The sequence below is a fragment of the Mytilus edulis genome, chromosome 4, assembly GCF_963676685.1.
Source record: "Mytilus edulis chromosome 4, xbMytEdul2.2, whole genome shotgun sequence".
Taxonomy (NCBI): Eukaryota; Metazoa; Mollusca; class Bivalvia; order Mytilida; family Mytilidae; genus Mytilus; species Mytilus edulis.
This window is the reverse complement of record NC_092347.1, coordinates 7,196,525-7,340,703: the sequence shown is the minus strand read 5'-3', so window position 1 is coordinate 7,340,703 and position 144,179 is coordinate 7,196,525. Positions and strand designations below refer to the sequence as shown.

The 144,179-nt window shown below is 31.8% G+C and overlaps 4 protein-coding genes across 15 annotated transcripts in view; 2 read left to right on the top strand and 2 right to left on the bottom strand.

Annotated features, from left to right (window-relative positions):
- Positions 1-1,430, top strand: part of LOC139518847 (protein phosphatase 1 regulatory subunit 3B-like) — a 7,108-nt gene extending 5,678 nt beyond the window's left edge. Inside the window, exon 3 of the mRNA XM_071310468.1 lies at positions 1-1,430. This exon is cut by the window's left edge and continues 2,465 nt beyond it. The gene's annotated coding sequence lies outside the window, so the exon portion shown is untranslated.
- A 5,278-nt stretch (positions 1,431-6,708) lies between these two features.
- LOC139518647 (uncharacterized) lies at positions 6,709-8,841 on the top strand. Its single transcript, XM_071310123.1, has one exon. The coding sequence runs from the start codon at positions 6,709-6,711 to the stop codon at positions 8,839-8,841; it is 2,133 nt and encodes a 710-aa protein (XP_071166224.1).
- Positions 8,842-35,495: 26,654 nt separating this feature from the next.
- LOC139518846 (unextended protein-like) lies at positions 35,496-50,381 on the bottom strand. Its single transcript, XM_071310466.1, has 6 exons — positions 48,620-50,381; positions 45,423-45,566; positions 40,115-40,246; positions 39,344-39,499; positions 38,441-38,521; positions 35,496-37,776 (listed from the first exon to the last, which is right to left on the bottom strand). Exons 1-6 carry the CDS (start codon positions 50,349-50,351, stop codon positions 37,199-37,201), a joined length of 2,823 nt encoding a protein of 940 aa, XP_071166567.1. The 5' UTR covers positions 50,352-50,381; the 3' UTR covers positions 35,496-37,198.
- Positions 50,382-68,433: 18,052 nt separating this feature from the next.
- LOC139518878 (amyloid-beta A4 precursor protein-binding family A member 2-like) lies at positions 68,434-143,723 on the bottom strand. 12 transcript variants are annotated; one of them, XM_071310531.1, is made up of 15 exons: positions 143,591-143,723; positions 137,817-139,458; positions 136,756-136,841; positions 135,095-135,178; positions 132,039-132,317; positions 130,901-131,010; positions 129,899-129,944; positions 122,113-122,264; positions 115,301-115,387; positions 112,553-112,717; positions 83,285-83,467; positions 75,153-75,365; positions 72,047-72,166; positions 69,545-69,685; positions 68,434-68,550 (listed from the first exon to the last, which is right to left on the bottom strand). In XM_071310531.1, exons 2-15 carry the CDS (start codon positions 139,403-139,405, stop codon positions 68,479-68,481), a joined length of 3,327 nt encoding a protein of 1,108 aa, XP_071166632.1. In that variant the 5' UTR covers positions 139,406-139,458; positions 143,591-143,723; the 3' UTR covers positions 68,434-68,478. The 12 variants fall into 12 exon arrangements, with proteins under 12 accessions (XP_071166632.1, XP_071166636.1, XP_071166634.1 ...); XM_071310535.1 differs by having other exon boundaries at positions 122,113-122,234; XM_071310533.1 differs by having other exon boundaries at positions 129,914-129,944.
- Positions 143,724-144,179: the final 456 nt, after the last annotated feature.

Sequence of the window (144,179 nt, the reverse complement as noted above, 5' to 3'; positions counted from 1 at the left end):
TGTACATTTTTACATGTAGATGTATAATGTGAATGTACATGTAGTATATATACATGTACATGTATTATGTTAACATACATGAGAAATATAAAGCATTTTACAAGTGGCTCTATGTACATGATGTACATGTTGAAATGCTTTTATCATCATGAATGTTAATGTACATTTCGTAGTTCCTGTTGTATAATTATATATGTGTAGCTTGCAAGTCCTGAGGTTAAATGGACTACAGTAATTCAAAACATGTACATGTGGTTCCATCTATTAAATAGATATACAATGTACAAATATAACAATATATACCAGTATATATTCATATATATATCAAACTTGATTACATGTAGTTTTGAGAAAAAAATTCAATGTTTTCACTACAATTGTATTTGCCAGATTTTCAGTGCCAGTATTTGAAGCCTATTCATTCCTGTACCTTCATTTTTTCAGTTTCATTATCATTAAGAAACGGGTATTGTGGGCAAACAACTCTTGAAATATTTTATATTAAACTATATATATTTCAGTGACTTGTATTGATTTACAAGAGCTTGTTTTGTTTGTCAGGTTGGTAAAAGTGCACATGTGTTCATATCATTTTACTCATACATATGTACATGTCATATTGCCAGATTTCATAAACCATGTACAGTAAAAAGCTTATATGGACAAGTCTACATAAGCCTTATGATAAGGGCATTTTAATGAAGGAATATATTTTTTTGTATATTTTTGTACAAAAGTTATTTGTGAAACATAACTTGCAAAAAAGTAAAAGTGAATGTTTGTGTCACAGTCTGTGAATATGTGTTGTGTGTGTGCCAGATATACTAAGTTATGTTTTAATTTATTTATTGATAAAGTTGAATTTTGTGAAACTAATGTGTACATGTAGCATCTCTTAGCCTTGTTAATGTTTCTTGCACTCATGCAGAGATTTGGAAAACCCCTGATCGTTCCGTACTGAAATCTTACTACCTCATAATTGGCTTCATGCATTATCTTAACATATGAACCGCCAGAAGCCAAATTAAATATTGTGACATGTAAGTGCTGCAAGGTCATTTTCCTACCAAAAATTTGGGTTTTTTTTTAGAAGTAATGAAATACATGCATGTACACCTATTGTTATAATGTGCTTTTAGGAGATGTTTCGTTGTGCCTCTAATTAGGTTCTTATTTATTCATTTGTAAATAAACCATTTACATTTTGCAATTTCAACGTGTTTCTCCTAGAGAAATTTTTAAAAATGTGATACATTTTTGTAGCTAAAATCATTTTATGCTTATATATATACTTATATATTTCTTCTATATACTTTGAATTACCACTGCAATATTAATGGGAGCTGTGTGCTGTATAAAAGTTGTTGAAAAGTGTGAACAATCTATCAAGATCTGTTATTGCATTTTACATTAAAAGTTGTTACAATGTATTTATTTGTTTGTTATTGCCTGACCAAGTTCTAAACAGGCAGAAACAATACAATATAGTCATCTGATTGGTTATTGCTGAATGGAATTTACTCTAAAATCTTACATGGGTTTGGATTTTCTTGTTTCAAAGGTCAAGGTCAAATTTATTGAAATCGACCGAAATAAGCAAGTTTCTTGATGACAAGTCCTGATTATTGCATTGGATTGCATTGAAACAGATTCTCCACTGATTTAGAGATAATTGCTTTCAAGGTCATACAATTAAACATTACAAATTCAAACACTTGACTTGATCAATCAATGGAAACCATGTTCCTGACTTATTACAGGCATTTTTTAAGTAAATGATTGGTTAAACCTGGTTTAATAGCTAGCTAAACTTACCACTTGTATGAACGTTGATAGTTTTGTTCTGCAGACAAAACTGAGTGATGCATAACTGAGTGAGCAACACAAACAGACAATTCATCAGATATACAACACAAAATTCAAACAAGCATGCTAGCAAATAAAAATGTGAGAAGAACAACAACAAAATAAGTTTTTGAAGTTGACAGTTCACACAAAGTTGACAGTTCACACAGTATAGTAAACGAAAACTTTCCTGACCAAGTACAAATAACTAAAATAGTGATACAAAGGTGTACAAAAGTCAACATTTAAGACTACACATACATCTTGATTAACCATGATTATGAAATAAGGAGCATTCAAATACCACAAAATCAAGAATATCATCATGACCATGTATTGTCAATGTAAATCAATTTACTGTAAATTCAGAAATTATTGCGAGGTTTTTATTATTGCGAATAATGCGACGGAGTTGTAAACGCATTAATTAAAACTCGCATTTTGTAATATTTTAACTGAATTAAGCATGACTTTTCTCAAAATCGTAAAAATTAAAATCGCATACAAGTGTAAAATGACAAAATCGCAATAATAAATGCACGCAATAATTTCTGAATTTACAGTACATTGTACACACAACTAGATATACTTGGAGATCTTGGATGCTTCAAATACTAATATTGTACTCATAAGAATTAAAAATCACAAATACTGAACTCCGAGGAAAATACAAAATGGAAAGTCCCCAATCATATGGCAAAACCCAAAGCTCAAACACAACTGCCATATTCCTGAATTGGTACAGACATGTTCTTATGTAGAAAATGGTGAATTGAACCTGGTTTTATATCTAGCTAAACCTCTCACTTGAACGACAGTCAAATTACTCATTGTAACCAAGGATTTGTATACAAATCCTTGTTGTAACATTATTCAAAAAAGAACAAAAAGCATACAGGAGTATAGATGACATTATATGCTGTGCTTATCTTTGAAAAAGCCAGACCAAAAGGATACGACAACCATATTTTGACAAAAGTATTAACTTGAAAAACTATTTAAAAGGTTTATTGAGGACTTTCCTAGCAATTTTGATAAGATACCAAAGTTTGGTGGCCTATCCTTTTTTGGGGACTTGCTGTTGTTGAAATCTGAGTGTTTTGACAACTAGTACTTCATTTGTATTTGACACACGTCTTCCTTGATATATGCTTTCATCATGTTTACTGCCGTAATTGCAAACAATCATATTTTTTTCTAAAATTTTCACTTTTTTATACAAGTCATGTATATTGTCAGAATTTATGTTGCACTTTCTGATGAGAAAGTTCTAAATTCGGTAATTACCAGTGGCGGATCCAGAAAAGGGGAGGGGGCAGTGACTGCCTAGGAGAGAACCAGCTTCAGTCATGCTTCAGTGATTTCCTTTATAATCAGCCAAATGTTTTTTCTTGAAAAGGGGGCCTGCCCACCACACCCCTCCCCCCATAAAAAAATCCGCCCCTGATTACCAATTACATTCGTTTTCGTAGCTAGAATCATTATATGGACATAGTGATTTTATTTTGGCAGTGGTAAAATAAAAGATATGCTATTTTGCCCGCTATGATTAGAATAACTTAAACAATTTCACTTATTACCGGTGCTAGTTGTAAAGTAGCTATTTCTATATAAATATGCTAGTTTGCCTGCTTGAATTAAGATATTTTAATCAGAGGCGGCAAAGTAGCATATTTTCTGTTTTGCCGGTCCCGCCAAAGAAGCAACAGTGGTGGATCCAAAAAATTTCATAAGTGGGGCCCACTGACTGTCTATAAGAGGGGCCCGCTCCAGTCACACTTCAGTGATTCCCTAAATAATCAACCAATTTGTTTCCACAAAAAGGGGTCCCGGGCACCATGCTCCCTAAATCTGACTGACCATTGCCTTTTATTTCTAAGTCTACATATGTTTAAGTGCGACGAATAAAATGAATCTATACAAGATCTTGCAGTCATTTCTTTGGCGTAGAGGGCTACCCTTTTTTGATGATCTTTGATTGGAGACACTATCGTAATTGAAATGAAACAGGTCAACAAATGCACCTCGACTACATTTTAGAAATCATTTTAAAGTTTACCAGCTTAATATTTTAAGTCATATATGTAGTTGATTTAGTAGGAGCTACCAAAATCCTCCTTTTTTATTTCTTATTTACCACAATACTGTCACCGGTTCGCGACCAGCAACTAATTTGACAACATCTTAATTACTAAAAGTCCTTGATCCTTCGTTAGCTAAATACGCGTCAAAAACCTGTCTCCGACTGACCTAAAAAAACAGAGAAACACGATTACTCAGATTGTCTCTAATTTACTTTTATTGCAATATTTCAAGATTTTTTTTGTTCTATAAAGATCCTTGATTTTTTTTCACTCTCAATAAATACACAAAATGCTGGTCCTTGGTCTTTAGTTGACCTTATGGGTCGTTATTTGCAATCTATAATAAAAAATTATACAATACAATATGTTATCCGTTACTCAACTGACCCTGACATTTCTCATTGGCATCTAGTCCAATGACTGTTGTGACCTATTCTAGGGTCAGTAACCATAGTTCAGTAACCTCTCTCTCTACGAATCAATTTACCCAGAGTACATTCATTTATCGACTGAATATATATCTCATCTAAATAATGCATAATGGTTATTTTAACTTACCATTAAAAATGAAAATAACACTTTGTAAATTTAATATGCCTGAAGTGTTTTTTTTATTAATTTACATACACCAAAGACTCTAAAAACTATAAGGATGTATCAATACTGAATGAGCCATATGATTAAAAGGAACATAAACAGAGATCAACACCATCTGAAGTGTTTTCTGAACAAATTTCTGCTGGCCGGGTGCTTGTATCATGACTTTGATATAAAACATAGAAAACTATTGTCTGCGCTACACGACCAAAAGACCAGTGGCAACAGTATACAAAATATAACATAGAAAACTATTGTCTGCGCAACACGACCAAAAGACCAGTGGCAACAGTATACAAAATACAACATAGAAAACTATTATCTGCGCAACACGACCAAAAGACCAGTGGCAACAGTTTACAAAATACAACATAGAAAACTATTGTCTGCGCTACACGACCAAAAGACCAGTGGCAAAAGTATACAAAATATAACATAGAAAACTATTGTCTGCGCTACACGACCAAAAGACCAGTGGCAACAGTATACAAAATACAACATAGAAAACTATTGTCTGAGCAGCACGAACTTCACTAAGGGCTGATCGCAAGTGCTCTGGGTGGGTAAACAGATCCTGCATAAACTGACAAAAAGGACAAACGACCAAAAGACCAACAACAGTATACAAAATACAACATAGAAAACTTTATCAGTGAGGAAAGGTTGGGGGCAGTTACAATTAATATAAATTGTTAATAATCAACTACTAGTAAGTGAATTATTCCCTAAAATGACTGTTTATTAAAAATTACATATTTTCTGTAATGGCCCTGTTTTTCTGTAATGGCCTTGTTTTTTTCTGTAATGGCCCTGTTTTTCTGTAATGACCCCGTTTTTCTGTAATTGCCCTGTATTAATATAACATGATACCAACCATCGATCAGTGAGATACATTACATGATACCAGACATCGGTCAGTGAGATACATAACGTGATACCAGTACATCGATCAGTGAGAAACATAACGTGATACCCGACATCGATCAGTGAGATACATAACATGATACCAAACATCGATCAGTGAGAAACATCACATGATACCAAACATCGATCAGTGAGATATATAACATGATACCAACCATCGATCAGTGAGATACATAACATGATACCAAACATTGATTAATGAGATACATAACATGATACCCGACATAGGTCAGTGAGAAACATAAAATGATACCAAACATCGATCAGTGGCATACATGAAATGATACTGTAATGTTTATTGGTCGTTATGGTTATACATCAAGTAGAATCTTAGTGTAACAATGTATGGTTTACGCCCGAGAAAGAGTTACACAGATTTAGACGTTTGGCGGGGAAATTAGTGGCCGGGTCGAAAGTTATAGGGGTGATCATAAGAGACTCTCTATGCTCCATAAGGGTAACATATTGAGAACACCCCTTTCAAGGAAATAGTAGTATCGACCAAGAGTATATAAGAGAGTGAGAAACGGCTCTAGAGGCTGTCAGTTGGCTGTCGATGAGCTGACATCCTTCAACAGAGCGTATGTCGAATATTATTAAGTGCTGGAAGAGCCTTGATATTCAGAGGACACTTTGTACTGGTGGATGTACACGTTGATAGGATTGACATAGCAGACTGTCCCACTCGGAGGACAGGCTGTACCAGCCCGCACTGTCTGGAAGTGACAGACTGTCCCATTCGGAGGACAGGCTGTACCAGCACACGCTGTCTGATACAGACAGACTGTACCAGCCATACTGTCTTTTAGTGACACATCGTCCCATCTTGAGGACAGGCTGTTCTGTTGTATTATAGTTGTATATATATTTGTCTGTTGTAACTTTATTTCGACAAAGAGTCAGTGTGTATATTTTAGTTCAATGTGCATAATTTAGATAGTTGTAGTTTTTAACATTACCGTATTGTTTGTGGACAACTTGGATCCAAGTATTTACTGGAACGGATGTTTGAGATATAAACGCCTGGTTACACGTTACATATTTGGTGGCAGCGGTGGGATTCAAGTTGTCTATCAAATACTATTTGATTGATTGATCGTTATTTAATTTCTTGTTAGTTAACATCAATGTTTACTTTACTTAAAAGATTAAAGTGAATCAACCGTGAGGCATAGTTGCAAGTCACGGCTGAGTTGTAACACGAGTGTATTATTTAATAAAAATTGTTTCATTTTGATTACACTGTATTGCAATAAATATGTCGAATATTGACGATCAGATTGCTGAAATTAGTAGGCAAATACAGGCGCTTAGTGAAAGCACAATACAACATGGGCAAAGTTTTCTATCATCTACATCTAAAGATCAGAATGTACGTCCGAAGGTTGTTGAAAGTAAAGATCGATATTTCCATCATAAACAGGAATTAACGAAAAATCAAAGTACTGTTCATACTGTTTGCTCTGGTTCGAATGATGTGAAAATCAAACCATCAAAATATGATGGCACTACTCCATGGATGGATTACTTATCACATTATGAGATGTGTGCCCTAGTAAATGAGTGGTCTGAACACCAAAAAGGTTTGTACTTGGCCGTGTCACTGATTGGACAGGCTCAAGCAGTCCTTGGGGATTTACCAAAGGAAAAGAGACAAATATTTTCAGACCTAGTATATGCACTGGAGGAACGCTTTGCTCCATCTTGTCAAACTGAACTGTATCGTGTACAATTTAAGGAATGTCGACAAAAAGCAAGCGAGACTTTGCCGGCGTTAGGTCAGTCAGTTCGAAGACTGTCTAATCTGGCCTACCCGACTGCTCCGTTAGAATTAAGGGACACGCTCGCCAAAGAACAGTTTATAGATGCACTAGTAGACTCCGAAATGAGACTGAGAATTAAACAGTCCCGTCCAAAAGGTCTTAACGATGCTATACGGTTGGCAGTTGAGCTTGAAGCGTATAACACGGCTGAGAGCAAAACACTGAACAGTATAGGTCATTTACGACAGACTACTAGTGACGAACGGACAGACACACCTGATAGTCCTGACACGACTGTTTCTATGGGACAAATGGCGATATGGATGCAGACGATTGAGAATAATTTACTGGCCATAACAAATGAGATTAAAGATTTAAAGTCCCAAAGAAAGTTCCAACGGGGGAAGATAGATAACACACACAGTAAAAGGAAAAGGGGTGGCCCTTGTTTTAATTGTGGAGAAATAGGACATTTCGCGAGAGATTGTCTCCATAATATTCAGATACCAAGTACGAAGGGAACAAATAAGAATGATTTTATTACGGAAGGTACGGTTAAAACACTAAAGTATGAACTTACGTCTCCAAATAATGACAAAGACGCTGTTGTTTCAGCATCAGCGGATGCAGGAATGTTTGTCGAGTTGAACATTCAAGATGTACCAGCCACGTTTGTGGTTGATACTGGGGCTACACTCACTTTGGTCTCTTCAAGAGTGTATGATTTAATGTCTGACTTGTGTAGGCCACATTTGAGTGAAACTAGTTCACAGATTAAGTCCGTCAGTGACAAGTATCTAAGTCATCGAGGTAAAGGTAGTTTTAAAATTGATTTTGGTAAAGAGAAGTTTATATTAGAGGCCGTTGTAACTGACCTACAAGTCGATGGTATTCTAGGTTTAGACTTCATGAAGAAAAAAAATAAGTGTCTGATTGACGTGTCTGCTACCGTATTACACATCGATAACGTTAAGGTCCCCCTATGTGTTCAAGGTACCAAAATTAGAAATACTGATGTCCGTAGAAAATCTTGTCGGTTAACATCAGACACACAGTCAAAAACGGACTGTGATTGTTTTAAGAGAGAACAAAGTCAGGTAAACCTAGTTACAAGTCAGATGCCAGACATGGGTAAAAACTTTACTTTAAATGAGTTACAGTCAAATGACTCGGACCTTAAACTTGTTAAGCGGTGGCTGACAGAGGATCAAAAGCCACAGTACAGTGAGGTATCAGGTAAAGGATACTCTATAAGGTCATTATGGAGTCAGTTTGGTTGTTTAGAGGTCCATGATGACGTAGTAGTTAGACGCCACGTTGACCGGGAACGGAATATTGTGAAATTACAAGCGGTAATTCCTATGTCGGAGCGCAAGCAAGTATTAGAATACTGTCATGACACAGACTATACTGGTCACTTAGGTACGCATAAGACTCGAGAGAAGATATGTCAGTCTTACTATTGGCCTGGTATACAGTCTGATGTTAGGGCATATGTTGCTAGTTGTGCTAAGTGTTATAAGAGAAAACGCCCAATGAAAAGGAAACGTATCTCGTGGAGATTAGAGGATAATGGTCGTCACGATAGTAAGAGACCAACTTACTTGGCTGATAATGTAAATAAGTAAATTTCGGATTATGTATAAATATTGTTGAATTAAATTGTGTAATTTTAAATGTATCATGCGGGACGCATGTAGATTGAGGCGTGGGTTATGTAATGTTTATTGGTCGTTATGGTTATAAATCAAGTAGAATCTTAGTGTAACAATGTATGGTTTACGCCCGAGAAAGAGTTACACAGATTTAGACGTTTGGCGGGGAAATTAGTGGCCGGGTCGAAAGTTATAGGGGTGATCATAAGAGACTCTCTATGCTCCATAAGGGTAACATATTGAGAACACCCCTTTCAAGGAAATAGTAGTATCGACCAAGAGTATATAAGAGAGTGAGAAACGGCACTAGAGGCTGTCAGTTGGCTGTCGATGAGCTGACATCCTTCAACAGAGCGTATGTCGAATATTATTAAGTGCTGGAAGAGCCTTGATATTCAGAGGACACTTTGTACTGGTGGATGTACACGTTGATAGGATTGACATAGCAGACTGTCCCACTCGGAGGACAGGCTGTACCAGCCCGCACTGTCTGGAAGTGACAGACTGTCCCATTCGGAGGACAGGCTGTACCAGCACACGCTGTCTGATACAGACAGACTGTACCAGCCATACTGTCTTTTAGTGACACATCGTCCCATCTTGAGGACAGGCTGTTCTGTTGTATTATAGTTGTATATATATTTGTCTGTTGTAACTTTATTTCGACAAAGAGTCAGTGTGTATATTTTAGTTCAATGTGCATAATTTAGATAGTTGTAGTTTTTAACATTACCGTATTGTTTGTGGACAACTTGGATCCAAGTATTTACTGGAACGGATGTTTGAGATATAAACGCCTGGTTACACGTTACAATACCAAACATCGGTCAGTGAGAAACATAACGTGATACCCGACATCGATCAGTGAGATACATAACATGATACCAAACAGCGATCAGTGAGAACATCCCATGATACCAGACATCGATAAGTGAGATACATAACATGATACCAACCATCGATTAGTGAGATACATAACATGATACCAGACATCGGTCAGTGAGATACATAACGTGATACCAGTCATCGATCATTGAGATACATAACATCAAAACTAACATCGATCAGGGAGATACATAGCATGATACCAAACATCGTTCAGTGAGATACATAACATGACATCGATCACTGAGATTTATAACATGATACCAGATATCGATGAGTGGCACTCATGATAACTGACATCGATGAGTGTCATGTTTGATGACAAGTCACCAGGAGAGTCGGGCATGATTACCAGAAAGCAGAAGAATCAGACATAATAAATGGTCATCAGAAGAATCAGACATAATAAATGGTCATCAGAAGAATCATCAGAAGAATCAGGCATGATAACAAGTCATCGGGAAAGTCAGACATGATAACCAGAGAGCAGAAGAATCAGGCATGATAAATAGTCAGACATCAAGTGAGTCGTACATGATGACAAGTCAATAGGAGAGTTTGGCATGATAACCAGAGAGAAGAAGAGAGTGAGGCATGATAACAAGAGAGCAGAAGAGTCATACAGGATAACAAGTCCTCATGAGAGAGTCAGGTATGATAACCAGAGAGTTGGAGATGCAGGCCAGCTAACCAGAGAGCAGAAGAGAGTCGGGCATGATAACAAGTCATCAGGAGAGTCAGGCATGATAACCAGAGAGCTGGAGATTCAGGCATGATAACAAGAAAGCTGGAGATTCAGGCATAATATACAGAGAGTAGAAGAGAGTCAGGCACGATAACCTGAGAGCAGAAGAGAGGCAGGCATGATATAACAATCAATCAAGAGAGTCAAGCATGATAATAAGAGAGGAGGAGATTCAAACATGATAACAAGAGAGCAGAAGAGTCATACATAACAGAACTAACAGAATGTTAAAGGCATAAACACGGTAGCAAATCTGATGAAACAATGGCAAAATACATTCTACCACTCAGAGGTCACGTACACATTGTATGTATTAAGCTACAAACAGGTGGGTTTAATGATATTAGCCAGACAAAGACCCTTATCAAGATTAATTAAGATCATGTTTATTTGTGTATACCTTCTTTATTCTCCTTGAATAGTAAACAAATTCGACATTTACAACACGTTGGTTAACCAGTTCTATTTCCTTCTCATTGCTATAGCAGCAGAGGAATAATATTGATATTGTATCAGACGGATCATTCGTTTATTCCCAGGAATAGATGTACACATACCATTCCAATATGTTTACTAAGAAAGTATTAAAAAAAAAACTTAAAAACAAAAACAAAATTAAAAGCAGAATTGCTTTAACTTCACCTCTGCATATAGAAACACAAGGAAGAGGTTGTAAACAACTATATGCTACCTTAGGTCTTCAACCATAAGCAATATAAATTATCGTATGGAAAAGCTAATACAGGATCCGGTATGACTTAATGTATGTGTGAAACAATTCAAAAAGAATATTCATTTTTACGTAGACGTGCAAAGTAAAGTCAGATGGTGACGACTTCGTGAGTTTGTAATACTGTCGTAGACACCATAGAGATCCATACGTATATCCTACAATGTTCAATACCTTATTATTAGAAGAGCTGATGTCTAGCAGTCCTTTTACTCTGTATTTTGTTGGATTGCTGTCTTGTTGTCATTTATACTGAATACCTTACGAGAATTTATGTTCATTTACCTGTGAACATTATTATATTTGGCGGCATTTTGTTAAAGGTCGTGGTTGGTTTTTTTCTGAAATTGTTTAACATATAACCCCTTATTTTATTGATTTTGTATTTACATTGTGTCATAGATCCAATTTACTCGTTCAGTGTATGTTCACTTGTGTTAATTATATGTCTTATGATTCAGCTAAGCCATTTCGATTGATATTTTATAGTGCGTCAAAACTCTTTCTATTTTGTGATGTTACACTATGGTTTCAGATAAGGGTGCAGATTGGTACCTATTAAAACGTTTCAACCCGTTGCATTTGTTTGCAACTGTCTTAAGTCTGGAATCTGATGTTCAGTAGTTGTCGTTTGTTAATACGGTTCATATTAAGTGTTTCTCGTTTCTCGTTTTTTTTTATAGATTAGACCGTTGGTTTTCCCGTTTGAATAGGTTTGACCTTAGTCATTTTGGGACTTTTTATAGCTTGATCTTCGGCCTGGGCCAATGCTCCGTGTTAAGTCCGTACATTGACCTATAATGGTTTACTTGTACAAATTTTGACTTGGATGGAGAATTTTCTCATTGTCACTCATACCGTATCTTCTTGTATAAAGGTATTGTAAAATTAAAATTGGATATCTTTCAACTACTACTATCTGTTACTTTCAAATAAAACATTGCAACGTACTTTCCCCTTTAACCTACTATATTTGATATTATTATACAACTGTTTATCATCGTGCTGGGCAGAATTTGTTGTTTCTGTTTCGACCGACTGGAAGTCTTGAAACTCAATAGAACTGCGAGATGTACTGTACTTTATTTTAAAATTCAAATAAAAAGATATGGGTTATAGTGATCAGTATCAGTGAGACAACAACCCAACGACATAAATAAACACATCATAACCAACTTAATTGTGTTTACTAGTATCTCATTTGGTAGCTGTGATTGTCGTTTATTCCACATCTCTTTAATTGTAAAATGTTTCAATTTTACTGGTAGATCATTTTATTCAGTAGTTTATCTAAACGAGCTGTCGTTTGCACTTTGAAAACTAAGGGTACAAATGACAAGTTACCATTGGTTTGGCCTTTACGATATAAATAGCCATTATTAAAGTAAACGTAGACAGATTTTAAAGGATTTAAAACATGGTTCTCTTAAGTTTATAGGGCTGTTTGCAAAAATAGACATTAATACTTTATCACAATGTTCGGGTTTTTATTTAACACCGTCCTTGACAGTGAACTTGAAATGAAAAAAAAAGAACAGTATAAATGAACTTATAAAAGATTTTCGACACATGTATTTTTTGTAAGTTTAATATTAATACTACTTGTAATAAAATTAATCAATTATGAACTACTGTATGACGAAAAGGAAAACTGGCACTGATTTACGTGTGTATAATGGTACAAGATATAGTCAGATATTGCCCAGGGTCAAGACGGGATATGTCAGTTATTGGCTTTTAAAAGAACTTAGTTCTTTACACAAATGGTAAGAAAAAAGAATGAAAGCAACAACAAAAAAGAAAGCAAGAGCAACAATCCTGCTCGCACCTCCTGTTCCGACATCAATAAAACTTTTAAAAAAATTAATAAACAAGAAGTAACTGTAACAGGATGCTGTTACGAAGTCTCCCAAACAAAGCTCCCATATTCATTTGATTTGTTTAAAGTTTTCAAACAAGAAGGGGTGGGTGATCCCCTAGGGACTTCCCTTTTATTTCATTTCATTTGTTTTATTGTCCCCTACAGGAATATATATGGTTTAGGGGTGGGGATCTGGACCGTTTACAAGATAATAGAACATTCTCAGATTGAACGGGGTGGGAGTAACCCCCATGGACACTCCCTATATTTCATTGGATGTGTTTTATTGTTCCATACAAGAATATATGGTTTAAGGGTGGGGATATGGACTGTTGACAAGTTTTCAAAAAATCCCGTAGGGTTCTATAGTCCTAATTTTATACATCTTTCAAATGAGGCAAAATTTGTTTGGTTATTTACTAATGAAAATTTGTCTGTACTTAACTATTTAGGGAGCTATATTATTACATGTCTAGATGTTAGACGAAATGTTAATTAATGTACATGTATGTAATAACAATGATAATTGTAATGATTTTATGGTTCTCATCCTGCCTGGAACTAAATGTATTTGATTTTTATAGAATGAAGATAATAACACCTATCTGAACTTTTTTATTGTTTCATTTATTATATAAAAATGTTTTTCTGTTACAAATCATGATGTATTGTTCTATGTGTACATGTTATGCTGCCCATCAAGGGCCCTTGATTGGAATAATAAAATATTCTTATTCTTATTCTTATAGTAAACCCCTCCCTTCTTTCGACCCCCCCCCCCCCCCCCCCAACATATCCCTTAATAGACCCCAATGCACAAACAAACGATTGATGGCTCACCTAGGCATATTAGTCTAACACTTTATGAAACCCTAAGTAAATCTGAAAAGTGGTTTTGGAGAAACGCTGCGGACAAGTTCATTTTTTTAAAGTGGCGGAAGAAAAAGAAAAAGAAACAGAAAAAGAAAAAGAAAAAGAAAAAGAAGAATAATAAAAATAATAAGAACTGAGCAAAAAAAATAAGTCTCCAAACTTTGTTTGGCAGACTTAAAAATACATTATGTTCTCCCATACTAAGTATCAACCAGTATACATCCAATAGATTCAGCATACAGACTTCATTATTATTCTGAGAAAAGCATGACATTGTTCAATACTATTTTAAGTCCAAGGTACTTTAAAGAAGTATTGATCTCTTTTCGTACAAACCAGTTGTTAGAAAGCACTAAAAACCGTTTTACTTTGGTTTTGTTTACAATTTTTAAAATTGATTAGTTGTATAAACATAAATTTCTTCCATTTTGATGATGTAAAATAAGCGGTAACCTTTTTTTCTCCGTATATTTCAGCGAAAATGGTGTTTTAAAAAATGCCACAAAGTCAAAACATCGAAACAAACTTAACGAAATCACATTTGTGAGCACTTGTTCAGAGCAACTTTGAATATGATGCTGGATCGAATAGAAAAGGATTTGATCCAGTATTAATGTTTAATGGGTGGTTCCATCCATATGCGCCCTTTCAAAGTATTGATCGTAAATGCTCTAATGAGCTTTTCACCGAATATAAAAAAAAACATATGCAATAACAAATAAAACAAGGCATGCCGCACGCAATAAATAATAAAAAAGCAGCACCAAAAATTAACTCTAAGCAAATAGCATATACATGTATCTTGCAAAATACCAAAACATATATATGAAGCACTAAATTTTTTTAAAATTTGCAGTTTAAAAATTATTTTTTTTTAAATTTATGATTTATAAAGTGAAAATTTCAAATTTTTCAAATTTAAAATGTAAAAAACAAAATTTTAGTTGCAATGCAAGCTGTTAATGCCGCATAAAAAGCATAAATATTGTAAAACAAATTATCTACAGGTAGAGCAAAAACATTTTTTTTCCACTCCAGGACTGAACAAGACTTTAAAAATGTGAGAAGCTGTAAACAGTCCTGAAATGGACTGGTAAGCTATTCCATAAAGAAGCAGCAGCAAAACTAAAAGATTTTTTTTCCCATATGAGGTAGTTCTTACCTGTGGTATTTCCAAAATATTACTGTATCTAAATGAATATTTAGTGTGTTTAATTTGGAGTAAATTTTGTAAACATACAGGAGCCAAATTATTTAAAATTTTATAAGTCTCAAGTGCCATTGTCCTGATGCGTCTTACTTGTAGGGTTGGAACCTTTGCGTTCTCAAGAAAAGTTTCAAAGGATGATAAGTAGTCGTCATATACAAATCTTAATGCTCTCTCTTGTATTTTTTCAAGTTTTTTAGAATTTTTCTCTGTACAAAAATGCCAAGCCAAAGGGCAAAAATTAAAATTACTCAAAATAAAAGTATGAAAAATTGTAAGTTTATTCAATCTGTTTAAAAATGATCCAATTCTCTTGAGAACATTCAGCTGTTGTGATGCCTTTCTACACAAGTTACTTATATGTGCATCAAATTTTAGTTGGTAATCAATATCAATTCCAAGTAACTTTACTGTTTCTTCATATGATCAAATATTTTGCTGAATTTGTATAGATGAATTTTTTGCAAAGGTTCTTTTCCCTACAGAAATAACTTGAAATTTATCAGGATTTGCCTGCATCTTATTTTCTTTAAAGTCATAAGAAACGGTGAAAAAAAATGTTCTTCCAATTCTTGAACCAATGCATACAAACATCTCTGGGTGCGGGAATTTCTCGCTACATTGAAGACCTGTTGGTGACCTTCTGCTGTTGTTTTTTTTCAATGGTCGGGTTGTTGTCTCATTGGCACATTCCCCATTTCCATTCTCAATTTTATCATAAACTTAGTCTTCTGTGCACGAATTTATCATTTTTTTCGTGTAAATTTCGTATAATCGTCAATTTTTTTTTCAATCGGTCAGTGTTGTTGTGAAAATATGGCACGTAATTAAAGTTCGTGTTTTGAAGCCGAAGTTTAACGATTGTCACCTGTTTGTCAACAATCGACAAAAAATCAACAAAAAGCATGGAAATTGAGCACGTGTTAACATGTAAATTCAGATAATAGTTTATTTTAAGGACATCCATGCGTATTGTCATTATTGTGATCACCGGATTTTTACGAGATGGGTCACACTGTGGTCACTTTGCATACGGAAAATATGTCGGGGAAATTGCTTCCTGGAAGGAAGCAATTAAAATAAAGTAAACTTCTTCTAAATATGAATAAATTAAAGAATTTTCTTCAGAAAAAAGTATATGTACATAAGTTTTATAATGAAAACTATCCATTGAGTTATAAAAAAACATATGCATTATCTTTTTTTGATTTGAGGTTTCTTATGACTTTAAACCAATCAATGAGCACTTGAGACTCAGATTCTAATATGGATATGAGATGGTCATAATCCGGACTACTAAAAGACAGAGTATTGTCGTCCGTATAATTATATAATGTACTATTTTTAACAAAATAGAAAATATCATTTATGAAGATATTAAATAAAAGGGGCCCTAATATAGAACCTTGGGGTACCCCTTTTTGGATGTCAGCCCAGCTACTCAGAACACCGTTTACTTTAATTTGCTGTTTTCTATCAAAAAGATATGATTTTAATAAAGATACTGAATGTGGAGAAACACCATATGCTAGTAATTTATCTAGTAAAATTTCATGAGGTAAGCAGTCAAAAGCTTTTGATAAATCCATAAGAACTGCAGCTATATATAAGTTTTTGTCTAAAGCTTTACGCCAGTCTTCCAGTAATCTGAGCAACGTAGTCTGACATCCATGTCCTTTACGGAAAGCACATAGATATGGATCAAAAATGGAATCAAAGAAATCGTATAACTGTATTTCAAATATCTTTTCGTAAAATTTTGAAAAAATAGGTAACACACTGACTGGTCTGTTATTTGATTTCAGTAGTGGGTCGCTTTTATGTAAGGGTGTAACTTGGGCTTCTTTAAGTTTGTCTGGAAATATGCCCGTGTCCACAGTCAAATTTATAAGACTGGTCAGCTGAGGTGCAACGACAGATTTACTTGCTTTAACTATTTTTGCTGGTATCACATCTGCTCCAGTTGCTTTTTTGACATTATCTTTATTGATGATTTTTTCCACTTTTTCTGATGTCACCTTTTGAAATTTAAAATGTGCATCTGTTTTCAAGTGATTTTGTTCATGTGTGGCATTTATGCTATGATTGTTTAATGGATCATATATAACATCATTTCCTATCTTCTCAGCAACAGTAGCAAAAAATTTATTAAAAATATCTGATACATCTTTTGAATTATTTATAATTTTGTTTTCTTCAAATCAAATAGTCTTTTGCCCTTGGGATTTGCATTCTTTTTAAATGAAGGTTTGACAGTTTTCCAAAAATCAGCACTTTTTGATCCTCCAGAACAGCGTTTTAAAAAATATATTTTCATAGATTTCTTTTTTAACTTATTTACCAAATTTCTTTGCTGTCTGAATTTTTCCCAAGTATGATTATTTCTTTTTTTTTTTGTGTATTGAGAAAATAGCATGTGTTTTCGGTATAAGGCTTTTTCTTAATTCTCCATTCATACATGGGAGAGGACTTTTTCTGGGATACCTTGACTTCAAAGGTGCATGTTTGTCTAGTGTGTTAATAAAGTTATTTTCATATGTCTGGTAGATCTCATTTACCTGTTCTGCAATTGTTACTCCATCTACAATTTCAATTTTAATTTTAGCAATATCATTATTAAATTTATCAATATCAAAATTTGTATAGCTCTTGTATACATTTTTTTTTCATTTTGCTATTCAGGCAACTGACCCTTTACAGTGGTAGAAATAAAATTATGGCAGTCACTAATACCAGTTGGAAAATTTAAGGTTTTAAAACAGGATGACTTTTTGTTCGTCAAAATGACGTCAACTAAAGATGGTCTACAATCTTTTTTAAAACAAGTTGGGTCTTTCACTAATTGATCTAAATCAAAAATATCACAGATATCACGTAAAGGTTGACATTTGTCAGAAATTACCATGTCAAAATTTAAATCACCAAGTAAATATAATTATCATATTTTACAGTTATTTTATCCAAGTTTTTCAAAATGACGTCAACTAAAGATGGTCTACAATCTTTTTTAAAAACAAGTTGGGTCTTTCACTAATTGATCTAAATAAAAAATATCACAGATATCACGTAGAGGTTGACATTTGCCAGAAATTAACATGTCAAAATTTAAATCACCAAGTACAATATAATTATCATATTTTACAATTATCTTATATATCCAAGTTTTTTGAAAAAGATTCTGAGAAAGTATTTCCCGATATTGAAGGGGGTTTGTACATTCCCATTATCAACCATTTCTTATCATTGATGTACACCTCGTATGATATATTTTCTTTTGTCTCACATTCTAAGTTAATCTTTCTGTTGGACGGAATATCTGATGATATGATGGAAAGGATACATACCACCATTATATATAAATAAAAACATATCTTATGAAATTTTAATCAAACATGAATTTAAAACTATGTTCCTATCATTAATGGAGATCATTAAATAAAATTGAGAAAGGAAATGGGGAATGTGTCAAAGCGACAACAACCCGACCATAGAGCAGACAACAGCCGAAGGCCACCAATGGGTCTTCAATGTAGCGAGAAACTCCCGCACCCGTAGGCGTCCTTCAGCTGGCCCTTAAAAAATATGTATACTAGTACAGTGATAATTGACGTCATACTAAACTCCGAATTATACACAAGAAACTAAAATTATAAATCATACAAGACTAACAGAGGTCAAAGGCTCCTGACTTGGGACAGGCGCAAAATTGCGGCGGGGTTAAACATTAAAGCATGTTTTCACAAGAAAGAAAACTTTTTTGGCATACAAATATAACAGAAAAATTAAGATTTAAGGTGTAGTAAAACATATCAGCAATGCCAGATAAGACAAAAGACAAATGATTCTACAAATAGGATGCATACTAATGATTTACATGAAGAAAGGTTTTATTACGTTTTTGAATTTCACTATAGCTGAAGGACAATTATGATGATTCACTAATAATATAGTCATATGTTAACATACTTTTTTTTTAATTTCAGAAATAAATGGCACATGATGATATTCAAGAACACCAAGAAAAACAATATTTAAACAAAATACCCTCAAGACCTTTAGAGGGTTATTATAAATGACATTTTCTGAAGCAGAACATGAAAACTGTTATTTACTTAATTTATAGACTTATATATACATTTTTATCATTGGCATTTTAGTATTCGGTAGGCAGCCAAGACTTTTGCATTGTATGTTTTAAAGTACATTTGCTCCATAGAAGAGCTCACCTTTGAATTTTCATGCTGTGAACTGCTACATAAACTAATAGTATACTTGGATTATCTTAAGCCATTTAGATTTATGAAAGTTGGTCAATGATAAATGTAGTAGGGAGAAATTGTGATCAAGGTAAAAAAAAAATCGATATTATTCCAAAGAAGATCAGTATTTTCTATTTTTCAATTGTACACACCAAGATTTTCTGGTTTAAAGTGAAAAAGAGTAAAATGCACTTTAATATTTTATGCCTGGTTTACCAGCATATTTGATGAGAATAATAATTATCATGTGGTACACATATGTTGTATACTACGATATATATTCATTTGCAGTGACTCTTCAATCTTGTAGCTAGTTTCAAAGGACACAAACTTGATTATACCATAATCGTTTTATTTGTGACTTTGTCAACAAAAAAACATCATCAGTATAAAATTTTACGATTTTAAAACGGCTGAGTATAAAATGTCAGGATATGAAAGATATTTTATATATCCTGAAAAACCGCGGTTACCTGTCATTGAGGGAATTTATGAAAATTGTTCGAATAGAAAATTAGCAATAAAATATTCATAAATTGCAATTTTTTTTCAACAATTCAACGACATGCAAAGTTAATTTGATCAAAATAAAACTTAAGGACTGCATTATTTCTGGTATTCTGCATTTCCCCTTTAATCTGATTATGAGAGATATCATTTGTCAATTACTAATCAAACATGTGTTAAAGGTAGGATGAGGTTTGGAAGATATAGGATAAACTTCACTGATGATGAAGCTAGTGAAAGAACAGTTTTTATTGCATTTTATACTATTTGTGTTGTGACATTACTAAATCAAGAGTGCACACACCAAAATGTCTCACATTCTTTACTAACCATTGTTGTTAGCCTTAAATATAAAGCTTTACTTAAAGTATCCCATAAACTTAACATGATCCAAGAAAATGAGGTCAAGGTCAGATAAAGCGAATGAGAAATACTTGTTTACCTTTTAATCATTCAAAAAAACACCAAATATTTTTGACCGATTGCTTATAGTCTCTAAGAAACAGACTTATTGACCAAGAACACTAAAAAATGACCAATGAACCATGAAAATAAGGTCATGGTCAGAGGAACAATGCCAGACAGACATGTACACCTTACCATCAATCTATGCATTTAATTTAATTGACCTAGCAATTAACCATGAAAATGAGGCCAAGGTCAGATGATACCTGCCAGACAGACATATACACCTTACAATCCTTCCATACAACAAGTACAGTTGACCCATTGCTTATAGTTTAATATATAGTGAAAATGAGGTCAAGGTCAAATAAAACCTGTGAGACTGCCATGTTCATTATCAAATATTACAATACACCAAGTATAGTTGACCTGTTGCATATAGTAAATAGAATATGTCCTTTATGTCATAAAAAGGTGGAAGATGAATTCCATTTTATCATAACATGGACAACCAGATGCTCTGCAGGGCGCAGCTTTATACGACTGCAGAGGTCGAACCCTGAACAGTTGGGGCAAGTATGGACACTACATTCAAGCTTGATATAGCTCTGAATTTGGATTGTGATTAAATAGTTGACACAGCATAGGTTTCTGACACAGAATTAATGTGGTCTAATGAACCACATTTTTTTTTGCTTTTGAGCAATTCACTTTGCTGTTGAACATTAACTGCCTGAAAACAAATATTTGAAGAAATTTTCTTTTTAATTTCTGAAATCTGAAATGCTTCAATGATTCCCTAAATAATCAACCAAATTTATTTTTCCCACGAAAGGGAGGGCCCGGGCCCCGCAGGCCCCCCCCTGGATCCGCTTATGTTCAATTCAAATTTCTAATGGAATTTGCAACAATAACTACTCATTTCACATGACTCATTATAAAATATACACTGTTCCACAAGTTATTGTCTGGACACTAGAAAAATGCTTATTTGGGTCCCTTTTTATACCCTTTATTCCTAAACCAAAGGGACCATAACCCCCAAATCAATCCAAACCTTATTTTTTGTGGTTTCAAACTTTGTGTTTAAATTTCAAAGATTTATATTTACTAATACTAAAGTTATTGGTAAATTTTCAATTATGCTAAAATTATTGACAAATTTCCAATGAAGTTTATTATACTGAAGTTATTGGCAAATTTCCAATGGAGTTTATTAATACTGAATATTTTTTTTTTTGTATATATTGGCAAATTTCAAATACACACATTTAAAAGTAGTGTGAAGTAGTTCAAGTATTACTTTTGGATTACCTCCCTTACACTGCTTCCAAATTGTCTTAACTGTCTTTTAACCAGAAAAAAAACCTTGTTTTCCCCTTTTTGTCCCTAATTCATAAATGGTTTGAGCCATAACCCCCAAAGTCAATCCTAACCACCCCTTAGTGTGGAATCTTGTGGTATAATTTCAGAAAGATTCATACACTTTTACAAAATTATTGTCTTGAAACTACAAAAATGCTTGTTTTTTTACCCTTTCTGGCCCTGTATACCTTGACTGTTTGCCCCATAACCCTTAAATTTTATTCATTATTGATTATTTGGAAACCATCTGTCTTCGGACGACGCTGATGACAAAGCAGGTGACGCCGACGTGATACCAATATACGACCGCAAAAATTTTGCGGTGGTATAAAAATTAATAAAACTAGGATCAACATGTTTAATGAAATTTCTAGTATTGTCCCCAGTTTTAATTCAATGAGTAAAGAAAACAAATTAGATTTTATATTTTCTTATAATGTTATATATCATAATATTTGAATTGATAATTTCATAGAAGAGGGATGCTGTCAAAAATAGTATTATAATTAATATCAATAATCTTTATTTATTTTTTTCAATGCTACATGTTTGTATTGTTTAATGTCTATCGTTTTATCTTTTAGCCTGTTTGTCTGTTTATTTGTTTTTGTTTTGTATTGGTTTGGTTATTTAGTAACAATCCTATTGTTTGGATTTTAGAATAATAAAATTCTTATTATTATATATAGTATTAGATAAAAGACCAAACCACAAAAACATAGCTTAAATCACTTAACCATGAAAATGAAGTCAAGGACACCTGCCAGTTGAACATGTACACCTTACAATCCTTCTATACCCCCAAATAATATAGTAGATCTATTACTTAAAGTATCTAAGTTATGGACTCAACCACAAAACCTTCTTCACTGATCCATGGCATGAGGTCAAGGTTAAATGAAAACTGTCTCACGGGCATGAGGACCTTACAAGGTACGCACATACTAGATATTGTTATCCTGTTACTAATAAATATTAACAGAGAAATTAACATTACAAAAATATCTTAACTGGTTTTTTTAAATTTTATAATAGTCACTGAACTATGAGAATGAGGTCAAGGACAACGGACATATGACAGACAGAAACTTCATAACAAAAGGCATCTATACAACAAAGTATGAAGAATTCAGTACTTCCACCTTCAAAAATAAAAAAGTTTTAAAAAACTAGTAAACACTGAAGCATCACTATCCCTATGTTGTTTTGTGACAAAAGCTGCCGGATCACTATCCCTATGTTGTTTTGTGACAAAAGTATCCCTATGTTGTTTTATGACAAAAGCTGCCGGATCACTATCCCTATGTTGTTTTGTGACAAAAGCTGCCGGATCACTATCCCTATGTTGTTTTGTGACAAAAGCTGCCGGATCACTATCCCTATGTTGTTTTGTGACAAAAGCTGCCGGATCACTATCCCTATGTTGTTTTGTGACAAAAGCTGCCGGATCACTATCCCTATGTTGTTTTGAGACAAAAGCTGCCGGATCACTATCCCTATGTTGTTTTGAGACAAAAGCTGCCGGATCACTATCCCTATGTTGTATTGTGACAAAAGTTGCGAATCTTTTCTAGTTTATTAATTGTTTTCAGCTAAGACAGCTTCCAAAATAAAGAGCAAAATGCTAATAAAAAGGAGTAATAATGAATAAACTCATAGACATCTGCAGTAGATTGTGATAGTTAGGCACTTTTTCAATTTAATTTTCTCAATTTATAGTATAATTGTATTACACATATTATTCAACTACCAGTACTTGCATTTTAACTCTTATCGTCTATTTTCAGCAATAGCACTAATGTTGATTGGTAATTAAGTGGAAAATAATGCACTTCAATTTATACTAGATACCCTAAGAAACATTCAAGCCATGTTTGGTTGAAATTGGTCACAAAAACTGTCTATCTAGATCATTTGGTCTCTGATAGAGAGTTGTCTCATTAGCAATCATACCACATCTTAATAAAAAAAAATAAGTAAATCAAATACTTTGGACATACAAGGGGAGATAACAATCATAAAATGATGTACTTCAAAAGTAAGATGGATTATTCCCCTTATATACATTAACATAACATTTTTTTTTACTACCGGTAATATACAGAATTTTTGGTTCTGTACTTCAAAACTCAGTCATATTACCACTGTTTCTGAATCCTCAATTTGAAGATCTAATTTAATAAGCTTTAAATCTAACAAAATTAAGTCAATAAACCCTGACTGAGGAGGGAGGGACAGATTATCTACATGGATATGAGGTGGGTCAATGCTATTACAACTGAATACCAAACAGCATTGACTTACCATTTTACTTATGGTAGTTTCAAAGGAGAAGTTTCTTGAAATAGTTTACGCAGACAGAAGAAGATGGACGCCAAGTGATCACAAAAGTTCATAGGGTGCCCCTTTGGGCTGCGGTGAGCTAAAAGCAACATTCTAATGTATGGTTTAATACACCAGATAAAAAAATGAACCTGTTGAATGCTTATGTAATAAAGGAGTAGGGCCATGTATGCCTTAATTTAGCCTTAAAAATTAAACTTTGTAATATCAGAATGCAAAAACCTGTATAATGATCTTAAATATGCAAGTTTAGTTTAACTAGACCCTATTATTTTTGCTGTTCATTTAAACCATTTTGACAAGCTTCGAAAGTATATTTGACAGGATGTTAGCCAAAGTAAAATTGAGAATTGAAATGGGGAATGTGGTAAAGAGATAACAACCCGACCATAGAAAAGACAACAGCAAAAGGTCACCAATAGCCAAAGTTCATATTTTATGCATTTGCAAGGTTTCTTTCCTTCTTAAAAAAACATTGGTCACACTATTCAACCAAAATAAGATTTATTATGCACAGATGAATATGGATCAGATATACATCCTAAACAAATTTCATGGTAGTCCATGTTTGTGGCCAATATTGTTTGAAACACAAAAGTGCAAACGCTGAAATGTCTCGCCTTCTTTACTAATCATTGATATTATGTTGATAATTCTAAATATAAAGCTTTATTATTACTGTTACATAAACTTAACATTAACCAAGAAAACAGAACATTGATCAATGAACCATGAAAATGAGGTCAAGGTCAGATAAACCATGCCAGGCAGACATGTACAGCTAACAATTCTTCCATACAACTAATATAGTTGACCTATTGGTTATAGTTTAAGAAAAACAGACCAAAACACAAAAACTTAACAATGAGCAATGAACTGTGAAAATGAGGTCAAGGTCAAATAAAACCTGAGCGAATGACATATAGATCATAAAATATTTCCATCCACCAAATATACTTTATTTATTGCATATAGTATTAGAAAAAAAGACCAAAACTCTTAAAGGGGCACTAGCTGTCAAATTCATGTTCACCGATTTGACTCAAATTCTCACATTTTATTTATAACAATGTAAAACATTTTTCCAAACTATCAAAAGTATAAAATAAACTGTTTACAGGACATTGTCTCAATAAGATGTAGCTTCGTTTCGTGTGAATTTTAGCCACGATGCCATCTAATTAACTATCGAGTTGACCTTCTATGACCATATAAGCGATATAAACATAAACAAAGATATAAAAAGATTAAGCAACTCGTGCAATTAAATTTTTGTAGGTCTGTTAAATTTTGTATTAAAGATTAAAAATTTATGTTTATCATCGTTTTTAACTTTATCAGAATGATTTTTTGTAGATCGAATCAGTCAATCAAATTATTTACCTTTGTTTCACTTTCAATGTTGACATCCTTTTACTTTAAATAACCTTACACAGACAATGCATGCGATATTTTATCTTTTTTTACAGGGTTAAATTGGAGTTCCCATGAATACGGATTAAATGAGGTCGAATTATTCACTTGCAAGTGAATAAATCATTATCAATATTTATTTGCTTAATCTGACAAAATGAAACCATTTCAGCTGATAAAAGCGAATTATTATTTCACTATTTCCCTTTCATTAATGATTGAACCAAAAAAAAATCATACTTTAGATTTTTATATATCTCGCAGCTAGTGCCCCTTTAACTTTAACCACTGAACCATGACAATGAAGTCAAGGTCAGGTGACACCTGCCAGTTGGACATGTACACCTTACAGTCCTTTGATACACCAAATATAGTAGACCTATTGCATACAGTATAAGAAAACTGACCAAAACACAAAAATTTAACTATAACCACTGAACCATGACAATGAAGTCAAGGTCAGGTGACACCTGCCAGTTGGACATGTACACCTTACAGTCCTTTGATACACCAAATATACTAGACCTATTGCTTATAGTATCTAAGATATGGACTTGACCAACAAAACTTAACCTTGTTCGCTGATCCATGAAATGAAGTTGCGGTCAAGTGAAAACTGTCTGACGGGCAAGAGGACCTTGCAAGGTAAGCACATACCAAATATAGTTATCCTATTACTTATAATAAGAAAGAATTTAACATTACAAAACTTTCTTTTCAGGAAGTCACTGAACCATGGAAATGAGGTCAAGGACATTGGACATGTGACTGATGGACACTTCGTAACATGAGGCATCTATATACAAAGCATGAAGCATCCAGGTCTTCCACCTTCCAAAATATAAAGCTTATAAGAAGTTAGCTAACGGCGCCGCTGCTGGAACTCTGCCTATGTCGAGCTTTCTGCAACAAAAGTCGAAGGCTCGACAAAAAACTATTAAAATCTATCCGAAAAGGTCATCAAAGTTAATATTTTTTAAAGAGAGTGTTAATCTATGACTTCATAATGTTCTTATGCGTCAGAACTTTGATTCTTCAGATATTTTTACATACTTTGTCTTTAGATATTAACTTTTAGTTCTGAATCAAAATTTTACAGAATTATATGCTTAAACTTAGTCAATTGAATCGATCCCCTTGGGTCAGTGACAGTTTTTCAATCCATCAAGTCTGAGTGCAGAAATCAATACATAAAACAACAAAAAGTTTCTGAGTAAATACTACTGTGTTCTTTTATTTATGTAGAGAAGTGTAAACATGAAATCACAAGCATAAGAGTACCATAGTGTTGAAGAAATTTACAACAAAAATGCCCTATGTAAGAAGATTGAATTCTAGAAATATCAATGCATAAAATTAAATATCATTCTTATATAACAAATTTTACTGTAAACTAAGAGACTCTACAGAGATCATATCATTCACCTGAATATATACTAAAAGTCAACATTATCCAAATCATATGACTATCAAGAATGGTCTCTGTGACCATGTTTTGTCCTATAGAATGAAATATAAGGAATTTAATCAAAGGACTTGCCATTCATTATTTCCCTTAACTTGATATGCATATGTCATGTAATTTCAGATGGTAGTCTTGTAGAAAGATGAGAGCTATTTGACATGAACTTGAAAAAGGACTATATTTGGACTATTTCACCTCAGTACATTTGGCTTCATATACTGTATATGTTCTTATTTTTCGTGATGTATTTATTGTTACGACTTTCGTTACTTATGTACTGATGTTTTTGGAAATACCGCAAAATTAAATACATGCAAATTCATCAAGAAAACCATTATCACAAAAAAATAAGAATTTGCAAAAAAAAAGGACATACAGAATATCAGATATTCTAAACAAATACAGCAATACTGTTTTTTTTTCTGTTGGTTAACATATTTTCAAACTTGACATTAACAGTGGATGATTGTGGCATTGGTTTTGCCTTAATTTACCTATCTGATAAGGAACACATTTTGTTTTACAGTTAAAGGATAATAGCAGACAACAGATGTCAAGTAATAGCCACATTTACCAAAAAAGCTTTATAATTCATTATGTTTAGTGAAATGTAATAATAAGAATTATATTTTTCTAGAATGATTGTGATCAAAATTTCAACATTAGTAAAATCAAATTGACATTTTCTACTAAATATAACAAAAAATATTCCTTTAGAACTAACTTCTCTACAGATACATAACTAGAGGCTCTCAAGAGCCTGTGTCGCTCACCTGTTAATGTGTTTACTGATGTCGGCCATCTTCGTTGGTAGGCGTGGTCATTAGACACTTTTTTTAAAAATAGATACCCTAGTATTATGATTGAGGCCAAGTTTGGTTAAATTTGGCCAAGTCGTTTTAGAAAAGATTTTTATACAAGTTACAAAAATGACGAAAAGTTGTTCAATATTGACTATAAAGGGCAATAACTCCTTAAGGGGTCCTCTAACAATTTTGATCATGCTGACTTATTTGTAGATCTTACTTTGCTGAACATTATTGCTGTTTACAGTTTATCTCTATCTATAATAGTATTCAAGATAATAACCAAAAACTGCAAAATTTCCTTAAAATGTTAATCACCAATTTTAGGGCAGCAACCCAACAATAGGTTGTCCGATTCAACTCAAAATTTGTGAGGGGATATATCTTATTCTGATGGACATTTAAATCTTGAAAGATTTGCCCTAAATGTCTTAGTTTCAAAGATATAAAGCAAAAACTGCATTTTACCACTATGTTCTAATTTTAGCCATGTCGGCCATTTTGTTTGGCAGGCTGGGTCATCGGACACATTTTTTAAACTATAAACCACAATGATAATTGTGGCCAAGTTTGGTTAAAGGGAAACTTCGCAAAAAAATCAAAAATTGATATTATGTCCATTCTGTATAAAAATGCTCAAATTTATAAATATTACAGTTTTATTCCGCTAGATAAGAGATCACCATCGATTTTAAATTTTGAGTATCAGTTCTCTGCGTTCCGCCATTTTGTTATCGTGTACGAATAAAAATCACGATATGTCTATAAACCACAAAGAAACAAAACTACAGTAACCGATGTAGTCGTAATTACGTGTCGATATCTTGTCAATCGTACGGTTGTTTTATCTGACTAACTAACTTTAATAATACGGAAAATGTTCTTATTTTGTTTTTAATAACCATATAGTCATGGTCATGTTTATTTTTAAACTGTTGATATTGGAATTAGTTAAAAAGTCAAAGTCATAAATAAATGTTCCGTGAAAATTGTTTTCGAAAATCTAATTCGTTCATAATTCTTTAAAGTAATACACTTAATTAAAAAAAATAGGATCTTCGCTCCACTGATCACCCGCATGGCTAAAGGTATTACTCCCAAAGGTATTGTGAGGGGTGTTAGGTGACACGTCCAGGTATTCAAGCGATTTCCTATATGGCTTGCAAGTTCATGCCGGCCCGTTCATGCATCGTTTCACTTCTGTAGGTGTTGATCAGTGTACACGGCCGATAACTTATAACTTTCCATTTTGAACTATCAGGTGCATGTGTAATATACATCTCTGTCTTGCGTGTCCGAAAGTGATATAATATACTAGTCATGTAAATGTAATATATACTCATTGTCAAAAGTGAAGGACAGATTGGAACATACCAGAAAGATTGATTTAAAAAAATGTACGCACTTGCCGACGATTCGTTTATACGACTGGATAGAAAGTTACGGAACTATAGCGCAATTTAAAATATATACATGTATACATTGAACATAAGAAAAAAACATAATTTTATATTTTGAATAAATAGGGGTAAAAGTTAAATAGACTAGTCCACGTATGCCAACAGTATGTAATCATCGAATGTCGATAGACTATTGTATACCAGAAGAAGAAGAGAACCAATTTGTTTTAAATACAGGTCGATGTATAACTTTTGCTTTGGTTCATTGAAGTTGTGGACATAGTAAAATCACAGATTTATATTTCAATAAGATTGTTCTCGAACAAAGGAAGGAATTCGTCATCACAATTGTTATATATGCCACTGGACGAACATTAATTATCCCGAAGGGATGTGAATATTTTGCTGGGAAACTTTTGAGTATCAAAGTTTCAAATTAATTTCGGAATTATTTTTTTCTTTCTTGGTATTCAATAACAGAAAAAAGAATACATTACTTGTCCGCTAAATAGGGATATTCTTGTCAGATGAAAGACTTTTAGTTATATTTAAAAAATAGGGAAATATGACATTAAATTGGTTCTGCCTTTTTTTAAACATCGTTAAAAAGATGTGTGTCTAGGGTGAACACCACAAGAACCCTGTAATACTAGTACGAGAGTATAGCATGTAAACATTCCTTCTCAATAATATGGTGGTATTGGAAATCTTTTCATACAGATTGACAACTCATTGTCCGATATGCATGTAATATTTGCCACATGACGCCCATAGTTCTTTCTACCATCATTATCTTATTCTTTGATATTGCTGTCAACATCGATGGTTCACACCCAAACAAAATGGGAGTAATGGACCTTCAGAGCTTCTCCGTGTTATACACTTGTGAAATATATAGACGAAATTTCTGTATTGAAATGAATATACATCTCACAAACATGATTTTCAAATAACGATTTTGAGTAATTACATTACAAACCAATATAAACGTATGGCAAGATATAACCATGAAGGAATTTAGTTTTTGTCAGACACAAGAAGTCATCACTATCATAAACGTATACGTATATATGCATACAATTTCAAATATCAAGAACAAGCGGTCGATGTCGATAGTCCGTTTTCTAACTGTTCGAGTTAGACATGTCACTTGTTCATTCTTGAAAGCCTTTATATTCCCCGTCTAACGATGGGAACTGTTTTTGATTGTGTTGACTATAAATGCTTGTATGGTAATTCAGTCGTTTATCTGTACAAGCGGTTGCATTTCCTCTCCTTTCCCAACAAACAAACGAACGAAACGCTACTAGTCTGCTTTCTCTGGAGCTCATCCTGAATGGCTCTTATACGTCAGGAAACTTACATGTATACTAATAATGATTGTTTCAAGAACAACGATGTATGGACGGACTATTCCAAATTCGTCAATATCAGTTATGCATGACTAAAATATAACTTTTATTACAACTACTGTATGACTTATTTGGATTAATGACGGCTATCATGTTCAACATTGCACAAATATTATCATAGAATTAAAAAAAAAATCCTCAAAAATCATGAAAAAAAAATAATGCCTTAGCTTAGATAGTTGGTATTTTTTCACAAAAAGTTCGTGTAAATGATTGTCAAATGAATTTAATTATGTAAGAATAAAATGTTAAAAAGAAACTAAAAAAAACCAAACATGTATGTTGTATTTTTTTGTCTATTAAAAACTTTAAAATTGCAATAGTTTTATTAGCATTTAAACACAGCCAGATTTGAATACAAGTTAAGAAGTTCAGGTAAAGTCAATGATACCAAACAGATGTACAATGGTATATCAAATTGGGTAATATTGCATTTAGTTTTTATTAAAGATTAAAACTACTATTTTTTACTTCATATTTGAATCTTTACGCCAATTGCCGCTAAAAAAAAGTAATTAAAAATTGTTTCCTTTTATTTTTATACATTTTCGGATTTACGAATCTGAATTTTATTTTCAATTAATTTACACAATTTAATTATTGAATCTTTATTCTCATCGTGTATTAAATCTTAGTGTATTAACATCGTGACATCATACTCTTTCTAATCTTTTCTGTTTATCCTTTCCAAATAACAACATTTATACCTGTGTACGCTTGAACTCACACCTGCGGCTAAATAGCTACAAGGTAAACGAATTGACCTCAAGCCGAGAAATATACAGTGACCTTTACAAAATAATATATACACTCTGCTTACACATTAGTTGCATTGAAATGATTATCAAAACAATAACGGTAAATAGAACTGAAATATTTTCAGTTCAATATCAGTAAAAATGTTCAATAAATATTTTATGAATAAAATCTCAACAATAATTAATTAAATTTATTCAAAAACATTTAATAGAGATAATTTTATAGGAGTTTAATTCAATCAATACAAAACGGTATATGCACATTCATTTTCGTTCATTATTATATTGTGGTTAATAACTACGACCATTCGTCAGCTGTGCGCTTTTAATTACGTATATTGTCGATAAGCTATAAGAGTTAAACAGATTTTATATTTTCCCAGAATTCAATAAATCGGGCTAATACGTCACGACCCACTCGAGAATTCAACCAAAAAAGTTACAGATACTTGATTTTCTCCGTAATTAGAAGGAATATAAATTTAAAACTTTGCAAATGTGTTTTTTTATGTTAAGATGAACATAATTAGATGATAAGTAAAAAATCGCGGAATTTCCCTTTAAATTTGGCAAAGTAGTTTTGGAGAAGAAGATTTTTAGAAAAGTTACAAAAAATGACGAAAAGTTGTTAAAAATTGACTATAAAGGGCAATAACTCCTTAAGGGGTCAACTGACAATTTTGGTCATGTTGACTTATTTGTAGGTCTTACTTTGCTGAACATTATTGCTGTTTACAGTTTATCTCTATCTATAATAGTATTCAAGATAATAACCAAAAACTGCAAAATTTCCTTAAAATAACCATTTCACAGGCAGCAACCCAACAACAGGTTGTCCTATTCGTCTGAAAATTTCAAGGCAGATAGATCTTGACCTGATCAACCAATTTTACCCTGTCAGATTTGCTCTAAATGCTTTGGTTTTTGAGTTATTAGCCAAAAACTGCATTTTACCCCTATGTTCTATTTTTAGCCATGGCGGCCATCTTGGTTGGTTTGACGGGTCACGCCACACATTTTTTAAACTAGATACCCCAAGGATGATTGTGGCCAAGTTTGGTAGAATTTAGCCCAGTAGTTTCAGAGGAGAAGATTTTTGTAAAAGTTTACGGACGACGGACGACAGACGACGGACGACGGACGCCAAGTGATGAGAAAAGCTCACTTGACCTTTCAGGTCAGGTGAGCTAAAAATCAAAAGTGACAACACATCTATGTTGTAATGAGACTATAATATAGTTTGTGATCTTTAACAAGAGTTGCCACACTTAAACGGCATCCACAAAAAGGCAGGGTTGTCTCCCTCCAATGAAAATTGATACCCACCAAAATAAATGAATCCACTTTACATGTGAACAGTTCTTATTGCATTCAATGATTACTTGTGTTTGTATATTAACTATTATGCCATAAACATGTTGACTTTACAAAGGTAAAGTTAGTTACAGCATGTTAGATAAAACTCGCACATCCTTGACAAGCAGCACAGAAATTAATCACAACTATGTAAAATATTATTAATGAAATATGTAGAGGAAGATTGAAACACATTAGCCACTGAGGTCAAAGTCATATACTACGTAACTTAATACAGATGGACATAAACCTACCAACCTATCAACATACCAAATAGCTTTAATCTACCATGTAGAGATACTGAGAAACTGATCTCATATTGAAAACTTAACCTGACTACATGCATACAGATACTGAGGAACTGATCTCATATTGAAAACTGAATCTGACTACTGGTGTGTAAAACAAAGAACAAGGCCATATGGCAACCAATCCACATACCAAATAGTATGACCTATCATTTATAATCATATATAATTAATAAGGAAAAGAACTTATTCTAAAACCTGAATACAACCACTGCAGTGTGACCACAGGCTAATAAGGTCTCTTCAAACACTATTTAGATAAACATTTTGATCTTACTTTTATATAACAGTGGGATTGAAATTATTTACAATTGTTAATGCTGTTGCTACAAGGAAAGTAAAACAAATGTCTTGTTTACTGCAATGATCATTGCATGAGACAAAAAAACCAAAACAAATTGTAAAAAGTTATCATTACTCAATCATTGTTCTATATAATAATATATAACAGAAATTTAAAAAAAGAAAATTAATGAAAATGCCTATCCGTGAAACTTTTATTAATAATTATAAGATATACAGATTTAATTCTTTTTAATGAAAAATAATTTAATAAATTTTAATGAACATGTTCATTTAGATCATCTAACATAAAAATACTGAAAAATGGGTTAAAAGAGTATTTCTTAACAAAATAGCTGCTCTATGCAATAGGGGTCTCCAATTACATCAATTTAATCATTTACATATTGTATTATGATTGTTAAATCCATACAGAAAATTAAACTAGATTTTGTCTTACATATTAGCAAGTTTATACATATACCTCTTTACATTTTTACTGATGTTTTGAATTTCAATCTTATTTTTTATCCGTACCATAATTTGAACTATGAAATCAAGTCGTCATATTCTTTCTCATTTTCAGGTGTAACTTATTAGTGTGTTAATGTGGAATGTTGAATGTTTCATGGAGATTTAAAATATGTACATTTGTATCTTACAGTAAACTCTTTGATCTTTATAGCGTTAAAATGAAACACGACTAAAGGAGAATCTAACTAAGACAGGCAACCTTTCCTACATCAATATTGCATACAAATGAAAAAGAATGTGTATGTAAAACAATACATCCTACTACTTTTGCAACCAAAAAATAAATCTACAAAAAAAAGCTTTTCTGTAAGTTTCCATGTCATACAACTTTTGGTCTTATTCAAACCTCAAAACAATATCATTTCATGTGCACCTGAGAGTCATACAATCAAAAGAAGGTATATTGAACAAAAGTATTACACATTTTAAAACAAAAATTTTGTTAACATTTTTAAAAGTATAAAACTGTGAGTCACAATATCCTGCATATTTGCATGGTTTATACTGGATAAAATTTAACCCCTTTACTACCTGTGCTTAAGATACATGTGAAATTTTAAGTCAGTTTCAAAATTAGAATTTTATTTACCAATTAGAACACATTACTCAGTAGTTATTGTTGTATTAGAAGTATCAGATATGCATTGCAAAATCCGTACTGAAATACACATCAGGTTGGTTAGCAACACAATCTGACACATCAGGTTGCTTAGCAACACAGTCTGATGCAAGTCTTCAGTGTAGGATTGGCCAAAATCTGTATTAGAAACCTGATTTTCATCGAGGGATGTGACGGTTCTAATATTGTTTACTGTAAAACTTATTCCCAGATATGTAATAAAAATTCGTAGCCGAATGGACAACAACTTTTGAATGGGATGGAACATTTTATTAGCAGTAAATCCATTAAGTCAAGTCTAAGTCATTATATCGTAAACATATTTGTTAGAAGTTACTTTTTAAGTAGTCCAGCAGTTTGAAAAATTGATAATATGAAAAATTTACAAATGGACAAGGTGCACTAAATGATGACAAACATTTTAGCTGGCCTTTGGCTTGGTATTAAATTTAACAAAACGTTACAAATTTGGTTTAACAATGTATTAGGATCACTGGTTTTTATTATTAGACATAGACTACAGATGCATAAAGATAACCATCAAAATGCATGGTCCTAAGACCAGATTAAGGTAACTAAAAAGGTCCTAAGGTCCTAAGACCAGATTAAGGTAACTAAAAAGGTCCTAAGGTCCTAAGACCAGATTAAGGTAACTAAAAAGGTCCTAAGGTCCTAAGACCAGATTAAGGTAACTAAAAAGGTCCTAAGGTCCTAAGACCAGATTAAGGTAACTAAAAAGGTCCTAAGGTCCTAAGACCAGATTAAGGTAACTAAAAAGGTCCTAAGGTCCTAAGACCAGATTAAGGTAACTAAAAAGGTCCTAAGGTCCTAAGACCAGATTAAGGTAACTAAAAAGGGTGAATAAGACACAAAATGTCAGATATTGTTTAAATTCAGAAAGTTTTGCAAAGTTTTATGATTTGCAAAAAATAAAAAATGAATTTTGGTAGAATTATTGTACACAACAAGTCTGGTAATCCTTATGATCAAACTCAAATGTTTGTCCATTGTACAACAATCGTTATCATGATTGTTATGCCAAAAAAAATCTGAATTTAGTCTCCATATTCAACAAGATAGTATTTAACACAATCTTTTAACTTCCATAATCTTTAATGCAATACAATTCATTGTAAATTAAGTTCAGACAAACCTTCTATTTTACGGCAGTATGCAATAAAATTAACTACAAAAAATTTCAATCTATAAAAAAAACATCTATCTGTAATGTGTGTATTAACAAATTTTGTAAGTATTTAATGAACAATATTTCTATCTCTTTAAAGCATAACTCTTTAAAAACAAAATATAAGCTCTGACATCACAATTCAAAACTTCATATAAATTTGTTGACAATCAGTGCTTTATACAATTCAGAATGCTTGTGACCATCCAGCTCTGCAGTTACCAATATAAGAAATATTAAACCCATAATTAAATTATAAAAACTAAAATGAGGTAAAAGAAGTTAGATATGAAACTCATATTTCATCTGAACAGAATTCAAAGACAGATTTAACACAGAAATTATTCACAACTATATATACAAATCAAAAACAGCTTTGAAAAAATAGAGCGAAACAAATAAGCTTATATGCAATTTAGAAATTAAGAAATGGAAAAATCTAAAAATTATTTCAAAATATTTATTACAAGAAAAGCATGTTGTAATGTACAGAGATGGGAATTCACATTTATCAAGTATATGAGTTAAGTTGGTAGTAACATTCCATACAACAGCAATTCTAAATTTTCATGGACCTTATTTCAATTAAAAAAAAAAATGAAATATTTCCTCTTTCTCATTTTCCAAATTGCACTATATACTGTATCACCAAATAAACACTGTCCGTAGACTTCAGTAACTTTTTTTAATAATTATCGCACTATTTTGTTTTTTCATAGTATGGCAATTTTGTCATAAGCATAATGGAAGACAATAATCAAAGATTCTACCCAAAAAAATGGCTCACATGATAACAGGAGGTAAAAATAGTTCTACAGATGAACTGCTTGGTGAAAATTTCTTTATTAGTAAGTGAAAACAAAATTTGATGCCAAGTATAAATTTTACTCTAAAAAAAGGTTTTTACTGGAAATTTGTCAGATTTGGCGACTATAAAGGACAATGGTTATCTAGTATTAACTGTCAAACAATAAATAATACTTTAGTTTCCTAACTATAAAATCCTAAGCTAAGCAACAAATGAGACCTTTGATTTATAACAACTGGTCTGTTAATAAGTCAAACAAACTGAAATAGTCATTTTAGATTTATAACAAGTAATCTGTAAGTAATTCTTGCAAAATTATGATTATTGAATAGTTCAAAATATAGGACAGCACAAACATTGCATTAGAGACTTCTGTAAAGTAGTTTTGACTTCTAAAGATTCAACATAATTTGATTTTTAAAGTAGAAAATTAATTTATCTTAACATTAGTATTAGCACTTGTACAGAAAATTTAAAATATATCAAGGAATGATATAAAAGGTTTGTGATAAATTTTCATATATAAACTTTGCTTAAATAGGACAGGTACTTCAAAACTTTAACATTTATAACAAAAACAAATATATTGTAGAACTTTAACATTCAACTTATTCCTAAATAATCTTTATAAAAATGTTTAAAAATTTGATTTCTTTTGTGAACAAGACCACATTAATATTTCTTATTTACAAAAAACTCAACTTTATCTTCAATGCTGATATTTACAACCATAAAACATCAAGACAGCTTTTCCTGTTTGTGTGACTTAGTTTCAGACCTATTTGATATTTTACAAAATGGTTTCAAATACTAGTTAATGGTACATTATCTTTGACATTCTGATCTTCATAAGATATCATAGGAGTCAATTCCTCAGCATCACAAATTAATTCCTCCTTCTTGTCACCATCTCCTTGATCAACCAAGCCGTTTTCTTTCGTCGGTGAATTTTGATACACATAATTTTCATTCAGACGTGTTGGTGTTGGTTTTGATTCCTCTGGTTTATCTGAATTTGTACTCCTTCCTGATAAAGTACTTTCACTCCTGACTTTATTAGGAAGTGACAGTTGACTAGAAGTTCTACCATGCTGTGCCAAACTTTTCTTATCAACAAGAATTAAATCACTATTATTAGATGCGTTAGTCAACCAGCTAGCTTTCTGCATTTCACGATCGTATGCTTCATTTTCTTCCTCTTCTCTGACCGTGGTTTTACCAATTAAAGTGACCTTCCTTGATGCTATGTAATGTGCACGCCTAACCTTTAAGAAGATAATTGTGGACGTCGCTTTCAGAGAAAAGTCAGGAATATACACATCCCCCTTTAAGTAAATACTATCTGTACTATGCTGTGGAGCCAAACTAGACTCGTTCACCTCTAAAAATAGAATTTACATACTTTGTTAAAACTATACTATATATATCAACCCAAAAGCATAAATCAGCCACAGAAGGCATTTACCAATTTATGTTCTTATAGTGAGAATGTGTACAAAATTTTAAGTTGGCGGGGTAATATACTACCCTAAACCAAAACTTGAACAAAATTTTAACTCAAAATTTAACTGCATGCAGGACGAACCGACTCAAAGACTGAAAACACAACTCTCTTCTAATACTAGGCCAGACATAAAAATGGTGAATAATCTGGTGTTATCCCTATATCTTCTTTATGATGAGGGGTATGTTGTTAACCAGATAAAATTCTGAACATAAAAATTCAGATATTGGAGATCAAAACTGACAGAGATTTTTTTAATAAAACAAATTTGGATACAGAAAAATTGGCCATTTGAGTAAGGTGGGCTAATCAAAGTGCTTGTAAGCACTCAAGTATAAAGATTGCTTTAAACTATCAGTGGAGAGTAAAATTAAACATTGTAAAAAGCATTGGTTGTAGTTGGTTCAATAACAATTAGTGACAAAGGGAGATAACTCCAACTTTACAGATAACGTTAACAAAGACATCCGTGATACTTTTAGAACAGATATCATATAGATATACAACTTAGTTCTTAGTCAGTTGTTTGACTAATACTAACCAAGAGCCTGGACACCATAATATGTAAAAGGTCCACCATCAAACTCAAGCTTTTCTTTTCCAATGGATACATGACCATGTCCTACAAAATTCACAGAAATATTTAGTTAAGTTTCATCAGTAGATCAAAAGCATACAAACTATAACGGCTTAATCTATAACAAAAAATTTACAGTTCACATTTTTAGAGAGCACAATGTAAAAATTTTCTTTAAAATTTCTTAATACATAATACCCAACGAGACACACCCTTACAAGGACTATAAAACATCTTATGAAATAGTAATAACAAAATATAAGATGAGTGAACTAGATATCCCAAGGATGATTGTTCTCAACTTTGGTTCAAACTAGCCCAGTAGTTTTATACAAGAGGATTTTTGAAAATTGTAAATAAACAACTGAAGAACGACAACCTGTGATTTTCCTCTATAAGCTTATGTGTATCAGAATCAGATGTATATCGGTTTCTTACTGATTTGTGCTTTTTTATGAAAATTTGAGGTACAATGTTATATGGATATTTTTGAGATTGCAATACATAAATGTTTTTGCATAGTGGTAAACTTTGTGCATCAGTTATAAGTGCTACCTCCAAATCAAACAACTTTTTACACACCGAATGATATTGTAGATTTTGTTGTGATTGGTTTTTTTTAGGGAATACAGAGTTTATAGATCATTCTGGTCTCTGTTTGAACTGGCAAAATACATGGAATTAGTACCAGAATGCAACTTTAAAGGAAGGTGCAATTATTGTTTAGTTCTCACTAAATTTTGGAGTATATGTATTATTGATGTGAAAATCAGCATGCTACTTGCATATATGCCATATAAAGAGTAATTACAGTTGTAATATTTCTTAATTTGGTCATCTAGTTTGACCATAAAAAAGATTTAGTACCTTCTAAGATTAAAACAAAGAAATCACACGGAGAATTCTCTTTATAAATTTGACATTCTTTCTTTTCGTTGTTAATAACTTCTTCATAAATATTCTGTTTGATCAGCCTCTTCAGAACGTTTGGTGATATGTACTCTTCCTTAAACAAGTCCACAGCTATAAATTTCAAAAGTCAAGGTTACAATGATGTTTATAGTTTATAAATCAGTTAAATATGCAAGTAAATATTAAAAAAAAGGGTATAATGTCAAGTAATGAAAGTTTTAATGTGTAAAACATGATAAATTATATAAAGAGATGAAGGTTTTACAACTGCAATTATGTATATACCATGTGATTTGTCAAATAATTACATGCACTGTAGTACAAAATGCTGTTCACCTATTTTTTTCTTTTTTTATTTCCCATTTATTCTTTTTTTATATAGTTGTATCTTGTCATAATGGTATTTCTAACAGAATCAAACTGTTGTTTACAATGCCACATTAGAACTTTTTTGTGACCTCTCAAATTTCATTGATTTTTTTGTGCAGGTAAAAATTTGAACATGATTTGCATGTAAAAAGTATATGACACAGTTATTGACAAATTAGACTGGTCATCTGGATGACTAAATACAAATATCATAAGAGAAATAGAATACTGCCTAGCTGAAAAGGATATTCTTTCTATATTGTTTTGTGTTGAGGGGTTGCTGTTAATTGATGTTTGGTTCATATTTCTTTTGAACTCTAAAAGCTTCATGCATTTGTAGTAGGTATAAAAGCTTACATGTAGACAAGAATTGAAATGCAGCCAAAGCTAGATGTGATGATATCCAGGGCTTGTGACCATCCTCAGGCTGGGTAAACATACTGAAATCCTGTTTCTCTATCCTTCTTTGTTTCTTTTGTCTATTATCAGCTACAATCAAAAATCATAAATTGTTAACTTAAATCTTAAGTCATGAATGTGTTCTTGATTTAAAATATTATAAATGTATGCTACCAAATTAAGGATGCATAACTCTTGTTTACTACTATTAGTAATATGGTTCAATACTGACCCCCTACAGATCCATAGAGGGTGAGACAATTCATAGAGAATGAGGCCAGAGGTCGAATCTTCTATGGATCTTATTCACCTCTATGGCCTGTAGGGGATCAGTAGTTAACCATATAACGAAATTATCACATGCTGGACTTTTTTTTTCTACTGAGTTTTGTAGAAAAATAAGCAATGAATCACAACAACATTATATAAATGATGTCACCACCAGAATAAGGGCAAAATAAAGCTGATATGGGTACAATGAACTTATACCATATTTATACATTTACAAAGTTTAATTCAGACTATCAAGGTCAATTAATCTATCAAGGTCAATCCAGTCTATAAAGATCATTGATATATCTTGTTTGCTTTTTGATTAATTATCATTTAAATTTCTGCTATCCATATTAAGTAATTAGTTTCATGTTAATGCCCACCATTAATTTCTATAAAGCAAAGGTACTACTAAACCTTAATACAAATCAAATCACTAACATTTTTAATTTATTCTACAATGTGATGATTGACATAGCCTTCAAAATACTGGACATCTATGACGTACATTATTATGATTCATAATGATGACATGAAATAAACATATATCATCTTGTCTGAATATTAATTAATTACAAAGACCTTCACAAGTATGATGTGGTATATTTAACATAAAAAAAATACATATTTATCATATGCAAAATAGAACACTTTAATATTTAGCTTACATTGTATACTATTAATGTTTTTAAAAATATCCATTTTAAAATGTTGAATGTGCATTTACCATTTGCATTTAATTTTATGAAGTTGGACAAATATTTTTTTATTTTTCATCTCTTTTTCTCATAAAACAATAATTCTGTTAAACATTTTATTAAATAGTAAAAGTTATATTTTACAAATAATTTTATAACAATTTTACAAATAAATAAATTGTTTCTCTGAACTCGCAGATGTCCAACCCAGAAAAGTTTGGGCCAAAATGGACACAATATTCATGCTTGATACAGGTCTGAATTTGGATAGTAACTAAATTTTTGACACATAATAGGTTTCTGACACAGAATAACTGTAGTCAAAGAACTCAGAATTGGTTATATGATTTGAATTTATATTCAATTTTTTTCTTTTAATTAGTGCAATACATTAAGCTTTATGCGAATTGAACCCCCCCCCCCCCCCCCCCCCCCCAATAAAATGAATAATATTACCCTGGTTATTTGCTTTTGTGCAATACACTTTGCTGTTGAATAATCCCCCTCCAATTTTTTTCACCTCCCCCATAAACTTATTATCCTGAAACCATCTGGCTTTGGATGACACTGAGGACGACAACGACAACATGATACCAATATCAGAACAAATATTTTTTTATTTTTGCAGTCGTATAAAAATGCAGCAAAAAATGTCCTTTCTTTTAAATAGTCTTCAAAAACTGATGATACACCATTCAAAGCAAATTAAACAACTTGCAGTTCTTGTCTTACTGATCATTTTGTCTTTTAAAGACTAAAAACATTCCTATCTATCTAGTATAGATTTTGAAATAAATACATGAAACCTGATAACTTAATTGGGTGTTTATATTTTGCTTTTTTTATCATACCCCTTTAAGTAATGGTGAATATGCATGCAAATGGATAAAGCACTGCAGCCGGTTGTACGAACATGTCATTAGCCTAATGTGTCATTTTAAAGTCTTCATTAGCCTAATGCATCACAAGGACTTAATGATACTTAATGACACAGTAGGTTAATGATACTTAATGATACATTAGGTTAATGATACGTTCGTACAACCGGCTGCTGCTCCTTTGTTTTTTTATTTTTTTTGCTGTACATGTACTGTTTTTTTTTCAATCATGGATGGATACCTCATACTTTCAGGGTTTTAAAGAGAGGATTTTTTTAAATATGCACAGGAGTGACTACCACTAAGTTAAACTAATTCTTTTACGTTTGTTTCCCTTGTATGTGATTAAGCTTTTAGTGGTGGCAATTGATCATGTCAAGTCCAAACGCCAAAGGGCTTGAAAGTTAGAGACAGAAACAATGTTTCTACATATATCACAGCTGGGGAGGCTCTGTTGAACTTGTTTTTTTTTATATAAACCTTCATTGTAGAGTTTTCATACCTTCTAGTAGATGAATAAACAAATTTCATTTCTAAACAACAAAAGGTTTAAGAGTTAGAGAGCAAAAAGAATTTGTGATGAACAGATCTCTTGCTGTATAAGCTGATTACTATAAGCCTTCAGCTAATCAATCAACACAAGGCACTAATTATTGTCAATAGGTTTTCAATTTAGGCTAAACAAATGTACATAAATGTGGACAGTACAAAATACAATCCAAATGCATTTTCCCATTTTTTTAAATGAGACCTGACAAAAATGAAAAGTTAATTTTATGGTTTGGAGTTTAGTGTGATGTCCATTTTCACTGAACAAGTACACAATTTTATATAGAAGCCAGCTGCGTTGAAGACACATTGGTGGCCTTCGGTTGTTTTCTCTGTGACATTTTCCCCATTTCCATTCTCAATTTTCTTTATTAGCAAAGAATTTTCAAACAGATTGATAATTAATCTTTTGGAAATTCCAAACTTCCATTCCTACAGACAAAACAGGACATAGCTTTTACGATTTAATTCTTCTGCTGCATAAATGCATGAAACAATTTCCGATTTAATTGAATTGTTGAGATAATAGAATACTAGATAATCAATAGAGAACATCCCGTTACAGTATTGGTAATCAATAGGTACCACCCTGTAACTTAATGGTAGTACGACTATAAACAAATATTTAATCAATATATACTACTGCTGTATCTTGGCTAATAAAAAGTTAATAACACCATATAAATCAATATATATATCTTATAAGTGTGCGTACTAATTAATTCTCATTACTCACAAAGTCAGCCTTGTCAGGAGAAAAAATACTGTAATTTTCAGTGCGACCATCTATCTTTTATTTTGACTTTAACAAACCTTGCATACATCCAATAATAAGACTGCTAAATTAGACCTGACCTTGGAATTTAAAATATTTATCACATTGAAATTCATGGAAAGTTGTTTTGGATGATATTTAGCAATTAAGCAGCTTTCAGCCTAATAGATTGAATACCTGTCTCTATCGATCTATGTAGGGATTTCCATAGTTAAGGCTGAACTTCACCTAACTAGGCTATATAGTTAATTGTGTTGAAGTGTTTATATTTGTACTCTTAATTCCACAGAAACCCATTTAGCCAATTTTCATTTTAAATTTCTAATAATGTTTATTACTTTCCTATACCTGATTTATAATACAAGTTAAATTCAGATTTCACAATATCTTAACATCAATAATAATAGTTCAATATGCCATGTTCATTATGTGAAATTAATCTCTTAGAGCATAAAGTAATAAAGAATTAAGCCATGAGCGCATGATAAACTTATCGCTTTTTCAGTGAATAAAGTTCTATTACTTCTGTCACATCAGAAATTTACAAAAACAAAAGGGAGCTTACTTAAATAGATATAAACCAGTCACCAAAGCATTTTTGAGTTAAAGTAAAAAAAAAATTGAAATTCTCATTACTCAGAATTGTAAAATCTAAAATCATAAAAATAGAACACAAGCTTATGTCAAAAGATACGAACAATTCCTGAAAGTATAACTAAAAATTCTTTAAAGTGCTTTTTTAGTTATTGTCCAAATTGTTGACATTGGACAAACCAATGGACCATGGCTACTGTGAACAAATTTGAAAATTTTGTCATAAACTTGTTTGTTTATTTTTCTTGTTTTATATATTTAAATTCTATCCTTCATTAATAAATTACCCTGTGCTAAATACAGACATATTTGTACGTATATAGACATGTTAAAAAAAAAATGGTCATAAGAATATTAATCATTGTTATTTATTTATACACATGTATTTAAAGTGTAGTTTTCCTGTTTTTAAGATTTAGTTAGACTCATAATTTTCACTTAATACCATTTTTCATAACTAATAGAAAAAGAATTATTCTAGTTAAAGATGAGGTACATGTTTTCTGATTTTTATTTAAAATAAATGACCCTTTACAGAATTATACTATATTTTGTTTTACATGGGTATTGTTTAGGTGACATAATATGTGTTTCTGAAAATTAGTATTTACTGTGATAATTATTTCTCTTTTTCTTGAAAAATGACCTTTGAAATGACATTCTATAATCATAAGTCATTCATTGTTTAATCATATAAACAAATAACCCCTACACAAAAAGCAGAAATCTGTTAAACTGCCAGTAATTGAACTGCATATGCACATGTTCAGCTGTGGTCTTTTTTTACAATTCCTTGCAAAGCTCCTCTCCCTTGATCAATTGAGACAGGTTCTATAACATGGGGAGATAAAGGAATACTGTTTGCAAGATAACTGATAATCAACCAGAAACCAAACATGTCTTGCCAAGCTGGTGCAGTGAAAATGGTTTTACAACAATCCATCCTTTCATGTATTTTGTACTGGTTCAAGAGAAGCGCAAGTGGACTGTTATTTAAATTTATGATGGAATTAATGTATCTATTTTAATAAAAACATGACTACAGCCCAATTGGTGCTTTAATAATATGCTCAGAGTTAGTTTTATGCATTTGGGGGAGGTCGGAATGGTCCTGATCACGAAATCCTGGATTTAGAAACATGAAATCCCGACATCCCTAAATAAGAATTCCCAGATCCAAAACGGTCAATCCTGAAATCCCACCTTAAACCCCCCCCCCCCCTCATACATAATGTGATGTGTATTTTCTTATCTTAATTTAAAATAGCATGTGTCTGAAAAAAAACAGTTGTATGGATTTGTTATATTATCCCTCCCACCTCCTTCCATTGGAGGGCCTCCAGTTCTATACAATTTAAATTTCACTTCTGAATCCTATAGACCTATTTCTGTTCCTAAGTAATTATCTCCCTTCTGTAAAGACAAAAAGATTGATAATTATCCATATATAATATGAAAAGCTGATTATTAATGATTGATTGTATCAATTTATATCATACTTAGTGTATCAGTCTCGTCTATGATTTCTGACTGTATAATCTCCTCAATAACATCCTCCAGAGTCAGAACTCCAAGGGTCTCGTAAAATGGGTCACCGTCACCTTCACTGTTCACTCTACGGATCACGGCCAAATGAGAATGACCTACAAAATCAGTATAAAATATAGTACATAATACCCTTTTACACATGAGTTACATTGGAACTATGGCTGTCTCTACTTTTATTACTGATCACTGTTTTGACGAGGTAAAGACAATAACTAAGGTTTATCTTGAAGTCTGAAAAAGTATATTCATATTTTATGTTTTTGCTTTCAACAAATGTTCAATCTTTTCTGTTTCCAAATCATCCAGCTTTTTTGGTGCATTTTCATGATTTTCCTAATTTCCTTATACATATAAAACATCTTTCAATCCCTAATTAAAAGTTCTTTAAGCAGTGACAGATCCAAAAAAGGCAAAGGGGGGGGGGGGGGGGGGGTCTTAGGGATTGAAACCCCCTTTTTTCATGATCAACTGCTTTTGAATGGGGATATACAATGTATGGTTGAAACCCCCTTTTAAAAAGAGCTGAATGAACCAGTTATCATATTAAAAACATATACAAATGATATAATATACATATACTGTAAGTACTGGTCAAGGTTATGTCATAAGTACATGTATGGACACTGATAAATGAAGTGCGCTATGTAACATGTAAATAATGTGATGTGGATATTATGTATTCATGCCCGAGGCCTTGTTTAGTCTGTCTATCATTTTATGTAAGGTCATCAAATGACAATTCAGACCTGTTAACTGATTTTTTTCACTGACAATTATCAATAGACCTGGTACATGTACATATATGTGCCTCCTCATGGGGTTTTTGGTGATGTAATTACTTGACTTATTTTTTAATGATTATTTGAATACCAGACAAAATATTTCATGATTATTTAATAATCTAGGACTGTATTTTTGATAATTTGATTTTGTTTTAAAAAAATAATTCATTATTCTGTGATTATAAGATTACTTGGACACCCCATGAGGTGCCTCATATATATTCCATTTGTCCCTATTGAGGTGAATTATTTAGAAAACTGTCGCCAAAAGCAACAAATGAAATAATAACATGTCAAACATGCATAAGGTCATACAATGTACATGTGATCAGAATTTTTGGAACATGCATAAATGTTATGAAATATATTATATATATATATATATATATGCAACATGATGTTTTTAAATAAGTTTAACCCATGTGAATGTTCAATTCATATGAAATGTGGTTTTACATCACGCATGTTCATGTACAATGTATGTCAATAAGGCAAGCAAACAACAACAACATACAGAATGATATCTAAATAGGTTAACATACAGTCCTGAAAACACTTAAATGTGTTAACATGTATTTTTATTAAGTAGAAACATTCAAAAGTTTCTGTATTTGTGAAATTGCCATGTTAGATAAATCATTTGTCTTATGTGAAGCCATCCCCATCAGTCCCTCATCCTGCATGTCCTGAATAATGACAAACTATCAGAACCAAAAACACCATTTCAGAGAGGGTCCAGAGTTTGACCAATTAAGTTTTATTTTGTTGGAAAAAGTTAATAGATACATAAACAGTACATTTACATGTACAAATGTACACTACAGCTCGTGTTCTTTATTTTTTTTATTCTAGAAATTATTTGCGTTAAAACAACATTATAAATAGGAAAAAAACACTGTAGGCTTGTAGGAAATGTTGTATTCACAAATTAGCTCATGAGAGTGAAGAAATACAGGCAATTGTCTTATCCTATTTAACAGTCTGCACGGTTAGCCACTAGTCCGATGCCCCAGACTAGTAAAATTTCATTCGGACTAGTGAGTTTTTGCAAAACTTTGTTTGGCCAAATAAGAAAAATGTCAGAATATTGCTCTTCGGACTAGTAGTTGAAAAAGTTTTTGGTGCAGACTTTTCCTATATCTGAATAGTATATATAAAAAAGCATTTGTATTGCAGACTGCAAATGTATTCCAAGGATGTATATACAACAAACTGTATATTGTATTGCAATGTGTGTTATTATTGACAGGTCATAAAGTACAAATGTACACACCAAGTATAGCAGGTCAGACAAATAGGAGATAAAACAGATATTATTTATATATTATGTAAACACATCCATGACATTTTCCTATTTATACAAATGATAACAGTATTAACATGTCTCTAATGAAGACTGTTTATCAATTTATCAATTACAAGAAGAAATGCATGGAAATAAATAAAATATACATGTATAAACTACTGACAGTACTTGTACTGCTGAGTCACATCATTTCATAATTAAAAGTGTAGTTTATCCAGCTCAATAATATGAATCAATAGTGATTTTCCATCTCAACTTATTGGGAATTTTCAGTAAAATACCATTTTTATTTGAGGTTTGAAGATGATGAACAGCTGTTTTACATCCAGCAACAAAATAATCTGCATGCATATTTAGGACAAGAACATGTTAATGTAATATTTAGTACGAGGTAACAGTCTGAAGGAAGGCATGTCAATGATGTCACCCTACCCAGACACATTTTCCTTACTCCAAGCCTACATTTGTACCTGTCTTTGCTCTCACTCCTTAAAACTGCAAGATCAACAGAAAAGCAACAAATACCACTTTAAAAGACTTTGGTTTGACCTTGTACAGGCTGAACCTAATTAATGCAAGAACTCCCACACTTGTGGCGAAGATGCTACATTTTTGTACCACAAGACCACTGGAGCTGTATGTACATGTAGCTATAATGTGCATACACAATGTATATGTTTTGAACCTACAATGTATTTGCATACATTTTTGTGTATATGTACATATTTTATTTGTACATGTACAAGTATCCCAATGGCAATGCAAGTATACATGTACATAAAATTACCACCTACATGTACAAATGTAGTCATAACTCACATCTTTGAATACATGTATGCATACATGAACAAAAATATAGTAATAAATGTTCATGTTTGCATACAAATATATCTAAATATATTGTTTTGCTCATATGGAGCTTGGGATATATGCATATAAATGTACATGTACAATGTACATGTAATTATCATTACCATGAATTTGCATATGTTTTTGTATTTTAGAACACCTACATGTATGTGCATTTAAGTGTACATACTTTGTATATAAATGTTATTACCTTGTCTGAATTCAGTGAGCATAGCATCTAATTTGAGATCATCAAACACATAGATCAATGGATGCTGATAGAATTTCAGCACAGTTTTAAGTTGGGTTTTATCATCAGGGTCAATTAAAGTCAAATCCTTGATATTTAACAAATGTACAATGTTTGTTTTATCTCCTTCATATACAGGAATACGAGTGTAACCTCTCCTTTGAATTTCAGCGATTGTTTCAAAATCTAGTTTACTGTTTATATCAATCATGAACACATCTTCAATTTTAGTCATGACTTCTGTAACTGACTTCCTAGTCAATTCTAACGCCCCAGCTATTATATTTACTTCATCATTTTTAAGTTCATTGAAATCTTTAGTTACTCTAATCAATTCTTGAAGTTTTTCTCTGTCATACACATGTCCAATTTCTTCGCCTAAAATTTTGTCTAGAAGTAAACTGATTGGGAAAGATAGCGGAAATGTGAGAACCATGAAAATTCTTGTAATCCATATGGTTCTTGCTCCAACAGCTAAGCCATGTCTTGAGCAAACAGCTTGTGGTATAATTTCTCCAAATATGACAATTCCCATTGTGGCTGCAATAACAGCAATTAATCCATTACTTAAATCATCCAATAAAATTGTAAGAGAATTATTTACCAGTACATTTCCCAAGAGAAGTGTGCACAACAAAAAGTTTCCCCTTTTTCGAACTGGGGAAATTGTTTTTGCATATTTCTTTTCATTTTTGGACCCACAGCGTTCAATAATTTTCAGTTCTGTTTTATCTAACGCCATCAGTCCTAAATTTAAACCACTAAATAAACCTGATAAAACTAACAGAGAAGCAATAATAATAAGTTGCATCGAGAAGGGTAACATTGTTGTTTTTTCTACTCTGACACGGACATCTATTGTTAGAAATTTGTTTGACCCCTGATGGATCCATTCTGTGGATTTCTGCGGATTTCTTAAACAAATGTAATAATGCTGTCCTCCACCCAGATGTTGAAGAGACACTGACACCGAAGAAAGTACATCACTCTCAACAGTGACATTGAAAATATTGGTTTCCAGAAAGATTCCACAGGATCCTGTAACATCCTTTTTAGTAGTAAATGCCAGCTGTCCATTCTGTTTAAACCCATCAAAATGTTGGCCTACAAAAAATATATTTTGAGGTTCATTTGAATAGAGTAAAATGCTTCCATCATTATTAATTGTGCTGTCAGGTTCTCCCGTAACTACAGAGACAATTTTAGGAGGTTCTATCTCTCCTATACCTACTCGTAATATATTGGAATCTCCTTGGTGTACCCAATCATCATTTTTTTTTGAACAGATGTAAAGATACTTGTTTGTTACATTTCCAGATGATAACTTTGTATTTGGAATCTGTTCCAAAGTAACTGTAACAGAGGCATACTGTCCATCGGCGGTTGGTATCAAATCAAATGACTTTGTCCTGTCGTAATCATCACAATTACCACTTGGGTCTTTTCTTAAAGTGAATGCTATCTGGGCCTGACCTTTTTCCACTTCGGAGAAGTTCGTTCCGACCAAAAGTAACTTATGTGCAATTCTTGGATAAAGCAACAGTGTTCCAGTCTCATCTCGTATATTTCCAGGTTCCTGGGATATAATCCCAAGTATTTCTGGTGCATTTCCCTTTACTTGACCTAAAACTGCGATGTAAATGCTCAAAATAAACAGTAAACTTTTTAGAGTCCTGTTGACAGTTTCACCCATTTGTAAGATTTGTTGCGGAAGTAGACTAAATGTCGGAACATATCGGTTTATTTTCTTTCCGGAAAAAAAGTAGGTGATTTCAAATTGATTGCAATAAGTCCCGAGACGAGACTAAAATTTAACCAACGATTAGTTAAACATGTAGACTAGTACACTGATTTAATCATATATGTTGCTTACATCTACAAAGGAAGTAACAAGAACGCCACCAACTATAGAGGGATTAGTAACTTACTATCATCAGAGACATATATACACATATGTGTATATATGTCTCTGCTATCATGCCAATACTGCTGAAACTTATTGAGTCTGTAGCCGTGTTGAAAGAGGGGGCAAGGGGTTTAACTGTTATGCTGTTATGGAGCAATTTAATTCTTTTTTATCTGTTATTTTGAAAATATATTGGCTGTAAGCTGTTATTGTCTTATTCTTTGTTAGCTTTTATTGGGCTATTAGTTTTTTTGTTATCTGTTATTGTGATAATGTATTTGCTGTTAACTGTTATTGAAAATTGGAATGTTAGCATTTTTTTTTACAGTCAATATTCGGTATAAATTGAATATCATTGGACATTGGGGTCTACCACTACTAATATGTTTGTCCCGTATTCAGAGAAGGATTCCATTAACATTTACCCATCACAGAAGTGAGGTCCAGAACAATTCAAGTATATCTTATGATTATCCTTTGTAATAATTCCATTTTTTATGAATGTGTATTTAGAATTATCTTAATTTTTTGTATGAGAATAATGTTCCTTGTTTCCCGTACGAACATATTAAATTAAAACAATTCTTAATATGACAAAAAGGAAAACATATGGCCAGGAATATCTGACAAGGATCTCAATTAAGGACTAGGTCATAACAACCAGTTAACCTTTTATATAATATGGTACATAGACTCAGCTCTGTGAGTCTTTTCAAAGCAGAACCAAATGCATTGTACAACCATGTACTTGGGTCCGAAGCTGCACATAACTCATTACAAACAAAGATTTCTTTCGTTTCAAGCCATTGTTTCCCTACTAAACTATGTATTCTACTTACTAGTACACTTGGTACAATCAAAAACCTCAGCTGATAAAAAATTGTTCAAATAAGGTCTTTGAAAATAGTGGAATAAATTGCTTTTGGAATGTCAAAATTCGTTCGAAGTACTTGATAAATTGCATGCTTATAATTGGTGCTTTTGATTTTGCTATCCTATATACCACTTTTCCTCATAGTCTTATTAAGAAAAATTCACACACCTCATTAAATGGTCATTTAGAAAAAGTCAGAATATTCAAACTTTTTTAGGTCATTTTTTTGTATTAGCAACAAAGGGAGCTTCAGTCAATATATATAAACAATACACCAACGTTTCATAAGAACTGCTGAAAGCATTTTTGAGTTATTTTTGATAACTAGAAAATACCACCTTTTTCTAATGAATAAAATCCCTTAACTCAATAACATAAAATCTAAAATTAATAAAAATCGCAAGGGAGTTTACAACAATAGATATAAACATTTCAGCAAAGTTTCATGAGAACTGCAGAAAACATTTTTGTGTTAATGTCTGAAAACTGAAAAATCCCCCTTTATAATTAATAAAACCAGTTAACTCGGAAGCGTGAAATCTAAGTTTATAAAAATTGAAAGTGACCTCATGTTAATAGATATAAACAATTTACCAAAATTCCTTGCTTTGTGAAATTTTTTTTGGAGATATTATCAGAAAACTGAAGAAAAAAAAACACCAATTTTATTGAATAAAAACCCATTACCCAGAAAATTTATAAAGAAAACAAAAAGGGAGTAAATAGATATAAACAATTTCTTAAAGTTTAATGCAAATTGGTTAACGAGTTTTTGAGTTAATGTCCGACATGTTGACAACAGACGGACAACAGTATACCATAATACGTTCCGTAAACGAGCGTATAAAAAATATTATAATATATTGAGTAGTAATTTAAACACATTCTAGATACATAAATTAATACTAAAACCATAGTCATAGAAAATGGAATGCATTACAAAGGATTATATCCGTAATAAGAAATACTGATTTGTCAAAGACCGAATTATTTTAATATTTCATTTACTGTTATCTGTTTTTGTCCATTTTAATTCCTTGTTATCTGTTATGAGCCAAATCAATTTGCTGTTTTGCTGTTACTGGAACCCCCCTTGCCCCCCTCTTAAAAGGCTAAGGTCCAACCTAAAATATTGAAAGAACAAAATAGGCTACAAAGAGGATTTACTGAGAACTCAGCTCCAATGAACTGCTCCTTCTTTACAGAAGAATTTATCAGAGAATGCAGGGATGCTGGTAAAATAATACATATCATGAGCGTTTCTAGATGCTAAATCGGCATTTGATGTGGTAACGCATTAGAGTATCCTAAGAAAGCTATGCATAGCAGGTGTAGATGGGCTACTATAGAAACTTATACAAAGTCTTTACATGGACTCTAGCAGTGTAGTTAAATTTAATGGTTTAATATCTGAACCATTCTCAATGTGTCAAGGCGCCGGTAAAACAAGGTGGTATACTGAGCGCCGACCTATCGTGTGACAAGCTGTACATCAATAATCTCCTAACAGATATCAAGCACTCAGGATTGGGAGCAAAACTAGGATCCATTTGTTGCGCAGCTCCGACTTGTGCAGATGATGTGGCACTAATGAGCGACAACCCTGAGGAACTACAGGTACTTATTAACATAGCATACAACTACAGTCGAAGGGAGAGATATAAGCCTCAACCAGTGAGGAGTGTTATTTTGCCAGTCACGGTATCCAAATCGTAGAAAACAGCAAGAACCTTCCTTCCCATGGAGTATAAGTAACTCAATAATGCTAATAGTTAGCCAAACAACCCATGTGGGGGTCTTACGCACATCAAAACCAGATGATCCTAATCCGTTGTATGAAAACGTGAAAAAAGCTAGACGAGCCATGTACAGTCTAATGCCAGCTGGTTTGCATGGGGAAAATGGACTGGACATACAATCCTTACTACATATATTTAACATCTATGTCATTCCTGTACTTCTGTACGGCCTGGAATTAGTAACTCCTACTGAAAAAAACTTGGATATTATTGACATATTCCACAAAAAATTAAGCAATTACTTTCTTTACCAACAAGTACAGCTACGCCCGCCATATACATTCTTTCTGAACAACTACCATTGAATAGAGGGCCAAATACATAAAAAGATCTAGACAATCACATAATAGTTTAGAAAAACAAATTGGATATAGACAACTACTTATGAAAACGGATGATAGTCACAGCTGGTTTATTATTGTTAAAACGATTCTAGCGAAATACAACTTACCATCAGCTTTATATCTATTAGACAGTCAAATTAAAAAAATAAAATGGAAGACCATCGTAAATAAAGAAGTATCAAAGTATTGGAAACATGTTATCGAGGATCATTGTAAGCTGTACCCCTCACTAAAGTATTTGAATAGTCAATATATATACTGTACTGAAGTTTGTACTCGTTGCCTTCATAAGGTGTTTTACAGATTCGAAACGTCCTGACACGTTACAACTCATCACTGTAAACGTATTATGACCAACCATGAAGTCATTCTGTTTAGTAGTACTTCACAAAAGTCTTTTAACATATTGATTTTTTTTATCTGCGAATAGGAAATGTGCAGATATAAGGAGATGTGGTATGAGTGCTCAGTAATGAGACAAATCTCAATCCAAGTCCAAGTTTGTAAAAGTAAACCATGATAAATCAAAGTACGGTCTTCACCACGGAGCCTTTGATCAAAAGAGCGAAGAGCAAACTATAAATGGCCCTAAAAACGACTAGTGTAAAACCGTTCAAACGGGAATACCAACAGTCTAATCTATATAAAAAGAGAAACGAGAAACGCTTATGAACCAAATCAACAAACGACGGCTACTGAACAACGGGTTCCTGAAGTTTACCAATGGGTCTTCATTGCATGTCCGTTTGATTATATGTTAGTTTAATTTTATTTGAAAAAAATATTCTAATTAAGTTAACCTTAAGGGTAAGGCAAAAACGAACGAAACGCATCTAAAAAGCAATCATGCAATCATGCAAGAACAGCACATTACATTACAGGCCTTGTCTCAGAAGAAAAAAATAAGGAATATAGGGAAAAAATAATCTGAGACAAGTGCCTGTGCATTACATATAGAGACTTGATGGCACAGCTCAAGAAAGAATATAACGAACTTGAGATTAAGATGATCGCAATACAAAGAATTCCAAGAAAGGCACAAAGACAAGTGTATGCCTCACAGAAAGATACAACTCGACAGAATCAGAAAATTATGAAAGCCTCGATCTCAGATAAGTAATTTATTTTTCAACTTAATTAGAATGCAAAGAAAAACGCTTATATGATTATTCAATACAAAAATGTGATGATTAGACTGCAGAAAATTGACAGAAGGCATACTAAATATATGATAAGAGCACTTCCAGCAGGTATAAATTCCTACATTTGAACCATATTTTGAAACCGATAATTAGAAGTAATATGAAAAATGCATAATCACATCATTGGAAAAAAACTCTGAAAAGGGCTTTGTACTGACAGTGTAATACTGTTACATACTTTAATCATTTTCTGTGCTTTATTTTGTAATTCATTTGATTGTATAGCTCAAATTTTGGGCACCATGATTGGTTAATAAAATTATCTATCTATCTATCTATCAACGAAAGAGATGAATACAGCCATAAAATATGCTAGATGAAGACAGAATATCAACTTCAAACACTATAAGTATGGAATGAAAGTATGGAATGAACGAGTTAATTCCCCATCGTTGTAAATGTCATGGAATTTGATGCGACTGTCATTCAAGTTAGGTTTAGCGCTATAAAGCCAGGTTCAATCCACCATTTTTTTTACATTTGAGAATGCCTGTACCAAGCCAAGAATATGACAGTTGTTGTCCTGTCTTTTGATGTGTTTAATCATTTGAGTTTGCCATTTGATTAGTGACGTTCCGGTTTGAATTTTCCTCGGAGTTCAGTATTTTTGTGATTTTATTTTCTCTTTATGATTCATATAATTGTGCTTAATATAATTTGAAAATATATATTTAGATATTCAAATCCAACCATCATATCAATGGGACGTTTAACACCAACAAACTCTGACTGTAACAGTGACATTTATCAAAATACCTAAATGAATACCCAAAATAGACATTGACACCATTCATTCTACAGAGGGAGTATCGTCCTACTAAGTAACAGCCTTCCTAACATCAGAAACAGTTGAATGAAACAATAAACATGATAAAGTGAATCTCAATTACCCTCGACGCAGGGAAAACAGTTGATAAACTGAACTGTGGAATCCTATTCAATTAGCTGTACTATTATGGAAAAGATAGGAACAGTGAATAAACTCTTCACTTTTTTTTATATAGAGAAATGAGTATTAAGATAGAATATCCAGAAGAGGTTAATGTATTGCAACGAACACAATTAACAAGGCGCAAAATCATCAACTGGTCATATATTAAGGCAGCAGTAGTATACATGTGTTCAAAAGTCATAAGAAAAAACAAATCCGGGAATACCAGTTCCAGCACCCATTCATGTGGATGACATTGCATTCTAGCAAATAACATAGATGATGCACAAGGAATTCTGGATATGGAATTGGACCACACAAAAAGGAAATTGGCTAGGATCAACCCAGAAAAATCTAGAGGGAAGCTGTATACAACAATGTAGCATTAACAGGACCACTTAAAAAATCTAAAAGAGCTTGTTGTGAGGGATTTTTATTAAGTACAGAGCATAATACTCTCTGTACACTGGACATCAGATTTAAAGTCCCCATCCGACGGACAAACATGGATTTAATAAGAGCATAATAAAAGCACTGACAATAGTATAACTTCAATAAACAAAAACATAGGTCCATCTTACTGATGTCATCTTCTAAACGGCTACTTGTATATGATAAGCAAATTCCATAGTTTTAAGTCCTCACGGATCAGCTTGTTTTCCGTTGTCATGGTGCAAAACCTTTTTCCAGATGTTGGTTGTTCTACTTCCTTCTCATTCTGGTTAAACCTTCTGACAGTTATCTTTTCAACCAGAGATAGTGAAGGTTCTGCGGCTGGCGTCCTAACTTGAGCCATGACAGTTGCTTCAATAACATTGGTGATATTGGTGGCTACACACTACGTGTCCATGGGCGACGAGTAGAACAGCGTTAGTTGCCGAAACATTACGAGTCAATTTGAGATGAACGAGTTGGTTATATTTCAAAGGTCGCCTATGGTGTTTCCAATTGTTGCGTTTGTCCTCGGAACTATAGGGGGATTGTGTCGTAGCTTTGAAAATCCATTCTGTGGTTGCATTATACTTCTCAACAAGCTTCTTCTTTTAAGGAGACACTAAATGCGCTGGTGTTGTTGCAGCAATGATCTATAGATACTCCTTTTTGGACGGTTCTTCAATTACAAATAAAAGTGTCCCGGGGTTTTGCATTTCCTGTTTAAATATATGAGCTAGGTACCTGGTGATATATTAAAGTATATAGTGTAGGCAACTGTGGCATTGTAAACCAGCCATTATTTGCTCCATATTCAACTCGAAAGTGGCAGGTTCACATGGCCATTGCTATTTCTTTGAATTTGAAAATGTCGTGGTCAATGTCTTCTTATTCAACCTGCCAGCAACATGAACAAAGATCCATCGTTGAAAACCATATGTTCCCGTCAAGCTGATCTATGGTTGAGTCTATGCTAAGGAAGCCGATATGTACCATTAACCGTCAAATTGTTTAAACGACGATACTAGTAGTTGACACAAAAACGTCTCTCTTTTTTTCGAGAATGGTACTGGATCGGATGACTATGGACCTTTTCTTGGCTCTATGAATCCTGCCTCCAACATGTCATCAATGTGGCGATCTATTTCGCATTTCTAGGATTATGTTTGCACCTGTACTAAGTCAGGAATCTCGTTTCTCGTTTTTTATATAGACTAAACCGTTGGTTTTCCCGTTTGAATGATTTTACACTAGTTATTTAGAGGCCCTTTATAGCTTGTTGTTTGGTGTGAGCCAAGGCTCCGTGTTGAAGGCCGTACATTGACCTATAATGGTTTACTTTTATAAATTGTTATTTGGATGGAGAGTTGTCTCATTGGCACTCATACCACTCCTTCCTATATCTAATAACCTCTCCAATAAATGTCATTACTTTGACATCATTCTTTACATTAGAACGTGCCAACGTGCATTATAATTGTTAGTTAAAGCAGAGACATATAATATTACTTGTCTCTGTTTAAAGTTAACACCTAGTGCGACAATTAAGCCCCAACTTCCATAATATTGACTCCTATGTTGAAACTTCTTCTTTCCGTCCGTTTTCGTCATCATGTAGTGAAAAAACAATGACCAAAACGCCTCGCCTCTGCTTTCGTTTGTGCTGTTCTACCCTGGTATGCCACTGCTCTTTCGGACATTTCACTTTTTAGATTACCCCAATCCAACTGAAGTGCTTAATTCCTAGTTGAAAAAGGCTTCCATCAAAGTCAATATCTCCTCGCTTGAATCTTTTTTCTTTTAAGTGCCACATGTTGCCCGCAGTTGACCTCTGTCGGTGGCATATATCGCTGTGTTGAAGACCCAGTTGTGGCCATGGGCTGTTTCTGCTCTTTGATGAGGGGGGGGGGGGGGCAAGAGGTTTAGCTGTTATGCTGTTATTGGACATTTTAATTCTTTGTTATCTGTTATTCTGAAAATATATTTGCTGTTAGCTGTTATTGTCTTATTTTTTGTTAGCTGTTATTAAGTTTTTAGTTTTTTTGTTATCTGTTATTGTGATAATGCACTGGGTTCCAAAGCTGCAAAAAACTCATTACAATTAAAGATGTATTTCAACTTCAAGCCATAGTTCCCCTATTAAACTATGTATTCTATACTTACTAGTAGACTTGGTACAATCAAAAACCTGATAAAAATGTGTTCAAATAAGGCCTTTGAAAATAGTGGAATAAATTACTTTTGGAGTGTCAAAATTGGTCCTACTTGATAAATTGCATGCTTATAATTGGTGATTTTGATTTTTCTACCCTATATACAACTTTGCCTCATAGTCTTATTCAGAAAAATTCACACACCTCATTAAATGGGCATTTAAAAAAGTCAGAATGCGAATATATATATTCAAACTCTTTTAGATCATTTTTTAATAGCAACAAACACAAGAACTATGTCAATTGGACCCACTTTGATACCATAACTGCCCTTGAATTTTTACTAGATATAATTTTTGTCTCTTTGACATATTCCTCATTTCCATTCTCAATTTTATTACACATTATTTAAATTACAAACATGTGTGAGTTTCGATATTTGTACAAAAATAAATGCTGAAAAAAGTATTCCATAACAAATAAACAGCTACGCCATGAGTGCATGATACGCCCGTCACCTTTTTGAAATATTCGATAACTTCTCAATGTCATATCAGATATTTATAAAAATCAGTCAATATATATCATGTATATAAACAAAAAATCAAAGTTTCATGAGAACTGCAGAGAACATTGCTGAGTTATTGTCCGAAAACTGGAAAATACCACCTTTTTTAATGAATAAACCCCTTAACTGAATAACATTAAATCGGAAATTAAAAAAAAATCGAAAGGGCGCTTACAACAATAGATATAAACAATTCAGCAAAGTTTCATAAGAACTGCTGAAAATGTTTTTGTGTTAATGTCCGAAAACTAAAAAATTACCCTTTTAATTAGTAAAAATCCTTAATACGGAAACGTAAAATCTAAAATTTATAAAATTGAAAGGGAGATCATGTCAATAGATATAAACAATTCACTAAAATTTCTTAAAAATTTGTGAATGAATTTTTGAGATATTATCAGAAAACTGAAAAAAAACCACCATTTTTTTTAATCAAACCCCATTACTCAGAAACTTAAAATCTAAAATTTAAAAAAAAAACGATAGGGAGCTCACGTCAATAGATATAAACAATTTCCCAAAATTTTATGTAAATTGGTTAAAGAATGTTTGAGTTAATGTTGACGACGGACGGACAAGAATATACCAAATACATATCTAGATACATAATTTTGAAAACCATGTTCATAGAAAATGGAATTCATTACAAAGGATTATACCCGTAATAAGAAATACTGGATTTGTCAAGGACACGACTTATTTTAATATTTCATTTACTGTTATCTGTTTTTGTCCATTTCAATTCCTTGTTATCTGTTATAAGCCAAATCAACTTGCTGTTTTGCTGTTATTGGGACCCCCCTTGCCCCCCCTTTTGATCAGGTTGTTTGACACATTTTCGGTTTCTATTCTCGATTTTATTTCAGCCTTTCCGCTTTTCGCTGTAGGCCTTTATAAAAAGCTTCTATTCAACACGATGCATATGGTATGGTTGCGGTATGGTTGCAGTTCTTATTTCTGGAATGCTTTATCTCCTTTATTCTCCTCTTATATTTAATGCGTTTCCCCCAGTTTTAGTTTGTTACCCCGATTTTGTTTTTTGTCCATGGATTTATGAGTTTTGAACAGCGGTATACTACTGTTGCCTTTATTTATCCTTATTCTCATCTCAAAGTCCACCAGGCATCTTAAAATGTTCCCTGGTTTTACCAACCTTGCTTGTTGTGTTTTGGGTATGCACTGTTTACTGGACGTTTTATTGACTATCCAAGTTAGGGCAGGCTTTCGTCAGCTGTCTATCGCTTCACGTCAGCTATATTCTGTAAAGTTTGGTTCGGGGTCGAACACTGCTCCTACAAAGCTTTACAAATATACCATATTATTTCTTCATATCTATTTTCTATGTGTTCGAATTTGTTAATAAGTTTTCAATGCAGATAAAGGCTACAGTAGTATAACGCTGTTCAATAGTCATAATTCGATTAAACAAAAACAAATCCGGGTAATAAACGAAAAGCGAGGTAAACATCAACTACTAGCGATGGAAAACAACGGAACAACACAGAAACACTGAACTACAACAGAAGAAAACGTCAACATACGTAGTACTAGTAACGGACTGTAGATAAGAGCTGCCATATTTTCCTGAATTGACACAGGTCATTTTCAGGAAAAATGGTTGGTTGAACCTGGTTTTATGGCTAGAAAATCAAGGTAGGTATATTGAAAACAATATTCATTACACATGACTTATATGTAAGTGTCCTATATCACATTACTAAAGCAATTTCCTAGGCAAATATTTTTGTATTTATTTTACTTATCGGATGTGTCTACATTTTGTGTTGCAAATGTCTGGTTATGTAATGTATTTCAGTTGTTTCCTGTAATTAGTTAATACTTCAGTTTTATCATGTACATCTTTTGTATAGTAATTTTATAAATTTACTGTGTGCAAAAGTATAAATTATTTTAAATAATAGGGATGTTCTGGTAACTAACAGAAAACCCTGGCTGTTTTTGGCACAACTTTTTTGATCTTTGGTCCTCGATGCTGTTCAACTTTGTGCTTGTTTCGGCTTTCAAACTTTTGTATCTGGGCGTCACTAGTAGATCTCGTGTGAACAAAATGCACTTCTGGCTTATTAAAATTTTGACCTTGTTGCCTTTTGTTGGCTGTTGTTCGTGTGTTTCTTTGTCAATTGTGTTCTCCAATTTATTTATATTGTAGTCCTGTGGTGTTGAGTTGTCATTTTAATGTTATATTTCACATGGCTATAAAAGAGGGAGGTTTGGCATGCCACAAAACCAGGTTCAACCTGCCATTTTTACGTTGCATCGTTTGTTTTCTCTTATTTTTGAGTGTAAATTCACATTGCGATAAGACGAGTCACGGTACTTGTCTATCCCAAATTCATGTATTTGGTTTTGATGTTATATTTGTTATTCTCGTGGGATTTTGTCTGATGCTTGGTCCGTTTCTGTGTGTGTTATGTTGTAGTGTTGTGTCGTTGTTCTCCTCTTATATTTAATGCGTTTTCCTCAGTTTTAGTTTGTTACCCTGATTTGGTTTTTTGTCCATGGATTTATGAGTTTGAACAGCGGTATACTACTGTTGCCTTTATTTACCTCATGAATTTATAAAAACATAAAGATGTTTTTTCTAAAGGACATTATCAAAAATGGATTTGGAATTTTTGGGGTAATGTAGATACTGAAGAAATGGATTTGGAATGTTTGGGGTAATGTAGATACTGAAGAAAAGCAAAGACAACACATGATCTTGCAGTAAAAATGGACAGATCATAAGCAATCAACTTCTCTTGACTTTTTGTAGCCCCAACAATGACAAATATGGAGGAAAATATACATTATGTTGGATTTGGCCTTTTGTTAGGTCATGGTCAAGTACAACAAAAGATATATACCACTGACAATCTTAAAAGAAAACAAATAACCTCATATTACAGTATTACACACAGGCCATACACATGAAAATCAACCATGCATTCTTTATTTAAGACTATATTATCTCAGGCAATGTAATAATATGATTGCCTGTATTTACAGAGGTTGTTGAAAAATTGTCTGCATTATTTCATTTTTTTTGCTTGATTTAAGCATAAATATGGATATGTTTGCTTGGGTTTTTTTGTCATGCAGGAGCCTTTGATAGTGACATGTACAGTATGAGTTTTGGACAATAATGAAGGCTGATCAGAGGCCTTAATCCTAATCATTTTGTTTTTCATGAATAGCTGTCTCATTGACATTCATCAACATTATTATTTTTATATACAAACACTGAGTGATATTAAAATCTCACTTAATAGTAATTATAGAATTCAAACTAAATTTGCAATTTGACAATTGACTTTATTTCAAAAGATAAAACATGTTAAATAATAGCACAGTCCAAGCATTCACCACACAAACACACTTAAAGCATCCCTGGAATGTTACACATATGTCAGAAATGAATCTTTATGTTACTATCACTATAACATACTGGACCATTGTAGTATTAAAAAATCTCTTGCTATTTTATGTTTTGATCATAAAGTATACGTATAAGCCAACAATAAATTCCTTTCCACAAGAAACTTAATTATTTCCTTGTTTTATCATTCTCATTCTTTTCAGACTAAAAAAACTTACCTATTGTATCAATTTTCTATGCCGTATTTAAATTGTTTGTAGAAGTCATGAAAAGATCATTTGACAGTGGGGTATTTAGAAATTTTCATAAGTGGGAGCCCACTAACTGCCCAAGAAGGGGGCCGCTTCCGTCACGCTTCAGTGATTCCTTATATAATCAACCAAATTTTTTTCTCAAAAGGGGGGCCCTAAATCTGCCTCTGTTTGAATTTCTGTTCATCAAGCTTAAACAATGTGCTTACTTTATCATTCCTAATCTATGCACTTGTATCATTCATTCTTTTCTATGAGATTTGTTTTTAATTTGACAAAAATGTATTGTATGCCTATTTTAAAATAATTTTCATATTAACAGAAAATTTGAAAAATGCATTACTTATAAGCTGATAACAAACATTTAATTACAATGTGAAAAGACAGAAATGGTTTATATATCTCCTATCACTAAACTGGTCATGAATTCCACTTTGAGATGAAAAGGTTTTTTGAAGACAGGATTACAATGCAATTCTTAACATTCAAAATAATCACAAAGCAATTCTAAACAAAACAAAGGTATCTGAATATGATACCTTATTAACCTACTGTTGGCAATAGATACATAGAGTAGTATATCTTTTAAATATACTGCATCTTTTGAATGATCAATACAAAATGAAGTGTAACAGATTTTCTGCTCAATTTTTAATTTTTTTTACGACCATTCATACATCACATTCATAAGACTAGAATATATTAAATTATATCACAATATAACATATACATGATGGAAAACATTTTTGTGATTCAGATAGATATAAACAGACAAAGGGAGATAATCACACTGAATTAAACAGAAAAAAATACAAGTATATTGCTATTAAACATAAAAGTTACACATAATATAAAATAATAGCTTACATCTTATATTTGTAGAAAATAAAAAAAAAAAAATATTTTTAGTTGATAGCTGGTTAATTTTAGTGTTTTTACATTAAATGCAATACGCAATAGATTATAATGCAGAATTGTATTGTAGAGTTTGAAATTTGTTGAAGTACATGTACAGAATTATTTCCTAACATAATCTATCTTAAAACGATATTGTATTTTGGTTTGATATCAAAATTACACTATAGACTTAATATTCCTATCTTCAATTTAACTTTGTTGGTTAATTTTTTTGTAAATCCCTTATTTTTTCAAACAGTTCAGACTTTTGTATATCAATATGTCGGAGGAAGATCACTGTATTCTCATATCCTACTTTTATTATAAATACTTAATAATGCTAAAAAATCCTATATATTTATGTTGTATGTCCATTTGATTGTTTATTCACATGACATCTTGTCAAGAGACAGACCAGTCAGATTAAATGGTTGTCAGACCGTGAGGATGTCTGTTAGTGATTGAATACCTTCAACAGTTCTGATTGGTTAACTTGTTTTACGGTTGTTTTACTGTTGCTTAATCATTGACATTTATCCTAGATCTCTGCTAATTCATATTATTCAAATGAACCTATATAAAATTTACTTACCATTGAAGTTTCAAAGAGGAAAGATTTAAAGATTTTTTAGTGTTTGCGGATAGCACTAATTACATACTTTACTATTTTCTGGCTTTACTTTTAACAATCCAAATAATATCAATCACATTGCACACATATGGTTTATCACAGATATTATTTTAATTAGACACAACGATATCTCAGGCAGTAGACAGCTGTTCAGTAGCAGAAAATCTGTTTTCTGATTTATATATATTCCAATAATTACCTCCCCCTACCCAACTAACTGTAAGCATTTTTATAAAAGTAAATTGCATGAATTCACAGAAGCACTAAAAATACTGTAAATTTAGAAGTTATTGCTTGCATTTGTAATTAAGATTGTTGAACAATTGTCATATGTGAAAGTTTATGTTTTGCAATTTCAGGAAAGTTGCAAACAAAAAATGCCATATAAGCATAAAATGCCAGTTTTATTTTGTCAACCCCCTTTTTTTTTTATCAATTTTTGCAATAAAAAAACATCACAAAAATTTCTGAATTAACAGTACTGTAAACCAACTTATTTTCGCGGATACTTTATTTCGCGTTTTACCCTTTCTTGACCACTTCGCGGCTATTTAATTTCGTGATTTTCTAATTTTACTTGATGAAGTTTATTGAGGAAAGATAAAAGATTGACATATTCGCGACGATTTATCTTCGCGTTATTTTTATACTCGCGAAAGTCGCGAAAATAAGTTGGTTTACAGTATTCAATTTTATTATTATTTGAACTACATCTACAGTGTTATGGTATTTGCCTTTGTCTTTAAGTACATATAAAATACATGGTAAAGACGACAACACTAATACACATGTTGTACATCACAGTCTGCTTTACAGCAGTTACTTATCACATGCATCTTACAATATACTTAGGTCAGACACCAACAATTCAGTATTTGAAAGTGAAAAAAGTTTTTGTTTGTTCACAGCTATATTTAACATCATATGAATAAATTTACACAAGTCACTCAAATTTTCATTTAAAAAAATTTGTAAGGGTTCCACGGAACCCAATGTCTCGCCTACTTTTGCTGTTAATTGCAGACTCAACAAAAATGAGGAAAAACATCAATAAAAATTTCCCTCTCGATACTGTCGTTTGATTGAAAGAAGCTTCCAAGTTTGGTAAAAAATCCAGGATAGTTTATGAATCTAATAAATGTTTTATAAACTTTAACTGCAGACTGTATGCAATGTTAACTGGAAGAAAAACTAAGTCCATTTATAAGTAAAATACGGAAAAAGTGAATTTTTTTTTCACAAAATTTACTTCTGAATAATATCTTATGATCAGAAACAAGCTTATGTCTAAGTTTGGTAGAAATCCAGGATAGTTTAAGAACATTATAAAAATTTTAAAAACTTAAACCACAGAGTGAATGTTTTGTTTCTGGCCAAAAAAATAAGTCCATTTATAAGTAAAATACGGAAAAGTGGAAATTTATTTTTACAAAATTTTCTTCTTGATACTATCTTATGATCATAAACAAGCTTCTGTCCAAGTTTGGTACAAATCAAGGATAGTTTATGAAAGTTATTAAAATTTTAAAAACTTTAACCACAGAGTGAATGTAATGTTTCCTCGCAGAAAAACTAAGTCCATTTATAAGTAAAATACGGAAAAAATGGAATTTTATTTTTACAAAATTTACTTCTGGATACTTTCTTATGATCATAAACAAGCTTCTGTCCAAGTTTGGTAGAAATTCAGTATAGTTTAAGAAAGTTATTAAAATTTCAAAAACTTTAACCACAGAGTGAATATTTGTGGACGCCGCCGACGACGACGCCGACGACGACGGAATGTAGGATCGCTTAGTCTCTCTTTTTCGACTAAAGTCGAAGGCTCGACAAAAAGGTTCTACTTATATCCCTTATTTGTTGCTCCCTATTAGTAAGCACAGTTTTTGTCTGTAATTTTATTTTTAATGACTTAGTAATAATCTTTTTTTCTGGGGATAAATACTTTTTCGTAAAAATAATTTTTATACAGGTCTGATTTCACATGTTTAAAAAAGATTTATTTAGGGTACCTGTACTATTTTTTTTTAAAACCTGTGGTAATGAGAGAATTGTGCACCTTATTTAAATTTGGCTGTTTTAAAATTTATATCCAGTGCATGAACATAAGTATTATCATCTACAATCTTTTGCAATGTATTTCATTTAAAAACACATATTTTTACAGGCATTTATGGATGGCATTGAAAAACCAGGTGTTAAAGATGTAGAATTCTAAGGCTGTTTTTTTTCTTCCTATTAAAGTGTTTTTTTTCATTACTTATGTGAATACACATAATATTATTTACAATATATTTAGCAAATTTTCAGATATTACAAAGTTGAGTTTTTATCATCAATAAATAAAAAAAACTTGTGTGAAAATTCTGCGTCTATCTGTACCAGTAATCACCCAATAAAAATTTGTTAAAAAAACATGTTTTTATCCGTATACAAATATAAAGTAAATAATATTGATGAATACTTATGTCCATGTGCTGTAAATATTACATTGCAAATTATATGTTATTATCGCTATTTTGTGCATTTTTCCTTTGATCTTTTTTTGTGATAATTTTTCATATCACGCTACTCACTTGAGATAGAAAATTATCGCTAGAAACTAAGGAACCGCGTGGCGTTGCTAATGAAATTGACATGAAAATGACAACGTCGTCATATGTAAAATAGCGATAAACAGATTATCGTGACTGGCTCAAGCGAGAAAATCAATCTCGTTGAGATAACCAACAATAATCTATAATTATTTCAAGTTTACAGTGAAATAATGTAATAAATTGTGTAATATTTATATGATCACATGATCAAATACAGTACAAATTCACTTATTACAATGAAATAATTTACTATTTAAAATAAAATACAAACAAAAACTTTACAAAAGCACTTTAAAAATACATAGATCAAAACAATATTTGGCATTAAACAATTTGTATCATATAACTATTGATACATTTGTAGATTTATAATAATTAAAAGCAGCATTATTTTGTATCATATACAGAAAACAAATAATTTGACACAACACAACCATTATCATTTGTATTAATGCAGGAACTTGACTGATGGGCAAAGTTAATATAGGTATGAATGTTAATTGTTTCAAACACATACATGTCTGGCCTGTGCAACTTAATTACAAATTTCAACAATTGTTGCAGGAAATAGTAACCCTAAGTCTTGCTTCCATGTCATTTGTGGCCAGCAAGAAAACAAAGAAGTGTCATAAAGCACTTGATCATTAATGCCTTGTCACAATATAAGGTATTCCAATGCTGTCAAAAAATACTGCAGGACTTGTGTAAAAGAAATTGATGTGCCATCTGACTATGTTAGAGGTATCTCTAACCTATTAAAATTATTATTTATCATATTTCAGGACGTTTCAATTTGATGGATTGCTTGAGTTGGTATTAAATCATACCAATCAATATTTTATGATGAAACTTTTAAAGCTTCCATAAACTCTCCAGGAATCCCTGAAATCATGATATTTTTTATCATCTAAATCAGTGGAAAATACTATAGCACAGTCATCATGTTTACTGACAAACTTAATGTTGGTGGTGATCTAGGATAACTTGTGACCAGATCGTTTTGAGGGGGAAAATATGAGTTGGCTTGGTTTATAAATTTCTAAATTCAGATAAACTAGAAACTATTCACTCTCAAACCTCATCAAATATTCAACAGAACACATCAACTGTCCAGATCATAGAAATGTCACAAAAATATCATGAAGTTTAGATAGGTTTAGGGATAAATTTTAAAGGTATAGCATACATATAATGTATCTGTTTGAAAATCAAGAAAGATTTTTGCTAATATAAAATACTTAAGGTATGAAAACATTCAATATTTTGTCAGTCTTGATCATTTTCACATTTATTTATTTAATAAATATCTGATAAGAATAAATTCATATGGTATATAAACAAATTTTGTTCGTCTTTTTTTACCACATTTTTTGCTGGTTATGGTAGACATGAATATTCCGTAATTTGAGTTACTAAAATATTTACAATTCTAAAATTTGAATATAAATTAAAAAAAACCTCTATTGTTTTGTCAATGAAAATCACACCAAATCAACTTAATCAATTGAACTTTAAAATATTATCAGCTTAAAACTAAAGGAAGCTTTTGGAGCTAGTTTGCTGCACTCATTGGCCAAAAATATCAAAACTGCAATTTACAGCTATTTTAATATATATCCAGTAAACTAGATAATCTTACATGATCTGACATATCACAAATCATTTTGATTTCATCTGATATTAATGTGCTTACAAAGAAGAAGCTTTAACTTAAAGCAAATACAGCGAAAATTGAAAGATTTATCATCTATCAACTTCATGATATTTTGTGACTGAAATATTAAATGGTTGGTTTTTAATGACAAAATATGAACTTCAATGAAATTAAAAATGGTTATTTTATGATGGAATTTGAACTACATATAATGTGGGGTTTCTTGTCCAGTTAACAGTCTAAATATAGAAGTAGGCATTGTCTTCATGTGAATCTGAAAGTAGAAATACAACAGTTAATGTGATAAATTTTATCTTCATACAATATTTTTGCATTTTTATGTTTTCCTTTTTATCATGAATAACTTTTTAAAAAGTTTGTTAAAAAGCATATAAAACACGAATTTAGGGATCAAAGTGAACAGATCAAATATTGCCCAAGGTCCTGTTTTTCTCTGTCAATGACATCTTAACACTAAATCCATTGGAAGTTGGATGTGTACTGATTGATATTTTAGTCTTAAGATACATGATTTTATTATAAGTCATTATTGCCTTTGAACTAACTTTCCTCAACTGTAATTAGTTTCCGATCTGTACTTTATGTTGTTTGTCTTTTTGTTAATTGTTTTTGTACTTTGTATCAATCTGATGAGTAAAGCACTTTTAACTGAATTTTATAGTTTGCTCAGTTTAACAAAACCACCCCAGATTGAAGGAGAGTTGGGTTCACATGTTTAACCCTGCCTCATTCTATATTTGTCTGTCCCAAGCCAGGAGCCTGTTTTTGAGCGGTTGTCGTTAGTTGCTGTTTATCATATTTGATATTTGTTTATTGTTTTGTATAGTTTTTTTGTGTTGATCAGTGGCACCACTGTCCCAGGTTTTTGAGACCCTTGGACTTCGCTAAAAAATTTAACCCTGTGAAATTATGTAAGTACCTGTCCCAAGCCAGGAGGGTTAAATTCAGTTGTTGTTGTTTTCTGCTGTACATCATATTTGTTAGTTTTCTCATTTGTGCTGTTCTTAAGTCATATTGGAACCCCTTATTTTAGCAATGCAGTATCAATTTTGCTCATTGTTGAAGGTCTTATGGTGACCCACAGTTGCTAACAAGTCGTAATGCCTTCAACCACTACAAATTACAAACTTCATCTGTAACTTGTCATTAAACAACTAAAACAAGCTTATCCGTAAAGGCAGCAAAAAAAGTAGAAATTACTTACAGAATATATAAGTTGTACTTACAGAATATATAATTGTACTCACCTCTCCCACAGAATTAGCTAATAATGCAACAATTTTTTCATGAGGTACTGCTACTACACTTTGGTTATTTATTTCTATAATTCTGTGTCCAACTCGAACACCGCCTCTCTCCGCTATTCCTCCTCGTAATAAACTACATATCTAAAATATATTAAGAAAATTGAAAACCAAACAATAATAGTGTTTAACCAATTGTATTTTTAATATTTGTTTTGCTGTTAAACCACTGTTCCTGGTTAGGGAGAGTATTGTGCTAACAAATATGTGTATTAAAACAAGAATGTGTCCCAAGTACAGGGATGCCCCATCTGCACTATCATTTTCTATGTTCAGTGGACCTTGAAAATGGGATAAAATCTCTAATTTGGCATTAGAATTAGAAAGATCATATCATAGGGAACATGTTTACTAGTTGATTCATCAAAAACTACCTTGACCAAAAACTTGAACCTGAAGCACAGGACAGACGAACGGCCCCACAGACCAGAAAACATAATGCCCATAAATGGGGCATAAAAATCTCACACTACCCATATTGCTTGCAATTTATCTAGATTATTAAAGCAAGAGTTAGGAATTGAAATCAGAAAGGGTCAATACATTTAAACAGCGTACTGCAGGGTAGAAGGCCAACTTTTTGTTTTTAAAAAATAACCCTTGGCAGCATTAATATGGAATTGATGTTTTAAAATAAAATGAATTTCTTTTGTAGTTTCTGCTGTAAGCCTGCTAAATACAAATGTACTCTCCTATGGGGCTTTCCTAAGCAATGAGCATGTGGTCGATCAGTTTTGCCATTAATCAAATAGATGTCTTATAAATGTTTAACAATTGGTTTTATAGCTCAGCTCATGTTTGAATTATTTTTTTTTATTACTTTTTAATAGTATCGGAAAAATCCATTAGATGTATACCTGTAGATGTGTAAATATAACTTTTACATTCTTTGGTCTCTTGAAAAGAGGGACAAAAGATACCAGAGGGACAGTCAAACTCATAAATTTGAAAATAAACTGACAACGCCATGGCTAAAAATGAAAAAGACAAACAGACAAACAATAGTACACATGACACAACATAGAAAACTAAAGAATAAGCAACACAAACCCCACCAAAAAGCTAGGGTTGATCTCAGGTGCTCCGGAAGGGTAAGCAGATCCTGCTCCACATGTGGCACCTGTCTATTGCTCATGTAATAACTAATACAGTTAATAGTCTCATTCAGCACCGTGTATCATCGTACAGCAGATATAGGTACTTATCAAGCGGGCATGATCGATTTTGAGCTGACACGGTAACGAAAATCTTTGTTTTGTTTTGTCAACATTCAGTGTACATTTCTCAACATCTGAAATTCCTGCTCCAAAATGATTTTCGCATCGATTTTTTCCTATTTACAAGACAACTTTTATATTCAAATAAGAACAATTAACTTGTAAATGCGCAAATAGTTGTGAATGTCAACACCAACTTTCAATTTCGATTCAATTGTCGAGACATTTACATGTTTTACCTGAAAGAAAGCTAACACAGGGCAAAAGTAATAGTTACCAATCATAAACCTAACTGTGATTACTCATTCCATGAAACTTTTTGGGTAATAAACGAGTATGAAAATTTTGTTTTTGTGTACGGTGTACAGCAACTTAACTATGCACCGTACAGAAGGATTTATGTGGTCAGCTAAACACCGTACACAGCGATTCTTTTCAGACTAAAATATCGAGAAAAAAACGTATGCATGAAAGATTTCAATGCCAATTATTGATACAGCTATACTTATTACACACGCACAGTGGCCTTCTATTAGAAAAAGAGTTGCAATAAATATAGAATTATATTGGATGAGACGAGTGCCAACTTCTTTGACAAGTATTTGCACATGTTTTTAGTAAACGTTCTTGTTTTGGGAAAATAATGAGACATCTCTAATCATCAACTTACGACCAAATCATTTCTTAAAACAACAATTAAGTTTAGATTGAGGTACACATTGATATTATGTGAACAAAACAAAGATTTTCGTTACCGTGTGAGGTCAAAATCGATCACGCCCGCTTGGTTAGTACCTATATCTGGTGTACTGATGATACACAGTGTTCAGTAGGTCATATTCATAAAAGGGAAGGAGATTGTAGTTACAATGTAACTTAATGGAAAATATCCAATATCATCTGTGAAACGTCCGTTAAAATTTACGAAGGGATGATTTCAACTTCACCATTTGGAATTCTTTGTTTATTAGCTTCCTTGAGCTTTCTTGTGAGCAGCAACCCTCTATCAAGAAAATCATAACAGGAAATACAAGCACAGGAATATCTTATCAATTGGGAGATATATACCCTGTATGCAGGTGCTGCTGGAATGTTGCTTCTTAGAAATGGAAAGTTCACAATTGGAAAGCTAAAATCATCTTTTTTGTCGTAAACTAGTTTTCTCACTGACAATAGTACCTCATCTCCTTAAAAATGTATGAAAATATTTGTTTGTTTGACTACATACCACACCATTCTGTACACTAAATCCCAGCTGATATTTGACATCAGGCCGTTTCACTAACACTTCTACAACAGGGGGACAAGGTACAACAGATAACTTCACAACAGTTTGTTGTTTGGAACTCTGAAAAAATAAATAAAACAATTTTAATAGATAGCTCTGTTATTAAAGTAATAGAAGCTCTTCTTAGTAGTTGCTTTGAAAAATGTGATCAAAATTAATAGATTAACTGTAAAAATGTGAAGAACATGGTTATAATTACTTACATCCACTTCATTTGAACTCTGGCTTATGCTTATCTAATTGACAATCATACCCCGTCTCCTTATTTGTATTATCTGCAAACAGGGAAATTTTCGTGGCTGTTTTATTTTCGCAGTTAGCAGTGAAACGCGAAAAATAAAACGACCACGAAAAATTTCAAGGAAACTCTATTCATAAGATGAAGACCAAATATGTACATATATAATAGGATATGAAAAGGACTACTGCATAACACAATAGATTTATATATCAAATCATAATTGTGTATTTAAATGAAAAGTAATGATAGAAATCATGACTTGAATTAAATGTAAGACGTCTCAAGCAAGCGGACATTAATGACATTAATACGGATACTGTTATGTAAACAACACCTATCACATATATGTAAACCAGGTGCTAGTAGGGCGCAGCTTTATACGACCACAGAGATCGATTAATAAGCATTTACCCTGTCAGCATTTTATTTTAATTAACTCTTAATTTGTTCTTCTTTTCTGTTATTGTGTATAAGTATGTGTTCTTACAAGCAAACGTGAAACAACTCGCAATCTCCTTTAACATAAATGAACTGAAAACAAAAGATTCCTGATTGATTTTATCATTGACATGATTTATGGTTCATCTAAAGCTGTTCACTTTTTTAATCATTTATAAAACTATTTAAAAAGGTAACAGGGAAATCGCGAATTCAAAGCAGCGCGAATTTAGATTGTGTTAAAATCGCGAAATGAAGACAGCGCGAAAATTTCCCGGTTTACAGTAATTAAAATGAATAAAGTTAATGTGAGGGAGGTCATGTAGGATTAACAGGGAGGATGTTTTCTATTTCAGTTTACTTCTCATCAGAAAGTAATCATCATGTAGTTAACCTAATTCATTTTTGTTTAGGCCTCTTTTGTGGAAGTTTTTAACAATGTATGGTATTTCCACTGTATATGTATATTAATGATTATTGTTATATGATTTTTCTGATGTCATTTTATTAGACCATTAATTAAACTCAGTACTAAGATTCATAACTATTTTATAATTAATTGTGAAAAAAAATAAATACATTTTATGCTGTTTTACTTCTTATCCAACCCTTTTTAACATGAAAACCCTGCCACAGATTATTTTAGACAAAACTGCCTCCTTTTTCATCTGCAGCTGGAACATGATGAACCATATTGATGAGAAAGTCAGCTTTTTAAACATTTTACAATCAAGTTGAATCAACCCTTTTACTATCATTACTGATAACATAAATGACCATGGTTTTTGTTAAATAACAATCATTCTGCCTCAATTATGTCCTTTAATACTGCAAGTACTATGAAAAATATCATTAATTTATCACAGAAAGATGTTGACATATTTTCCTTTTTTCAATTTCCTATAGCTTGAGAGAGGAACAGAGAGATAAGACATTCAGTGTCTATCAAGCTGTCTAGGACGTGACACTTTCAAGAAGACATTCCGTGTCTATCAAGCTGTCTAGGACGTGACACTTTCAACAAGCACAATATCCATTCAAACCATTCAACCAGCAAAACAATTTTTCAACATCAATGGATTTTTACCTAATATGGCTCCAAAGGTCTACTATATTTAAAGACTAATAATGAAGACTTTGAATGGAATTTTTGATATTGATTCAAATGAAGTATAAATGTATATATCTTGGCATTACAATGGCTAAAGCATAAATAGAATGTTACATCTTCAGTCTGATTTTTCTGCTGTTGTACTTTTTAGAGGTTTTGTGTAAATACTTTTTATGACCAAGAGTCATTTCAAACTTGATATATTGTGTACTTTTGACTATTGTTGTGACATGGATGATTTCTAGTTTTATTGTATTGCTGTAATGCTGCTTCACTGACATATATCTCATATATCCTTTATTAAAAGTACATTATCCCCGGCTTAGTATATATCTAGGATTTTGATTGGTTAACGCACGTCGTTACAAAAACCATAGCCCCTGGGTGTTGCTAACCCATATCCCTGTACGTTACTAACCATTACCCCGGGGAACTTCACGCATGTTTTCCTTAGTTCTATGATTGCTCCTTGTGAAATATTGAATTCTGTAGATTATCCATGATGTTTGTAATTAAATATTAACTCATTAAGGATTTTGTCTTATTATGCCGATCATTTACACTTATTTCATTAAATGCATCACTTGACTACCACATTTTCAAGGAATGGGACTTCTGACCTAGGTATGCAAATGACCCACGTTGACATCACACCATCTATGACGTAACTATCACAACATTGAGCGCCAAATTTGACTCAATCCAGTTTCTCTGTCTCCGTATTAAAAACTTCTTATATTCAACTACTTGTAGGGTTCTACCAAAGGTAGTACCCTACACCCCTTAAAAAATATGTAAAATTTCCAAATTTAGATAAAACTTTTTTAGATGATGAAAAAACGTTGTTTTCACGTTACACTTTAAAACCAAATTTCCATTAAACCTCGCCCAATTCGGACTAAGATCGGGGATAAATTCGTTATCTACGTTCATATCCGTAGATATGGATATTTTAACACCCTTCGGCTACGCCTCATGGTGTACTGGGGTACTTCAGGGTGTTAAAATATCCATATCTACGGATATGAACGTAGATAACTTATAATATATCCTGTACCAATCTCCAATGATTAATGTCTGTAGTTTATGATAAGCATGTTTCTATGTCTTATTGAAAATCTGCATGGTCGATCAGATTATATTTTGTTATTTAATGTTACTTGTTTTCTTATTATGTATTGCTCTCAATATATTTTCATTGCTATAGCATAGTTAATGCTTGCTGCGATTAAGTGTTTATTCATTCAAACATTTACCTTTATGTAATTTTGACAGGATGACAATGGTAAGCCGACTAAGCTGACACCATTGACAGAAATAATTTGATCACCAATATTCATCATGCCACATCTAGCTGCTGGACCAGTAGGGGCCATGTTAGCTACCACCACTGTAGGGACCATAGATCCCCAGCCTGATTCTACTATCACTACGCCTAAACTTTCACCTTTCACCTTTGGTACTATCACCTGAAATAGATAATATAAATAAACAGTTTTTGTTGTTTTAATTTTTTTGTCATTTTAATAAAACACTCCTGTTGAACAGCAAATGCCTGAATCTGGCGGCTAATGGTCAATCTGTTGACACAAAATGTACCCATTTGTAAAATGTTAATGCCAACAAAAAGCGCCACCTACAAATCAAAATTCATTAATAATTTTTAGTGTTGCCCCTTAATACTACGGAGTGTAGTTATTTATTTGTTTATGTACCATTTTCACACCAAACTTGAAGTATAAATGATATTTTGGCGGTAAAATATGTACCCTTAAAACCTTACTTGGTAACGCTAGTCTTATACAATAATTAAAATAAAGGTTGCGCCATAAGGATGTTACTGTAAGATTTGTAATCAGTCTATATGGAGAACACATGTTTTCTTTTGTATGAAACCAACATTTTCAAAATGAAAAGCAGTTCAAACATCCAATATGAAGAACATTAAAAACAAATGCTCAATATTCAAAAGAACATGCTGTTCATATAAATCTTCATGTTGAATTATTCAATAACCTCACTGCTAAAGGGAAATTTTATTGTGATTTTCCATCCAATATTCACAGACAAGTTATATTATTGAATGTTAAATAACCAAGAAAATCAAAAGCAGATTATGTTCTGTATCCAATTAATTTACTAGATCTCTAGTAAAAAGGAAGAAAAGTCATAAAGACCAAAAAGACTTCTATAAACAAACAAAAACTTCAAATTACAATGACAGATCTGGCTATGGCATGTCATAAGTCTTTTAACATCAAGTCCTTAACACTAAAAGTGCTATAAGTGCATTCCTCCAAATCAATTTCGGCAGATTACATTCCAATTAAGCTTTATTTGCTTGAAGCAAGAAACCAAATCTGAAAATCTAAACAAACAGTTATCAGATAGTTACTCTATATAGTTAACTAAAAATAACTGACTCCTGAAAAAAAAAAAAACACCATAAAAGTACATCATCATTAAATAATCTTTTAACCTCTTAATCGTTTTCTCAAATTGGTCTGCAGTGAAGAAAAAAAATCATTTATCAAAACCAATATGGTTATTCTGTGTTGACATCATAACACATCAATTTCAATTTCTTAAGAATCTCTAAAAGACAGATTTTTTAATTAGTGTCAATGTGCTTCAATGATAAGAAGCACACATTTCATAAATACATTACAGAGGTACAACTTCAACGACAGAAACACGTTTCTAACATAATTATTTCCGTTCTACGGTAAAAGCAGGATGCATGAACAGGAAAAAAAGGGAAAAAAATGTCAAGTAATTGTATGGTTTCTGTCATTAACTGAATGAATAATTCAAAATGTTAATGGAATGCCTTTCACAATTTTGACACCTTTTTCTTTAATGGACAATTTACCACTAATCCATTGGAAGGTCTTCTGTAGTGGTGTCAGTGTTTTAAAAATTATCTACATTTTCATCCGTAACAATTGATTGAATTAAAACACATTATGTATTGATATTTTTCTTACTGATTTAGGTAATAATAAAACACCACCATCAGAAATACTTTTCCATTTTTGTAACTATGACTGTATAAAACTTTAAATAATTGAACAGTGGAGGGAAGTATTTAAGAAATTCTAAAACTTTTGTCTGCTTGTCAAGTAATGTAAATATACAGATTTTTGTTTTCAAACTTCCTAATATCTTGAATACCTTGAGGTCTCTCATAAGTGTTTTTTTAAGCTTTCTTAGTCACCTTTATTATTCAAATCTTTTTTTTTTGAATTTTGTATTCATTCCACAGGAGTATGTACCCACCTCAAAATGACATATCAAGCCATTTCATTTGCAATATCAAAGCAATGTTGCACACACTGAAAAGTATTAAAATCCTGCTTCAGTGACCACAATTGAATTTATGTTGAAAGTCTTTCAGATAATGGTTTTACTACAAGTATCATATAAACTAAATAAACATAAACAATGATCCATGTAAAGGAGGTAAAGCTTGGACACGACTGAAAACACTTAAAGTTTCAAGAACCATAACTCCTGGGTGGTGACAGTGAAAATCGTCAATATCCAACTTGACCTCCATTTTGTCATCAGTGAGGGAGGGTGGAGGGGTCCTGATCCTGAAATCCCGGGCTTAAAAACATGAAATCCTGAGGTCCCGATTTTTAAATAAATTGAAATCCCAAATCCCGAAATTCGAAAAAAAGAATTCCCAGATCCCGAAAGGGTCAATCCAGAATCCTGAGCTCAAAAACACTCGATCCTGGAGTCCCGATAAAGGTCCTATCCCCCCTCATCAGAAACAACATATCAAAATTTGAAAAGCTTTTCTTGAACAGTTATGAGTAAATGCACACAATGTTTGGCAGCCGCCTGCCCATCATATATCCCCCAAATTAATAACCGATTTTTTCCTTTGAAAATCTGGATAAAAATCAAAAATTCTTCTTATAATTTATAGATAGGAGATACATAAGTATATGAAATTCTGAGCACAGATTTTATGAAATAACTTTTTTGGGCTGGCTGAATTTCATAAAAAATTCTGGAAACTTATCAGAACTCTAACACAAGCTTACGGTGAAATTCTTATAAGTCATAATACTATAACCCATTTGTTTACTGATTTATTTTTGCATTTCTTGACTTTTTGTTTCTTTCACCAACTAAATCAATGTCAACCGTGGACAAGTGCTATAACAGAGGCAAAGTGCAAAATACGTCAGATATTAATATTAGAATATTGCATAACAGGAACAAATTGCCTGATGTCAGAATGTTACTAACTATCCATGAAATGTTGTATTTTAATGTTAGACAACAATTCATTCAATTTGTTGGTGTAATATGTCTAAGTGAAAACAGTCTCTAGAGGTTTACTTATGTCTTTTATCTTTATTAAGATGTTAAGTGAGATCTCCTCTCAGGAGGTTTGACTTGTCTTGTTTCATCAGTCACAGTCTTATATTCAAATAAAATTCAGAATAGAAATGGGGAATGTGTCAAAGAGACAACAACCCGACCAAAGAGCAGAAAACAATTCATTCAAACCATTTTTAGTAGTTATTGCTATCAAGATTATACAGTATGAATACTGTGTTCAAGTTAAAGTTTTGCTGATTCAGGCCAGACACTTATTTTTTAGAAAATTTTGAATAGATAACATTGGTCTGGAGAAGAAATCTCCAAGCCTAAGCTAGTGAGTCTGTGGCTGAGCCTAAAGATATTCATATGTTTCATAAATATTGGATTGAATATTAATAAGAGGAGTATCTGAAAACTAATTAACATTTCAAATTTTAAACATGTATTTTAGTTCCCTAAAATGAATCATTTATCAGCTAAAAATGTACTTATCCAATCTTTTTTTTTAATGCAAAGAAGTTCATTTTTCTAAACATTAATCTATTCTTAGGAATCAATTTTCCCCCTATATTTTTGCACTTTTAACATGCAATAAAGAAAGTTGTTCCATAAACGTAATTCTTTAAATTTACTTTTAATTACAATTGATTAAGTTTTCTTAATGGTATGTCAACTAAAATGAGAGATTCTATATTTGGATGAATGATTTTATCACCTTTATAGACCCTGATTTGTAGAAGATTGGATTAACTTACAATTAAAGCACAGAAATCCAGTTAACTTATGGTGTTTCAATATGATTGAAATGAGGATTGAAATTGGCAATGCATGGCTTCTTCTTTCTTGAAGTTGTGACGTTTTAATGGAAACTAATATAACATGTTGGTATGTCATTAAAAACTACAGCCTAAAATTCAGTTCAGGTTTTCCTAATTTCCTCTTTTGTTAAACATGTAAATTATAACAAACACCATTAGATCCAGAGGTCCATAGGAGCTCCTTTTGTTTGTCAAATATCAATTTCACTGTTTGTAGGAATAGATCAACATTGAATTTAAATTTTAAACGAAGTACAAACTTTTTACAGATCTAAACTATATGTGAACTTTGACAAAAACCACAATACAAAGATCTACAAAAACGCAATCTTTCCTTCATCCCCTAAAATTGTTTCCCTAAAAAATAAATGAATCCATCTTACTTCTGATTCTAGCTAATCATTGTCATAAACAATGGAAAGATACTAAAAAAGTTTCTGTGATTTTTGAGGTTAACATATAATCAACCAAGCAACATATAAGAACAAGGAACAAGCACCTTATGACTATAATTCAAGAGCTTAATACCTTATTATAGGGATTAAGATAATAACACAACGTTGACTGCTGTACCCATATTTTTGACATTTTACCTATTATGTCTGTTTGTTTTGTTCACACATTGTTATAATGGAATTTAATAAGACTGTCATATAAGTGAGAGGTTTAGCTAGGTAAATATGACAGTTGTTGTTCGTTCAATTGATGTGTTTGAGCTTTGATATGGTCATTTGATAAGGGACTTTCTGTTTTGAATTTTCCTGTGAGTTCAGTATTTATGTGATTTTACTTTTTACTGTGTGTAAATTGAAAGATATTTCTCACCTTCAGTGACAAATTACAACAGATTTTTGAGGAAAATGAGTAAAAACTAGCACACACATATAAAATGTTTAATTGGACATCATGTTTAAGACAAATAACATCTGATTTATCTATCTGTAGGCTGATACTGTAGTCTGTTCTAATTGAGAAGACTGTTTATGGTTACTGCTTCAATTTTTGTAGTTCAGGATTATAATACAATGTAAATATATGAAAAATGGCTCACAGCAGATTTTTAAATATAACATATTTTTATAATATGGTTTGATTTTAATATACTATTCAGCAGTGCCAATCTTTAATAAAATAAAATTTTATAAGGAACTACCACAAGGCAATTCCAAGAAAGCTGATAAAATCAGTTGAATTCAATTAGCTAAGAAGTACAAAAAAATTAGTTCCAAATGAATACTACTGCAGGCTTATTTCATCAATAACAAATTTTTAAAAACCTCTGTAGTCAAAAAGAAAAACAGCATTGATTGGTGTTTTTTTAAACTTATCATTAAGCTAATACATGTACCGCAGTCCCACTAGGCCATGATCTCACTAAGATCTGTGAAAAAAAATGCAAATTTTTATGATTGTAGTACGATTGTGTAGATCGCAGTTAGGTTGTATCACAGTCGTAGAGAGGTCTTCAAGATCGTGATGAGTATTGCCAACTTTGAACATGTTCAAAACAATCGTGGTGCAGTTGTGGCGAAATCAGGTCGTAGTAGAAGCGTAGTAAGAGCGCACTAAGGTCGTAGTAAAATCGCTGTACCATCGTAGCGAGAGCGTAATTCTATTCAGAGAGACTGCGCAACCATCTGCAGCGACGTTGTTATGACCTCAATACGACCATCACAATCTCACTGCGACCCGCCAATGTTCCACTACAACTATACCAAGCTGTTTACGACCATAGTACAATTCTAGTACGCCCTTGCCGTCCTCATCACACTCTTCTTACGACCTGACTACGTTCATACGAAGACCATCATTCTCATTGTCATTTTCAAATAAATAAATTTGGTGTATTTACTGTCTTCTGATTGGTTAAAATTATTAGTTTTATTTTCAATGTTGTCAATTTTTATGGCGACACGCCCACTCTGACGTTGTGTATTCATACGATATAAATAATATAAAAAGTTCTTTGAGCCTTATTTTTGATGAAAATTTATTGATAATGAATGGCAATAATTTATTTTTATTTTATTGAACCATAAAACTAATTTTTGACTCTTCACATTTTACATAATCCGCTTCGCGGATTATTCAATGTGAAGAGTCAAAAATTAGTTTTATGGTTCAATAAATTCAAAATAAATAATAGCCATTCATTAAATACAATATTTAAATCTCTCCAGGATTTGTTTGTCTGTATGTAATAAGAACATTTTGTCCATTTTATAACGGCTCAACCAGGCTTCTCCTTTTTATATAGATTAGACTGTTGGTTTTCCCATTTGAATGGTTTTACACTAGCAATTTTGGGGGCCCTTTTATAGCTTGCTGTTCCGTGTAAGGCTCCGTGTTGAAGGCTGTTCATTGGCCTATAATGGTTTACTTTTATAAATTGTTATTTTGGATAGAGAGTTGTCTTATTGGCACTCGTACCACATCTTCCTATATCTATTGACACATCTATGTCATCTCTGCTATCGCTCACTAGAATATCATCATTTGAGCATTATGGACCAGTAATAGGTTGTAATTTAGGATGGATTGGTCAATCCAACATCTCTGTTTAATCAGGATTCGTTACTATCAGAGCTCCCTCTGGCTCTACATGAACCCCTACCACCACGCCCACATGTTCTAGTAGATTGTGGTGGCATAACTGTATTGTTTCCTAGAAATCTATGTATTAATCAGAAATAGAAGGAACAGAACTGTATTGACATGGAACACGATGTTGACGCTATTTGCTGAGAACGTTGTAAGATCGCGGTATGAACACATAATCGCAGTAGAAGCGTGGTAAGATGGTGTTGCATTTGGATAACTCACGGTACGGTCGTAGTGAGAACGTGATGAGCGTAGAAAGATCTTGATAAGCGTAGTGAGGTCGCAGAATAAGCACGGTGAGAACATGGTATAATCGTAGCGGGATTGTTGTAGAAGCATAATGAGGACGTAGTAGCATCGTGAAAGCAACAAAAATTTACATTTTCATGCCGCTCATACTGCGACCTCACTGTGATCTGAATTTATTTTAGATCGCGGTGAGCGTGGTGCGATCGTGGTCTAGTGGGACTGGGGCTTCAGGAGGACAATGTTTTTTGGTCAATAAGATTCAATGATAAAAATTTGACATAAAAGGATAATTAGATATGCATATAAAAAAATGTATACCGGTAAATATTTTTACCAAAAAAACTCAATTCAACATTACATCCAATGGTATTGGTCACTCTAGGTTAAATGTAAGGCAAATGGATCTCTAAGGTGGTAGCTATCTCAAATGTCAGTTTTGCCCCTTTTTTAAGACTACTCTGCATTCATTTCTTTTGAGGGTCCCAATTTTTTTGGATTGCAGATCACTTGCCTTTTGGTGGATATGGGATTTCCTTGTTTTGCCAAAGTCTACATTATAACAACCTGATAGAAAATTTGTAATTCGTGGAACATTTAAATTTGTGGTTCACCTGAACCCACGAAAATTGGTATCCAATGAATAATTATAAATCTGCAGTATGTTCTATTTTACAAATAAGGGGATCATGTCTTAAAGAAACTATAAACGACTTTAAAATTCATGCATTATCCCCTGTTAATGTTCTTTGTGAGAATTGTTAATTGACATTTACGCGATTGAAAATTGGAGATTGGTCTATAGAATTTAAGGTATACACAGATGTACCGATTGTATGTGCAACTTTGGGGATGTATGCATGTAAAAACTTGAAATTCCATGGTACATGCATGTAACAACTTGAGAGTCCATGATACATGCATGTAACAACTTGAGAGTCCATGATACATGCATGTAACAACTTGAGAGTCCATGGTACATGCATGTAACAACTTGAGAGTCCATGGTACATGCATGTAACAACGTGAGAGTCCATGGTACATGCATGTAAAAACGTGAGAGTCCATGATACATGCATGTAAAAACTTGAGAGTCCATGATACATGCATGTAACAACTTGAGAGTCCATGGTACATGCATGTAACAACTTGAGAGTCCATGGTACATGCATGTAACAACTTGAGAGTCCATGATACATGCATGTAACAACTTGAAAGTCCATGATACATGCATGTAACAACTTGAAAGTCCATGATACATGCATGTAACAACTTGAAAGTCCATGATACATGCATGTAACAACTTGAAAGTCCATGATACATGCATGTAAAAACTTGAAAGTCCATGGTACATGTAAATATCTTTGTTGTCTACTGCTCACCTCTTTGTGTTTTTCTTTATTGGCAAACAGATTTAATTCCTCCCCATATATTTCTTGTTGATTGAGGACATCTTGATAATCAATTTCTTTCATAAGACCAGGATCTTCTATTCCATTGGCCTTCAGAAATTCCATATAAGCCACCTGGAAGGCTTGGCCTATGGACTGAGCTATCAGTTGAGCCTAAAATATACAAAAATATAGGTTTAAAACAAATGATCAAATTTAAATCAGACAGATGATAAGCTCTCTTTGTTGACACCAAGCTAAACATAGCACTGAAAAGAGTGAAACTAGATATCATTGAGATGGGAGCCATCTCTGTGGGCCCCGCTGTGAATAATGTGCATTAAAAAATTGTATCTTTACCATAGGACATGGGTTTGTCAACTGAAATCAAAGTTTTTGACCTTGACCTTTGACCTAGGAAGTTGTAAATAAATTATGACACACCCTTTGGTGTTGGTTTATAAACATGTCAAGTATAAACTTTGAAATGATAACGGTTCTCAAGATATAGAGCGGACACCATCTTTACCATAGGACATGGGGTTGTCAACTGAAACCAAAGTTTTTGACCTTGACCTTTGACCTAGGAAGTTGCACATAAATTATGACACACCCTTTTGTGTTGGTTTATATACATGTCAAGTATAAACTTTGAAATGATAACGGTTCTCAAGATATAGAGCGGACACGATCTTTACCATAGGACATGGGGTTGTCAACTGAAACCAAAGTTTTTGACCTTGAACTTTGCCCTAGGCAGTCGTTCATAAATTATGACACACCCTCTGGTGTTGGTTCATATACATGTCAAGTATAAACTTTGAAATCATAACGGTTCTCAAGATATAGAGCGGACACGATCTTCACCACAGGACACAGGGTTGTCAACTGAAACCAGTTTTTTTACCTTGACCTTTGACCTAGGAAGTTGTACATACATCATGACACGCCCTCTGGTGGTGGTTAATAAACATGTAAAGTATAAAGTATGAAATCATAATGGTTCTCTAGATATGGAGCGGACACAAAGTGTTACGGACGGACGGACAGACTGATCACTATAGGGCGACCCGCCTTTGGCGGGGCCCTAATAAACATCAGGTGAAATGGATGTCTTACCTGATTGTGTTAAATAAACATCAGGTGAAATGGATGTCTCACCTGATTGTGTTAAATAAACATCAGGTGAAATGGATGTCTCACCTGATTGTGTTAAATAAACATCCGGTGAAATGGATGTCTCACCTGATTGTGTTAAATAAACATCCGGTGAAATGGATGTCTCACCTGATTGTGTTAAATAAACATCAGGTGAAATGGATGTCTCACCTGATTGTGATAAATAAACATCCGGTGAAATGGATGTCTCACCTGATTGTGTTAAATAAGTGAAACAATGTAGAGGTGAAATGGATGTCTCACCTGATTGTGTTAACTAAGTATGTAGCTAACACATGAAAGATAATTACAAAACATAAAGAATATAACATAAGACTGTTATGTTCAAAACAGTTCATTAGACTGAAATAACAGATTTTCAAGTTAAAACATTAGTATTTTTCTTTGATTAATGAGAATATAGTGTAATCAATGCAAAGTATAACTTATGACCTGCAAAAATGTCCCTGTGAAGAAAGACAAGAGTGCACACGCTGAAATGTCTCGCCTTCTATACTAATCATTGATATTATGTTGATAGTCTTAAGTATAAATCTAAGCTTTATTACAACTGTCACATAAACTTTACATTAACCAAGATAACTAAACAAAGACCAATGAACCTTGAAAAAGAGGTCCAGGTCAGATGAACCATGCCAGGCAGACAGGTACAGCTAACAATGCTTCTATACAACGTATATAGTTGACACATTACTTATAATTTAAGAAAAACAGACCAAAACACAAAAACTTAACACTGTGCAATGAACCGTGAAAATGAGGTCACGGTTAAATAAAACCTGCTCGACTGACATAAAGATCATAAAATATTTCCATACACCAAATATAGTTGACCTATGGCATATAGCATTAGATAAAAAGACCAAAACTCAAAAACTTAACTTTGACCACTGAACCATGAAAATGAGGTCAAGGTCACATGACATCTGCCCGCTAGACATGTACACTTAACAATCATTCCATACAACAAATATAGTAGACCTATTGCATATGGTATGAGAAAAACAGACCAAAACACAAAAATTTAACTATAACCACTGAACCATGAAAATGAGGTCAAGGTCAGATGACACCTGCCAGTTGGACATGTACACCTTACAGTCCTTCCATACACCGAATATACTAGCCCTATTGCTTATAGTATCTGAGATATGGACTTGACCACCAAAACTTAACCTTGTTCACCGATCCATGAAATGAGGTCGAGGTCAAGTGAAAACTGTCTGACAGGCATGAGGACCTTGCAAGGTACGCACACATCAAATATAGTTATCCTATTACTTATAATAAGAGAGAATTCAACATTACAAAAAATTTGAACTTTTTTTTCAAGTGGTCACTGAACCATGAAACTGAGGTCAAGGACATTGGACATGTGACTGACGGAAACTTCGTAACATGAAGCATCTATATACAAAGTATGAAGCATCCAGGTCTTCCACCTTCAAAAATATAAAGCTTTTAAGAAGTGAGCTAACGCCGCCGCCGTAGCCGCCGCCGGATCACTATCCCTATGTCGAGCTTTCTGCAACAAAAGTTGCAGGCTCGACAAAAACACTTTTTATAAGCCAAATACAGTGAATTTGTTGCATTTAATTTGACATAATTTTCGTTTTCTTTTGGTCATCCAGCAAGCAACAATCAATGAACCTATCTTTATAATTCCAGTCCTTTCAAAAAGGCCAACACTTTTGATGTCCATTTTTGTTGTTTAGATGAGGGTCTGAGGTTGGGGCTGACATCATACTGCATGATTATTTTAACAGGGCAAAAACTTAATCAGATGACTCATGGACCAATATTTCACCAAGGTTTTTACGTTAACCCTAAAACAAAATATGTTGACTATTCAATATTTTGTTCCTCCATAATCGCAAACCCAACATTAAATTCAAAATCAGTCCATTATAAAGCCATTTTATAATCTCAAGTTTTCCCATTAGTAATTATCGTAATAAAGTGGTATTTTTTCCTCTCCAATTCTAGAATAAAATTGTCCTCCAGAGAAAAACAAGAAAGCTGGTTTTTAATGATCGTGAAAATTGTAAGAAAAGACATTCCTGCACTGTAGAAGATGAAACCTTAATCTTACAAACCATTATGACACTTAAGATACCTAAAAACTTTTCAATATAAATGAATTCTATAGCAGATCGTCTAAGAAATTGAGAAAATAGGTTTTGGTACGAAATTGTAAATGTTAAATATATTAAAAATCAGATACTGCAAAAGAATTAGCATGGGAATCTGACAGGCAGACGGTATCATAGCTTTATAACCTTATTAACATTGAGCCATTTGTAGATAATACATAAGTAATTGAATTGATTATACAGACTGAAAGGATCAGCTGTTAAATAATCTGGTAACCCATCAATTTTCTCTACTTATATTACATCACATAAAGTTATTTTTATGTAAATAAACTGCAATTTTTGCCACATATGATATTCAGATAACCAGATGAGAAATTATTCCCATAAAAGGATGAGTAAAAGTTGAAATCTGCACTATGGAAAGCATATTATATGTTCACAAAAAATAAATAAGTGGGTGGACTGTTAAGAATTTATTTCTATTTTCTAACTTTAATACTAAAAAGATTTGACAAAAACTCAATGGCCATCTGGCACTAATACACAATTATTTATTTTCAATAGCGGCCATGGTTGTAATTTGAAAGGTCATATAAATGGAAATTAAACTAAGATTTGATCTGTTCAAGGAACCAATGTTTTTGTATGTTAGTTCAGAAAGGCAATACATTGATTTCTGAAAAATAGCAAAATGAAAGAATCTAGTCTTCAAAAAAAAGGTAAACAGAAGTTCTATAAATGAGTAACAAAAATCAAGTTGAGATCAATTCTAACACTATCATTCTGGTGACTGCAGATCACAGTCCATTTATTCAGTTGTGGAAATCAATGAGAGATGTAATGGTTGCAAACACAGTTTGACCAGTAAAACAGGTGTCTGTGACTATAAACTCTTCAAATTAAAAGCATCAACACTTTCAATGTAGTATCAGTTTGTTTACCTTTCTAAAGTTAAGCAAATGCTTAAAATCTGATGAGTAAATAACGATTATTTAATTCAAATAAAAATAAAATTTCCTGAATTAATTTTATGGCTATCAGTCAAATTATTCTGATTTTTGATAAAAGACTTCATAATCATATCAATACCTTGCCATATAAAATAAATTGTTAGATGGTTGCAAATGAATTATATGTTTTAAAAAGAGTGAGAATTGAATATCTATTATTTAATTTCAATATCTTAATAAAAAGTCTGTGGCCAGTTTATAATTATTATTCAAATCAAATTACCAGTGTTGATATCAAGGGATATCCAATTCTTATGAGAGTCTTCTGAGTTGTTACATTTTGTTTTGGACAGCTGAGACACAATTAAGTGTCTGACTGTGGGAATTAATCTGTTTCATTTGATTTGGAAATAATCAAAATAGTATTTTTCTTCTTGAGATATTTTTGTTTTGTCTTTAAGCATACCAGTAAGTCATTAATCTGACAGTTATAAAATGTCATAAGAGATATTCTATTCACTATTGAACAATTTTATTCGCCACATGCTCCCTAATTGTACCAAATAATTTGAATCAACCAGAAGATTTAATGATGGTGCCATTAATATTTACGACAATTTCAAGATATTATGTCATTGTTTATAAAGATAAAATAACCAATTAATGAAAACCTGAAACTGTCAAAAGGAATCTCGAGATTTTAATAACCCTCCATAATCTAATCCCTACAGACAACCAGCAATATGGAAACATCTCCAGGAGTAAAATTATTCCTGTTTTCAACATTCAATAAACACAGTTTACATCAGAAATTTCTGTCTTTAGAACCTTGAACTTAAAGGTGGCTGTAATAAATTCCATTGAAGAGGAAGTCAATTTATTGTTTTTTTTAAGCTACAGGCATAAAACACAGACAACAATGTAAATAGCCTGCCATTACTGATTTGGTTTGATATTTTCAATTTGTGTATGATACTATGTTGAAATATTGTTGTCCTCTATCAGACAAGGTTAGCTGTATTTCATGGTGTCCTGTTGTCCCTTCTAGGACAGTTTGTCATTACTGACCTTTTCAGTTATCCTCCCTTAGACAATAGTACAGGTATGAGAACAGGGTGTCATTATTATTTTTTGAAGGATAGAGCATTGAAGACTTCTCAGTTCCTTAAACTTAAGGGCTAAAAAAAATATATTTTTGCCTTTGGTTTATTTAATAAAGAGTGTAAAAAGTGTCTTGTAATAAAATAGAAATGAAAATGTGTCCATGTGACACAGTTGCTGCTCACTCTTGATAAATGTATGGCAAATTTAGCAATTTTCAATTTATAAAGGGACATAACTAGAAAACAGAGAAAAAGATAGCAACCAAATACAAACTTGATCTGTTTGGCAGCAACCCAACCCCACCTTACACCCCGAAATCAATAACAGAATTCACTTCGAAAATCTTGTTAAAAATGGCAACTCAAATTGATAAAAAAATATGAGCACAAAGACAATGTCTGTGGTGCTTTTACCAAGGTTGTGAGAAACAAGAGACAAAGTAACAAAGTTGAAGATCTGGTAGGACTGTCATCAAATTTTAGGCCAGTATCTATTCTAGAAAAAATGTGGTTTTGTGGTAAATCAATGGAAAAAAAAAATACTGGAAATTTTCAAACAAATGTATCAAAATCTATCTCAAGTAGTAAAAAAAATGCAATTAGAGGGTTGCAAATGAGTGAAAGGTCTATGGTGAATATATTTAGATTGCGAAAGTGACACAGAAACTCTCATATCCAAAGACCTTTTTATTAGAGGTCAGAGTATAACAATCTATATTCGAAATCCATGTATCACAGAACATAAAAGAAAACAGAATTAGAGTCAGAGTTAAAGATGTACTATTATCAGCTGATGACAGAAAAATACTCTTGTTTTTGAAAGATACAACATAAAAATACTTTCCCACTACAGAGAACAGGTGAGGTATTAAAGATCTCATTACAACAAAAGTCCGAATAATTCCAAAATTTCTAAAAACTGGGAAGTATGCCAACATAAAACATTATGGGCAGACAAGAAACAAACAGAAAATAATATGTAGACATTGTCTTGAAGAAGGACACATCGCTAGTGCGTGGGAAAATGACTGGAAATGTAAAGGATGTGGAAAGTTTGGACACACAAACATGACACATGTACTGAACAGATGATATGCCCTTGGTTATCGTCATCTTCTTACTTTATATAGCAGCAAAAACAACAAACAAAAACTTTTTGAACCCTGAAGCAATTTGCATAATGAGTTTCTGTTATACAAAAGGACACATATGTTTTGCAAATAGAATTAGCAGACTGCAAATTTTTTGTGTTTTTTCAAACAAAGAATATCTGTTTTTGTCAATACCTGATGAACATCATAACAAAAACCAGATTTTTCATCTTAAAAAAGCAATCCGAGCTTGTTGTGGTCTAAATAGACAGTAAAATTCCATTCCAGTAGATTTCAAAAGACAAATTATTGATTATAGAATATTAATTTAAGAGTCCATATGGAAATTGGCATAGTCCTTGGCAGGGGTTTATTAGAATTCATCTCCTGGAAATATTCATCCTTGCAAGAAACTTTAAGCCTCGGAAGTTCTTGACAATATACCAAAAGTGTCATTCTTATGCTACCTGCAAAGAAAAATCCCACAAGATTCTTACACTACTTCATAGTAATGAAGAAGGTACTTTTCTTAATTGATTTTTCTTTTCAACAAAATTGCTAAATAATTGTTTATAAATGAATCAACATAGCTAGAAAAATATTGACAACATGTTGTTAGGAGCTGACAACTTAATAGAGACATTCCATTTAAGCCATTTTATTATTAGTGGTATTTAAAATTTACAAATTCAGCAGAATTTCAAATGCCATTCAATTTAAGTTAAGACATGGGACAGATTGTTGCTGTATTAGCTTCCTAAATAAGAAATATATTTCTGTAGCAACAAATCTATTTAAAATTCTATTTCATAACTGGATTTGTAAGCTTATTTGCAGTAACTGTATAACCTGTTTCATCATCTCTCCAAATTAAGATTATATTTTTGCAAGAAAGTGGATAAGTACCATTTCTTGAATTCATTTGAGTGATTTTTTTAAAAGGTATCTATTGATATTAACTTTATATTGGATATCAATGTCAAAATTTACTTGAAAGTTGACAAAAACTGGATTACTTATAAGGAAAAAGAACAGGGTTACTGTGAATTCATTTATTTTCGTGGGTACCAATTTTCGTAGATTGGGGAAATATTGTCTTTTCGTGGATAATTGATTTCGTGGTTTTGCCAACGTCAGCATACAAAATGATAGAAAATTTTTAATTTGTTGAACATTTGAATTCATGGTTTACCTTTACCCACGAAACCCATGAAAATTGGTATCAAACGAATAATAATAAATCCACAGTATGTCATCATACATTTTGGTGAAATTTTGCAGAACAACTTTCTGGAAATAAGAGTGTAAATAAAATCTATAAAAAAAATGTCAAAATTATCTAAAACCCCATTTCTCTATAGTCCATAATTGTCAAATGCTGTAAAGCAAACCAACAGCATTCATTTTTTTATTTGTCACTGTTAAAGTATATATTTTTAGTCATTTGCTATGAATCAGATTTGCTGCAGCAGTTATCCAACTTAACTTCCACAACTGTTTAAAGTAATCAACTACTAATTCTTATTAAACAAACGTTATGTATTTATTTCTATTCTTGTCTAATGGATAAAATATTAGCTTGAAGGTGATATAGCATACTCATGAATTATTACCATTTATCCTTCAATTGGGTGTCTAAATATACATTTATAACCTAACAGATATTGCTCTGCTATAATTATACAATATATGTTAGTGGCACTAGCATTGCCCACACCAAATAATTCTTGAATTTTGATGCTGAATTTACTGAAGCCATAGGTAGAGATAAAAGCATTTGCACGCAATGTTAGTAATTATTGTTAGTTACTATTTAAATCAATTGTTACATTACAATGAATAATTATTTACTTGAAGAGATTACACCAGCATGAGTGATTCTTTCTTGCCGATTGTCAGCTCATAGTGCCAATTTCACTTTGTAACTGTTACAAATTATTTGAGGGCTCCATGGAGGAATAAAACAAAAAGGACTAGAAAGATCCTGTGTCGCTCAGTATCTTCACATCCATAGACACTTTTAAATAATGCCATTTTAGGGCCATAAGGCTTTTAAGGAGTTATCTGATTATTAGATCTTACCTTGCTGATTATTGCTGCTATTTCAAATTCTTTTTATCTATATTTTTCAATACAATAAGAAACAAGAATGTGTCCATAGTACAAGAATGCCCATTCCGCACTATCATTTCTATGTTAAGTGGACCTTAAAATTGGGTTCAAAACTCTTTTTTACTCTTTTTTTGGTATTAACATTAGATTGATTGATTGTTGGTGTTTTAGCACCACTTTTAATAGCCACTTTTGTGCTACTTCATGGGAGCCGAATTTTATTGGTGGGGGAAGCCGGAATACTTGGAAAACTGTGACCTTGATAGGAAAACTGACAATCCTAGTCTATTAAGATTGGAATAGAGTGCACTTGCACGAGCAGGGTTAGAACTCACAACCTCAGTGTTGACTGGCTAGTGATTACAGATGTAGAACTACATAGACCACTTGGCCACTTGAAGCCCCCTCATTAACATTAGAAGATCACATCATAGCGAACATGTGTAATAAGTTTCAAGTCGATTGGACTTCAACTTCAATAATCAAACGGTTCATACCAGTCTAACTTTATGATTTCCATTAACTGATAAGGTCTTTAACATAAAAAAAAACCACAACATTTTGTAAGTTCATTTCGGTCATTGAATCTAATTTTTCAGTTCAATTAAAAAAAATTGGAATTGTAAAAGTTATTCTCTTCTTTATCATTTATGTCTTGGTGCAATAAATATTAGCCTATGTCCAATGGCTTTAATGAATACATTTTCTGTGCAAAATGTGATTTTCTCAAGAAAACTGTCTCATCTTTAGATCTTTAATATTCTGTTTCAGTGCAAAGTATTAAGCAAATGCCCAACGGTCGTATTCATATTGAATTTCCGTACAAAACCCATAGTGTTTCTCACCACGTCTAACATGTCGGCACACAATACATGATGGATTAAACTACTGATTGTGGTGATCATGGCGAGGAGTGTTTTCTTCTCTGATTATTCTGTTAAACTTTGTGCAGAATAAGTCACAACTTAATTTGTTAAAGAAAAAAAACCCTAAAGACAAACTTTGTGCAGTATAATTAAGTCACAACTTAATTTGTTAAAGAAAAAAAACCAAAAAGACAAACTTTGTGCAGTATAAGTCATAACAATTTGTTAGAGTACAAAAACCCAAAAGACAAACTTTGTGCAGTATAAGTCAGAACTTAATTTGTAAAAGAACAAAAACCCAAAAGACAAACTTTGTGCAGTATAAGTCATAACAATTTGTTAAAGAACAAAAACCCTAACGACAAACTTTGTGCAGTAATAGTCAGAACTTAATATGTTAAAGAACAAAAACCCTAAAGACAATAATAAACAAAAGTCAATTACATCTTATATTGAATAAGTGTCGGATGTAGTGTTGTCAACATTGATTTTTTATCGGAAACCTTTTTGTAGCAAATCTCTAAAACCTTTGTTCTGCTAAAAAGTTTCTTTGATCTTCATTGTATTTTAAACAAAATCATTGAAACAAAGTCACTAATAACCAGACATGACCTTACTCTGTTTACTTCAAGGAAGAACCATTTCCTGTATGAATTATGGAGACTCTATCTCTAGAAAAATATCCACTATAGTAAGGGGAGAGAACTTGTATTAGAATTTTATAAGCATTCTTTGACTTCATTATTAATTTTTGGATACCAATTTTCGTGGATTTCTTGAGTACCTTTGTTTCACATTTTATTCTTTTCCTTTAAATAACCTAACACCCACAATTCATGCATTATCCATCTCTAGCTAAGGGATTAAATTGAAGTTCACATGGATATATATGGATTCAATGAGGTTGATTTATTCACTTGCAAGTGAATAATTATCATCAATGTTTCTTAGCTTAATTTGATAAAATTTAATAATATTGAGTGCAAAAAGCGTATTATTCTTTCACTATTCACTTTCATTAATGATTGAACAATAAAAATCAAACTAGATTTTTATATATATCGTAGAAAGTGTTCCTTTAAGAATGTCAAAATCTGCACATTTTTCCTTTGAAACAAACTTATCAGATGACTCAATATAGAAGCAATGCTGTTATCTTAACCAATTATACTATGTTTGTCTATAATCTTGAAAACTATAATTAATATAGACATAAATAAACTGTAAACAGCAAAAAAGATTACCAATAAAAAAAATCTACAAAATATCAATTTGACTGAAATTCTAAATTAATCCTTTACATGTTTATAGTTCTTGTGTAATAAACTTACGCATTTTGTCTAATATCATGAAAACCATTATAGAAAAAAAGACAGAAACTGTAATAGCGAAGTTGATCAGCAGTTAAAGATCTACAAAAATGTCATACGACTGAAATGCTAAAACACCTCTAATAGGATTTATTAGCCTTCAATAAAGATTTTAAGCACTTTTGCCTATTATCTTTATAACTATAATGGATACACAGAAACTGGAAACAGCCAAACATGTAATTCAAGATCTATACAAAATGCTATTGCTCTTAAAGGAGGATTTTATGTACATTAAAGGGGTTTTAGCCTTCTATGATGTTAAGACAGAAAAACAGCAAAAAAATCTCAGCTATAAAAGATTATGTAAAATTACTGGACAATTTTGTAAAAAATGTCAATACTTATTTTCTCATGCTTTTTTCAGTCCTGTTTATGACATTCTATACTTAATTTATTGGAGGTGTAATGATTGATATTTCAGTCTGGATACAAATTTGTCTCATGAAAAATTTAGATGGGAATCTCAGAATATTGTTTTAGTGGCCTCAGTTCTATAATATACAGCCTCAAAGAATTTTAATTCAAATGATCATTTGGAGGTAAACTGGTCAGACAAATAAGGAGTCAGTATAAATTCCTAGCTGTATAATTAATACAGTTTAACATCAAAAGGAACATCCACCCCCTTTAAGACTTTAGTTGCAATATATGTCAAGTATAAGATAATATTTCCAGACATTTGCCTGTGAGCTTTAAGCCTTCTCTATTTTCAGAGTAAAAATCATAAGATGTATACACCTGAAGCTCTAACATCAAAGGTAATCTCAGCTGTTAACTGTTTCTCACACAAAACATCAATTTTCAATTATGGAAATCCATATGTTTTCAGGATCTGATAAAATATTGACAGCTCTGTGAAATGTACTATTCAAAAAAGCTTCAAAATAATAAAATTGATCAAATTAACAACCAATCAATGATTCATGAGGTAAAATTTTGTAATATCCCTGCAAATTTGTCAGGTAATATTCGATAATCAAGACTGGCATTTTGTTGTTTTTTTATTAGTTTTTATCAAGATTGCATAATTCTGCTGCAATTTACTGTAAAAAAATTCTTTTCTCCCTTGACATAATTTCTCCTTCTACAATTTCATTAGTTATCAATTGAAATTATGTTTTAACATTGATTAAATTAGATTATTATTTTGACTAAATTATCTATGATCAAATAAAAAGAATTTATACAGTTATTGTTAAGGAGGTTAAACACAAAACTTCTGTGTCTGAAGTGTTTTTTTATTAACTATTTAAAATGTTTATTAACATTAAACCTTTATCAAAAGTTATACTACTGAATGCAGGAAAAGAGCCTTGCAATTATATAGTAATACAATGTATTACTGACTAAACATTAACAGTTCTTCTTAAACTGAACTCATAACAAGCTCTAACATGTAAACTATGTAAATCATTCAAAGTCAATTGACCATGACTTAAGGGACAGAACTGAACAATCTCCATAGTAAGGAGACATGCCAATGCTAATGCATCTACATACCAAATATCATTGACCTACCATTAGTGGTACCTTAAACAGACCTAATCAAAAACTAATGCATGTAAACAAAGTAAAACTTTCAAAGTCAAATTACCATGAATGAGTAAGCAAGAACAAACAATCTCCATGGAAATAAGATGTGCCAATGCTAATACAACTACATACCAAATTTCATTGACCTCCCCATTAACTGACTTAACCACAAAGAGGTATTGGGGGAGGGTTGAGATCTCATAAACATATTTAACCCCGCCGCAATTTTGCGACTGTCCCAAGTCAGGAGCCTCTTGCCTTTGTTAGTCTTGTATGATTTCTAATTTTAGTTTCTTGTTTATAATTTGGAGTTTAGTATGATGTCCATTATCACTGAACTAGTATACATATTTTTTAAGTGCCAGCTGAAGGACGCCTCCTGGTGGGTGAGTTTCTCATTGGTGGCCTTCAGCTGTTGTCTGCTCTTATGGTCGGGTTGTTGTCGCTCTAACACATTCCCCATTTCCTTTCTCAATTTTATTGTAGAAGCAACCGCCAAAGGAAACAGCATATTTAAGTCTTGTTTTTTGACACTGTCAAGGCAATACAAAAACTTGGAATCTTTGAACAGAAATAAACATATGAATCAAATTATTGGGAACAACCTATCTAGCAAAATAAGATTTACTCTTTATTAGTGTTGTCAACGGTTAACCGGTTAATCGGTCTAACGACCGAATACCGAATACCTAAAACGCTTACCGGTTAACCGGACTTTTTTCAATTTCAATAGATTTGATATAAATTTGTGTTGAAAATCAAATCATTAGATAGTTATGTTTTATTTTAAAGTTGTCGTCACGGTAATTAGTTTGAGATCAATTGTCTAGTATATTGATTGCTATTGTTAATCCTAAAAACATAAAATTAATTAGAGTTCGGGGCAGGATCTTTAAGAAACATAATTAGTAAACATGTTTTTTTTAACAGTAACTTCAAATCAGTAATGAAATTTTATTTTACTAATTACTTCATTTTTCATTTTCGATCTAATATTGTGTAAACCTACATTTAAATGTGCAACCTCCGTAAAGCAAGGGTAAGTCTTACTTTAAATTCAAAAATTGTGAAATGCAAACCAATGTGAATGTACTCAATGTATACATGAAAGTACGAGTAACATGCTTAAAGAAAAAAGCAAACACAGTGAAGAAACAGGTCGTACAGCATGTACAAGGACCTATAGTTGTTAATTTCTGTGTCATTTTGGTCTCTTGTGAAGAATTGTCTCATTGGCAATCATACCACATCTTTTTTTTTTTATAATTAATCATTTCAAATTGAAACACACCCCATTATTTTCGGAGACAACAAGAATAAAGGAAAGAATAATCGGTTTCAGACATATGACATATTCAATTCTACGAGCTTAAGATTATTTTTTTTTGATTTTTTAATCTGAAGTTGATACAAACGCTGTAGTTGATACGGTGTTTTTGATTATTAAAAGTCAAACTTTGCCAGGAATCCTCGCAAGCCTTATAATGCTAAAGGAAAAACTTTAATAAAAGCGTATTTATGACTTTGATGAAAGGTTGTCAAATTGACACTCATAACACATCTTATATCTATTTGTAGGGTTCTATTGATAAGGCTTTCAAACACCAACTTAAATAACCGGTTAACCGGTTAATCGGTTGAACGATTATCCGAGTAACCGGTTAGGCAAAAGTGTACGATTTGACAACACTACTCTTTATTCAACATAATTTTCAATTCTTGTTAAACATTTTTCAGAAAGTTAGGTCAAACAGTCTGACAAAGAATGAATCTGCCATATGACATTACCAAAAGTCAAAAGTCAAAAAACCCAACTAGGCCCTGAGGGGCATCAGGGCTTTTATTATTAAGTTTTTTTCCTGTTTTATTTGCTGATAAATTATTTGCAATAGTAATTTGGCATTGTTAATTTATATATCATAGTACATGTATTTACAATATGGTTATATATTCACAGTGTGATTGGAGATGTATTTTCATATACATATATAACAAAAGTATAAATCTTTTAAGTCACCATGTCTATATGAGCCTTAACAATTCAGGAATTTCATCAGTTGATGTCATTGTTTTTGATGTTTTTTGTTTCTTTTATTTATTTAGCAATTCAGAAATTTAGTATTTATGTAATCAGGGGGAATTAATACTACATAGAACATAAAAGGCATAACTGGAATCACCAAAAATATGGGAAAGTACAACAGACAACATCGATCATCAATATCCCACTCCTCTGAAAATAAACTGCTTCGCCAAGAACAGCTGGATACGACCTCAGATCAGTTGGGGCAAAAATGGACACATTATTCAAGCTTGAAACAGGTCTGAATTTGAATTGTAAATAAATATCTGGCACATTATAGGTTTCTTGCTATATACAAAGAAGGAAAAAAATTAAATATGAAATCTTTTTTTAAAGAAAAATTCTTGTTTGAGACTGTTTTTTGGACCCTTTATCTATGTTTTTTTTTAGTCTCCTTACTGAATTGCAATCCGATTTTTTCTAATAAATGTTAACAATACAAGGCACACACTCAGTTTAGTCATCAGTATCAATGCATGGTCAGTTTAATGAAAGGTTAGAAACAGAGATTTTCTCAAAGGAGTAGGTCCGGTAAGGACCGATTTTGGCCTCAAATTTCAGGTTCATCTGACGAAAGATTTTGACCACTTTTTAAACACTTAAGTGTCTATTTTATTTGAATTAATTAGTTTATGAGAAAGATTTTAACAGATTTAGTCGTTAAAAACGATCCGATTCAAGCTCAAATATGAAAAATCTACCTAATATGCCGAAAAATGTCACTTTTCAGATGATTTTTGGTAAAAATGAAAGTGGCCGCATCCGTGTTCATCCTCAACCTTTATATATGTTATGTATTATCATAAAATACAACTTACATTTCAATATTAAGGATGAACACGAATGCGGCCACTTTCGTTTTACACGAAAACCGTCTAAAATTTAACTAAAATGCTAGAATTATGAGGATTTCAGTAATTTAGCATGACTTAATGGTGCTAGTACCTGATATATGTGCATTGTATTGTCAAAAACAGCCCATATTTATGTAGCAGAAGCATTCTACTGTCCAATAAATAACTAAAGGTTTACATTTTAACAATTTTGTAAAACTGCTATATTTTGAGGCCAAAAAGGGGTCTTACTGAACCCACTCCTTTGATCAAGACAAAGATTTATTTTTTGAAGTTGCTCAAATATATTTGATGTTCAAACTACAATATTTTTTAGTATAATACAATACATGTTTTTAACTTTTTCTTAACAAATTCTAGATTTATTTGTCATCTAAAGTGTAAAAAAGAAAAAAAGATTCAAAATGTAACTATCACTTCAGAAATCATTAGAATATTCCTGATTTACAGGCTTTTTTCGTAATTTGGTTTTTTTTAGCTACCTAATACCTAATTTTTACAATCCACATCTAATTTCCGAGCTCTAATAATCCAAATCTTATTAGAAATATCATTTAGAGATTAAGCTTGCTTATTTTGATTATTTCTACACAGAATCTCTAATACAGAGAGGATTATAGACACAGCTGAGTTCAATTTCATTTCATTAATTTTGTCAATAGAAACATACAAGAAAAACACATTATATTTCATCACAATTGTATACCTATGGCTTTGACAATATTTACTAAATGGTATTATCTGTAGGTAGTTTGTAATTCTAAATAAATGGCTTTTTGTGTTAATATGGTTTTTTTTAAACTCCATCAGATATTTTGTTTTCTAGCTTTGTATTGATCTTAATCTTGTATTCAGGTTGGGAAAAAAGGGAAAAGAAATAGAAAACAAAGAAAGAAAAAAAGATTTCTTTGTTCAAAACAATACCATGATTATACAATGATCTGACATTGTTTATTTAATATTGCATAAAATGTTGCCTTTTACATATAAACAAAAAGGTGAGATATTAACATCTATAAAACAACAACCCACAATAAAAATAATCCAAGAGTTCAAGAAGTCAACAGCCTCAAATTGAAGACACTGGAATCAAATTTGACAAACTATAAATCACCCTGTGTATAAAAAGTTTTGAATAAATTCAGAGACTAACAAAGATCTACAAAATATCTTTTTTTCTTTAATACTGCAGTTTTGGTGGGTTATAAACAAGTATGCATTTTTAATTTATGCATATATATTGAAATAGGTTTCAATCTATGCATTGAAATAAGTTTCAATTACTAAATAAACAGATTAGACAATCTGGTGACAAAGAAATATGTTTACCTGCACATAATTTTGATTGTATGAAGTAAACTTTCAAATGGCTATACTTAATACATGAGGGTCTGTTATTCTGTAAACATTTAATTTTCACCCCTTTTTTCTCTAATCTTCAAAAAATTAGACCACAAATTTCATTTTTTTTGCCCGTTATTCTCTAATCTTCATTTTTTAAGGGCATCATTCTTTAATCATTTAACCCCATCCAAACCCTCATAAATGCAAACTATGCAAAATATTGAAAGGGATATTAAAACACAGAAAAACAAACTGACAATGGTGTGAATGCCATGGAAAAAGAATAAAATTGATCAAAAGTTAAACATCACAGGCTTAAAACCTCAACTCTCAGGCCCGTAGCCAGGATTTTCCAAAGGGAGGTTCGTTTGACTCATAAACTCGACTTTAACAGTCACAATTTGAACAGAACATCGACTTTAACAGTGCTTATTAGTTTTCAAGGGGGGGTTCGTCCGAACCCCTCGAACCCCCCCTGGCTACGGGTATGACTCTTAAGACTAAAGACTGCAACACAAACCCCACCAAAAAGGGGGGGGGGGGGATCTTAGGTGCTCATGAATGGTAAGCATATTCTAATCCATATGTGCCACTACTACAACAGTATACTGAATATCATTGACATACCATTAGTGAATTCACTTACATTGAACTATCACACATTTTTAAAACGTTTTAACTAAGCAAATGTTTCACATTCAGTAGAACTTGACACAGGGAGCACAGCCATATAATCTAAAATTTTAACAAATTGCTGACACCACCAATACTGGAAACAGCAAGACTAGTCTCGCCTTTGCAACTTTGTCAAGCCTAAGATAGACCCAACAAAAACTAAGAATTGGAAAAATGTAACAAAAGAGTTCCAGAGGCAAATAATAAAAGTGTAAAAATTCCAGTTAAAGTTATTTAAAAAATAATAAGTCAAGAATGGTTTCAGAATAGATAATTAAACTCTTCATTGATACCAGGATTCAAATTTTAAATATGAGCCAGACTGTGTTTCGTCTACAAAAGACTCATCAAAGATGCTTGAATAAAAAAATGTTAAAAAGGCCAAATAAAGTACGAAAATACACAGGTAAGACACACTGTCAGTTTATCACAGTTATAAGTGATGGGTCCAAAAATGCATCAGAAAATTTCACCTAAAAATATACATAGCCTTCATGGTACAAAACTTCATAAATCAACAACTGTAGTTGCAATAAAACTTTAATTTTCAAACAAAGAAAATATTGTAAAAAAACTAAAATTAACTCATAGTGAAATTTATTTTCCATTTAACAGAATTTTAAACAGCTTTCAGATAAAACTATAAACTTTTTATTAACACTTTTAAGATAAAAAATAATGTGTTTTATAATAAACAAATGTCTTACCTCTTTCTGTGTTTCCAAAATAAGTTCCACAGGTTCATATTTAGTGGTTTGATAATTTGGCATTCGAAAATACCCTCCAATAGTAAACATTTTAATTCCTTTATAATATCTAATTTTTCATTTACTGTGAGTGTTTTAATAAATTTATTATTTCGCTAACTTTAATTGACATTTTTTAGAAACGTTTAAACACATCTTGCAGATCTCTGAAATAACGGAAATACAGTCCATGTTTACAAATGTTTTTTTTAAGCTCAATTTATGAAATTTGTATCATAATTTTCAATATGAAAATACTGAATTGTTATCTTCTTCAAAATATAATATAATTGCATAAGTCGTATCTTTTCTTGTGAGTATCTTTGAAAATCATACATATTCATATAAAACTATAAATTAACCAAGTCCACTTCAACAGTTACTAATCCTATTGTCCAATCAAAGCCAATCATTAATTATTCAAAAGTGGAATAATCCTATGCGCAATAAGAAATTTACTCCGTTGGTATCAAGCGGAGTTCACTGACATATAAAATTAATTTCAAACATTTTTATTTTACAACAGACTAGTTATGAACATGCTAATTTCTCAGGAACTATTCAATAATAATGTAAGCCTAGTATGATTAATGAACTTCTCAATGCTAAACACGCATCGCTTTCCAACTTAGTACAATATTCAATTAAGAATTTATATTTAAGTCTCAATTTTCTTCTGAACTAAATAAATTCCTTCTCGATCAATTAATTTTCAATCTTGAATTCAAAAACTAATTTTGATCCGACTTTTTTTTTTTTTTTTTCGTAAATGTTACGTTAGAAACTAGTGCAATCAGCAATGTAATGATAGGAAATCATCTTCGGAACTTGTTGTTTAAAAGTAACCTTGTGTGGTTTATTTGCTTGATTTATCATTAGTTACAAATGGTATTGATGCACAGAATAAATTCAATTCCTTTCAGTAAATGAAACAGATAAACTGGTACTTATATACTAGATGCAAAAATTACAATCATAATTGAGGTTGGGGATTTTTCCTGACAAAAGTCATTTTGGTAACTGTCACACATAATTGGACAGTTGGTGTAGACAATTATCTAACTGGGAATATATTTTTAACGAGACACACAGGTAATGAAAAAATCAATGCAAGTTGGGAAATTAAAACAAGTTTTTAAGTTAATCTGGTTATAAAATTGATTATTTCATTGTTTGTATGACACATTTATGAGAAAACAACATACAAAAAGCTATAATCAAATCGTCTTTTCTAATACGACGCCAATGATGAGATTAATATTTTTCAGTAACGGAAACAAACATTACGGAGAAGGAAATGAATACAACTCTAAATTACCAACGTCAAAAATGAAGTGATGTAAAACACTAAACAAGAGTGCACATGCTGAATTGTCTCGCCTTCTTTACTAATCATTGATACTATGTTGATAGCCTTAAGCTTCATTACAACTGTCACATAAACTTAACATTAACCAAGGAAACTAATCATTGATCAATGAACCATGAAAATGAGGTCAAGGTCAGAAGAACCATGCCAGGCACACATGTACAGCTGACAATTCTTCCACACAACAAATATAGTTGACCTATTAGTTATAAATTAAGAAAAACAGACAAAAACACAAATACTTAACACTTAGAAATGAACCGTGAAAATGAGGTCAAGGTCAAATAAAACCTGTGCGACTGACATATAGATCATGAAATAATTCCATACACCAAATATAGTTGACCTATTGCATATAGTATAAGAAAAACAGACCAAAACACAAAAACTTAACTATAACCACTGAACCATGAAAATGAGGTCAAAGTCAGATGATACCTGCCAGTTGGACATGTACACCTTACAGTCCTTCCATACACCAAATATATTAGAACTACTGCTTATAGAATCTGAGATATGGACTTGACCACCCAAAACTTAACCTTGTTCACTGATCCCTGAAATGAGGTCGAGGTCAAGTGAAAACTGTCTGACGTGCATGAGGACCTTGCAAGGTACACACATACCAAATATAGTTATCCTATTAATTATAATAAGAGAGAATTTAACATTACAAAAAATCTTAACTTTTTTTTCAAGTAGTCACTGAACCATGAAAATGAGGTCAAGAACATTGGACATGTGACTGATGGAAAGTTCGTAACATGAGGCATCTATATACAAAGTATGAAGCATTAAGGTCTTCCACCCTCTAAAATATAAAGCTGTTAAGAAGTTAGCTAACGGGGCCGCCGCTGGATCACTATCCCTATATCGAGCTTTCTGCAACAAAAGTTGCAGGCTCGACGAAAACTGCTATGATTGTTTCGTAAGTCTAACATAAAAGAAATTCATAGGTTTATCACTAACCTACACAGATATAAAAATTGTTTTTAAAAATTACAGAAATCCTATTTAAAAGGGAGCAATTTATACAGGAATAAAATATGAATTTGTAAATATTCAGGAAGCTGAAATAGTAAATTCCCTAAAATCAGTGCCAATAAGGGCCTTCTTCAACTTGCACTGAAGTATTTAAATATTTGAAAGATACTTCTTTGACTATTGATGAAGTTTGCTTATTTTCATATACATGTAATAATAATATTAATTGAAGATGATATGATAGTCAAAACTTTCATCAAAATATTTTTTGTTTTGATGTTAAGCATCTAAATATCTACATTATGCTTCTATCAAATTGAAATCCAGTCAGGTAAAAATATTTGATTACCAATCCAAGTTTGAAAGAGTATTTGGTAAAATTCTGTCAAACATGGCAAATGGCATATATGAAATGCTTTTGATGTTCCGTCTTCTTCCAAAATAAACCATTTTTCATTCCTGGTGTATGTGTTACAATTAGTCTGCTAGCTAGACACACTCTGTATGCACCATTATCATTATAAAAATACCCTGTATAAAAGATCTGGACAAAACATGTCTCAGACATATGTTTTTTCATAATAATCTATTAATATATAAATATCTCTTCATTATTACAGGAAGAATCATGATCTCAGTCAAGACTCAGTGGATGTCACTGACTGCATTGTGATCTCCTTTAAAACTGCTACAGTATGTTAAACCTTATGGTCAAATTTAACCTGTACCAATTTCCAATCAATTTATGAAAAATAAAAAAAAGCCTTAAAGAAAACAATGAATAATTCATGTGAATGGGCCTAATATGAAATAAATGTGGAATATGTCCAAAGGGACACAGATGATTCCCCTGCTAACATTAAACATAAAAAGGGAAATAACTTAAGAACTGTAAAAGTGACATTTCCAAAATTTCAACTCAAACTGAGTTAAGTGGTCATAAGCATTATATATAAATTTCATTAAATTTAACAATTATATGGTTGATATTTTTTGAACAGATATTAGATTCCTCCTTTTTTTCCATTTGTAAAGGAGCATAGCTCTAGAATGGTTGAAGTGACACCACCAACATTCAAATTTGATCTGTTTTTTGAGGTAATAAGCATTGTGTATAAGTTTAAAGTTGGCGGAAGCAAACCAAAGTTAAAGAACCAAAACAAAAAAATCAGCTTTTTTTCATTTGTAAAGGGGAATAACTCAACAACAGTAAATGTGACGCCACAAAAATTCATTTGTTTCATGGTAATAAGCATTTTGTATGAGTTTTATAACATTTGGTTGAGGCGAAATAAGGGATCAGAAACTATTTAAAAAAAAATATTTCCATTTATAAAGGGACATAACTCTAAAACAGCTCTAGTGATGCTACAAATTTCAAACTTGATCTGTATTTTGTGATAATAAGCGTTGATTATAAGTTTCATAACATTTGGTTGAGGCAAACTTAAGTTAAAGAAGGGAAACTAAAAATTTTGCAATTTTTCTATTTATAAAGGGGCATAACTCTAGAGCGGTTAAAGTGATGCCACCAAAATTCAAACTTGATCTGTGTTTTGCAGTAATTAGCATTGTGTATAAGTTTAATAAAATTTGGTTGAACGAGCGCAAGTTAAAGAACGGAAACCAATTTTGGGACGTCAGTACAACATACGTTCGGACGGACGTACAGATGGACAGGGTCAAAACTTAATGCCCCCTTTGCCACGGCGGGAGCATAAAAATGAGTACATGTATGTTGAAAGTTTATAATTTAAAGTCTTCCAAACATAAGAACATTCACTGCGATTTGTCAGGTATTAAAAGGATTACATAATTTTTCTACATTAAAGGAGACAGAATTACATATTAAAACACATATCTATGAGTGGAAAATAACCATCAAATATAGACTGTCAGGCCGCTTTGTAAATGATTTACTGGATATGTGTTTTCACTCCAAGTCAAATTAATTTGAAATTGACTAAAATCAATGTATTTGTCCAGAAAACACATTGAAGTGGCTTTTCCATGATGTCACAACTACTTTTATTGTGATGTCATCAATTCTAAAATTCGTAATTATAATTTGTAAAACCTCAACTTTAGAATAAACATTAATGAAAGTCTTATTGCTGTTATAATTAACATACAATGCTTTGTAAAAGTTTATGAACAAAAGTGTCCTCAGATATTTTAGGATAGGACTTAGCTATGACATATGAAAATATATCCTTGAAAACCACAGATGCTTACGACAACATTGATAAAGGTACTTGTCAAGCTTTAATGAATTTTCAGAATAAACTATTTGTTGATCAGCTTTCTCCGCCATTCAATAAATACTAGCTTCAAATATATACAGAAATGAACTCATTAATTACAGGCAACTTGAAAGAAACGAGAACTAAGGAATACTTAATTCTGAAAATTCATTAAAACTTGTCAAGGATTTAATAGATTTGTGGTCACAGGCATGAAAAACAAAAATTACCATCACAATAAAATCAAACGCAAAAATTCATGAGGAACATGCAGTCTGTATGTGGCTTGAAAATTTATTCATCTTATCACATGTAAGAATTAATCAAATACAGACAATACAAGGAATCAAAATAAAGTCAATTCTATTTCAATGCAGCCAAGATATAGAATACAATAGTAGATATTCCAAACTTTGAAAAGAAGGTGTATGAAATAAGCAAATACGGAAGTCAAACTTTATGTATTTATTTTTTTGAAGTTGTTAATTATTCTTTGACCTTATCATAATGAAAAATATTTGCATTAAAACTATTTTAATAAAAATAGCATGTTAGAGTTAATTTTATTATACAGTACAAGTGAATAATATTATATATTGTGTCTATTGTACTATCTATATTATATCTGATTAACAATCAGCAAAACTGTTTGCGTAAAGCTATTTTGTTTCCAGCATTAAATTTTTTAATGAGTTGCTAGCGTTTACTTTTAGAGATGTTGCTTGCACAACTTAATTGTCAATGTATATTTTAAAATGTTAACCATTGAATAACAATTTTCCTTTATTTCAGATTTTATATAAAATATTAGTGGAAATAACTACAAGTCTGGTTGATCCTGATGTCCACATTCTGTGGGAAAAAATGGTTTTATAAATTGAAAAACAATGTAAGTAGGTTCGAGACCACTATTGTCGTCCCTTGATTTTCATTGTCCACTATTGTAGTCCCTAGTGTGGACAGTGTGTTACTTGCCAATTTTTTGTATACCCCTTCCAAATGTATTTCTCCATTTTATGCCTCAATTAGCAAGTCAAGGGATGAAATGACAGTCAAATAATTTGGGTCATGAATTTTAAAGTAACGTAGTGATTTTGTCCAGTTGAAAAAGGTTAAAAATTAGCACTTCAGAAGCTGTCAAAAGATTTCAAGACCCCCTTAACATAAAATTGTCCATATTTTGAGTTAGAGACGATGAAGTTTTCTATAATTTTGATATAATTTGTCCCAAAAGTAGTACAACACACTGTAATTTTTTTATTGAGAAAGCGCAGGTGGGATTTTTAAATTTGCATTTATTGTCTAAAAGAATTTCAAAGCTTTACCATGGCTTTTGTTAAAATATGATTTACAGATCCATTGGTAGATCTAAACAGAATACTTTACCAACCTATATAATATCCTGATATGTGACAAACATACCAAAGGCAGCCACAGATAACAGAAAACTTGATGTCTCCTACTATTGAAGGCAGAGACAAAAAATCCAAACTATTTTGGTTGACAAAAAGTGTTCATCAATGCTGCATGCTCAACACTGTAATAACTTTCAGAATTAATGATAATTATGCCATTATATAAACTGTTGACACAGTCATATGTCTCACCTTTAAAATAGGTTCTTCAAAATGTTTTGCTTGATAAAATTACTTAGGTTTTCTATAATTATTATAACTAACACAGTTGTGTTCTACATGATTTCGATGATGTGGCAAACAATTACATGAATGACATTGTCTGTAATTGGAACTGGCATTTTAGTCCCCTCTGAGAATGTTCTAATAAGGAAACGTAATTAACATTGTTACAGCACTGCTAACTCTAGGAGAACAAGTCCAATTAACTAAAACATTGTCATATAATCGTCCATCCAGTTTTATTTAATTTCATATTTTGGTCTCATCAGATTATTATTGACATAAATAAAAATATGAGAATTTGTAAGATGTGTCTGCTAAATCATATTGCAGCTGTCAATGCATCACAGTTTTGACATGTTGTATGATGGCTATGGGAAGAGAGATTGTCACTGATTAATAAAGGTTAAACCTAATTTATTAAGCTCGTTCCTAGGTGAATAAAGTGTAATAGTTCATTCTTAGTAGAATGACACTGAAGGAAAGGTGATTGTCAATGATGAAATATTATTACGTTTAATTGTTACAAATTACCGAGGCTTCCAACCTTAAACTGGGTTTATAATAAGATAAGGTGTAAAAGGTCATAAGGAATTATGTCCTCATAGTGCATGGATGCCCATATTCACTATCATTTTCTTTGTTCAGTGGACCATGTAATTGGGGTAAAAACTCTAATTTGGCATTAAAAACTGTTATCATAGAGATATGTCTCGCCTTTTTGTAATTTTGAAAATGCAAATGTTGAAATTAAAATAGCAATACTTTAATATGTAAGTTATGCAAATATTCAAAGTTGATGAACCATGACCATGTACATGGTTAAACAATCACCATGGAAATGAGATGTGCCAATATTAATATAACTGCATACCAAATACCATTGACTTATCATAACTAGTTCCCTTTAAACATACATTGTTGACTCCACAGCCGCCACCACCGCCAGAAACAGCATACCTACATGTATGTTTCGCTTTTTGACTCTGTCAAGGAGAGACAAAAATTAGAAAGATCCAATCATAGGAAACATGTGTACTAAGTTTTAAGTTTCAGTCTCATTAACAACTACCTAGACCAAAAACTTAAACCTGAAGCGGGACAGAGGTCAGACTTGCAAAGCCATAATTAATAGTCTTCAAATTAGTGAAACACTCAGAGTATGAACAATAAAAACAATAAAAAAATCAAGAATTTCCATCAGTTTGTACTTTTTTGTTAAGGAGACAAAAATGTGATTTGTGGTGAGTAATGTTTCATATCAAGCTAATTGACATCTATCATACTTTTATATACTGGCTATTGTTGCAATCACTTTGTTGAGAGCTGTTTCCACAACCTGTATTTATCACAAAATGTCGATATATATCTATCACGTAAACCTTAAATTATCTGTCACTACAATCATCTATTATACCACTCCATGTACTGACCAGCCAAATGTCAATGAACAATCAACTCTGATTTCAAAGAACAGATATTGCTGTAATATATCAAATTGGGGAACAATCTGACAGACAGGGGAAGACTATACTCCTTACATTACTTCCAAGGCCATGCATATATTTCTCATCCAATTTTCTTACACTGAAGATGGAAACATCAAAACATCTGCCCCCTAGAGATCCATCATGAATGACATTTTGGGGAAGGCACAATTATAATTTTCAAAATAGTCCTTATTACATAGTCTGGATTAATCTAATGTGGATAAAAATTAAGAAGAGAAGGCCTTATGTTTATAGATGGTGAAAACTGTATTTCGGAATAGAATCATTCATATAAACTTAATTACCGGTACCAAAAGGCCAGTGAATCAATGGTGTTCAACGTTCATGTGTTTCTTTTTTTCAAGCCATTTAGCAAAAGATAAATGCATCTAAGACAGGGTCTATAAAAAAAATCATAGTTAATAAGAATTTGTCCCAAGTACACGGATGTCCCATCCTCACTATCATTTTCTGTGTTCAGTGTTTAGTTTTAGTTTAAACATATTTAATTATAGTGGATTGGGAAACAAGTTTTGCAACTTATATTAATCCCTTTCCACTTTGCGGGTGCGAGTGCTGCCTTGTAGCAGCATTAGCCTGCTCTTTTTCGAAAATCTACAAGGGTGACTTTAATGTGCAAGAGATATGGCTCTCTCTTAACACGGGTCAGCCATTTATCGTCCCCTTCCGACGGACTATCATCGTTTCCTCAAGACCATACTCGCAAATGGTGTAAAGGAAGTGTCGAAAATTCAGTCCCTGAAATTTTCATCCCAGACGGCAAACGAACCAGGAACCTTTGTGTTAGTAGTCCGATGCACTAACCACTACACCACAACGGCTCACAGTGGACCATGAAAATGGAGGAAAATCTCTCATTTGGCATTAAAATTAGAAAATATATCATAGGGAACATGTGTACTAAGTTTCAAGTTGATTGTACTTCAATTTCATCAAAAACCTACCTCGACCAAAAACTTTAACCTGAAGCGGGACAGACGGACGAATGGACAGACGGTACGACAGACAAATGAACAGACAACTGAACGGACAGACGGAGGCACAGACCAGAAAACATAAATGGGGCATAAAAATTAAAAAAGAGTCAGCTTCCAAGTTAAGTTTTATAAATGTTTTGCTAGCTGAACCCCTTCTTTTTATATATCATATAAGGAGTAGACTGGCAAATTTAACACTTACACTCATTTGTAGATCTTGCCTTGATGGTAATTTCTGCTATTCAAACTGGTCCGAGACCACAATTATTTCGTAGTGCATTTCTTTTAGAAGATAAATGAAAATTAAAAAAATCCCACCTGCGCTTTCTCAATGAAATTTTTACAGTGTGCTGTACTACTTTTGCTACCAAGCTCCCCACTTTTGACAGCATCCAAACAGGGCGTTAGACAAGGGTCATTTATACAACACATTTTGCACATATTATCTAAGATAATCTTCTTTTCTGTAGATTCAGAGTTCATAAATAAGTAAAAGAACTAGATAAAGGCATAGAAACACAAATATTGACACATGAAAACCTGTCAGATAGAAAGTCAGGATGTCATTTATGCATCAATATTGAAAAAGCTATAAAATGCCTATTTTGACCATAAAATGCCAAAATTGGTCATTTTTGCAAAAATTCTATAAAATAAAAGTTTAAATCCTTTAGTTTCATGCTATTTGACAAATTGACACCATCAAATCATTTAGGGAAGTTGCCAAAGTAAAGATTCCATATTTACAGATTTCACCTCTTAGGTCCGAGACCACAATTATTTCGTAGTGCATTTCTTTTAGAAGATAAATGCAAATTAAAAAAATCCCACCTGTGCTTTCTCAATGAAATTTTTACAGTGTACTACTTTTGGGACAAATTATATCAAAATTACAGAAAACTTCATCGGCTCTAACTCAAAATATGGACAATTTTATGTTTACGGCGTCTTGAAATCTTTTGACAGCTTCCGAAGTGCTAATTTTCAACCTTTTTCAGCTGGACCAAATCACTACTTTCCCTTAAAATTCTGAACCCAAATTTTTTTACAGTGTAATTTCACTCCCCTTCTTGCAATTTGAGGCATTAAACATGGAGAAATAAATTTGGAAGAGGTATAAAAATTAATGGCAAGTAACCCACTGTCAACACTAGGGACTATATTTGTGAACAACCAAAATCAAGGGACGACAATTGTGGTCTCGGACCAACTATCTCATTATCTACAGCTTTATAATTTGCTGTAATTGCACAGAAGTTATATCTCAGTTTAAAACATTTCTGACCCTGTCAGATTTTCTCTTATCTATTACGGTTTTCAGGATAATAGACAAAATATGCATTTTACCCCATATGTTCTATTTTTAGCCATATAGGTTGGCATGCAGGATTACAAAACACCTTATCTAAAACTAAAAGGGGAACCCCAATGGTGAGGTCAAGTTTGGTTCACATTGGCTGAGTGATTCAGAAGATGAGATTTTTGTAAAACTTAATGGACAACGATGTCGGAAAATAGACTCCCAAGTGATGAGAAAAGCTTGCTTGACCCTTTCAATCAGAAAGCTAAAAAGCACATGAGAATAACTAAAGAGTACTAGATTTGATATTTTACAATGACCCTCATTTTAAAGATGATTTATGATCCTAGACTAATCTGCAGTATTAGACAGTGATCATCTGACGATTATAGAAGTCAAATAACTACTGACCAATCATAATACTTATATTAAGACCAATTGACCAATCAGGTATTATTTCATCATCAATCTGCATCATCTAAATGTTTTAACATCATTCTGCATCATCTGAGTGTTTTAGCATCAATCTGCATCACCTTAGCATTTAGAGTGTGAAGCTAATTACAAATCAATGAATCTGGTGTTAGTTAATAACAAGTCAACACAATTATAGCTTAATCAATAATTTGTAGTCATCAATTTTTCATTTATGTCTACCAAGAATGTCCAGTCGATATTAGTTATTGATAAAAATGTTTCTTTTGTACAGTTCACTTGTCATTTGTAAATTGTATCTTTTTTGATACAGAAAAGAGATAAACATTACTAGGACATTTATTAATAATCCCACACTTACTGCGATAATAACAAAAATATGTTATGGTTTAGGTTACCTGACTTTCACTTTATTTTATGTCGAACTCATATCTTTTAAAGCAGATTGTAAAAAAATATATCATTTTCTGACCTTTCCATTTCTATCTTTGTTCGTTACAACCTTGGTCATCAATTGCTTTGTACATCCTTTGTTTTTGCATAGCTTATACACATACAATTTTATGTGGGGGATGAAAACATCTACGCATTAATGATTGATGGAATTTTACACTTTCTGCAAATTTACACATCTATAGTATATGTCTTGACTTGACCATATATAATTCAGAAATCAGTCTGATCAGAAAAACTTGAATGGTGATGTAGTAAATGAGCTGGCTCAGTGATAAGAACATATCCGTGAAAAGGATCAGAGTCTGAATGTGACAATATCAACTTTCATTAAAAAATTCATACCTCATCTGATTCAAAAACATGGCACAAAATTTTGGCTTGTTTTTTCTTGCGTAAAGAATCATCTCCAGGACTTGACAATATCCTTCGTCTTGCCATTATAACTAATATGTCCCCTATATCTGCTATATAAGATATAGTTCTTAAAGCATGGTCCATCATTATCTCCTATAAAATATAACAAAAACATTTGTAATACAGGGCTCTATGAAAGCAGCCTGAGACAGCATCAATGTGTCAACACATTAACACGGAAAAACAACAATATAGATATAGGAAGATGTGGTGTGAGTGTCAATGAGAAAACTCTCCATTCAAATAACAATTTATAAAAGTAAACCATTTTAATTCATGTTATTTCCCATATCTATACTACTAAAGAAAGAGACAAATTCCTGCGATTCACAATTTCTATGAAACCATAGAAAGTTGGATATAATTGTGATATGATAAATAAATGCTTTTTCTACAGAAAACACAAATTTTTGAGAAAATATCCAAATTCAGAGATCGCTTTCGATCCGAATCTGATATGCTTACATGCTTGATCAGTTGACGTACTGCCAGTGAAATTTAAAACTCTTTGTTTCAACACTTGCTCAATTGTACCTGGATTTCGCAGGCATCTTTTACTCAAAGTACTATAGGGAGACGGATTAATATAAGGGAAACCTTGTTTCCGAATCCCTTTGTAATATTGTATCACTGTATTTATATGTGTATGTCATGTACATGATTTTTTGAAATAAAATATGTTTAAAGTAAAGTACTATTTTTAGCCCCATTGCTTTTTAAAGGTAGGATAATATAAAAAATTATGCAATGTCTATTGCCACACAGTTAGAGAACTATTTGAAAGTAAGCTCAAATACCCCACACACCCAATATATAGGGGAAAAGCTTATTTAATTGACCTGATGGCATAGTTTTTCGGTTTACTTTAAGCTATATGATTCTTATCAGTTTTGGTGTCTGACAGTAATATAGAAGTAGATTGACAAAATTATAACAGTTCAAGAAAAACAAATATTTGTCTTTAATAAAAAGCATCATCCACTATTGTTACCTTGAGATGACAGTGACTAAGAATTAAAACACATTATAAGCTTGCAAGAGGAAACTGTGTGACACCATTTTTTCACTAGCAAAAATGTTAAAGCATAGTTAAAGTCATAAGCATGTTAAACATTATCTACATCTTAATCATCACAATGGCATTCTCCAACACAAACACCTAAGGTAATAAGATATTGATTTTTTAAGACAATTTGAAATCAAACAGAACCCACAGATTCTATAAGCAGACATAGTCTTCTGTTCATTAAAAAGAGTTGATCAAGATTAACATACTGACAGCGCATTATCAACTTTTTAATAACATTTTGTAATAGCCGTGTCCCTTAGGGAAAACTTGTTTCAACTTATATGTTATAAAATTCAGTTTTTTATTCATGAAAATACTATCCCTAGGTAAAAATGTTACCATTCATTATCACAAAGATAAAATATTTTTATGGCAAGGCCATTGAAGATGATATTGTCTTCTATGAGATAATCATAAAATGAGTTTATCCATGGGAAGAATTTGCAAATATGTAAATCTCTATCAGGGTAATTGATTTCTGTCCTGTCTGTTTTGTGTGGTAAACAAAACTATAAACAAACTAAATAATTGTTGAAACCCCTTGCTTCCAATCCTGCTTTTTGTTCTACTTTCATATAAAATTTGCCTCTTTTTAAAATTTCTAATAAATTATCAGATAAAATTTGTTTGTACAAAATGTATTGCAATCTGATTTCATGTACTAACACATGAAATATTGCTTAATCAAATAATTTACTTAACATCTCAACATTTTAGTTGATTTTAGTCGAATCTGACTAAAAAGATCCCCTCACTAAACCTCCTGTTTAGATTTCATAAATATTAAATTTTCACAGGCTTATCAGGGTACAAGCAACTTAGACAATGATAAGAATAGCCTCTCTTTCACGTAGAATGAGTTACCAACCTTTCCTGTACTTTATATCTTACAAAATGATAACAGGCATGTTTTAAGTTTCTCCCAATCTATTATTTTTTTTAAAGATTAAAGCACACAACATGAAAATGGCTAAAAAAAAATCTTCTTTAAAGAGCAATAACTCCTAAGAAGTTGACTGACCATTTTGGCATTTTGGCAGTATTAATTTTTTAGGAAATATTGTTCTGTTGGTTATTTTTGCTGTTAAAATTTCGAAGATTAAGAAGAAATAAATAGGGAATGTGTTCATAGAACACAGATGATGCTTTTGTTTGCAATATGTCATAAAGGGACATAACTCATAGCATAACTACCCAAATTGTACTATAACTGATTTTTTAGGTAATACGCATTGTTTATAAGTTTTATAACATTTGGTTTAAGGCAAACTCAAATAAGAGAACAGAAACAAATATTTCAGCAATTTTCTATTTGTAAAGGGGCATAACTCTAACAGTAAAGTGAAGCTACCAAAATTCAAACCATATTTTGTTGTAATAAGCATCATGTATAAGTTTCATTACATTTGATTCAGGCTAACTAAAGTTAGGGATAGGAAGAAAATATACAAGAGCAGTACATTGTCAGAATTTAGGAAGAAACTAAACTGACTGAATTATTGAGAGAAAAAAATAACGATTCAGGTATTTCTACATCTTTAGGTATAATCTTAACTTTTAATATGACTTTTCATTGAAAAACCCTATAGAATTCAGTTGTCCCTTACCTGTAAATCTGTATTGAGGACCATAATCTTTTCTGTAGAAACAAACAAGTCAACAGCAGTACTCGGTTGATTCTCACCTTCTGGGGCCTGTAAAACAAAAATTCTAAAAATTAAGCTTGAAAATTTTCATAAATAAGTTCAGATTTAAGATGAATGATAATATGACTGTGTCTCTGTCTTTCTATCAGCCATGCCACTTTACAAACAAGTTGAACTGGGGGCTTATGGTCATTACTGATTTCCACACATTAAGTATATAGTAAACAAGAAGTTGTTAAGCAATTGATAAGAAAACCAACTACACAATATAGCATGCTCCCATGAAGCTTAATACCAAATTTCAGAAAGCTGTGACATGAATTCCTTAGAAAACTGTAAAGAAATATTTTTAGGACAGATAGGCAGAATGACACACAAATAATTATTAAGTTTTACAGATGAACATAAATGATAGCATGTTGTTTATGTTGCGACCACATTGTTTTTTCTTGCTGGTAAGGATCCATACAATGTCAATAAATCTACCAAAACCATCATTGATTAAGCTCACAAATAACATCCCCCAAATCTGTTGCTTATTTTTTTTCCTTTGATGTAAGATTTTTTTCTGTTATGATTTTTCTTCTTATTGTATGCTGCCATAAATATTCAAGAACAGTTGCAATCACGAAACCATTTTTCATCACAAATTTCATTCTATTTTTAGTAGCTTTGAACTTGATCTTATACACAGTGACCTTAAAAATGAAAAGGGTCTTCCTCTTTATATGTGTGACCATATAATAGAAAGGTTGCAATAACATTAAATTATTTGATTCAGCATTTGAAAACCAATTTTCAATACTGAACATAGAGACCAGAAATCAAAAAAAGATTTGTCATCCCAGTATATTTGACCATATATCCTAGGAAGGTTTCAAGCCTACATGTAACATTTAGTATCAAATCTGGAAAATCAGTTATCTGCACAAATATCAGTCAGATATTTTAAAAAGTTAATATCATAATGGACTTGTGTGCTAAATTTCAAAATGATGTGACCACATGTACACTAAACCAAAATTTAAAACTCGACACAGAATGGATAGACAAACCAAAGGACAGGTACAAACCAGAACACATATATATAATGCCCTTCTACGACTACAGATGAGGCATATAAACATACATAACAGGTTTGAGTGTAAACATATGATAAAATAACAATATTTCCAATATCCCCCTCTGATGGACATACTTTATCTGTCCAAAGGAAATAATTCCAACAAAAATGTACACAATGTAGTGCTCAAAATTCTAAGTATTGGAAAATAAAATGTAAGTTTCTGAGCGATCCAAAGATCACATGAATCTTACAACTTATCACAAGCTTTTGATTAAATATTAAACTATTTTGAATAGTAGTACTGGAGAAATGCATGACCAAAGTTAATTCAACAAATTGAAAATTTTAAAGTATTGGGGAACAGGAAGTAGTTGTGAGACATATCTAAAATGTGCTCACACAATACAACTCATCACTGTCAAGTTGCTGACAAAATATGAAGTTATTCCGCTCAGTAGTACCTGAGAAAAGTGACATAATTATTATTTGAAAGAATGGATGGTTGAATTTTTATGAATTATATATAAAGTGTGATGTTATATAATGTATACAGAAATCTATAGGATGATGGTTTATTTGTGAACAAGTAAACATTGATATTGCCTGACATATACTCAGAAGATATCATCATATAGGATGATGGTTTATTTGTGAACTAGTAAACATTGATATTGCCTGACATATACTCAGAAGATATCATCAATAATTTAAACAGTATCTTCTATTTTACCCATTAGTAAAAGAACATTTCACACGATTTTCTTACTGATAATTCATTTCAAAATATAGTACAGTTTATACAGTTTCAGGAGATTATTATTCATTAAAAATAAAGCTACCACATGAGAATTAACATTGCCAAACTTCATTGAAAACAGACAATACAAGACAAAAATAAATTATCTTCCCTAAAAAAATATGACATTATTTGATATAATCCTTTCTAATATACACATATTCAAATACGTGTAGAGAAATAAAATTGAGAAAAAACTACAAAATGCACTGTGATTATAAAGACCAAAAGATACAGATATATATGTACAACATTGTTATAGAATACATATGTGTACATGTACTTCAAAAGCTAAATACAAAATAAATAAAAACCGAAAATAGTGAAATACATAAGCAAAAATCAAGGATATAAGGATATAAGTAATGTAACAGAAACATATATTTGTGTAATTTCAATAATTTTTGTTTTCTCACTTCCTGGAGTACAAAATGAAAGTTACTCGGTACAAGAAGACAATGAAGAGCTGTAGTAAATATCTAAAACAGTTCTGTGTTCAAACAGTCTAAGAGTAGCAAGGTACTCATTGACAAGAGTACTGCAAAAAACTTATTGATAGAAGTACTACAATGAAATCATTGACTTGTCATAGAAAAGAACAAAAGAACATAATGTACTTGACTGGTGATAGAAAACTCTTACTACAGTCTACAAATCTGACAACTAGAACTTGATGTACCAGTATACAAAAATATGAAATATATTGTTTTATAAAATTTGGTAATTCACTTGTTAGTTTAATAAACAGTAAATGCTATATCTATGAAGTAAATAAAAAGTTCTTTCCTCTAGTTGTTTAAAATCACACACACACAGATTGCCAAAATGGAAGGAAAATGCGTCTCCCAATTTTGCAATTCCATTTTCTAACACTTTGGAGGCAATCTTGTTTTGACTGACCTAGTGAGGTTGTGAAAGTAATGTAGGAACCACTTATTTTCTTTGATTTTTTATTAGTGTAATTTGCATAATTCAGTTGTCAGGTGTTTCAGGTTCCAATATTTTCAATTTATGAGTCTTTTACAAAATAAATTGAGAATGTGTACATATACCAGATGAGGCCCACACTTGCATATGACGTTATAAAGGGACATAACTGCAGAACGGTATTAGGGTATTAAAATTCAAACTTGATCTGTGTTTCATGGTAATAAGCAAAGTGTATGTGTTTCATGACATTTAGTTGAGCCAACTAATGTTACAAACACAGAAGCAAATATTTGGATGCACTTACAGATTGACTGTGAAAAAACTTAATGCACCTTCCACCTATGCACTGGGGCATAAAAATTATTCAAGACACAACTTAAAGTGATATAGATAGAACAACATGTATGATGAAAAATAAAGTTGTGATGATATAATTAACAACATGTATGATGAAATCATAAAGTACCTGGAATTTAGACCCAAAATGCAGAGTGCCAAGCATCTGTAATTAAAACAGCACCGAACTAAATGATAGCCTTACACATATTAAATGTTAATGTGTCAATTATTACCATGCATTAAACTAATTATAATACATCAAACACAAAAAATAGAATTCAGAAACTAGAAATTATTTATACCAATACTTACCTCAATTCATGAATATGGCAATCAATATTTCTCAATTCATGAATATGTAAAGCATTTCTCAATTCATGAATATGTAAATAAGTATTCTCAATTCATGAATATGCAAATAAGTATTTCTCAATTCATGAATATGTAAATATTCAGGCTGACTGATATCTTTTTTTATATTTTTCATGCCATCAAATTTGAAGTTTCTGAATATAATGTTTTGTATGCATGGTAACCATTAACATAACAACTTACAGTGACAACTTCTGGTGCATTTAGCTAATTATAAAACATAGGTGTCTCTTTATATTCTAATGTAATGGTAAAATATCTACATCATATTAATACTTCTTAAATTGAAATAAAAAAATACCTGAACAATTAAAATTCTGACAATAATCTTTCAATAGAATCAATACAAATACAAGTTCATAACCGACAAACAGATAGTGCTAGTTTGAAAACAATTTAACATTTTCAGTTGATATCTCTTAAAATATTTGAGTAAAAATTTTACTTTCTTTCTTAACATGCTAACAACATTTTATACAACATTCATGCACTTACCGACGCCTTGGTAAAAAAAGGAAAATATTAAATCATATTAATCCCGACATCAAAAATGCAGGAGTAGCAAATACGTCAATCTGTATGACAACACTTAACCTCAGAAAAAATATTTAAAATTTGTGTGTATCAGTTTTTATGTTATATAAGATTTAATACATGTCAAACTGTGTAGAGTATAAAAATAAGGATAATGCCAGTGACTAGATACCTATTGGTGGTAGAGGATTGAGAGAAACTTCCATGGAAGTACAAAAAACATGTATATCCTTTCTTAAGCCTTACATTGATTCAGTAATTTCTCAGACTCTGTCAAAACTTTTCAGTTTTATTCCTGTCAAAATTGACAATTCTAATCTAAATATCAGTAGTGAATCTATTTTCATTACCTACTGTAAACCTAAGAACACTCTGAAAATTATTTTTGAAAGGCAAAAATGGTTAAGAAACACTTTTATTGAAATTATCATGTTAACAATATTTTTTGAATGCATCTTTGAATTGAGTTGACACTCTATTAGTGCAACACATGCATTTTCTACTAAATACATGCGTAATTTTCAACACATGGAATGTTCACACATTCTATTTCTTTACACATGATCTGACACATTTTTAGAATATGTCCAATATATGGAAGAGGTAGTTTCATCTTAGGAGGAAAATTTACGAACTGTACCTATCAAAATGTTAGGAATAGGAGTTTAACATGAATATAAGAAATTGATCATATGATACTAGTTCATATATTCATGAATATACTATGCATAATGAACACATTATTTTCCAATCTTTTGTCAAAATTCATAAAACTAGACATTCAAAAACTAAAAATCACTCAAAACTTATCATTGTTTACATTCGGTTCATTTAATTTTACCATTCCTTCAAGATGTCATGAATGGTTATTCTCGAAAATAAGCAACTATGAGAATTTTCCTAAGAAAGAAACTAATTAACTTAAATTTACATGAACAACCTTGAAACAGTAACTACAATATTTATCTTGTACAGTAAAAGGAAGCATTCTATAATACTGCAATTGTAATCACAATATCTAATAGATATTTGGTAAAATTTCAAAACACAAGTTATTAAAACAACTATCTTGAGTTACACTGAAAAGTAAATGTTTCCAATTTTCAAAAAAAAAGAGAGTACATGTTATAACTTTATTGAAAGTGATTTCATCATACATGCTTCATTAAATGATGTTTCACACAGATGACATGATGAAATGATGATGACAGCCATTAAAATCTGATTGACCTCTATTATGTGTAATATTTTGAATGACCTTGAATTATCAGGAGACAAAATCTATTCCATATCTGATCTCAGAAATCTAACAGTCCACTTATCAAAACATCTCTGACATGACACAAATATCAGACAAAATCTATTCAATATCTGATCTCAGAAATCTAACAGTCCACTTATCAAATCATCTCTGACATGACACAAATATCAGACAAAATCTATTCAATATCTGATCTTAGAAATCTAACAGTCCACTTATCAAATCATCTCTGACATGACACAAATATCAGACAAAATCTATTCAATATCTGATCTCAGAAATCTAACAGTCCACTTATCAAAACATCTCTGACATGACACAAATATCAGACAAAATCTATTCAATATCTGATCTCAGAAATCTAACAGTCCACTTATCAAATCATCTCTGACATGACACAAATATCAGACAAAATCTATTCAATATCTGATCTCAGAAATCTAACAGTCCACTTATCAAAACATCTCTGACATGACACAAATATCAGACAAAATCTATTCAATATCTGATCTCAGAAATCTAACAGTCCACTTATCAAAACCTCTCTGACATGACACAAATATCAGACAAAATCTATTCAATATCTGATCTCAGAAATCTAACAGTCCACTTATCAAAACCTCTCTGACATGACACAAATATCAGACAAAATCTATTCAATATCTGATCTCAGAAATCTAACAGTCCACTTATCAAAACATCTCTGACATGACACAAATATCAGACAAAATCTATTCAATATCTGATCTCAGAAATCTAACAGTCCACTTATCAAAACATCTCTGACATGACACAAATATCAGACAATATCTATTCAATATCTGATCTCAGAAATCTAACAGTCCACTTATCAAAACATCTCTGACATGACACAAATATCAGACAAAATCTATTCAATATCTGATCTCAGAAATCTAACAGTCCACTTATCAAAACATCTCTGACATGACACAAATATCAGACAAAATCTATTCAATATCTGATCTCAGAAATCTAACAGTCTACTTATCAAAACATCTCTGACATGACACAAATATCAGACAAAATCTATTCAATATCTGATCTCAGAAATCTAACAGTCCACTTATCAAAACATCTCTGACATGACACAAATATCAGACAAAATCTATTCAATATCTGATCTCAGAAATCTAACAGTCCACTTATCAAAACATCTCTGACATGACACAAATATCAGACAAAATCTATTCAATATCTGATCTCAGAAATCTAACAGTCCACTTATCAAAACATCTCTGACATGACACAAATATCAGACAAAATCTATTCAATATCTGATCTCAGAAATCTAACAGTCCACTTATCAAAACATCTCTGACATGACACAAATATCAGACAAAATCTATTCAATATCTGATCTCAGAAATCTAACAGTCCACTTATCAAAACATCTCTGACATGACACAAATATCAGACAAAATCTGAACTTGATGAAAAGTAAATTATATTGATACCTTTATTCTCCCTACAGCTTCTTGAGCCTGCATCATTCTCATAGCTTTTGATGGCTGTCCCTCAGAGATTAGTTGTGTCGATCCTAAGTAGCGAGCTCTGAATAGTACACCCTCTATCAAAACTGATGGATTTTCAGGATCATAAACAGAAGCTGAAAATATAAGTTTTTTTTATTAGAATATGCATATTAAAAATGACATTGCCTGCATATAATATACTATAAAATATGCTAGCATGTAGTTTAGAAAGAAATTTGATTGACAAATCTATTAATGAATCAATCATGTTCAACTAAAGGAGTAGGTCCGGTAAGGACCGATTTTGGCCTCAAATTTCAGATTCATCTGACGAAAGATTTTGACCACTTTTTAAACTGTCTATTTCATTTGAATCAATTAGTTTATGTGAAAGATTTTAACTGATTTTGACATTAAAAACGACCCGATTCAAGCTTAAATATGAAAAATCTACCAAATATGCCAAAAAATGTCACTTTTCAGATGGTTTTTGTCAAAAATGAAAGTGGCCGCATCCGTGTTCATCCTCAATCTTTATATATGTTATGTATTATCATAAAATACAACTTACATTTTAATATTAAGAATGAACACGAATGCGGCCACTTTTGTTTCACACGAAAACCGTCTAAAATTTAACTAAAATGCTAGAATTATGAAGATTTCAGTAATTTAGCATGACATAATGGTGCTAGTACCTGATATATGTGCATTGTATTGTCAAAAACAGCCCATATTTATGTAGCAGAGGCATTCTATTGTACAATAAATAACTAAAAGTTTACATTTTAACAATTTCGTAAAACTGCTATATTTTGGGGCCAAAAAGGGGTCTTACTGGACCTACTCCTTTATATACATATACAAACTTTCAACTAAACTGTACATGTGATTCAGCTGCTGTGGTCAAATTCAAATTGTCAAGTATCATAACAGCTGTAAATTCAGAAATTATTGCATGAATTTATTGTTGAGATTTTGTCATTTTATATTTAAATAATATTTTATCTTTTACGATATTGAGAAAAATCCTGTTTAATTCAAATTGAAAAAGTTTCAAATTGCAACTTTAAATTATTGAGATTATAAACCTGTTACATTTTTCACAACAATTTCTGTATTTACAGTAGTTAGAAATATTGGTAACCAACATTCAGTATCAGTTTTAATCTAAGAGACCAACATAGTTTCTGCTTAACTTAATACATGAAGTAAAATTGTTTATTCCAACACATTAACATTACAAAAAATGCCGAATATTCAAACAGGGTCAGAATAAAAGGTAGAAGTGCTGTAAAGTAAACAAACATTTCAAGATTGTTTGGTGAATGTAAATTGAAGATGTAAGGTAAATGTCAAAATAACTTTTGGTGCTAAGGTCTAAGGAAGATGTGGGCTAATGTTTAAGAAAGATTTGTGGAAAAAGATATGGGGTAATTATAATGTCAAAGGAAGATGTTGGGTTAATGTTGAAGAAAGATTTAGGGTGACTGTCAAAAGATTTGATTTTTGACTTTTGATGTTTTAATGCCCCTTTTAAGCACCACATTTAGGCTATTTTGTGACGGCCAGTTTTTATTGGTGTGAGGAAGCTGGGGAGCCCAGAGAAAACCACTGACCTTACATAGGAAAACTGACAATCCTAGTCAATTAAGATTGGGGTTGAATGCATCCGCATGAGTGGGGTTTGAACTCACAACCTCAGTGTTGACTGGCCAGTGATTACAGTAGTAACTACTTAGACTACTCGCCCACCGAGGCCCTGTGTCAAAAGAAGATGGGTGTAAATGTTTAAGAAAGATTGGGGTAAATTTCATAAGAAGATGTTGGGTAAATGTCAATGGATAATGTGGGGTAAATATCAATTGATAATGTGTGGTAAATGTCAAAGATAATTGGTTAATGTTAATAGTTGTGTGGGGTAAATGTCAATGGATAATGTTTGATAAATCAAAGGCTGATGTGTGTTAAATCTTAATGTAAGATCAAAGTTAAAATTCAAAGGAAGATTTTATACAAATATATCATGCTTACAAGGGGTATTTGCCAAAAATACCGGTTGAGAGGTACAAATTTCCAGAGCCGTTAGGCGAGGGAAATTTGATTATCTCGAAACCGGTATTTTTGGCAAATACCCCTTGTAAGCATGATATAATTGTTTAATTCCACCGAATGTTCCACCTCAGATAGTTTATTATAATCAGGTATCATATGAAATTTCGACTTGAATGTATAATTTTTGTATACACTGTAGCTAATAAGCTATGATATTTGCGCAGTCAAATTGCATTGACCGTATAATCATTTCTTTTCTTTTTTTTTATGTACAGTCACTGACTGTATATATATCTCTCTTTTTATGATAATAAGCTGGTTCTCGGCTGACTACTACACTGTGTTCATCAGTTTCAGTAAAGCGTAATACAAGTGGATTCCAGTTTTATGTGACCGGTTGAGTTTTATTTATGACGTCATTCCCGGAATTTTTACGTCATTCGCTCCAAATTCAATAATGATGCTTTTTATCCTAAATATTTCATCTGGAACAATATATTTAGAATGACCATGAATTTGTCATATTAGAACAGAAATAATTCATTGAGTTATTTTTAGACATGGTATTCCCCATCTGCCATGGTATTTGCTAGGGTATTTCCCATCTGTCATGGTATTTGCTAGCAAATACCCTGGCATATGGAATTCCCTAATGGCAAATACCCCGGCAGAGAAAAGAAAATCTCAATATATAGAAATTGGTGAAAAATACCATGTTTCTCATCCAATCAAAATACAGCATTATTACATAAGGTGGAATTAGAGGTGAATATCAATGAGAAAGCAATCCAATAACTTTACTAAAAGAGGTATATATCAATCACTATTGGTCTTCGACAGGGAACAAGACCCGTACTAGAGTACACACTATAATACACTCTATATATGTGTTCACTTTTTTATAAAATCAAACAAATAAAAAAATTTGAATTATCATGTAATAATAATAATTAAAACTTCAACATGCATAAAGAAATATTTAACCAATGGTAAATAAATAGTCATGCATTATAAAGATTACTCAATACACTTTTAATCTTCAGAAAATTGACAATGTAATGAAATAGAGTTTTATCATACAAAAGCTTAAAACAAATCATAAAAAAATTGCAAAACAATCTATTTTATTTTCCACATGCTAACAGCATTATATTATAGACCTACTGTAAAAATATTGCATATCATAAAAAATTAAGACATAAAAATGGTTTGCCAGTAGATAAGCAATTTTTAAGTTTGTATACAGTATCCTTTATATTGTTTAGAAATTGTCATTTTCATGCCAAATTTGAACACTTACTTCTTAACGAGGGTACTGCTTTATTAAACATTTTTAATTCTAAGACCTGTGTTGAGAATTTTATTTAGAAATCTCATTTGATCATATGTCATGATGTGTGGTTTGTCAAAGATATCAAGTTTCAACCACACTGATATTTAAGCTGGTTAGGATTATTATAAACCATGAATATTAACAATATATGATAATTTATCATTTATGCTCATATTTTGACAAGACACATGGCAGTAACAAGAGTTAAATATTAATGAAACTTATCAACGACTTTTATCTGAAGTTTCCTAAATACAGCTAGGGTGCGACAGTACTTCAGGAAGACAACTAATAGTCACACATGTTAAAAAATGTTTGAGATGATATAGAAAGATACCATTACTTAATCACTAGTTTTCATAATTCTCTCGTGCAAACATCTCTAATCATTTAAGGTAAAAATTGTAAAAATGAAAGAAAAAAAAATGAAAAAATCAATAACAAACAACTAAAAAATATATCAAAGAAATTTTCCAAAAGAAGCCAGACGTAAATAAATCTGATATTTCTGTTTCAAATAAGCAGAGAAAATGTTTGTAAATGAAACAAAGTAACGGTAACTGAGCAATCAATAAATGCAATAAAACACGTTTTTTTCAATACCACAACCAAGCAAAAACCCCATGCATTTATATCTGTTTAATACAACTTACCAAAAAGTGTTAATTATTATGTTAGTAGATGATCAGGATTGCATGGAAATAAATGATAAAAAATCAATCATTAAAAGGTCACATTGATGGAATCATGTGCAATGATACTGTTAAGTGGAGAATTTTCACTAATTAAGCAATCTAAAATGAAATTATATAATTATCTTGAGTAAATTTGATCCTATTCAAGGTCAAAGTTTAATGAAATGAATAAAACATTGACTTCTGGTTTGCTATTGAACTTCATGAAATAAACATAAACTGAAGAGGATGAGGATACACTCATCATGCACAACACCCTTAAGGTGGTACCTAACACTACAGGGAGATAACTCTGTAAAGTCAGCTTAACGTTTTAATTACGTTGTGTTGTAAAGGGAATATTAAGCTTCTCAATGATCAAAATTAGTGTTTGTCAAACTGCTATATAACCAGTGTAATTTTTCTGACAAAACGGTTGGTTCCAAATTTTTGAAATTTTTATATTTTTGTTAAAGGGTCAAAGTAAATACTTTGACAAAATTTTATAAAAATTAAACGAGCCAAATTAATTTTAGTGAAAGTGTTGGGTACCACCTTAAGTAGGAAAAAATATGTAAAAATTTAAAATTACAGACAATTTTGTCAATTTGAGAATGGAAATGGGAAATGTGTCAAAGAGACAATAACCCGACCAAAGAGCAGAAAACGGCCAAAAGCCAGCAAGGAGTCTTCAACACAGCAATAAAATTCCACACCTATACACTTCAAGTCTACATAAGATCCTATTATTTCTAATTCTAAGGAGCCCCCTTCCCCCCCACATCAAAACCTGAATCAGTGCCTGATTTAGTTTGTGAAAATAAGCCACTTAACAGTTCTATACATAGGAATCGCTTACTGTCATGCAAATAAATGGTTTTATTATTTCCTTCTAAATTTTACTGATATAAATTCTCTTCTTTAATAATAAATGGTATTCTTCAACATAAAACAATTAAAATATCTCAATGTTCCATAGTTTTGTAGTTAAAACTTTTAAGTTTGTTAATATATATAAACTAATTACAATCTAAAACATTAGTGTAATAATATCAAAGATTTTTTATCATTGGAGAAAGTACATCAATTCAACCGACTTATAAGACCCTTTTTCTTAAAGAACTAAATGATTTTGCATCAAGAAAAACAGCATTTGTGCATAAATTCTCATACTACAAAAAACCAACTTTTCAGAGTGCCAATAAAATCTGGTTTTACTAACTTTAACAAATCATTAATTTGAAAAATCTGCATTTAATGTACTATTATTTTGCTAAATTTAAAGCAGAAACAACCAATATAATAGCTTTGATTTTTTTGTTAACTAAATTTAGATTTTTTGCAAGAAAGCATTGTGCTCAATAACTAAACCAAACATAAGTTTCTATTATCTACCATTGATAAAATAAAATTTAATTTGCAAGTGAAGCTGTAAACGACATTTGTTTAAAACTCACTGATATGCAGGGCTGTAAGAGCTTTCTACAAGTCAACTTAATATTTTTTGTTATGTTACTTTTCAAGACAGAATCATGGGGTTAACAAACAGACCTCAAGTCCAGTAATCATGTGCATAACTTCATAACAAATATCCATTGGAAGATGGAAATGCCAGTATGTTAGTTGTGATTGGTGGATGAGATCCGCACCAGCTTCCATAACAACTCACCCATTGGGGGACATAAATACCGGTAACTCAAGTACAAATGAATGTTAGATGAATACAAAATGGTTTTTTTTTCAATTAAATCTTAATAAACATACATAATAATGTAGATTATTTTGACCAATGTTTATTCTAATAACTGGTTAGTTGAGTACTGTTTCAATAATATGTTGACTCTTATACATTATTTCCTGTCAGAGAATAATAAATTAAAACATTTATCAAATTTTTGTTTTCAAAATTATTTTGGTGTGTTTTTCTCAGTGTTGTTATTTAATAACAATAAAACAGTCAATAATAAGTCTTTAAAATGTGTTATGACAATAGAACAATAAAATCTAAAAAGAAAATGCTCATGCTTATAATATATAAGCAAAATACCAAATGTGAACAAAATCCATAAAAAGAAAAAAGAAAAGTTGCTTGCTCATGTGAATGGTGGAACCAAGAATTGAAGATTAACCCAAGGGTACAGGGACAGCTCACATATTATGCCCCTGAAAAATTTTTCTTAATTGAAAAAAATTGTATCCACATAATTTTTTTGCTAGTGAGTAATATTTGCATCCCTTGCTATTTTATTTCCAAGTGGGAAAAATTGTGTCCTTCACTGAATTTTTTTCCAATGAGGAAAATTTGGTAAATTTTTGTTTCCCTCACTTATCTTCTTGGGAGGGTAGATTTGACGTGTATCCATCTTTACACCTTCTCTTATTGGGAAGGATTTATATAATGACCTACAGTGCATGTACATAAGTATTCGTCACTTGTGATTTAATATAAAATCATATTTTTTTCAAAAAATTATTGTAGAGTTATTTCTGAACAGATTTTAATTAACTTAATACTGTAAAAATTAAAATCATTGAAAGTTTCAGTTTTATTTTGAATATGATTTTGTTTTATAGAGTTATCATCAAGAAATGATAGAACCTAAAATATAAAATTTGTTTATAAGTTTGCTACACATTTCAACCATAATCAAATTGTAAAAAAAATATTATGCAAGTACACATCATGAGAAAACATGCAATTTATGACAATACTTTGCTCCAATAAACAAACTCTAGACACTTCTGCAACTTTCAATAAATTTTTAAGATCAATGCCATCAAACCAATTTATTGAAAAAAAATTAGTTTTTATGAAATACTAGATGTGTCACAGTGACACCAATGACCAGTCTCAAAAAGTTGAAAAATCTGCAATTTCAATAACACATATGGACACAAACATGATGGTAGTCTCACATGTCAAAAATCAGCTCAAAATCTGGAGGTGTATAAAAAAAAAAGTCTGTATAACTTTTCAAAGTTGCTCACCTTTAATTTTGGCAAAAATTATCGGAGCAAAACAAAATTTAAACTTAATCTGCAACTCATAATAGTTAGCTCACTTACAAAAAATCAGCCCAATATCTGAAAGCATTTAGAAAAAAACTCTGTATAAATGCAATTTTTCAAAAATTTATCAAAGTCCAAAGCCTAAAATTACAGCAAAAATTAGCTGAGTGAAACAAAACTTAAACTTGATCTGTAACTCATCATGGGTAACTCACCTACCAAATATCAGCCCAATATCTGAAAGTGTTTACAAAAAGTCTGTATAACTGTGATTTTCAACAATTTATCAAAGTCCAAAGCCCGTAATTTTGGTAAAAATTAAGGGAGCGGAACGAAACTTAAACTTGATCTGTAACTCATCATGGTTAACTCACATACCAAAAATCAGCCCAATATCTGAAGGCGTTTTGAAAAAAAAAACTCGGTATAATGGTTTGTTGGGAATGAGGGAATGACAGAATTTCGGAATTACGGAATTTTGGACAAGGGTAAAACTATATGGCACCGACAACTTCATTGCAGGGCCATAATAAATACAAGTAGTTTATGAATCATTATTAACATGCACCGTAATATCAATATAGTGTAGAGCAAGAAAAGACTAATCCTTGTCTGAATCTGTTAACTCACCAAAAACAACAGCTGAAGCATGAAGCTAAAGTGGTAATACAGATTAGACAAAAATTGAATAGCTTACATGACTGCCTCTCACCTTCTTTAGCACGAGATCTACGTTTCTCAGCCTATAATAGATAATAAATACAATTGTTAGTGCAAGATCTGTATTTCTCAGTTTATAAAAGATTAAATAATATCAATGTTTAGCACCACATATATGATTCTCAGTCTGCAAAAGAAAAAAAACCAATAAACACAGTGATAATTTGAGGCCATGTTGTTACATGAGACCTTGACATTGATGACTGCCAGGAAATGAATTTTCAAAAGAAAGGACCAAACAAATTGCAACATTCTCAATTAATCTGGGAGGAAAGTTGTTGTCTTTAGCAACTCCCTTTCCCATCACTACATTGAATATCTTATAAATAAGTTTGAAAATGCTACTAAAATTATATTTAGAGCAAATCAAACACTATTGGAAAGTTGTAAATGTTTGAACCTGATGACATGGCAGCCAACAACAAAATTGTTGTTTGATCCAAGTACTGTACCTAAATTCCAATTGAAATCACTTTTCAGGTACTTTTATCCCTACAACTTCTAATAATGATAAGATCCTAGATGAACACATTTGAACAATAACTGAACTAAAATTAACGGTTTAATTGCCCTGCTAACTTCATCCTGTGTTTCTTGACAGTACGAGTTGAGTTTAATCACTGCCTGTCCTGTCTTGAGTTTTGTGTTTTAGTGTCTTGAAGTCTATATATATCTGTGATATTGACTAATAAACTTTATGCGTTCTATAAGGTATGGGTTTTGCTCATTGTTGAATGCTGTACTGTGATCAATAGTTGCTAACTTCACCTTTTGGTCAACGGTGGAGAGTTATCTCATTGGCGATCATACCAAATCGTCTTAATTCTATATCAAACCCATATACCATTATTTTATTTTTCAAAATGAGTCATAGCTATGTTTAATAGATGTGGCCTAAGAATCCAGGATGATCTAAGGACTTTTATTGTTTGAGTAGATTCTGATATGTGTTTTTTTGTTTGTGTGTGTGTGTGTTTACCTGAGCACTTCTATTTACCGGGGGTTGTGACAGTTCTGGAATGTCAACATTTTGATCTTTCTGATACTGTTTCTGTAAAAGATGGTCTGTTTCTTCATCTGTATCATAATCTACAAAATAATCATATAAATGGCATGAGTATCAAAAAAATGCTGTTTGCTGCATCAATCTTTCTGCAACTTTTAATTTCTTTTATATACTGAATAATGTTAATTCAGAAGTTATAGTAAGCATTTATTATTGTGATTTTTGAACATTGAGCTTCTTATTATTGGGATACTAAACCAGTGGCATAATTTGCATACTGTTGAATCATTATTATTCGTTGGATACCAATTTCGTGGGTTTTGTTGGTACAGGTGAACCACGAATTCAAATGTTCAACAAATAACATATTTTCAATAGGCTTTGTATACAGAGATTGGCAAAACCACGAAATCAAATATCCACGAATATGCAAGTTTTCAGTATTCCATGAAAATTGATATCCACAAAAATAAATGAATCCACAGTAACTTAATAACTCATAATAATTTCTGAATTTGATCTATATCATTGAAATAATCAAATTTGTGGATCTTATACAACACTATGTATTATGTTATGTTCAATATCTCACATACATATTTCTTTTTCAGATATGACAGTCACTCTCTGAGAGAAATATTTTTTAAAACTTTGCTACCATGCAAGCAAATGCAGGACATTAAATAATGGCATTCATTTGAAATCTGATGCATGCATAAGTAGTTGTCATAATCTATCAAAGACTAAATTAATATCTACCTACTTAAAATGTTAAAATCCAGTCAATCAAATAAAAAAAAATATGTTAAAACAAATTCGTGCAAATGCTTCTTATGCAAATAAAGAGACTGTTTAACTGGAATCTTCAGAAATAGCTGTAAAATTCTGAAACATAAAGTTTTCTTTTGTGTACTGGGTAGCAAATTTTCAATCCAGAAAACATTTACACACTATAAACGTCACTGTCATAACTGCTAGTATCAAGACCTATATACTTTAAAAAAATTTCGTCCATTTTTTCCCTGAAGTGTTTGATAGGTTTATGGAATAAAGCGAATGTAATGTAAGCAAAGATTTATTGAAAATACACACAACTTCATGCATTGTATACCTCCAGGTTGACGTTCCTGCTTAACGTAACTTGTTTTGGATGGACTTTCTTTGTCACTTCCATATTCAGAATCAGTCTCGGACCCTTCATGAGTCTTTTTAATATAATATTCAACCGATTCTGATTTTTGATGATTATTCACGTGATGACCATTTGCACCGTTCACTCTGTGACTATGCTGATCAAATGAATCGTCTTTTGGGAGCGAGGTATACTTTTTACCACGGATTCGACGTGTACTTTTTGAATTATTATCTTCTTCATCATCTGAGTCATAGCCTAAAACAAAAGAAGCATGCAAGGTTTAACAGATCATGCTAAAGAACAGAAATGTAGCTAGTTAATCTATATATTGGACAACAGTTTCAAAGTTAATGGTTCATTCATATCAAAAGGCAGAAATTACTTTTTATAATCAGAAATGTATTGTTCCCTAGTCATCTTGTTGGAGTTTTAACAGAAAACATTGACAATGATTCTTGTCATGTAAAGGGTTTTCCCCACATTTCAATCCTTAGCTTATTTATATTATCCAAAATTTCCTACTGAACTATTTCTGAAATGTAATTGAGAACATTTGGTGAAAATAAATCCTTTTTTTTTTTATATATTTCCATAATCAGACAAAAACATTAATTGTTTAAATTTGTGTTACTTTAAATTTGACGAACCTGTTTCAATGTCATTTGTTTTATTTTTTTATATGCAAATGCTCCAAAAATATATGTATACAGAAAAAAGTCTTCAGCAACTCACATTTGCAAAATTTAGGTTACTTTCAATTAGCCTACAGGAAAGGAATACAACTTGAGATACTTTCCACCATACAAGTGGGGCCTGGTGTCCTATGGACACATGTTGTTCTTATTGTCATTTTCTTTCAGAAAAATAAATCACTGTATCACACAGTCAAACGCATTTCCTATACCAATCTTCATTTTCTGCCTTGCAAGCTTATCATAAAATATTCTCAATGAAATATGCTATTTTTTTAGATTTTTCTTTTAATAAAAATTATTTTCATGTACACACAGATTCATGTACCAAAACAAGAGAAGATTTGGACTAGATGAGAGAATTGAATGTTCATGTTCCAGGTTAAAATTGAATCAAAAATTGATAAAATTCCAAAACTTAGTTCAAAACAAAATTTGTATTTCCAATCCATTCTCTTGCTAATTATCCAATTAAATCCTTTGATAAAACAGAAGGAATCTGTCAATGAGTTTGTGAATAAAAGAAAGACCATAAAAAGAGGGAATCTAAGGCAGAAACTAGTCTCTATCTAAGATAATGGGTCAAACTTAACATCAGTTAACAAGACGTTGCCCACTATTGTTCAACCAGAGTTAGTCACACAAATAAACATGCATGTAATATGCACTGACTTGTTATTCATAGGAATATAAGCTTGGAATTTACATGCATAGTCAGTAAATTCTTAAACATTTTATTCATCCAAAAACAAGAAAAATTTGCATTCATTATGATTAAACATGTATATGTCATCAAACATATTCCTTCATATTTCTACCTCAGTACATATTAAAGCATTACTTTTTTTTTATAGTACTGTGTGTCTTGAAGAATTATCATAATTTATGTAGTAAAAATAATGTAGTAATTTCTAACATTATGATCTGCACTATCAAAAACAGGAATTCTCTAAGAGTTACATGTATACACGTACATTATCAGAAAAAAAGGAAAGATGATAAAATGTTTTCAAAATTTTGCTCTGGAAATTATTTTTTGATCACAGATCAGCTTCTGTTCAAATTTCATAAAATTCCTTGAAATTTTGGCAAAGTTATTGATGTCTAAAAAAGGCTAAAAGATATGTAGCTAAATATACCTTATATAGCCTTTGTTAAATAGTTTAAATATATTTCTATCTTATATTTTTAACCTTGTTCCAATTACCGGTATCATTCTAAAAATATGCTTCTTTACCTTTTTCTTGCCTAACTACTTTTACAACTAAAGCTATAATCTATAATCAAATTTTCCATGCAAATCTAAGTAACCATTAAAAAGAAAGTAAATCTAACAGTTTTATTAATGCTATAAATGTATCAAACTTCATTTGTTATTATAATTAAAAATGTCTGTATCTGCAAAAAATGTGATAATCTAATTTGGATATCACCTAATATTTCTGATTTATGCTTCTCCAAACTGTAGGCACACCTCATTTTTCTAAAGTGACCTATATCATAAAGACTCCATAAATGTGATGCCTACAATCATTTCTGAATGAAGATAATATGTACAAATATATACTTTTTTTCTATGAAAAGATTGCTTTTAACTGCATATTAAAAGAAGTGAATATTAGCTAATTATAAAATTCCTACATGAAGGATATTTGTATCACTGTACAGCCTTATAGAAACCAAGAATAAAATGTATATTACCAGTTGGTCATTAACTTAAGGAATCCTACCATATTTATTCACTATATTCACCTAATCCAGTCATCCTCCAGACCAGAGAAAACTGGCCTTATTTGAGAGGTGACCTTTGAAATGAGATTCAAAATGTATATATATTACATTAGTGAAACAAGATGAGGATGACCTGACATGCATGATGTTTGTTCAAAAGAGACGACCTTCAAGTTGTAGCAGGTTTAACTGTAAAAGGATAAATAGTGACCTATAGATGTTAAGTTCTGTGTCATTTGGTCTATGATCGAGAGTTGTCTCATCAGCAATCATACCACATTTTCTTATTTTTCTTAATTTCATATTGATAGGCAAAATAGGGGAGATTGAATATGTGACAACATGACAATATTTTTACACTGCTACAAAATGTGCCTGTGAGAAGTCAGAATATCTGAACCATGTATTGTATGTCTTTTTTCACAAAAGGACCAGGTGTTGTTAATTATTGTGGTTTGTTATACTGTTTAACATTTTTTATTAATTCCAAGTATCCTCTTTGTGTATCATAAATTATTATTTATGACAAATGTGTTCATTCAGACCAAATATGATATTTAGTCACTGAATATAGCATTGCAAAGAAAATCAATCCAATTCTTATCTTACCTTTACTGGCATGATAAAGTCTACCATCAGACTTATAGGTTTGACTTTCTAAAAGCTGGTTTGTTTCTCCACTTTCTTCATTATCTGAAATAAACACACATACAAATTGTGATGAGTAATACATTTACTTTTTTTTAGTCAAGGGTTAGTGTTGCTTAGTTCCTTGTTTTCTGTGCTTTGGTGCTTGGTTTTTTTTCAACTTAAAATGTTCCTTTGGCTCTTTTTTTACAGCCATATTTCTCTTATTTTACTGTGTACGTGATTGTAAATATTTAGTACTTCACATAGTACACGTAGGCGTAAGATCCTGGTTTCAAGATACTTCAACATTCAAAATCAGTAAAACAATTGTCAGACCAGTAAATTGAGATTTGTACAGGTTTAAATATCAGATAAAGATTTTTTTTGGTATGAAAAAAGACAACAAAACATTTTTATTTTTCATTTCATGTGTCTGAAGTGCTATTGTGGATTTCATCAGGATTGATTCAAGGGACCTTAACATTTATAAACCAGGGATACATAAATATGTAGAAACATTATTAGCTTTATGTATACTGTAAATTCAGAAATTATTGCATGCATTTATTATTGTGATTTTGTCAGTTTAGACTTAAATGCGATTTTAATTTTTACGATTTTGAGAAAAATCCTGTTTAATTCATATAAAATATTTCAAAATGCGAGTTTAAATTATTGCATTTACAACTCTTGCATTTTTCACAATAATAAAAACCTAGCAATAATTTCTGAATTTATAGTATCCTCGTTTATTATCCACTGAAATTTTGTTTAGATGGTAAATTACAATCCTCTATTGGACCAAATGTCAGTGAATCAGTACCTTCTCATTCTCTGAATCATCAGAGCAGCATCAAGAGAACTCAATGGAATTTCTTAAAAGAAAATGATCCAAATGTGAGTATAAAATAGGTGGAAACATTACCCATCATAGTAGAGTATTAAGTACATGTACACGATGGAAACATTACCCATCATAGTAGAGTATTAAGTATATGTACACGATGAAGCATAAAATAGGTGGAAACATTACCCGTCATAGTAGAGTATTAAATAGGTGGAAACATTACCCATCATAGTAGAGTATTAAATAGGTGGAAACATTACCCATCATAGTAGAGTATTAAGTATATGTACACGATGAAGCATAAAATAGGTGGAACAATTACCCATCATAGTAGAGTATTAAATAGGTGGAAACATTACCCATCATAGTAGAGTATTAAGTATATGTACACGATGAAGCATAAAATAGGTGGAACAATTACCCATCATAGTAGAGTATTAAATAAGTGGAAACATTACCCATCATAGTAGAGTATTAAATAGGTGGAAACATTACCCATCATAGTAGAGTATTAAGTAGGTGGAAACATTACCCATCATAGTAGAGTATTAAGTATATGTACACGAAGAAAAAGGCCCAACTGGGATATTATGTATATGACAAGACTTCCTTGCATGTCAATGCTTATTCCTCTAAAAGAGTACTCAAAAAGAACATCTTTCCAATTTTATGTATTAAAGGCTTGATTTTGTTTTACTAACAGTGAATATAGCATGTACCAGTCTGCATCTTCATATCTAACATTAATTTAATTAATTCAAGGCTGGAAAAGTTGAAGGTTAAAAGTGAGTACCTTTATCATGAATTTCACTGTAAATTCCTTCAGAAGAATGATTAGATTGTCTCACTCTGTCTTCTTTTTTGTCATGGGAATTCTCTCTGAAATATGTCCAAAATTTTACACATAAATAACATGAAAAAATTGAAATAAATAAATTGCAGTAATCAGTTCCCTAAAAAATCTTGTGACAACCATTCAGACCTACAATCTACTTTGTGAGAAAGAACACTCCTATATATGTAATGTATGTCAATCATTGAAAACTGTATGTTGACTTCAAGACTTTTGTTTAAAAGTTTTTTGTTGTTGGGTTGCATTTCAGCTTACATGTACTTTTTTTTTATTCATCATGTTCATCTTCAAGAATTTTAACATGTATTAATGTCAGGATCACATGTATAGAACATTAGGGAATTATAGCAAATGACTATATAATATATGTTCTACTGGTGTGAAGAATCAACTTTTTTCAGACTTGTTGTATGTTTGTCTGCCTCTTTAAAAATATTTAACATGTTCATGATGTTTAAATAAAATGCATATCTCAAAGATGTTTTATAATACTTTCAAAATAATAATTGGATATCAATATAGATGTAGTGAAGTTATATCAAAGTTGTAATGTACATGTATATAAAAATGAAAAATTCAAATTGAGTAACTATATATATATATATATACATGATTATTCAAGACAATACACTGAGACAACTGTTACTTAAATTGCATTCTCAGGTATGAATTGAACAATTCAAAAAGGAATAAAATAAATGCATGTAGCTCTTTAAATTATGGTAAAAGTATTGCAGCGCAGCTACAGACCAAGAACTTCTCTTATAAATAAGTCTCACCACTTCTCCTTATTAGTGTCAAAAAGAGAAAACACTTCTCCTTATGATTCGGATGTTGTGTAAACCCTGGAATAAAGTTAAAAACTGAGCACCATTTTCTGTGCTTTACCTTAGTGATGTATCTCAATAATATGAGTCATAATTCAAAAATGCATTCCTTACAATCTTGAATGACTAATTATATATTATAATGATTATTTTTAATAAAAATGACAAGTTTACCTCATTATCCACACTGGTTCCGCATCTTCATCAGACTGGGGTGTATACTTGATTTTGTCTTTGCTTGAATGAATGGTAGATTTAATGTCAGCTATGGCTAAGTCTAATGCCTCACGTTTAGCTTTCAAATCCTCCATTATTGCAGAAGCATCAATTTCCTTAGCCTTTGTACTATTTTCACTATTAGACAACTGTTCGTCTACAACTTGTGACTGTTTTTTGCGTAATAAATGTGTCGGAGATTTGTGCATACTACTCGGTGGGGCATCTTCAACATCACTAGTCTGACTACTAGATAAACCATCTTCAACATTTGGCATTCCTAAATTTGACTTGTCGTCATCTGAAACAACACTTTCTACCTCGGCGCTATCACATTCCGTGTTCTCGGGTGATAATGAAAATGCTTTCTGATCATGCATACAGAATCCATCATTGTTATTCAACGGGATTTCTGTAAGCATGTCTTCATTTAAATTTTGTATATTTTCTAGAAGAGATAATTCCTGTTTAATGTTTACAATTTTATCAGGGGAAGCATCTCTAGAATTATCATCATCCATAGGCAAAATTCCATTTATATTGTTTTTATCTTTTTCTTCCTTACTTGAATAAGCAAGCCTCATTCCTACATACGAATCTCCATCCTGAACTCGTGAATATTTTACATAATCATATTCATTAATGATTTCAACAGTTTTAGAGTTTTCTAACAACTTGGGATTTAAATTTTCAAATTCTGATAAATTTTTTGTGTCTAATGATTCTTTTTCTTTATCAAGTTTATGAACTGAATCATGCTTGGTGAAATGAGGCTGAATTTCACATTCTGATACATCTGTATACTGCTTCTTCAATGGGACATCTCGTTCTGAACTGGATCCTTCCCTATCACTGCCACTATCACCAATGCGACAAGCTACACCTGGGGATTTCTTTTTTATTTTTGGTTTTGCACCTTGTGAATTGTATTTGATTAAATTATCTAGATCTTTATTATAGCTTTTTACCTCACCTTTGACTGGAATATTATTTCTAATTTCCAAACTGTTTCTTTTTTGAACAGCTGAATGATTCTTACTTTCCTTATCTGACTTCATACTAATGTCTGGACTTTCTTTTGTTTCCCCCTGAATCAGATCTTTCATTTTTGACACATCAATAGTAAGTTTGTCAATATTATCAGATTCACATTGAGACTTCAATTGAATTGCATTTAAGCAGCTTTTCTTGTATTTTTCATTTGTTTTGGATTGCAAATCACGTATGTCTATTTGAGTAATTTCATCCTGCTGATACATATCATTAAAATCTGGAGGTAATGAGTCAGCACTATCTTCACTCTCATGTCTAGAAAGTCCATTTCCGTCACCGTCATCCAACAAATTCTGATAGGATATTGAACTTAGTTCACTTGGGTGTCTTGAACTTTCCTCTTCAAATTGAACTTCAAGACTTAAATTATCGGCTGAATCGCTGTTGGGTGAAATGGGACGTAAAAAATCTCCACCACAAGCACCTGTTGCTACAGATTCTGGTTGACCACTATCTTCTTGATCTGATGGTGCATTGTCCTCGTTATCGGACATTGTTTAGATGTGACAAACTTAAAAACATCTAAAGATCACTTTATGCACATTTTCTACAAAAGAAAGAGTAAAATGAGTCAAAAACTTTCAAAGTGGGTTTATATAAACATTTAGATGGTTAAATGTATGTTTTATGGACTGTTTTATGTTGGACAGTCTGCATATAATTGGACATCAATACTGGACATAGGACTAGTAGCATTCATAATCTTTACTAAATCTTCATTCTCACAAATTTTTTTGCAATTTTATGAAAAAATGAGATTAAATACATATTATTTTATTTAAACTCTTGATAGATACAGTTTGATACATGCACATTTGAAACAACTTTTTTAAATTTCATCATTTTCACTATCTTGGCTACTACATGTAGAAATAAAATCTATGGACATGATGGAAGACACTGATTGCATAAAAGTATGTGTATGCACATGTTTGACACAAACATTACGCTTAATTTGTAAGAAATCAAGGAAAGCAGGACAGTTAAAAATAATGAGGGTCATTAATCTTAACCTTTCTTTCCCTAATACTGTGTTTTGATACACAATGCTGAAGATTGGCTGAGTTTAGCAAATAGTAAAATCTACAAAAAACTCTCAATAAATTTCAAATGATACAGTGGTAAATAGTAATCACTGTAAATCACCAACAATTCGCTTAACAACAGCAAAAGAACTTCAAAACAGAATCAATATAAAAATAAATAGATGTGGTAGGATAGTCAACTATCTACCCAAGTTCAAATAACAATGAATAAAGAGCACCTTGTTTGTACAGTTGTATATATTTTGAACATAAAGCTGGGTCATTTTTCAACATGCCAGCTCACATGGTAAAAGTCCCTTGGAAAATATATATACGTATAGACGTAATAGAGTAATTTCTAGGCCAACAGCCTTATGTATATACCATAATTGAAGCAGTCCCTGACATGGAAACAGAGCTTATTTGAGAAACAACTTGGGTTGTTCTATCATTTTCCTAGATCTTCTATTTCTGATAACTTCTGATGTTTACACTTTCTATTAATATTACATGAATGATTTTACGTATACAGCCAAACCTGTCTTGACAGTCACCTCAATTCAATGGTCACTTTCAACCCTTCCAAACATTTTCTTTATTACTTTAATTGACTCAAATCAGTCTGCAATTGGCAAAAAAGTGCACATGCTGAAATGTCCTGCCTGCTTACTGACCATTGATTTTATGTTGATAGTCCTAAATACAAACATAAATTTAAACAAGAAAATGAAGTCAATTTCGGATAAACCAAGCCAAAAATACATATACATCTTACAAGCATTCCACGGCACACACCAAATATAATTGTCAGACCTATTTTTTTAGTATACAAGAAACAAACCATACCCTGAAAACTTTATATAGACCAATGAACCATTGAAATGAGGTCAAGGTCAGATGAACTCTGCCAGACAGATATATACACCTTCAAAATACACTAAATATTGTTGACCATTTGCTTATAGAGAAAAATAGACAAAAGCACATTAACTTAACATTGAGCAATAAACTATGAAAATGAGATGAAGGTCAGCTAAAACCTGTCAGAATGACATGTATTTATATTTCATATTTCATAAAATATTTCCATACACCAAATATTGTCGATCAATTGCTTACAATACATAGTATTCAAGATATAAATTTCGAACTTTACCACGAAAACTAAACCATGTTAACTGATCCATGAAATGAGGTTGGGGTAAAGTATCGGACAGACATATGTACCTTGTAAAGTACATACAACAGATGTCACAAGCTCGACAAAAACATTAAAATAATTAAGTCAAAAATCATCATTTACTGGTAATAACTTCTTTACACTTTCAGTACTGAATTAATTTTTCTGAACTTATTCCTATAGACACAGATTTTCTAGCATGAACAGTTTCTAGGCCTGAATCAATTTGATAAGTGCTAAAATTCATCTAAGAACTTCAAACAACTATCACTGCTATATGGCATTGAGTTGAATCAAAAATATTGCAAAGTCTTATATTACTTGTTGTGGTGTTGTTTGGTCCATTAGTAACATTTAAGCTTACAGAAGATGTTTTTTTCCATAATTGCATGTGTACAGAATCATTGGCAGCAAAGGGGCAAATTTCCTCAATAGTCAAAACATAAGAACAATATGGGAGATATTGAAATTCTGAAAATTTTTGGTCAATCTGATTTTCTCTATCAATTGCATGTATTAAAGTTTTCTAGATTTCTAGATATACATGTATAAGGAAATTAATGCATTTTATCCCATTATCTTTTTTACAATGCCCATGTCTGTTGACTGACCCAAATAAAAAACAAAGTTTATACCAGATACCCTTTAAGATTGGTTGATACCATATAACTGTTATTTTCGCGGGTGTAAAATTTCATGATTTTCAATGAATAAGGTATACAAAATATTTTGGCAGGTATTATTTAGACGGTTATTACTTTGGCGTATTCAAAACTTTTATCATTTCCTTTGCATGTGCATTTTTAAGTTTGCGGAATTTATTTTGATAATTGTGTTCTATCTGTGAAAAGAAGAGAAAATTTACACGCTGCGAAAATAACCCGTTATTCAGTATGGGTTAAAATGTTTCATAGTGGATGACCTTTGAATTTACAATGAAGACAGACACTATCTGGCAATAGCTCCAGTGGCCTCCTTGTGCTAAACTTAAGGTAGACCAATTGCCAATTTTCCAATTTGGACTACTAAACGTGATTTTGACGTCAGAAAAGAAATTATCCCCGGCTAAGTATATATCTAGAATTTTGATTGGTTAACGCACGTCGTTACAAAACCCATAGCCCCTGGGTGTTGCTAACCCATATCCCCGGACGTTGCTAACCATTATCCCTGGGAACTTCACGCAAGTTTTCCTTAGTTCCATAATTGCTCCTTGTGAAATATTGAATTCTGTAGATTATCACTGATGTTTGTGACTAAATATTTAATTCATTAACGATTTTGTCCTATTATGCCGATAATTTACACTCATTTCATTAAATGCATCACTTGACTGACACATTTTTAAGGAATGGGACTGCTGACCTTGCTATGCAAATGACCCACGTTGACGTCACACCATCTATGACGTAACTCTCACAACATTGAGCGCCAAATTTGACTCAATCCATTTTCTCTGTATCCGTATTAAAAACGTCTTATGTTTGACTACCTGTAGGGTTCTACCAAAGGTAGTACCCTACACCCCGTAAAAAATATGCAAAATTTCGAAATTTCAATTAAACACTTTTAGATAATGAAAAAAACGTTGTTTTCACGTTACACTTTGTACCCGAATTTCCGTAAAACTCGCCCGATTCGGACTAAGACTGGGGATAAATTCGTTATCTACGTTCATATCCGTAGATATGGATATTGGGTGTTAAAATATCCATATCTACGTAGATAACTTATAATGTCTGATGCAACAATGGAAGAAAGATTGTTGTATGGCGTCAAAAGTTCCAGCGGAACTTATTCTCAGGTCAAGCGGGAATAGCGATAAGGTGTATTAAGATAGGAATCAACCATATCTGCCTGTCCACGACAAGCAGAAATTAAACTCAAATGACTGAAACTGATTTCCTTGTCCAAAAAAGATTTTTCATATTGTAAACATAAATTTAACAGAGCTGACTTTACATGTAAAAGGAATGAAATTCCCTGTTAGTGTTACTTTCTTGGTATATAAAATCCAACCACACCATGTTTTAACTGCCTCATATACATGGTGTACCAGTATTTAGAAGTTTTAATGTTTATTTTATCATTTCATTGAATAAAACATGCACCATGAAGTCACAAAATAAACAGAAACTCACAAAATAAACAGAAACTGTTTGTGGACTTGACCTGACCCATTATTCAATTATAGTAACAATTAAATATGTGATGGTAGAAGAAATAAAATTACAATACATTCCACAACATTTCAGTGCAATTTAAATCAGTACAAACTATTCTGATCAAGTACCCTAAGGTTTATTTCAAAACAAAAATCATGAACAGATGCTGAGGATGTAAGACAATGAATGACATCATCAACATGTTGATGAAAATCAAATTTATGCACAATCAACAACCCTGCCTACAGTAAATACACATGCTTTGTTTAGATGAAGATACACTGTTTCGTGTTTACAACAAATCGTTACCTCTTCCTTTTATTTAAATATATATCTTAAATGCTGTTTCATTCTTATGTTGTGGTGTTAAATGTTGGGGTTTTCTCCTACTGCTGTCAACCCTCGACAATAAAAACCGGAAGTTACATGTCAATATTGATTTGACTGGTTTTCGGTGGAATGTTAACAGGGTTAAAGATACCACACATAATTTACATCAAGTAACCAGTCAATATTGATTTTCGGGTCGGTTCGATTTATGACGCATTGTTGGCATTTTTGGTCTTTTACAATGCCTTTATTAAGATACCTTACGCCCTCGGTTAATTTTATATTTGGTTATATTAGTACTACTATATTGAGTGTATCAGTCCACTGCCATGTGCTATTTATTATACATTATATTACCGGAATCGACATTTTAGTGACTCAAAACCTGAGACTTCTGAAAATTAACACTTTTGTCTCATCTCAAATGATTATTTAGGAGGGGTGGGGTGAAGGGTGCAGTTACAAAACTAGTCAGAGATCAAATGTGTTTGACCATTTGAAAAAAACTTTTATGAATTTGTAAAAAAAACACATTTAACAAAATCACCCCCCCCCCCCCCCCCCCTTG

What these genes read in the sequence shown, in the direction of transcription:
- LOC139518647 (XM_071310123.1), top strand. Translation starts at nt 6,709, where the DNA reads ATGTCGAATATTGACGATCAGATTGCTGAAATTAGTAGGCAAATACAG.
- LOC139518846 (XM_071310466.1), bottom strand. Translation starts at nt 50,351, where the DNA reads ATGGGTGAAACTGTCAACAGGACTCTAAAAAGTTTACTGTTTATTTTG. An exon ending in GCTCACTGAATTCAGACAAG is followed by an intron (nt 45,567 to 48,619) that starts GTAATAACATTT and finishes CTGATTTTGTAG; the next exon opens with GTCATTCTCATTTGGCCGTG. An exon ending in TTATGGTGTCCAGGCTCTTG is followed by an intron (nt 37,777 to 38,440) that starts GTTAGTATTAGT and finishes TTCTATTTTTAG; the next exon opens with AGGTGAACGAGTCTAGTTTG.
- LOC139518878 (XM_071310531.1), bottom strand. Translation starts at nt 139,405, where the DNA reads ATGTCCGATAACGAGGACAATGCACCATCAGATCAAGAAGATAGTGGT. An exon ending in ATGTTTTTGAATCAGATGAG is followed by an intron (nt 83,468 to 112,552) that starts GTATGAATTTTT and finishes TGTATATTTTAG; the next exon opens with GCTCAACTGATAGCTCAGTC. An exon ending in CCTGTCAAAATTACATAAAG is followed by an intron (nt 72,167 to 75,152) that starts GTAAATGTTTGA and finishes TTATTTTTTCAG; the next exon opens with AGTTCCAAACAACAAACTGT.